The 143,103-nt window shown below is 42.9% G+C and overlaps 4 protein-coding genes across 6 annotated transcripts; 2 read left to right on the top strand and 2 right to left on the bottom strand.

Moving 5' to 3' along the window:
* Window positions 1-498: 498 nt before the first annotated feature.
* SLCO3A1 (solute carrier organic anion transporter family member 3A1) lies at window positions 499-76,941 on the top strand. 2 transcript variants are annotated; one of them, XM_039358906.1, is made up of 10 exons: window positions 499-1,218; window positions 30,908-31,373; window positions 60,285-60,383; window positions 61,150-61,416; window positions 66,851-67,015; window positions 68,023-68,221; window positions 69,114-69,249; window positions 71,118-71,293; window positions 73,682-73,746; window positions 74,467-74,846. In XM_039358906.1, the coding sequence occupies exons 1-10, from the start codon at window positions 1,210-1,212 to the stop codon at window positions 74,844-74,846; spliced, it is 1,962 nt and encodes a 653-aa protein (XP_039214840.1). In that variant the 5' UTR covers window positions 499-1,209. The 2 variants fall into 2 exon arrangements, with proteins under 2 accessions (XP_039214840.1, XP_039214839.1); XM_039358905.1 differs by lacking the exon at window positions 499-1,218 and adding an exon at window positions 11,021-11,215 and having other exon boundaries at window positions 74,467-76,941.
* Window positions 76,942-96,009: 19,068 nt separating this feature from the next.
* Window positions 96,010-110,569, top strand: ST8SIA2 (ST8 alpha-N-acetyl-neuraminide alpha-2,8-sialyltransferase 2). Of its 2 annotated transcripts, none has more exons than XM_039359303.1 (6): window positions 96,010-96,489; window positions 103,846-103,908; window positions 104,745-104,873; window positions 106,883-107,044; window positions 108,248-108,541; window positions 109,269-110,569. In XM_039359303.1, exons 1-6 carry the CDS (start codon window positions 96,392-96,394, stop codon window positions 109,552-109,554), a joined length of 1,032 nt encoding a protein of 343 aa, XP_039215237.1. In that variant the 5' UTR covers window positions 96,010-96,391; the 3' UTR covers window positions 109,555-110,569. The 2 variants fall into 2 exon arrangements, with proteins under 2 accessions (XP_039215237.1, XP_039215236.1); XM_039359302.1 differs by having other exon boundaries at window positions 96,013-96,489; window positions 106,787-107,044.
* A 5,468-nt stretch (window positions 110,570-116,037) lies between these two features.
* LOC120315244 (F-actin-capping protein subunit alpha-1-like) lies at window positions 116,038-119,501 on the bottom strand. The gene is made up of 2 exons (XM_039359265.1): window positions 119,435-119,501; window positions 116,038-117,054 (listed from the first exon to the last, which is right to left on the bottom strand). The coding sequence occupies exon 2, from the start codon at window positions 116,994-116,996 to the stop codon at window positions 116,139-116,141; it is 858 nt and encodes a 285-aa protein (XP_039215199.1). The 5' UTR covers window positions 116,997-117,054; window positions 119,435-119,501; the 3' UTR covers window positions 116,038-116,138.
* An 11,100-nt stretch (window positions 119,502-130,601) lies between these two features.
* Window positions 130,602-142,981, bottom strand: FAM174B (family with sequence similarity 174 member B). Its single transcript, XM_039359364.1, has 3 exons — window positions 142,407-142,981; window positions 132,533-132,664; window positions 130,602-131,699 (listed from the first exon to the last, which is right to left on the bottom strand). Exons 1-3 carry the CDS (start codon window positions 142,724-142,726, stop codon window positions 131,696-131,698), a joined length of 456 nt encoding a protein of 151 aa, XP_039215298.1. The 5' UTR covers window positions 142,727-142,981; the 3' UTR covers window positions 130,602-131,695.
* Window positions 142,982-143,103: the final 122 nt, after the last annotated feature.

Genomic DNA, 143,103 nt, shown 5'->3' on the forward strand with positions numbered 1-143,103 from the left:
AGGTCACTCAGTTGGCTTTCATGTCTAAGGCAGGACTTTAAACCATGGTCTCCCTCTTCCTAGCCTGCTGTCTTAACCACTACACCAAACTGGTTCTATAGATCGGTGTTACAGATAAGTGTTCTCCAAGCTGACACACACACTATCCTGGCCTCCTGTTCAGAAATCACTCCTGTGGTGCCTCAGAACATGGAATGGTTCTGAAACTGACCCGGAAATATTTTCAATTGTCCTCTTCTCAGAAAATCATAGAAGAACATATTTTTATTTTTGCCTTTCTCTTCCTCCACCATCTGTTTGCCTAATGAAAACACAACACAGGCATTTTGGAAGTTAATCATAAAAGCCAGTTAAGGTCGGGGTGCTAGGAAATTGTGAACTTTGGATCTCATTTGGGATTTATGGTGCATAGGGAGAAGTAATTACAACAGGGTGAGGTCTTAAAGTTAGAGGCTGGATGAGGAAGTTGAAACAATCTCCTGTCCTCACCTGTTGGCATTAGCATGTGATTTGGGACTGTCGCAATGGGGTTGAGCTGTGATTTTGTTTTGTTATATTTTTATCAATATTTGTAGCAATCAATTTTGTGGACTATCCTGCCAGGAAAAATAGAAATACATCAAGCAAATTCTTTCTTTTTTTTTAAATTCAGTACTTCTGGGAGAAAGAGATTTGCTAGATTAACTAGATTGTGATGGTTTCGTGTAAGAAGAATCTCCAGCCTCCTTTTCTCCATTTATCCTGCTCTGAAGTGCATTTTTCTTTAGCTGTGGTACTTTCATTCTTCTTGCAAGCCACAAGAAATAGAAAGTGACATTCACAAAAGGAGGCTGGCTGGGTTAATCCTTCCCCTTCTCCGCTGCTTAAAAGTGATCCACTGCCATCATGGTATCTCCTACTTTCTCAGTGGAACCTAATTGCACTGAAATTACAAGCTTGAGAACATGCTGAAAAGGCAAAAGATAAATTGTCTCTTTCATACAATGCCCAGGAAACTGACAAAAAGAATAATTTCCTTGGGTACCAATTCATAATGGCATTCATTATTCAAGGAAGCAAGCATCTCCTTACTGCAAAGGACAATTCTGTGGATATTCCTGCTTGGGGCAAAGAGATTTTCACGAAGAGCAAGGCGCACTGCAGCTACTGTTCCAGTATAGAATTCACTAATTCCAGTTCAGCATTGCTGAACTAGAGACGTTGTAAAACATGAGGAAGGTAAGATCACCGATAGAAGCAAATATTTGTAGCCCAGGGTGAAATTGGGGGATCCTTGGGGCTCTCTGAGCTTGGTGGTTTTCTTGAAGATGTTTCATTACCTAACCAGGTAACATCATCAGCGCTAGAAGCGGATGGCGTTTGCTTTCTGTTTATGTGCTAGTGACTCGCCCTGTCGATGTAGGTGGGAGTGTTGTTTTCCCCTTGGTAGTTCCTTGATTAGTTAATTAGTTCCTAATTAATTAGTTAGTTCATTAGTTCCTAATTAACTGCACAATACATGGACAGACTTAACCATACTTTCAACTAGGAGACTATGAGCATCCTAGACCAAGCTAAGTTCAAACCAGTAAAAGAATTTCTGGAAAGAGAAACCTTCCTTCTCTATGAACTTCAACAATGTAGAGTTGCGAGGTACGCTTGTGTAGTAGGTGTGACAGCTAAAGCAGTGTGACCCTGATAGTCAACCTTGAATCTTGCTAAGTAGGCAAACCCATACACAACCTTTGATCAACTGCCTGCAAGCAACTTGAAGGAAACTAGTAGGCAGACCTCAGGACTGTTGGGAGGGAGAGTTTATTTTGGAAAATCACACTCGCACTGTACTCAGTGGGACATCTTTCCCTAATTCTCTCCAAGAATCCCAACTAAGAAGCAACTACCATCTTGCATCCTAAAGACAATCAGCCCTGACTGTTCTTCGAAAAGACAGATATGGAAGCTGAAGCCCAAATACTTTGGCCACTTAATGAGAAGAGAAGCCTCTTTGGAAAGTTTGATAGTGAGAAAGATAGAAAGCAAAAGGAGAAGAGGATGGCAGAGGATAAGATGGTTAGATAGTGTCATCGGTGCAATGAACATGAGTTTGGGCAGACCCAGGAGGACAGGGGAGCCTGCAGTGCTATGGTCCATGGGGTCATGAACAATAACACCATCCTGCAACAAATATGTCAACACTGAGTTCTAAAAACAATAAACAATTGGTGGGTTACTAGGAGGATTGGCCACCCAATCTCATTCATCCTTGCTTCCTAGGGTTGGCCATGCCCAGTATAAAAATATGGGAAGGTCTTCTCTAGAAAAGAAACATTCATCTTGCCGTTTTGCTTTTTATCATTCATGCTGCTGGAGAGGATCTCATTGTGCGGCAATGCTAAGTGATTAATTGCCATGTCTTTATTTCTCCAGTTCTCTCTCTCTCTCTCTCTCTCTCTCTCTCTCTCTTTTGACTAAATATTTTTAAAAGAATAAAATGATACAACTTTTGAAAAAAAGAGCAAAGAATGTAAAAAAAAGTAAAAATAATAAAGAGATGACAAAAGAGAGAAAGAGAAAAGGTTATAAAGAAACTGCTTCTGATTTTACCAGCAGCTACACCTACATTCCTTTTTTCATTTTCTCCCTCTACGGTCACATAAGCTTCCTTTCCTAATTGCCACACCCATAAGTCACAAGTTTATTTTTCTCTTCTTTTAGCAAAAAAGTTCGTCAAGGGTTTACAGTCACTCACAAATGTTCCTGGATTGTCCTTTCTCTAACCAGAGGAGATAATTTTGTCATCTCTCCTACTTCTGACATTTTCAGCAGCCATTCCTTCTTTCTGGGTGCTTCAGAATCTTTCTAGTTTTCTGCATATAATAGTCTTGCAGCACTTACCATATACAAAAACAGTCTTCCTTAATTGCCTATCCATTAGTCCCAGCAAGAAATGTTCTGGTTTCAACTGAATGTTAATCTTTCCCATTTTATTGTATCACTGCATGCAGTTTTGGGCTTTTTTTCTCCTTGTGTCCTTCTCATTCCTTAGTTTTCTACTTTTTCTCCTCATTCCACCTTAAAATAGGTACACAGTGTACTTGAATTTTTCTTTCTTTTGGCTTTTTTTTTTTTCTCCAGCTGTCTTTCTTGTTCCTTCGGTTTCTACTTTTTCTCCCCATTTCTCTTTGAAATATGCTCATGTTGTGCCTGTTTCCAGATAATGGTTGCTGTTGTCATATAACTGCTCTCATTTTTTGGGTTGCTTCTTGTTTCAAAAGGCTGGCTCAGACTTCCAGAGATGTTTATTTTTCTTGAGCATCCCACTTCAGCTAACCATGATTGCTGAATTTAAAAATTCAGGATGGCTCCTGAGTGCATAATGATGGGGACAAAAGATGGCTATCCTCACCTTCATGGACCATTGAACTGCAGGAACCACCTGGCAAACTCTGGGATGCTGGGAACGAGTCAAGTCAACTGATGTGATTCTGAAAGTACATTGTCTATCATTTGCCCTTCCAGAGAAATTACTTTGAACTAAATCACAAAACAACAATTGTGCTAAAAGGCATCTAATAAATATGTAAATCAGTCTTTCTTTATTCATACAACGTAGAACTATTATCCTTACATCTTTACAGGGCATCAGTTTAAGTGACAGCTCCTTTTTACAATATCTCTTCACACCTGTAAGCCAGGAAAACAATCTGGAGGCCGATGATACAAAACAGTAAAGCTACACAAATCTAATATTTATCTAATATGATATGTCACATAATGATACATCATACTATATAAGTATTAGATTTTCATAGTTTTATTATTTCTCATCATTTGCTTCAACATTATTATTTTCTTGATTTACAGGTGCCAAAAATATTGATAAGTTTATACAGAATTGTAACAGTTCACTGTTGTGATGACGTACTACACAGTGTTTTTCTTGGTTGTACTTTTTTCACTGTTTTAGCAGAATAAAAGAGTTGAAAAGGACGTGGAAGTCCTCTAGTCCAACTTCCTGCTCAACCAGGAGTCCCAATACAAAATGCAGGCTGAGACATTTGAGAAACAGAAGGGACATATTATATTAATGGGCTTGGATGCCACTAGTAGAAGATTAAGCCAATTCATGGAGCGAAGATCTATCAGTGGCCATGAATGGTACCAGCTGCATTTTTCATTGTCTTCATTTTTCTCCTTTCACGTGGGGGAATTCAGTCCTAACAGAAGCTGCTGAGAGAGAGAATGGAAAGAAACTGGGTGAGCTTAGGTCTTGCTTGTGAAAGCTTGATCATCTGCGGAACTTTTTTCTTTCGAGGAGACTTGGTCATTTGGAGCACATGACTCTTCCTGCAGAGATGTACGGCCAAGGTGATGAGACAGTTAAATATCATGTATTGGTTGCAAATATTCATTGGAGGCCTATTTGCTGAGATCTAGATAGATCTTAGTTTTGGTTGAGCACTCTTTATGAAGCCAGACAGTTGTGTTTTAATTAATTCATCATGGTTAATTAATTCAATTATGTGAATAAAGCCATTGTTATAGCACTTCTTTCTGGAAGCTGAGTGTTTCAATCCAGGAATTGTGATAGCCGCACCCAGAGTGTAGATCCACACTTCCAAGGAACCTTTGTCCCACAGGTGCTTTTCGAAAGCCAACTGGACTTTGCTTTTTCTTTGAAAACATTTCACTTCTCATCCACTTCTTCGGTTCTGACTGAATGGTGGGGAATGGAAGGATTTCTATTCTTTGCAGGAGTTAGCAGTCTGAGAGTCCTTGAGGCCACTTGGTGGTATCTGATTTGCACTCTAATCCAGGTGTCCTTGAGGGTATAGATAAACTCTCAAAAAGGCCTCAAGGATTTCTTTTATTCATCTCTGTAGCTTCCGGGTGGCCCAGCTTGTTTCTTTTGCCCAATTTTCTTCTGCTGGGTTCTCTCTCCCTATCAAGTTTGGTCTCATTCTTTCTTATATTCAGAGGCCTGTACTTCTCATGAAGAGAGAGGATTTTGAGTCCTTTACACAATGTATTCCCAATGAGGAAGGAAGGAAGGAAGGAAGGAAGGAAGGAAGGAAGGAAGGAAGGAAGGAAGGAAGGAAGGAAGGAAATGTTCTATGCTTAAAGCTCTTTGCTGTTTTCGCCCATAGTTTGATGGTTTATCAGATTACGGAAAGGAAAGGAAAGGAAAGGAAAGGCACAGAGGAGAGAAAGAGAGAAGGGAAGGGAAGAAAAGGGAAGAGAAAGAAGACAGGAAGAGAGGAGAGGAGAGGAAGAGAGAAACAAGGAAAGGAAAGGAAAGGAAAGGAAGAGTGGGAGGGGAACGGAAGAAGGGGAGGAGAGGAGAGGAGAGGAGAGGAGAGGAGAGGAGAGGAAAGGTTGATTCTGCAATGTGTACATTTCTTCTTTTGCATACCTCTGGGTTCCTGCCAAGGATGGTTATTTCAAATGAATTTCCAGGCATTTTGCTTCTCAGCATCCCTGTAACAGTCCAGCACACATGGAGCTCTTCTGTTCTGGTGCTATTTTTCCCCCCTTCCCTGGCTAGTTTTTTTTCAAAAGCCCAAATTCATTTGCTAAACAGGGAGGCTGATCACTGTCTATTGTTTGTAATGAAAATCCATTCATCAAAGCACAGCAGGGGAGGAAATTAAATCTGGATGTTCTCTCTTTATTCCCAGGTAACTATTTCTGGTAAAAAAAAAAGTTGGGCCATTCTTTTCTTTTCAGAGATTCAGAAATAACAACAAAAGAGGACAGACAAGGTAACTGTTGCAACAAGCATGGCTGAAAAGAAATGAGATATCTTATTTATTAGGCACATCGCTAACATTCCTGCCGGTGAAGGAAGATGCCTTGTCTCCATCCATTCATTCTCCCTTCAGATATTTGTCTTGCAATTCAAACCTCATTCATTTTCTCTATATCCAGTGGTGGGATTCAGCTGGTTCACACCAGTTTGACAGAACCGATACCTAACTTTTTGCTGAGTTCGGTGAACCGGTTATGATAAATCCGCCAGGCGTGTCACACTAGTGATGTCGCCGTTGCCGTGAGCCATGTTGCGCCCATGATGACATCAGTGTGATACACGTCACACTGGTGATGATGTCAATGCGATGCACATTGTGCTGGTGGTGTCAATGCGATGCATGTTGCGCCGGTGACGACGAAAATGTAACATGCGTTACACTGATAACGACAATGCAGTGATGACGACAATGCGAGGCATGTCGTGCCAGTGATGACAACAAACAGAACCAGTTGTTAAATTATTTGAATCCACTACTGTCTATATCACAGGAATCTAACCTTGGCAACTTTAAGACCTGTGGTCTTTCAAGATCCGTTTCACGATAGGTGGTTTGGAGTGTGCAAGATCATATGCAAAGTTTCTCTTTAAAGCAACTGTATCTCTTTTCATAGAAGCCTGGGGAAAAAAAAACACAACAGAGCTATTTTAATGAGTTGCATCTGGGCCCTTTTTAAACCTGTGCTCTTACACTCTTGGGCACATTTCAAAGCATCTATTTTGAATCATTTCTGAAGCATGCACAACCCTACTATTTATAAAGGAAAAGAAAAGAAAGAACCCATAATGGTAGGAAAGCTATAATTTAACCGACAAATGCTGATTAAATAAGGGGCAATTAACAGTAATTCAAAAATTAATTTCCCCACTAAGCTGCAAATCAGAACAATCTAAATGAGTTCAGCCTTTGGAATGAAGCTTTTAAGCGAAATACTTAGGGAGCCTTTCGCACTGGTTCCTCCTTTGCCATGGACATGTCCCAGTTTGAGCAGTTAATAGGTAATGAGATCACACCACAGCATTTCAAGGACACTTTTGTCAAAAAGAAGAAACGGCTGCTGGTTGTGCTCACTACCCATCAAGCCAGGATTTTAACTTTCGTTTGTGACTTAAATAGTAGTAACCCAGTTTTCTTATCACACTCAGCCAGAAACATGCACATTTCTGACTGAGCATTTCTCATGAACCTGTCTTGTTGAAGTCCCAACTTGTTCTACGTCGTCATCGTCCTCCTCCTCCTCCTCCTCCTCCTCCTCCTCCTCCTCCTCCTCCTCCTCCTCCTCCTCCTCTCTTCTTCTTCTTCTTCTTCTTCTTCTTCTTCTTCTTCTTCTTCTTCTTCTTCTTCTTCTTCTTCTTCTTCTTCTTCTTCTTCTTCTTCTTCTTCTTCTTCTTCCTAGCATTATTCCTGCACTATGGAAGGGTCTGCCAGTTGGCAAAACTGTCTTCATTTGGCTTGATCCTGGGCATCGTCAGGGGTGACGCTCATGCATTTCATGTCCTCTTTGATGCGATCCATCCACTGTTTCTTGGGTCTGCCATGGGGTCACCCACCATCAAGCCCATCAGGGTCCAGGCATATAGCTGTCCTTGCCGCCAAGTCTTCTTTACCATGTACGATGTGTCCATAGCATATAATCTCCTGCACCTACACAGCCTGTTCAAAATATCTTCAAACTCATCTTTTAGATATTTTTAACTGTTTTGCTCTGACTTGGTGCCCTTTGCATTATTGAAATCCAAGGATCCAGGCTAGCTAGGATTCTGACAGTTGTTCCAAAGGTGCTTTTTCAAGACCTGCTGAAAGGACTGTGGGTATATGTCCATGGAGATTCTTAGTCATCAGGTCATTTCTTGTTTTTCTTTAAAGATGTTTCACTTCTCATCCAAGAAGCTTCAAAATTGAACAGCTGTCTCTCAACAGAGGGGGAGGGATCCGACATCATCTATCTCCAGTCTATAGCACAGTCCTTTCAGCAGTTCCATGAAGGCTCCACATCCATTTGCACCACTCAGGTGACCTTGAGGACACAGGTAGACCTCCAAGTGGTCTCAGTGACTCTCTAAAATAATGCAAATGACCAGCTATCTGCAAGGAATATATATCCTTCCATTCCCACCATCCAGTCAGAGCTGAAGAAGCATCTTGGATGAGAAGCAAAACATCTTCAAGAAAAACAAGAAAGTCCAGTTGCCTCTTGAAAAAGCACCATTGGGACAACCATAACCTGGATGACTGAGAATCTCCATAGGCATTCTGACACTTACTCATCAGAAGTATCTGGCATTAAAGAAGATTCTTTAGGGGGAAAACTAGGCAATTTAGTGTATCTTGGACTTAGTCAGCTTTCATGGACATCACATTCCTGTCCTATGTGCCTGTTTGAACGTTGAACGTATTGAATGTATCATTCACATAACACGCGTCATCAGGTCTGTAACCTAATTCATTAATCAGGTGATGTGGGTTTTATGTAAACAAGGCTGGCCAGCTTCTAAACCTGGGAAAGTTGCCAGATTAGGGAGCTTCATCATAACTTTCTATAGTCATTATCTTAGAACCCCTACAACTTCCAAGATGGACATGCAGGTGAAAGATATCATGTCATGCTTATCCATTGTTGCTATAGACTGCCCTACATATGCAGGCCCTTCCTAAAAGAATATACAGGGTTGATTTTATTTATTGCATAGCCAAATGGTGGTAGACATCTGTTTCTGGGTCTAATTCTTGGATTATAGGACTACAGGTTAAGATACAGGCAAAAAGCTCCTGAACCAATTCTGTCTGAGCCTAGACAGGAAGAGGAAGAAGAGGAGGAGGACCACCTGTGGTAAGATGGGTGGACAATAAATTTTATAAGTAAAGAGGAGGAGCATGAGGAGGAGGAGGAGGAGGAGGAGGAGGAGGAGGAGGAGGAGGAAGAGCTTGAGGTTCTTAATCAGATGCACAAGCCAAGGTGCAAGGCAATATTAGCAATTGCTCAGGTATGACCCAGAGACAGAAGAAGACATGTTGCTCCTCAGGTCTAGGGCGAGAAAGAGTTAAAAACCTCTTTGCCTCCATGTCTGCTGGGAGTGACTTGTGGGCCTGACAGCTGCCGGGGTTTAAAATATATAGCCCCTTGGAAAAAAAAAAGGCAGCTGCAGTGGAAAAGACGATGGTCTGAAGCACAGGAGAATTTTCACAAACCTTGGCTGCTCATTTCTTGCAGAGAGAGAGAGAGAGAGAGAGAGAGAGAGAGAGAGAGAGAGAGAGAGAGAGAGAGAGAGAGAGAGAGAGAGAGAACAAGCGTGCACAGTGGCTGGTGTTTGTTTACAAGTTTACAAGTCACTCTGGGGCCACGTTGCTTTTTGCAGGACACAAGGAGCAGAAGCAGGCAAAAAAGGTCGTTGCACGCAACAGCTCTGGGCTAAACAGATTGACATCGAATGAGATATCCAAGATAATTACAGCCCAGAAGAGGTGGCTAAATGCTGAGGTCTTTGCAATTCAATTTGTTGATTTATTCTTGTGTTTAAACAGAATCCAGATAGCTGCAACTTCTAGCTGATATTTCTGGTCTTAGTTTGTGCAGTCATGGAAAATACTTGATGACGTTCCTGTGACATGTTACTACTATTTTCCTGAATGCCACTATTGTGGCTCCCTTCCTTCTCCAGCTTGGTCTCACAAGGCAGGTACTCAAGTACTGATATAAGAGAATATTTTTAGCTCAGAGTTAAACTAGAGAGTCCTTGGGGCTCTTTGAGCTTAATGGTTTTCTTGCAGATGTTTCATTACCAAACTAGGTAACCACATCAGTTGATCAGATGTTATCAAGCGATGATGTTACCTGGTTTGGCAATGAAATGTCTGCAAGAAAACCACCAAGCCGTGAGAGCACCATGGACTCCATGGTCCTCTTCCTCTCTCCACACCCCACTACCTTCTAACGTCCGTTTCTTTTTGTCCATTCACCATCTCATCCATCCCTCTATCCATTATTTCTCTTTATCTTCTATATCTATCTATCTATCTATCTATCTATCTATCTATCTATCTATCTATCTATCTATCTATCTCTGCCTGTCATTTCATCATCTGTCTCCCCATCCATTATCTGTCTGTCATCCATCCCCTCTGTCTGTCCATCCATCCATCCATCCATCTTCCTGTCCATGTTTGGACAGCCTTAACGCTGACCAAGGTGTAACTGTTACAGAGACATGGAGCCATTTCTCAGAGTGCCTGAAGTTACACCTGATTAACCAGGTGGTTAATCTACAGAGTCCCCCTTAAGGATCAGGTTTGCAAAGCCCTGGAAGCAGAGGCATATCTGGGGTCTGGTTGAAAAAATCATAATGGCATCCACGATCATCCAAACAAAGCTCCACCTATTTTCGTATGTGTCATTTGCGGAGCTTCCATTGCACCTTTTTGACTTTTTTTTTTAAATTTTAACCCCTACCCCGGAAGTACTCTGGAGGGCTCTTAGAGTCCACAACTGGGCAGGCAAAGATTTAGCCCAAACCACGAAACCTTCCCTGGGGCTGGTCCGTGCCAAACACGAAAGCCAAAGCCGGCTCTCTTGGTCGTGTGAACCCAACCGAGCATGGCCAGGAGTCCAGGAGTAAGGCGTCCAGAAAGGCCAGGCCGGGGCCAAGCCAAGGTGTTGGGCTAAGGCAGGCAGCCCCCTTTTCTTCCCCCCACCCAAGCCCACCGCAGAGGTCGCCCCTTCCCTCGCCTCCAGCCCCGCCGAGCACGTTTACGCGCCGCTCCCCAGGGCGCGCCCCGGCTCCTTCCCCACCCGCCCCGTCCCCGCGCCCTGGAGGAGGCCGGGAGCCGCCGCCTCCCCTCGCCAAGCGGGCGCCCCCTCCCCGGGGCTGCCCCTCCCGGCCCCTTGGCGCCCATCCAGCAGCGGGCGGCGGCGGCAGGAGCGCCCGAGAGCCGGCGCTGGCAGGGCGGCCGCGCGAGGGGAGGAGAAAGCGCGGAGGAAGGGGGAGCCTTCGGAGCGGGCGGAGGAAAGAGGCGTGCGAAGAGCCAGCCGGCCATGGCAGCACTAGCGGCGGCGGCGGCGGCTGCCGGCAGGAAGGGAGGCGAGCGCCGGGGGCGGCAGCAGGAGCAGCAGCGGCGGCGGCGGAGGCGGCAGCCGGCTTCGGGCATCTGATTGGAGCCGCCGCGCCCGGGCAGCTCGTGGGGAGGCGGCCAGGAGCCTCGGGGACCCGCCGCGCAGCAGGCAGGGGAGGCGGAGGATGCAGGCGAAGAAGTCCCGCGGCTCCTCGACGGGCGGCGGCGGCGGCGGCGAGGTCGGCGAGCTGCAAGGAGGGGACGAAGCGCAGCGCGCCAAGAAGCGGAAAAAGAAGGACTCGCGCTTCGCCAGCATCCAGGTCTTCCTGGTGTCCGAGTGCGTCCTGATGCTGGCCCAGGGCACCGTGGGCGCCTACCTGGTGAGCGGGAGGCCGGTGGGGAAGGCGGCGGGGGGTGGGGAGGGGGCGAGAGGGACCAGGCGCTTGGAAGGAGACGGGGGGGGCGGGCGCTCTGGTCCCGGTGACCGACCCAGATTGGAGCCGGCAACCTTATCCTGGGACACGTAGATGCAGCTTCATGGGGAGGGGGGAGGCTGCCCATCGCGTTGCAAAAAAAAAAAAGACCCCCCCCGGCCCCGGGCCGAAGGGCTGGCGTGTCCCTGCCCCGCCCGAGCGCGGCCGCAGAGGCGGGCGAGGGAGCGAGCGGGCTGCCTTGGGCTGGCGGTGCGCCCTGCCTCTCCGCCGCCGGCCCGGGTCTGTGCCAGGCTTGCGGGAGGCGCCGAAGGTGCTGCGAAGGGGCGTGTTTGGCGCAGGTTGCCTTGACTGACACCGCCGGCCAGCCAGGCGCAGCCCCCCCCCATCCCCGGTCCCTCTGCCCGGCCGTTCGCGCCTCGTCTTCCGCCTGCCGCGCTCTTGGGCTGGAGCCCAGGGAGAGCCCCCCGAAGCCCTCCGAGCCGGCTTAGCCCCCCTCGGAGCCGGCGGACAGGGGCGAGAGTTAGTCGGAGTTACCCCCAACTAAAGGGCTCCGCTGCCCCTTGGTGCGGGCGCTGAGAGCGTGGACCGCTTTCTGAAATGCACCCTTGTGCCAAGTGGAGGTTCCTGTGCTTGGTTGGGTAGCTTTAGGGACGGGCTCCGGGTCCTGATTCCCTTCCAAAGGGAATAAGGGCCTTCGGAGTCCCTCGTTAGCTGGATTAAAATTGGCCCTTGCCGGTGACAGAGTAGGAAGTAAGTAAGAAGAGAGTAGGAAGTCGTGAGAGGTGCAGAGTTGATAAGGTGACCTCAGGGCTTAGCTCTTTTCAGCTGCAGGACAGACTTGCTGACTTTTAAACCAAACTGGTATGTAGGGAGAACTTAAGCGTGGTCTATTAAATTAATTCAGGTTCTGATAATCCAGCCACTGACCACAGGGATTGGTGTGTGTGTGTGTGTGTGTGTGTGTGTGTGTGTGTATGAAGCAACTGGCTCAGTGAAATGTGGCTGCCTGTGTTCAGCCTATCTGGCAAACTAATTGCAATAATTGGTTGCTTTAGCTTAACTGTGTTCAACTAAGTTTGACAGATATTTGGAACTACAGCTCCCGTGTGGCCCCAGAGCCAATTGGAGTTGACGGTCAAAACTTCCATGGGGCTTCTCCTGCTTTAAGTCAACGCCATTATGATGGCCCTTGTGTTTCAGGTTTGAAACAATGTGTAAGCCTCCCAGAATCTCTGGGAGCCAGCCAGTGTATACATTTATTTAATAATAATAATAATATGGCAGTTGTTTTCAGGCCTGCCTAACAGAGCTGTTCGAAAGCTACCATAGAAAAATGTTTCAAGTAAAAACTTAAAAAAGTGCTTCCTGCGCTAGAAGTCAAAATGCCAAAGGATTCTGAAATTCATCTCTCTATCCTGCTCATTTCCCAATTTTTCCCCCTGATGTCTTCTCCTTTGAAATGCAAAGCATCAGCTGACGAGAGAGAGAGAGAGAGAGAGAGAGAGAGAGAGAGAGAGAGAGAGAGAGAGAGAGAGAGAGAGAGAGAGAGAGAGAGAGAGACCTTGCTTACCCCTGATAACAGCCGCTAATCTGCAGAGGCTTCACAGCAGAGAAATAAGCACCACCATCACTTGCTAATATCTGTAGATGACATTGCTGTTTGAAGGCCCTTCAAGAGAGAGAGAGAGAGTGGCAAAATTAAATAAAGAATTGTAAGCTCTGGGGGGCAGAGATCCTTGTGGGTTTTGCTTACAGGTCTCTATGTCTATTGGTGACAATGCAGTAACCCTTGTTACAGCCTCCCAAATTTAGTGCCTTCCAGATGTGGCCGAAAGTGCGTTCTCCGAGCTGGTGGGTTGGTTTCTGAACCCCTAAACTCCGCTGGAGATATTACCTAGACTGGTAATGTAACCTTCAGAAGCCAGCCCACAAGCTCGGAGAACGAACCTTCACCCGAGCTAACAAGATATTCGTCACTATTGCAAGCCTTCCAGATGTGTTGGGAGTACAGCTCCTGGCATTCCCAGGCACATCTAGAAGGGACCCCTTGTGGATTGTGCTTCCCGAGGGAGCTTACAAAAGATGAGCTGTCCAGAAGATAGGATCTTACGACAGCAATGGCGCAAGAGAAACTGAGAAATGGGGGTGGACAAGGGAAGGAAAATGTATTTTTGCAAACCTTTGCCTCGTGCATCTCTGTTAAGCTGTTTTGGTGCCGTCAAAGTGACTCAGTATTTGCTATGGGATTACCTCTCTGTGTAGGAAGAGAGCAAGGGAAGAAAACATACATTCAGAACTAGACAGGGGAGGAAAGGCAAAAGAGTACAGGGTCACTGGGGGGTTAGCTGCCCTGCTGAGCGGTTGGATGTGTGGGTCCCTAAGAACTGGAAAAGGAGAAAGCTGGAGAGGGTTTTTTTCTGCCTGCTTTATTTTCTCATCCTGGAGCAAAATGGCAGGGGGGCAGTTATGAATGCCCTGACTGCTTTGGCATTTCTGTGTCCAAGGCCAGTTCATAGCATAGCCCAGGTTGATTGGTTTAGTTTAGCCAAATGAGGCAAGGAAAAGTGGCAGAATCTTCTGGTCAGTTCTTGCAAACCCCCCCCCCCAAACAAACAAACAGTGGAAAATATTTTTAAAAAGGTACATTGCAATGCAGGGCTGGGCTGGGCATTTAAGCATTTTATCCAGCACAATTCATTTTCCACTTGATAAAGTACCCAGGCAGCTATCCAATGGCCTTTAGTGCAACCAACTCTTAAAAGCATAAATTTAAATAAAAATAGATATATAAATACACTTTCTGAGGATGAACAGATATGCAGAATACCACGGTGGGAAAAAACAAAAACGTGAGAGGCCAGACTTGGCTCTAACTCTGAGCATTCCTTCTGCTTTTCTTATTGATTGGAATCAAGTTGAATTGCTTTATTTCCTTTTGTTGTCCAAAGTAATCTCAGAATCAACATCACAAACTTCGATCCGGAGACAGGCTTTGTTTGACAGGCTTACTATTTGAAAATTATGCCTTCACACAACATTGGACTAGGCTCAGGGTGATGTCATAATTGCATCTTTGGCTGGGGGGGGGGCGGAGAGATGGGTGGGAAAGTTCTAATCCTATTGAAGAAGCTCTGTGAGATTTAATTAATTTGAAGTCTCCCTATTTGTATACTGGTTCCTTTTCTTGGATAGTTTTGATTCCCTCTAAGTCGCTGTTTATTTTAACCTGAGTTGCCAGAAAGTTGCCTCAAATAGTAGATCCTTCCCTGCTGCTTTAGAATAATGAATGCACACATTGGTTTTTTTTTTTTAAATTCTATAAATGTCTTCTGTTAAATGGTAGAAAAATTATTGTTTTGGCCTGTAGCTGAAGGTAAACTGAGAATTTATGTTGCTCTTTGCTTTGTTTCTTCTTTGGTCCCACAACCTTACTATCACTCCAAATTTTTTGGGAAAGATATTGTTTTCATCCCCTTAATTGGTGGTTTTTACCTGAGGAATTGGAATTTATTTTGAACATTCAGAGTTGTTGCAGTAGCTTTAGTAAGAGAACACAACAAAATGTACGCCTGTAACCTTTACAAGTGATGTAAGGCCTGGGATACATCGCATTATTAAAAACATCTGGAATCCCCCCCCCTTTTTTTAACCCCAGGGAGTTTTTAACAATAACATTTAAAACCAACCTATCTTGTACAAGAATGGTCTATGGATGCAAATGTAGTTTCTTCCTGCTTCTGACATGTATATCAGATTAAAATCAGGGTGTAGGAAATAAGACCTTTGTACGTGCCACTCAGGCAGTTTGTATTCAGACTCTGAAAGGTTAATTGCTATCATCATGATGAAAACTGCTCCAGTGCTGCTATGAATTGAAAGCTTTGGTGAGTAGCACAGAAAGCTGGTTCAAAGTTCATGAACTGGATGTTCCAACAGTCTCCAACAGTGTGAGCCATCTGGAGCAGGGTGTTGGGAGATCTAGTTCGTTAACATTTTGTCTCTAGACTGCAGAATTGCAGAGTGGGGTTTTAATCAGGACCTGGTGGGACCTGTGGATTTAGCTGTGTCCGACTCTGGGCGACTTTATAGGCAAGCGTTCGCCATGCTACCCTGTCAAGAGCAGCTTCTTTCAAATGTTGGATGTTTGAGTTTGTACCGGATGTGATGTTATCAAGCCGGCATGTTCTTTGCTTGCCCCTTCTTCTTGATCCACTAACCCAAGGGTCTTCAAACTTGGCTCTTTTATGACTTGTGGACTCCAACTCCCAGAATTCCTCAGCCAGCGTGCCTGGTTGAGGAATTCTGGGAGCTGAAGTCCACAAGTCATAAAAGGGCCAAGTCTGAAGACCCCCTGGTATAAAGCTTCAGTGGACCACAGTTGTCCTGAGTGATAGAGGTCAACAACCATGGACCCATCTAATGGCAGCTACAACATAGCATTTAACAGCATCGTCTTCTCTTTTTTCTCATATCTTACATCTTTGACTTGCTATTTTTGGTGCTCTGTATAACACTGGAAGGGAATAGTTGATAGTTTGCTTGCCTGAATACGTGCATATATAAACGACTGTGTAAATTTGGTAAGAGGGATAAAAATATTCAGTGTGTTATTTATAAAGTTTGTCTTGCCCTTGATAGCCAGAGTCAAATGTGTTCTTGAGTTGTGTATAAAATAGTTTTTAAAATGATTTATCATTATGAAATATTTTTCTATGGCCTAAGAAGGAAAGAAGGAGAAGGAATGATAAACTGTTTTTTTATTCATTATTGGAGCAGGACACAAAGTTGCAACTTTGCACATAAAGCACAAAAGACTTTTGTACTATGGCAACATAGCATCTGATTTAATAAAAACATTGTATACTTTTTCTTTCCAGTAAAATTAGCTAACTCTTGAGATGAATCCTAGCCTTCCAAAATTATTATTGACACGTAAATTCAGGAAAAAAAAAGAATAGTATGGCAGAAAATTAAATAAACATTGTGTGGACCTTCCTTCCTTCCTTCCTTCCTTCCTTCCTTCCTTCCTTCCTTCCTTCCTTCCTTCCTTCCTTCCTCCTCCTGCTTCTTTCTTTCTTTCTTTCTTTCTTTCTTTCTTTCTTTCTTTCTTTCTTTCTTTCTTTCTTTCTTTCCTGAAAGTTATTTAATTTTTATTTTAAACATGGAAAATAATCAAGACCCAGGAATCTTCTCTGCTTGGCTTCTTCTAGCCATGCAGGCTGCCTGCACTTCCGTGTTTTGTTCCTCCTGACGTAACCTTGGTAACGACTCTGGGAACATCTAGCAAAATGGCCCCGTCGAGGGCATTCTTGTGCAGTCTTGCTGTTGCTTTGAGGAGAAATTGTTCCACCCTGAAAAGGATGCCCGGGTGCCGTGCCATGTCCAGATTCACTTAGGGTGGAAGGCTGACCCCCTGTCCCTCCTCAGATTTGGAGAGGGTTTCACAGAGGCACACACTCTGCTATGTTTACGTTCCCTTTAATGTTCTGTTTATATTTCTTGCTTGTCTTCTCTTTAATTAGCCCATGAGAACTTTGAAAATAGACCTCAGCCCCGAACAGAGTTTTGCTGGGAAAGATCCGGTGGAAGTTAACCTCATAATGCAAGTTTAACTTAAGCTTGGTCCTTATTTGCCTTTGGGGAGAGCAGTCAGCCTCCAGGCAATCAGGACAAGGAGCTGGAAAACTGTCATTTGTCCTGAGCCAGAAAAATAACTGAAATGCATCATCCAGGACAAGCAAACTAGAGCTGTCTCGTGGCTTTCTAACTCCCATGTCTTGTGTTTTTTTAAAAAAATTAAATGAAACAAAACTCTACTTCCCGGAGTGGTTAAAGACATGTTGAATCCATTAGTACTGATAAAAATAGAAAAAGTACACATAGTCCTTGACTTACAGCCACCGCTGAGCCCAATATTTCTGTTGCTAAGCAAGAGAGTTGTTAAGTGAGTTTTGCCCCCTTTTACGACCTTTCTTGCCATGGTTGTTAAGTGAGTCACTGCAGTTCGGTTAGTAACATGGTTGTTAAGTGGATCTGGCTTCCCCATTGACTTTGCTTGTCAGAAGCTCGCAAAAGGGGATCACAAGACCCCAGGCCACTGCGACGTCATAAACATGAGTCGGTTGCCAAGTGTCTGAATTTTGATCATGTGACCTTGGGGATGGGGCAATGGTTGTAAGTGTGAAAAATGGTCATAAGTCGCTTTTTTCAGTGCCGTTGTAACTTTGGTCATTAAATGAAGTGTTGTACATGAAGGTCTACCTGTAGGCCAGTGGTCAGGCCCAGTTCTAGAGATGAGATTCAACTGGGTTGAATCCCTTATTTGTTTGTTCCTAATGGACAAAGTTTTGCCAAACTAAAGCTGTAACTTTCTTACCTACTAGATATATCCTGAGAGATTCTTGTGTGTGGCTACCCTGAAACTCTTCCTCCCTCCCCTCTCCAGTTTGCAACTGCACAATCCCTTAATCCGAGCCACTTTCTTTTGGGGAAGGCTCCGAGTTGGCCAAATACACACCCACATACATCCACATTGCTGCTGCAAGAGCACAGTCCATTACACCAATTGAAGTTAATATTCCTGAAAAGATGAGCTGTAAAAGGAGACAGGAGTCTTCCCTTGCTCGCTCTTGATATCGTTTTGGCTGGCGAAAGTCTGGGAATGGTAGACCCAAAAGCTTTGGAGGTCATCAGTGTGAGGAAGCTGTCATTTAGCGTTGGAGGAGTTTGATTGAATTGAGCTGAACTTGGGACTTATTCCTGAGAATAGACAGAAAGTGGAAGAACTTGTTAAAGCGCCATGAAGATGTATGTGAAAATGGAAGAGTTTTTGTGCATTCTCCACAGAGAAGGACCTGGAGATTGTGCAAGCGGTCAAAATCTTGGACTGGAAGGTAGATTCCAGTCCATCATCAACCATGAACTGGGTGATTTTGGCTCAGTTTTTCTCTCTCAGCTGGTCCAATCTTCCAGGGTGTTGATCGTAAGGAAAAATGGGAAGGAGGGCAGGATATCATGGAACAAAAATGAAAACGACCTTTCATTGGACTATGTTTGTGCAACAAGCTTAATCAAGTGAAATTGCAAGGCCAAAGTGATTGCAATTCACACAACATAGTAAACTGGATTAACTTTGTTTTTCTCTTTGTATGGTTCAACATGTTATGCACACCCAGACAAACCATAACATGGGCAAATTAATGACTCATGGTATTTAAACTCAGTATCGATTCAGTAACCAAATTAAGAGCACAGTGCAAACTAAACATTTTCCTTGGTCAAAGAGGCATATTCGTGCACCTTCTTGTTTTTAGGGCAGGGGGAGGCAACCTTGGCTCTTTTATGACTCGTGGACTTCAACTCCCAGAATTCCTGAGCCAGCATGGCTCAGCTTGGAAACCTCTCCCTTTCCCCTCAGCGTAGCTGGCTCAGGAATTCTGGGAGTTGAAGTCCAAGAGTCATAAAAGAGCCAAGGTTGCCTACCCCTGGTTTAAGGAATGTCAGTGTCAGTGTTCTTCTGTTTCTAAGGGCTTCAGATGTGGGTGTGTCAAGTGAGGGTCTTGTGTGGGTCAGGTGTGAGTCATCAGTGAGGGACTTGTGCTGTCTCTGATTGGCGGTGTGGTTGATGTGGATTCTGAGAGGTTCGTAGGCTGGTTTTAGGTTGATGTGTCGATTGATGGAATTGCATGTGGAGTGCCAGACTGTGATGGACACACGAGCTGGGCGGGTGGAAGCAGGGCCAATGATTTTTGTGTTGCTCCAATTGAACACCCGCCCATGAAGCCCTTATAAACAGAAGAACAGCAACACTGAAATCCTCTAAACTCCACTGAAGATGTTTCCTAGTTTGATAATGAAACGTTTGGAAACCAACCAGAAGCTTGGAGAACAAATCTTCACCCTCATCCTACACCCTAGCTACAGATACTCACCACTATTGCAAACTAGGATCAATGCTATTGACTAACTAGGATCAATGCTATTGACTATTCACACTTATCCTCATCTTAGAAATTAGTGATAGTGTTGTTGACTGTTTATGTTCCTAACTGCAATGACAGCAAAATGTCATGATGTGGCAACACAAAGTCCACCTTTTCTTGCACCACAATACTGCACATAGCAACATCAAGGGCACCGTCTGAATAACAATGTTGCAATGCACATATTGTCACACAACCCCACTCAACTCAGCTCATCCTTGCCTCACTGGGTTGTTGATGTAGGGAAGATAGGAGAAGGAAGGAATATTATGTTGGCTGCCTGGAGTTATGGATAAAGTAATAAAGGCAGGATAAAAATCTAATAAAATAAAAATGAATAACATCTCTAAAAATAATTATGGTTATGATTAGTGTCGAAATACTTACGGGAAGAAATGTTTCCTTTTTCTGACAAACTGATCCTGTTGAGCAAAAAAGATATGAACAAGTTCTGCTTTTCTAAGTACCTGCTAACATTTTGCAAACAAAACAAAACAAAACAAAACAAACAGGAAACACAACAGAAGCATGGGTGAAGGGCAAATTCTTCAGAAGGACTATAAATAAATATAGTGAGTAAAAGATAAAGATTCAGCGGATAAACTGTAACTTAGCTTGTACACTGTATTAAAACTCTCCCATCACTAAAAACTTAAGTGGAGATTAGAAGGTGGTTGCAGCAATCGATGTTTGTAGCCCTTTGCAGAAGATGTGGGCATTCATCCACCTTTCCAAGGCTTGCGGGCTGCCTAAAAGGATTTGGAATAACTTTATGAACTCCAGCATCTAAATCAACATACCTGAACAAAGCTTGTAGCTAATTCTGCCAACTGCCAGCATGTATATTGTTTCCGCACACGACAATTTAACACAGAATCTTAGTTTGAAAGTTGGTACCTAAGATAACTACGATTTTTGGTTTGGAAGGTGTGACTTTGCAGGAAGCTCTTTTAAACTCCGCTGAGGATGCTTTGAGAGGAGAAAAAAGCAAATACTTTTGACCTCATTTATGTTTTTTTAACTGAAGCTTTTCTATCTATGACCTTGCATACAAAATGAAGCCTTCCAAAGTGATCATTATGGTATGTCTAAAGTCCTTCAACCTTAACTTCTAACTGATTACCAGCCAATTAAAGATGCTTTAGTGCAGTTGGTCATTATTACTGGGTTGGTTCTTATTTATCATTAGATCATACTCAGTACATTTATATATATGTATGTATGCAAGTAGCCTACAATTGGATATTTTGCTGTTTCTGGCCATATCGCTGTAATAAACTGATTTAAAATATTATTGGGTTGATTCCTTAGGTTTAAATTCCTGTCCATTTGTATATGGCTGAACCTCCGATACAGTTGTCATCAGGAGAGGTTTAAAACTAGAGAACAATTTGGAAAGCTTTTAAAAAAATCAAAATGAAGACATTTCTCTCTGGCAACAGAAAACTGGAAATCCTGAGCTGTTTGTAGCCATTTTCTATCATCTTAATTCTGCCCTTCTTTGCCAATCTAATCAAATCATTCTTTTTTAGGTTATTTGGTAAATGGCTATTTCTCTCTACTTCTGCAAATGGAAAGCAAATTCTACTCCTGTAGATATTTTGGTTCTCCTTAATATTTTTCTCACCCTAATGCTCAAATCTTAGCTTAATCTGGGGTGAAATCATTCATTTTACAGCCAGGAACAAAATTCCTGGGTCAGATCATTCCCAGGTTTTTGTGTTTTGTCCTTTACACTGCAAAGAATCTTACTTAATTTTCTCTGTTCAACCTTTAGCCTTCCAGTGTGCAAGATAGCTGGAGGTGACCTAGTTGCATAGATTCATCCTCGGCTGGAATCAGGAGAGAGGGCTTGCTGTAGGGGGGGAAAAAAGCTGTCCAGCTAGAGCTGTGTTGCTGGAGACAGCAGTTCTGTGTGTTCTTCTTGGTTGTGCTTTTAAGTAAAAGCCTCTGAACTGTCTGCTGATGGCCAACAGCACTTTTGAAATTTGTTATTCTATCTGAAGATGACGGAGGCAAAGGAGAAAGAGCACAATGCACGGGAAAGATCAGATTAGTTGGGCCCAGTTTGTGAGGAGATCACTTTGGAACTGATTTTTGTTGTTGTTGGTTGCGAAGTCGTATCTGACCCATCGTGACCCCATGGACAACGTTCGTCCAGGTCTTCCTGTCCTCTATCATCTTCTGGAGTCCATTTAAGCTCACACCTACTGCTTCAGTGACTCCATTCAGCCACCTCCTTCTCTGTCATTCCCTTCTTCTCTTGCCCTTGAGTTTGAGCAGGAGAGTCTATACAATTTCAGGCAAATGGTTGTCCAACCTCCTCTTAAAAACCTCCAGTGATCGGGAACCAACAACATCTGAAGGCAAGCCGTTCCATCGGTTGATTGTTCTTACCGTTAAATTTCTCCTTAGTTCTAGATTGCTTCTCTCCTTGATTAGTTACCATCCATTGTTTCTTGTCTTGCTTTCCAGTAGGATAGGTAGGTAGTGTGTTGTGGTTAAGGTATCAGGGTAGAAACTAGGAGACTGTAAATTCTAGTCCTGCTTTAGGCACAAAGACAGTTGGGTGAACATGGGCCAGACACATTCTCTCAGCCCTAGAGAACCCTTCCAAATCTTTCAAGATAATTTCAGGAACTTGTTCAGGCAACTACGAAGAGCAAACATTGACACAAAGGCACATATACATGCCCTAAGGCAGAGATGTCCAGATCTTCCGATGAACCGGTGAGAAGACAGGTCTCTTCACCAATGATGGAAAAAAACAAGGAGTACCAAACAACATGTTCCCATAAGGAAAAATGTAGTGAGTCACAAGGCAGCCGACACCAACAAGTTCTAGCTTGCGCCGTTGAGTACCAAACAAAACGGTGAATACCAGGACAAAATGTTCACATCAAATTGCATACAGTACCAAATGTGATGAGTTTGAAAGCCCTGCTGTAATTCATTTTGGGCGAACCATACCAGTAAAGCTTCCAGCTAAATATTTTAGTTGAAAGTTCACTTAGTAGGTAGAAATTATCCTGTGTAAGAATTCAGTCAAACGCAAATTTTTACTACAGCTGTGAGGGAATAGTACACACGCAAACACATTAATCTGCTGAGTTTATACTTGGCAAATGGATACCCCTTGTGTTATGGGGGGGGTGAAGTTTATGAGTTTTCTTGATGCAAATGGTTTTGAAGACCAGCGGCGACACACGTCAAATGAAGGTGTCCTGCTGAATTAGCAGATTGCTTGGTTTGAATTATTACTGACTTTTTGGGGCTGTCTAGGACAAACTTAACACAACCTTATCCATCTAAGACTCTGTCCAGGGTCTGAAAGTTAATTTTTGTAGCAAGGTTGGAAGACTCCCATCTTGAAGAATCTGGTTTAACATATGCCAGATCCCAGGTGGATCTGGCAATCATTTTCCTTCTCCCTTCTTGTGAAGGCTTTTTCATTTTGGGAACTGCAGGTGTTTCAAAAGGGTAGAGGAGAGAGATTAATTTAATTGTGTGCACAGAATGAGTAATCAGGGTACTTATGCTTCTAAGCTCAGAGGGTCTTGAGGCTTTTTTTTTCCAGCTCTGCTTGCCTAACACCCTTAAGTAGGTCAATTAAAGACTGAGGAGTGAATTTTTAATCTTGCTTCGTATTTGTGGGCTTACCATCTCCTACGAACCCACCTCTCTCGGTTAGCTTTACAATTTACAATATTAAGCACACTCGGAGAATGAATTAATGAAGTCACTAGGTTAAGAAGTTGGCAGGGGCTAATGCTGGGAAAGATGGAGGGCAAGAGAAGAAGGGGACGACAGAGAATGAGGTGGCAGAATGGAGTCACTGAAGCTTTAGGCGTGAGCTTAAATGGACTCCAGAAGATGGCAGAGGACAGGAAGGCCTGGAGGAACGTTGTCCATGGGGTCGCGATGGGTTGGACACCACTTCGCAACTAAACAACAACAACATTCATGCAAACTGCCTAACCCAGGTCATTGGAGGAAAGCAGTGCCTCCATTTGCACAACAGGTGAAGTGTGGTCAGTACAGGTAGTCCTTGTCTTACGGCCACAGCTGAGCCCAACGAGCAAAGTCGGGGAAGGCTTAATTTGCTTAATGACCCCGCGATTCGCTTAACAGCTGTGATTCATTTAACAACCATGGGGAAAAGGTTGTAAACTGAGGCACGACTCCCTTTAACAAGCGTCCTGCTTTGCAGTAGAAATTCTTGTCCCAGTTGTGGTCATAAGTGAAGGACTTACGAATCTGAATGGGCCTTTTGTCTCAATAAGCTCTTCCCCAAATATCTTCCGTAGGCCAACAAATAGATTTTTTTTTCTCCTGGCTAGGCCCACAATGGTTTTATTGTTTTTGAATGGATGAGTCTGCTTTGAGATTGCTCATTGTAGGTTTTCTAAATGCCCAGATTGGGGGTTTGTCCTGAATTAGTGTTTTATTTCAGGGAAAATATATGTTAAGAAAGATCCCTCTATCTGGAAGGACTCTGAGTACCCTTGTTGGCATATCTGCATAAAGTTACACACACAGACACACACACACACACAGACACACACACACACACCATACTAGGATTGGCTTTGCAGAGACTATAAGAATGTGTTTCCTCAGTCCTGGCTTAAACTCTGACTATGCCAGCAGATGCTGATGAAAGCTAAGTTTTAAATAAATTTGTAGTCTTGGTGATCTGTGCCTTTTGATGTTGAATATGAATATACCTGAGACTCATAGTTTTAAGACTGTTTTAGATACCATATGTATGTACGTATATCTCACAAATGAAGAGATCTTTTTACAGGGGCAAAAGAGACAGCCTCAATAGACCTTAACAGTTTGACAGATCGGAACATTATCTGGAGAATATTTATAGGTGGAGCTAGAACATTTTATTTTTACTGCAAATGCTGATGAAAAGAAGGATTCTTGATTAGGCGATCAGTCCCTTAGGACTTGGACTGGCAAAACGGTCCCTAAAAATAGAGATGGTGAAAGGAAGGGAGAAGACAGAAGGCTAGGAGTTCCCAGAACAAGGAACAGGAGGGGAAGATGGGAAGAGTAATAGTTCACTTGGGAGGTTAAGCATCAGAGAGAGGAACGTTATTGGCAAAACATGGGCCGTCCAAGGAGAAAATGGATAGAGGTGATAGATTTCCAGAAAAGAAAGAAGCAACCATTCACCTGAGGCATGTGTTTCCTACTAAGGAGATCCAAATGGACCTTTTTTCTTTACAAACTGTTCCAAAAACTTCTTCAGTAGGACAACAAAGATTTCTAGAAAAGGAAGAAGAAAAAATGCACATTAGGCGTGTGTCTCTTATTAAGGAAATATGGATTGACCTTTTTCTTGATGTTCTTCCAAAAATATCTTCCATCGCCCGAGCAATGGATTTCTAGAAAGGGAAGAAGAAACAATCCAGTTTAGGTACATGTTTCCTACTAAGGAGATCCAAGTGGACCTTTTTCTTCATTAGCTATTCCAAAAACATCTCCAGTAGGCCAACAATGGATTTCTAGAAAAGGATGGAAATCCACCTTAGGTATGTGTTTCCTACTAAGGACATCTGAATGGACCTTTTTCTGGAGATTTGAAAAACCTGCAGCAAGAACACACTGATATAGCTAATATTTGGGGGCACAGTTGCACATGGCACTTTAATCATGGGAGTCCCCAGCCTCTGAGCTCCTTCCATATCTTATAGACAGAGACCAGTGTGAAAGCAGTCAATAACCTTGCAATAGTGGCAAACATCTGACCCTCACTAGACCCATCACAAGACCCTCACCTGATGTGGCTCTCCCATCACAAGAGCTACTGACTACATGAAGCCCTTAGAAGCAGAAGAACACCAACACTGAATAGAATAGAATAGAGCTGGTTGTCTAGTCCAGCCCCTGTCCAAGCATGAGAACCTATACCAGGGGTAAGCAACCTTGGCTCTTTTATGACTCGTGGACTTCAGCTTCAGTGCTGGCTCAGGAATTCTGGGAGTTGAAGTCCACGAGTCATAAAAGAGCCAAGGTTGCCTACCCCTGACCTATACCATCTCAGACAGGTGAAGGTCTGGTGGTCTCTTCTTGAAAATCTTCAGTGGTGGAGCGCCCACAATTTCTGGAAATAAACTGTTCTACTGGTTAATTGTCCTCACTGTCAGGAAGTTGACATTCCCTAAATTCCACTGAAGATGTTACTTGGCAACAAAAGGTTCGGAAACTAACCCCCAAGCTTGGAGAACGTACCTCCACCCCCTAATCGTAACCTTGTTTATTTTATTTTTTTCCAATGAGACACAGACCATATTCTAACTTAGGCTTCTTTTTAAAAATTATGTCAAATCAAGTCATTCTGATTCAATTACAGGTTTAAAAAGAGTGTTTTTCGTTTTTTAATGGATTGCATTAACCCCTGTCTCCATGCAGCTGGGAGATGTGCTTTAAACAGCCAGCCAGCTAGGTAGCAATGTGTATGCGACAAAGTAGGGGTGAGAAGGTTCCTTACATAAGTCTCTTTGCTCCATAAATCAGGCTTCCAAGCATTTGGACTCTCAGCTCCCTGGAGAGAGCCAATTCATGTTCATGGAAATATGCAGCATGTTAAAAAAACCCCAAACCATGATCTTTTTTCAGCTGGCAATTAATAATAATAAACTTTATTGTCATTGTATGTGTATACACAATGTACACATACAACGAAATTTACTTGACACCCAAAGGCCAGGAAGGCCAGATACGAATTATAGCAGTTATTAGCTTTACAAATGGACCTTTTAAGGTGTTGGGAGATTTATCTTGCACATTATATGGAGGCCAGAAATAAAATCAAAAGCTTCTGGCTTTGATCACTTGCTTCTTTTTTCATTGCTTTTCAACAAGCAGGACCTACTGCGGACTCCACATCTTTCTTCTGCTCGCCCTCATTTGATTGCTTGATGTGCCATCAAGCTGTTTTTTTGGCTTCTAGAAACCCATATAGATAGATGACAATCTGTCTCTAATCTGGTGTTTCAGGTCTCGCAAAGGTGTTGCCACTGTACCTGAGTCCATTCAGTTCCCTTCCATCACACTTATGTCACATTTATCACACCATTTCAGACAAATGCCTGTCCAGTCTCTTCTTAAAAACTTGCAGTGTTGGAGCATTCACCGCTTCTGGAGGCAGGTGGTTCCATTGGTTAATTGAACTGAAGAAGCTTCTTGGATGAGAAGGGAAATGTTTTCAATGTTTTCGAGGAGGAAAAAAAAAAAACATTTTCAAACATTTTCATGGAAGAAGCCAAGAAAGTCCCATTGCTTTTTGGAACAGCATTATTGGCTTCACCCCTAATCTTGATCTGAGGGGTGGGGATTGCACTGGAGTTAAACGTCAGATGTTTATATTTCATGCTTTGTACTTTTAAATGATTTTTTTTTTTTAAAAAAAGCAGTTTCACAAAACATAAGCCAGATAACCTGCTGCATTAGAGCTCCCTCCACGAAGAGCATCAGGAAAACTTGCTAGCAAATTCACAATGTTCTGAAAAGCGGTGAACCATTTGTGAGTTTACAAGGCCAGGTTTAACCCCTTCTTTTGACCACAGTTCCTTTGCTGTGTACAAAACACACTGTAACAGCAGCCCTTGATGTTTGCACAAAGCCTTCTTTTTCAGATGGCTTGTTTACCCTCTTTAAAGACTTAGAATGCTTTATCCGATGTCTGCCCTCATTGTCGAGAACCCCTCCTTTGTATCCTGGTCTCCATTGTCATGGCTGTTTTCTAATCAGCAGACATCTTGCTAGCTTTCCATCTGCCACGTGCTGGGCATGAACAGCTTTCTCTCCTAGCAATTGCGTGAAGCTAAAGATCACATTTCTCAGAGGCCGTATTAGTAATATTTATTAGAACAAAGGTTTAAGTTGCAACGCAAGGATTCCAGCAAGCACCTTGGTTTCAAATGGGAAACCAAGTTATAGGCAACTCGAGATTACAAAAGTCTGGTGGTCTATGGACATTCTCAGCCATCCAGGTCCTGGTTATTCCAAAGGTGTTTTTTTTCCAAAAGGCAACTGGAGATCCTTTGGTTTTTTTTCCCTCTTGAATAAGTTTCGCATCTCATCCAGGAAGCTTCTTCAGTTCTTTTTAACACTAATAAGAATAATGCAAACTGAAAGAGGAATAAAAAATAAAGAGAAAAAAAAAGAAATAAAAGAAAAAGTTAAAAGTTCAACAGGAAAAAAAATGGAAAAGTAGAAAAAAAAGGGGGGGGGAGATATAAAGAAGTAGCTTCTGATCTTCTTTACAGCAGTTATAAATATAATTATACTTTAACCTCTCTGTCTAAAGTTACACCACAACTCTTTTTGTTCTATAGTCTGTCCTATCTTACCATCCAAATTATAAATCATTTTTTTCTTTTTTATGCAAAAGCTGTAGGGGGTGGTGGTTCCAATGACCAATAAATGCAGATAGTCTCTTTTCTCTAATCAAACAAGTCAATTTAGCCATTTCAGCAAATTCTCTCATCTTCACTAACCATTCCTCCATTGTAAGTATTGCCAAATCTTTCCATCTTTGTCCGTACAATAATCTGCCTCAGTTATCATATCCAAAAACAAAGTTTCATGCAGCAATCTATTGAAAAACAACCCACACTAACCATGTGCTCCATTACTAAAGTAACAAGCCAACCTCCCACAAGAGGAGTTGTGTAAGAACATTATTCAGACAAGCACAAATGCACTGCAGCAAACAAGAAAAATGAAACGAACTGCCTATGCACCATCTCCGAACAAAATGGATGCCCACACAACTTGATAAAAAACACTTGTTCACTCAGTCCACTACAGCACAATCAACATAAGCTATAAAAAGGATAAGACTGCTACACATCAGCAATATCTCAGAAACAATCACACAGCACCCCTGTAACACACAAACCAACTAAAGCCCTTAAAAATTTCTTAAGTAAACCAAAAGACCCAGTAGCCCAAGAAGAAAAAGCAAGTGTCATCTACAACATAGAGCGTAAAGACTGTAACGGTCACTATGTAGGACAGGCAGGCAGAAGACTAGCAGAGCGCATCCATGAACACTAATTAGCAATCAGAAAACTACTTAATTTCACAGCACATAGACAGACTTAGCCATAGTTTCAACTGGGAAAGTGCGAGCATTCTAGGCAGTAGAAAACTGCTGGAAACTTAGCATTCAGAGAAATCAGCCATCAACAGACACATAGTGATAAACCACATTTACACACCATTCAAAAGAGGCAATCAAAAGCTGAGAAGGAAAGAAAAAGTTCACAATATATATTCATTCCCGCAATCAGCACCCAGATAAGCAGGAATTAACATCAGACAAACAGTCAGAAAACCACAACCCAATCAAGGAACTATTAATCAAGCAGACAATAAGAAAACCACGCTTCAATGAAAGAACTACTAAGGAGACAATCATACTCCTACCAAGAGTGGCAGGGCAAGCTATTGCATACAAACAGGGAGCAAACGCCATACTCACCAACACTGATGATGTTACCTAGTCAGTAATAAAACATCTGCAAGCAGACAACCAAGCTCAGAGGGCATCAAAAACCCCACAGTTCAACCCCAAACCACATGCAGTATATTCTCTTCTATTGGTATCACTATAGTTTTGTATTTAGTATGCCTCATTTAAAAAATGTATTGTGCTGTGGTTCCTCATTTTGAGTTCCTCACTGAGCTCAAAGAGTTCAGATAAAATTTAGGCACCTGCAGAGAGACAGCAGTTGAAGAGAATACCTTGTGTGTTTTCCCTAGTTTAGTGGTGGCAAACCTATGGCACGGGTGCCAGAGGCGGCACTCAGAGCCCTCTCTGTGGGCACGGGCACCATTGCCCCAGTCCTAGGCCTTCAGCTGGGTTTTATAAAACCTTTTCGCTTTAGCCTCCGCCGCCGTGTGCAAAATAAAAAAAAGGTTCAATCAATCAGTCAATTTCAACTTCTCACGGGGAAAAAAAGATCTTGCAAAGTTGGAATTGATTGATTGAACTTTTTAGTTCCACCCAGTCTGCCATTACCACCGCAGCCACGCCCACCCAATGGGCCACACCCACCCAATGGGCCACACCCACCCGGCACCCGACGATGCATAAGTGGGTTTTGGGTTGCAGTTTGGGCACTCGGTCTCTAAAAAGTTCGCCATCACTGCCCTAATTTATTCACTGCTGTCCTGAGAATTGTCCTCCTGCACCAGAAAGGTAAACCATCTTGGTATTTTCCCCCCAAATGCACATTTTTTCTCCACCCAATGAACTTTCAATCCCTCTCTGCATCTTCAGATACCTAGGGAGAAGTTGTTGTGGGATGGCAAATGCTGTCAGAGTCTCCTAGAAGTTGGCTTCAGGGCATCTTCTGCTTTGAAGGGTGCATATTAGTAAACTTTGCAATTGCCTCCAGTGTTGGCTATTTCTGATTTTCTCCAGAGACAGCAAAGTCTTCAGTGTATATTTTGAATTTTTGACATGAAAAAGAAAGAAGAAAGTTAGGTTTGCTTTAGAATTTTAAGGAAGACCAAAAAGTTAATCTCTTTTACTCCCTCTCTCTCTTTGTGCTGTATTCTCAAAACACACTTCTACCAATTCAGTTACAAAGTGAGTGGCTGTATTCGCACAGCATGCTAAGTTTAATTTCCTTCTTTTCTTTGCTTTGCATTTTGCATGACCCAATCTGTTTGATTTGGTTATAATTTGGTGTATTGTAGAAAGCTAGAAAATGAACCAGTGGGGTAAAATTGGGTGAATTGTGTTGGGTGAAATTTGCCTTTAGCAGAATAGCAGAATTGAAAGGACTTTAGAAGTCTTCTAGGCCAATCCTCCATACAAGCAGGAGACTCTATACCATTCTGGACAAATCTCTTAAAAAACCTCCAGTGATGGAGCGCAACTTCTAGTGGCAAGTTGTTCTAATGATTAATTATTCTCGCTGTCAGTAAATTTTGTCTTATTTCTAGGTTGGTTCTCTCCTTGATTAGTTTCCATCCATTGCTTCTTGTCCTGCTTTCTGGTGCTTTGGGGAATAGATCAAACGCTTCCTCTTTGTGGCAACCCACTGCTGTCATGTCACCCCTGGTCCTCCTTTTCACCAAACTAGACCTTGTGTGTAAGCTGTCATGGTTCCGGTAGATGAGACCAATTAAAAGAACTTTGAGGCAAGAAATTCTTCCTCAAAGAACATTTTTATTTGGCTACAAAATAACGGCACATACAAAGGTGAACCCAAAACTAAATTCCCCTCCCCTCAGTTACAAAGTTGCAAGTTGTAATTCCCACCCCAATTAGATGTCATAAATGACATTCACCAATTGTTAGTAAATGCAAGCACTCCTTCCAGCTCTCCAGCCCGCCCAAAATGTTATCAGCAATGACCTTGGTTCCCATACACTTGAATTGTTTTGGTTAACTGAAAACTATACTCCCTTTTCTTCTTCTAATCTAACTATGTGGCAATGAAGACAGAGTGAAAATGGCTTCAGTTCAGTTTGTTGCAGCGTTGACATTAACTCTTTCCAAAAGGAGCTATTGGCATCCCTATGAAATCCATCCAGATGTTATCAGGGAAAGATTCTCCATTGCAAGGCTGCCACGCTTCGAAGTGAACCCTCTCTCATTTCTTGCTCTCTTTCCTTGCAGGTGAGCATCTTGACCACCTTAGAACGGCGGTTCAACCTCCAGAGCGCCGACGTTGGCGTGATCGCCAGCAGCTTTGAGATTGGCAACTTGGTTCTCATCCTTTTTGTGAGCTACTTTGGTGCCCGGGGACACCGGCCACGTTTGATAGGATGTGGAGGGATTATTATGGCTTTGGGAGCCCTTCTTTCAGCTCTGCCAGAATTCCTCACTCATCAGTATGAGTATGAATCCGGAGAGATTCGGTGGCGGGCCGAAGGGAGGGATGTCTGCGTAGCCAATGGATCCACGAGCGACGAGGGACCAGATCCTGATCGGATCTGCAGGAGCAGGACTGCCACGAACATGATGTATTTGCTTCTCATTGGAGCGCAAGTCCTTCTGGGAATTGGGGCAACTCCAGTGCAACCTTTGGGGGTCTCCTACATTGATGACCATGTGAGGCGGAAGGATTCTTCCCTGTACATTGGTAAGTTGTGACCCTTCCTTGCAAAGGTTTTTAATTCATTTTATGATTGTTCACCACACAGTTGCTGAGATGGGCAGCCAAACATGAATGAATGAGTGAATGAATGAATGAAAAAGAAAGAAAGAAAGAAAAAAGAAAAGAAAGAAAGCACGGAAATGTTGAGGGTGATTCATTTTCCCATTTTGTTGACTTCTTCCTAAATCAGAATTTTGTCTGATATTTTCCTGGGTAATTTTGAAAAGAGGATTTGGACAATCTGATTCTGCTTTTCCCAGCTCCCTTAATGTACAATACAAATCCTCCCATTTATAGAACATTAAATTGGTACTATGATGCATTTGCAAATTGGAATAATGTTCTGGCCATTGCACACTTAATACAACTAGAAAACAAGGACAACTTTTTTCCTTTCTCCTCTCCCCAGTTCACATGGTTCACTAGAAATCAAACTAGTTCCTGTATAAATGAATCAACTTTTTGGAATTTGCTCCTGAGGCAACTGATTTTAAATTCTCGCATTATTCCTCCTGCCCCCTTTTTTTTCTCCTAAAGGAGCTGTTGATTGATATTTCCAGTCTTTAGCTCATAAATACTGTCTTTGAAGCTCTGCCTTCATCCACCATCTTTCTGTGCGGTGGACATTTACAGGTCTATCTTAGTTGGAAAACAACAATAGGAGAACACTGTTGTCCTTGCATCCTGCTTGTGAGATCTTAGAAGCCCATCCATTGTGTTATGAAAAATAAAAAAATAAATCGTGACACTATCTGGATTACATCACTGGTATGAGGAGTTCCCAGATCACTGGGTGTTTGCAAATGAAAATATATCAATAAACTGCAATGCAAATGCAAAGTATCCTTCCCTATGCATGATTTTTCATTGGTCCGGAGATGCTTAAGCCAAATTCAACCTTCAAACGAATTTGGCTGTAGCCATCTTCAGTTGCCAGCTTACTTAATCTGAGGCTTTCCATAGTGAATACAAACTCAGATTTATTAAGTTACCACAGAAGTGTGAAACTTAGCTGCAGGATGGTATTTGGCTTGGTGATCCTACATTACTGGAGATCCGCTCTAGAAGTTGATCCTGGCAGGATTCGGGGGGGGGGGGCAGCCTCCAGATTCCACTGTCTCTGAACATACTACAATCAGCTATTTCCTTTCTGCTGCTTAAGAAGGCCTCTCTTAATTTGGTCTCAGGGAAAGAATGCCTATTGCCGGGCAGCAGAATGGATATTTTGTGACTCACACAGAAAAGGAGATGATTTAGACCAGGAGAATTTTAAAGTTTGCAACAGACATCTTTAGACTCGGAATGTTTGGTAAGATATCTCTGGCAGGATATGGAAGCTGCCTGAGTAGGGAATGAAAAATTTCAAAAATGCAATTGTTCTTTGTGCTTGTAATTGAAATGGCCCCGTAAAGATAACCATTCTGTTTGTTCAAGGCTGCTGGCATTTAACAGAACTAATTTTCTGTTAATAATCCTCTCGGGTTGACAACTGCAATGTGATTCATTAGGCAGACATTTTCCCAATGTCTTCTGCGAGCTACATTTCTGCAGCCTTTTAAACTTTAGTCGTATGGATCGTTTGAGACCGGAGGTAGAAGTGATTGATTACAGTTGTCTAAAAAGAACGGAGCTGCTTTTTTTTCCTTTTCATTGCTCTAATGTTCCAGAATATTCTCAGTTTTCTAATGTCACTGGCCCATCTTAACCTCAGAAATTGCTTTGTTCTTGGGGAATTGAAAAGAAGTCTTTGCACCGATCTTGGGGTGAAGATCGTGGTCAGCCCAAAGACCGATGGGAATGGGAATAGAATGGGAGTAGGAATAGAATGGAAGGCAAGGCAAGGCAATGGGAATAGAATAGGAGTGGGAATGGAAGGGAATGGAAATAGAATGGGAGTGGGAATGGAATGGAAGGGAATGGGAATGGATTGGGAGTGAGAACAGAACAGAACAGAATAGAATAGAATAGAATAGAATAGAATAGAATAGAATAGAATAGAATAGAATAGAATAGAATAGAATTCTTTATTGGCCAAGTATAATTGGACACACAAGGAATTGTTTATGAAGGCTTTAAGCTAGAGAGCAGGCAACATTCTCCCCACAGGCAGCAAAGCAAACTGCCTGCTTTCAGCGTCATCTTTATTTCCAGATAAATGCTCCCAGGCTCCAGTTTTTAACTAGGAATATAATGAAAGAATCTGTGGAGCATAACCTCTGGAGCATTTTCCATCTATCAACCCTAAGAGGCAGGCCAGACCAAGAAAGACACCCCATGGAAGGCTAAAAATGACTGTAATGATTGGTTATAGTAACAGAATCTGTCTGTGCTTCTCCTCCACCCTCTTTTATATTCATGTGAATTGTGTGTGTCTGAGATGTTTTGAAAAAGCTCCCTCTTATTTGGACTGAAGCAAAGATCTATTTTAATTGTTTGATAATTGCAAAACTTGTTGATTACTGTCCCAAGCTATGCCTTGCTGATTTAACTGGATCAAAAGCTTTTTATAGACTGTTCGTTCTTTTCATATAAAACATTTGATGTTGTACCTCATTGACAGCACTGTGATAGCAGATATGAAATATTGAGCTTGTAGACTAGATGCCAAAGATAGATCCCTCTCTCTCTCTCTCTCTCTCTCTCTCTCTCTCTCTCTCTCTCTCTCTCTCTCTCTCTGTGTGTGTGTGTGTGTGTGTGTATGTGTGTGTGTGTAACTTCCATATTTCTGCCAAGTAAATTATGTGGATTTGTTCACGAGATCAGCCGCAGTCAAACTCAACCTATTGGAGATTTTTACATCATTTCCCACATCTGCTAAGAAACATGATTTGACTTCCAAATCATGCAAAACCATCAGGTGCTTTGACTGGTTTTATCTTGGTTAACTGGATGGTGCCTTCCATAAACCAAGATTAAACAAAGCCTGGTTTAGGAGAATACCTGAACTTGCCCTTGGAGAAGGCAGGCATTTTGAACAGCACGTTGAACAACAGGAAGTCTTATTCTCAGTGCTCACATTTTCATACAGTTAAACAGAGAAAGAAGTAAGAGGCATTGAGTATTTGAACCTTTCAGAAAACAGGTGGAAAAATCTTACTTTGGATGTAAATTTCTAATGTCAATTTCTAATTGCTGGCTGGTGTCGGGTCCAATCCCAGGGATGAGGCAATAAATTCCAGTTGAATTATTTTATTTGCTTGCATCTAGCAGACAGAATCTTGCCAAACTAAAGCTATAATTTTCAGAGCTACTAGATAAAATATATCCTGAGAGGGTCTAGAGCAGGGGTAGTCAACCTTGGCTCTTTTATGACTCGTGGACTTCAACTCCCAGAATTCCTGAGCCAGCAAAGCTGGCTCAGGAATTCTGGGAGCTGAAGTCCATGACTCATAAAAGAGCCAAGGTTGTCTACCCCTGCTCTAGAGTATGGCTACCCAGATCCTTCCCCATCCAGCTCAGAACTGCAAAATCTGTTCATTCAGGTCTCTTTCTGGGAAAGCTGTCTTGGCCAAATCCTGCCCCTTTACTCTTTCAGGTGCTCTTTCCATCACACTGGGATAGACTACCACCTTCTTCTAGCTCTGGTTTAAGTCGGAAAATGAAGCGACAGCTAATCAATTAATTGGAAACCTCCTTTCCATGTTGAACAGGGAATGGTTAGGGATGCTTTTTATCAAATTAAAAAGAGAAGCGCACTGCATCATCGCGACTCTGAGCCTGCGGTCTGTTGCTGCAGTTACTCTACTTCCTTTAGCTGAGAGCTTTTCTGCAGAGTGAACTGAGTAAGCAAGGTGGGCAGCAAGCAGAGGATCAAACCATTTATACAAACCAGGGATCAGCTTCCTGTTTTGCAAGAACATTGAGCTTTTTTTTTTTTTTTTGCTTGATGCACCAATCAGAGAAAGTCCCCTTAAACTAAAGATCGCTGTTGGAAACTTCTGCAACCTGAATAGGGCTTAACTTGTATATTTTGCTGGGGTGATTTGTACCAGAGCAGGTCATATTCTCCCTATGGGGACATTCCAGGCAGTCCTTGACTTAACGACCAAAACTGAGCCAGGAATTTCTGTTGCTAAGTGAGATGATTGTTGTTGTTGTTAGTTGCGAAGTCATGTCCGTCCCATCACGACCCCATAGACAGCGTTCCTCCAGGCCTTCCTGTCCTCTACTATCTTCTGGAGTCCATTTAAGCTCATGCCTACTGCTTCAGTGACTCCATTCAGCCACCTCCTTCTCTGTCGTCCCCTTCTTCTCTTGATCTCTATCTTTCCCAGCATCAGGCTCTTCTCCAGTGAGTCCTTCCTTCTCATCAGGTGGCCAAAGTACTCGAGTTTCAATTTCAGGATCTGGCCTTCTAAAGAGCAGTTAGGGTTGATCTCCTCTAGGACTGACCGGTTTGATCGCCTTGCAGTCCAGGGGACTCGCAGGAGTCTTCTCCAGCACCATAGTTCAAAGGCCTCCATTCTTTAGTGCTCAGCCTTTCTTATGGTCCAACTTTCACAGCCATACATTGCAACTGGGGGAACCATGGCCTTGATTATATGCACTTTTGTTGGCAGGGTGATGTCTCTGCTTTTTTAGTATGCTGCCTAGATTTGCCATAGGTTTCCTCCCCAGGAGCAAGCGTCTTTTAATTTCTTGGCTGCCGTCCTCATCTGAGGTGATCTTGGAGCCCAGGAAGATAATTGTTAAATGAGTTTTATCCCATTTTATGACCTTTCTTGTCACGGTGATTAAGCAGACAACGGGCCTTGTTAGTAACATGGTTGTTAAATGAATCCAGCTTCCCTATTGAGTTTGCTTGTCAGAAGGTCACAAAAGGAGATCACAGGACCCTGGGACACTACAACCGTCATAAATATGAGTCAATTGCCAAGCATCTGAATTTTGATCACGTGACCATGAGGATGTGCAAAGGTCATAAGTATGAAAAATAGTCATAAGTCACTTTTTTCAGTTCGAACAGTCACTAAACAAACTGTTGTAAGTTGAGGGCTACCTGTACTACATTTGGACCAATCTCTCAAAGACGTATTATGTAGCCACAGGTCTTGTTAATGTCGCTTGAGCAATGGACGGAGGTGGACCATGTTTTGAGCGTGCTCCTGGATATCCGGGGAGTGGGGCAAAGGGGACAGATGTTGTCACACCTATCACAATGTCATTGCTCAGATGATGCAAACCATCTAATTATATAATTTATCACATTGAATTGAGGGTATCATGGCATGTGTGATGTTGTTATGGTTTCTGCTGGTAACTTTTGGGAGTGTTGTCTAGGGAGAGCCATGACCTGGGAAATAAATTCTGGGAATTGAAGTCCACAAGACTTAAAGTTGTCAAGGTTGGGGACCCCTGAACGAGAAGTCCTCCACGATCCCTTCCTACTCTGTTATTCTGTATTCTCATAGAATTCAACGGGGTGAGAACTGAAGTCATCCAACTTACAATGATGTTACCTGACAAAGTGATTTTGCAGGCAGATTTGCAGAAGAACTGCAGGGACTAAAACTGGGAAGTGACTCTTATCTACTTTTCAGGAAGCGTAATCAAGAAACGGTTTAGCCTTAGCCTGCTCCCTTTGTGTGTGTGTGTGTGTGTGTGTGTGTGTGTGGTGTTGTATTCAAGGAAAAGTTATTTCCCTTGGAACATTTTGGATGCAAGTTCTTCTGAGAAGCCTGGCTAACGTATATTTTTATGGGCCAGGCTGAAGGCGCCTTTCTCAAAAGGTTGTGCCTTGGTCTTAAAGAGCTTGCTGTTGTAGCAAGCAACCCGCGCATTGTCCTTTGTTCCAGAACAATGAGCTGATTATGTATTTTCTTCCTCTCTTTCTCCTCTGCCTTCCTCCCCATCCACCTGGGAGATTCGTGGGCCTGGTAAGATTGTATGTTTAAAGTCCACAGCCCCCTTGTAACAGTTTGGCCAGCTTCCAGAGGCTTCTTAACTCCTGGTGCTTAGGTTTGCAAGCGGTTTCTTCTTATTTAGACTCCCATGTTTTCTGTCTCTAAACAGGTGGTTAGGGATGGAGCCCATGATCTGAGGCTATGGTTTTCCAAAGATAGAGTACAGATACCTGGCTGATAAGCACGACATTTTCAGGGAATATTATTCCCTCCTGTAACATAGCCAAAGATAGATGAGAAGGATCTTCAACAGAAATAGAGGAGGAAACTTGGATTACAAAACAGTTTGGGCTACAGAGTAAAGGCATTCACCTGTCTGAGATGGTATAGTTTCTCCTGCCTGAGCAGGGGGCTGGACTAGAAGACCTCCAAGGTCCCTTCCAGCTCTATTCTATTCTATTCTATTCTATTCTATTCTATTCTATTCTATTCTATTCTATTCTATTCTACTCTACTCTACTCTACTCTACTCTACTCTACTCTATGCTGGCTGGGGAATTCTGGGTATTGAAGTCCACAAGTCTTAAAGTGGCCAAGTTTGAGGACCCCTGGTCTAATTGAATAGGGTAGTGGTTCTCAACCTTTCTAATGCCGCGACCCCATAATACAGTTCCCCATGTTGTGGTGACCCCCAACCACATATACATCACCGGGTGCCAGGGGCGTGACCAAAGAAAAAGGGGAAAAAATGGCGGACAGCCTTGTTTGGCGACCCCCGTGAAATGGTCGTTCGACCCCAAATGGGGTCCCGACCCACAGGTTGAGAAACACTGGAATAGGGACTACACTTCAGTTCTTCTATTTTGATCTTGCTTTCAGAGGTCACTCTCAATCTTTCTCAGGTCATATTTCTGAGGGTATTTGAGAGCTGAGTTTCGTTCATTGTTAGGTTTCATCTCCATCCTGATTTCTTCCCTGATGGCTCCTAATGATTTTGATGTAATAACTTTCCCAAGGCCGTGATAAATCCAGCATGGACAAATGTGATTAGTATTTTTTTAAGTTATTTAACTTAGGAAATGAAATGCAAACAAGCCTGGTTTGAGCTAAGCAAATGTTATCTGTAATTAGTCGATGTTGCAATTATCCTGCACTTGGATCTTATTAGTGGCCAGCTAATTATATGCAGCCCTTGTAATTTAATCCATCTGAGTATCAGAGACAACAAATGGAAAACTTGAAAGAGCTTTATAGGTTATGTCTGTGGTCAGTAATCATGGTTTCCATGGATGGGCGAGTAGGGTTAAATTTGAGTAATACATAATCTGTCAGGAATATGGTCGGGCCCTGTCTTTGTAAAACAGACCTACCATACTGTCCTTTTAAAACAAAGAAAAGGCCCAGCCCCTTATCCGCATGTCAGCTTTGTGATTCTGCCCATGATACATCATTGCTCCATCCGTTGTTTCCTTGCCCCTATAAAAGTTGTGGCCCCTGGCCACCAAAAGAGTACACACTTCTGTATACATTTCTCAGAATGTATTGGCGTTCTGGGAATTAGTCAACATTTGGCTTCTAGCAATGGGCTATGGATATATCTTATCTGCAAATTGGGTTTTTTGTACTTATTTGCATAAATTTGCTTGAGTTGTTTTATCCTATCATACTGGTATCATATCATATCATATAGGTTATAGGTGTAGGTTTTCCTGCTTGAGCAAGGGGCTGGACTAAAAGACCTCCAAGGTCCCTTCCAACTCTATTCTATTCTAATGGGATATCATATCATATCATATCAATCATTTTCTTTCTTTCTTTCTTTCTTTCTTTCTTTCTTTCTTTCTTTCTTTCTTTCTTTCTTTCTTTCTTTCTTTTCCTTCCTTCCTTCCTTCCTTCCTTCCTTTCTCTTTTTGTTGATTCCTAGATGAATCTGCATGCCCAAACAATTAGACACAGGGGCAGTTTTCCATCCATGCCATCACTCTGCTGAACACCTAATTCCCACAGTACTATCTTATGTCTTATTTCCTATTGGTATTTTAGGATTATATCACTTTGTTGTTTGTATGTACTCTGAGAGGTTCTGCGCCAGAGAAAATTCCTTGTGTGTCCAATCACACTTGGCCAATAAAGAATATTCTGTTCTGTTCTATTCTTTAAAAAAAAAAAAAACCCTTTAGGGATCTAACCTCCTTATAAGGTCTGGCTAGAGTAAAGCAGGTGATTTTATTTTAAAATCAATGCACTCCTCAGCTTAGCATTACACCTGTTATTTTCATACAAGACTTTCTTCCTTTTAATCAATACCAAGACTCCAGTTTGGCATTACAATCTCCATGCGGTTACTGGATGAGCAAAAGGCATTGTGGGCTATTGATTTTTTCCCCCCTCATTCATCAGGCAGGTCTTGTGTAATTGAACAACACGCAGGCAAGAGTGAAAGATGAGGCTTGCAGAAGTGGGGATGTCTTTTCGATTCACTCTTTGCTCCAAAAGATTTGACTGGCATTAAATTAAAAAAAAAAAAAAAACACACACACAAGAAGTTGGCCTCTTCCCAAAAGCTGATGCAGCTCTTAGAGCTTTGCAAAAGTTGTGGCCAGCTTAGGTTCTTTTTTTTTTTTCTCTGCCCAGGATGACAGAAGGGGAAATAGAGGAAGAACAGATGATGTTTAATTCATTTAATGAGGTGTGTGTTTGGTTTTGATTTTGTTCAGACATTGTCCACTCATTTTCTCTGGATTCTCCCTCCCGCTAATCTTTTTGCAATGCATCTTCCAACACTGCAGTTAACCAGCAATGCAGTCTCCCTTCCTTGACTTGGAGGACATCCTTGGCTGAAGGCACAGGACATAGAATCACAGGGCTAAAAGGACCTCAAAGGTCTTCTAGACCAGTGGTTCTTAACCTGGGCAATATCACCCCCCAGGGGGCGATTTCATTTTTTAGGGGGGCGATGGAACGAAAAGGGGCAACATGGGGGCAAAGGAATGAAAAGGGGGTGATATGGGGGCGATGGAGTGAGGGGAGGCTTGGCGATGCAGCCGACGGGCAGGGCATTCCGCAGATAAAGTGGGACTGGAGCAAGTCTGCCTTTCTGTTCTTTTCAGTTCCTTTGGCATGGTCTCCATCTAGATAGCCTCACCTGGAAATAGTAATGCTAGATCAATGCAGAATTCTGTGAACCCGGCTTTAATGCTGAGTGGCAAGTATCCAAACATTAAAATAAAGATAATGGCTGAAATTTTGAGGGATTGCTAAAGATTACTTGGCAATCTTTGCCCCAAGACCTGACGTGATCACAGCAGTTATCCAAATCTTGCAAAGTATCTGCATTCTTGCCCCAAATTTTGTATCCTTTCAAATTCCTCATGTGAGTTCTCCAAAAGCTGTGTGGGTCAGGTCTGAGCCATTTTTCATCTCTTCATTAGCCTTTTCTTAATCTGAGCATCCTGAGGACACCATCAAGGTGGAGGCCAAGAGTCCCGCAGAAGTTGCTAAGTGACCAGGGAATGCTGGCAGGGTTATTGGAGGAGTTGGGAGAAAGGAAGGGGAAAAAAATTAGAAATGGGAATGAAATATCTAGAAAAGAATGTGCGAGGTTGAAGTTTCCCCGCGCATGTGGATTGGTTTCCGAACATTTCATTACCAGGCTAGAGAACATCTTCAGTGGAGTTTAAACTTTAAACCTTCACCCTCATCCTATACCCTGGCTACTGATATTCGCCACCATTGCGAAGAGAATGTGTGTGGTAGATTGGAATTCTTAACAAAACTATTCCATGCTGTGACATTTTGTGACAGGCCTTGCTTCCTGACAGTCTGTACCAACATCCTACATCTTTCTTCCAGTTAGACAGTAGAATACATTGTCCTCCCTGATGGTCAGTGGGAGGGGGCCATTTGTGCCTTGATACCTTTTACTCTTTCCCCCAACTCTTGAGGGGGCAGGGAGAGAGGGAGGCAGCATCCTTGCAAATATGGTGCATTGACTTGGTGCCAATTAAGGGGCGCAATGGCTCAGTGGTTAAAGATGCTGAGCTTGTCTACTGGAGAGCTGACAGGCCAGGTTTGAGACCCGAGCTCCAGATGATGGGGCGAGCTCCTGTTCCTTGCCCCAGCTCCTTCCCACCTATGAGTTTGAAAGCGTGCAATGCAAGTAGATTAATAGGTACCACTTCGGTGGGAAGGTAATAGTGTTCCATGCACCTTTGGTGTATAGCCACAGGACCACGGAAAATATCTTCGTACAATGCTTGCTCCCTTGGCCAAGAAACAGAGATGAGCACCGTGCCCTGGAGTCGGACACAATGGACAGGGAAACCTTTACCTTTTTTTTAATCTTAAACTGACTTAATTAAATATAGTTAGCTTGGTTGAACTCCCAGAAAACCTTTCTAGGAGAAAAAGGAACGTTCCAGGATGTATGCGTGGTATCCGAATATTCTGTTATCAGTATCCTGGTTGATCTGCTGGGAATCTTTTTTTTATTTTCCAAGCTGCTTTTATTCCATTGGCTGAACAAATCAACAAATTCAAACAAATGAATGCAAATGCCGGGCAGGAAGTACGAAATGGGATGGATAGGGATGATTGAGACTAGGCTTATCTGCAAGAAAAAGTCAAGATGGTAGCTGTGATGTTATGCTTATAGCTCTGCCTCTACTTGCATCACAAGTAGCCAAACCTTGCATACTCCTGTTTCTAATGTTTCACTTATTTGTTCTTAAATGCTGCACTGTTTGGTGTGGACATGTAGAGATGACCACCAGGGTAGGGAAAGCCAAAAGGAACATTAAAAAGGTAGAAGATAGATGGTTGGTCATTCATGGTGGCTCATGGATCACATCCAGGAAGACCCAGGTTCAAGAGCAACCCACATCCATGAAAATGCACAGGTATGTTGGGCCAGTTGCTTATTGTTGTAGAGTCATTGTCCGGGAGATAAAACTGGGGCATAAAGTTCTATACAAGAGTTTAGAACTCTTGGAAGAGAGAAGAGATATGAATCCCACAAACCAACGTATGGATTGCAGTTCATCTGGTTCCTCCCCTTGCATTTCATAATTTACCCCTTCTGTCATATTAAAAATTACATTTTTTGGCAGCCACTTTGGATGGAGTTCCAGGATTGTGCCCAAGAATTTTTTAGGAGCCATATGTGTTCCTGGAACTCAAATGCACTGGTGCCAGATTGGAGACTGAGCCTCGTTATGGGCACGCTTAGCGACAATCAAAGATGTCCAGTTTCCTCTGAAACAATTGAGTCAAGATGACGAGAGAGAGAGAGAGAGAGAGAGAGAGAGAGAGAGAGAGAGAGAGAGAGAGAGAGAGAGAGAGAGAGAGGGAGAGAGAGAGAGAGAGAGAGAAATCTCTGAACCTGAAGGAGTTCAGTTTGGCTTTTTCAGGAACTACGACTTCCTCTGCCAAGATGCAGGGGACAAGGCAGCTGTTCCTTGCCTATCAAAATGCAGATTGGTGGCCATTATAAATAGAAGCATGAAACATTCTTCTCTGGCCTCAGAAAGGTGAAATCCCAGCAGGGCAAAGATTGTGCTGGCTGAGTCAGAGAAGTCAGCGTGCCGGTTTGGATGCTTTTGCAAAGGAGTTTCACAACCTCCCCCTCCCCAGGACTTCAGCAGTAAATTACAAATTGAAGAGCGCCCTGGGACCCTGGATGAATTACACTGTGGCAGGCAGTCTTGTAAATTGCCTCTCTTTGCTTTTCCCCCGCTGGAAAGAGATACACAAGAAATCTAAGAATTACAAATGCCTTGAAGGTGGAAGGCTCTCTCATTCGAGGGGGTGGTGGTGGTAGAAACTTTTATTGCTAGATGTATGTGCAGCATTTTCTCTTGGCCCACCTTGACTCCAGGGAACCTCCAGAGGACTTTCATCTTTTCAGCAATGAATTGTCCCACAACCTCAGATGGCTTTTTCATCCATGAGACCGTCTTGAACTCTTGAGGAGTTTCCCTGATGGATTTCTTTCCTTGTCCTTAAAAGCTTCCCAGTTCATTTACCAACTTCTCTGGGAAGACCTGGAAAAACATTGTAGTACCGTGCACGCCAAACATTTTTTTCATTTTCAGGATATTTGCCATCTGAATGATAGTCTAAATTAAAAGAGCACTGCTGTTCGCCACTGCTTTCCTCATCCCTATGTTAGTGCTTTGGGCCATTCACGATTTCTTAAAGATTGCAGCAGTCACTTCTGTGCTGTGTTTATATGTCACATTAAGTCTGCTGCTTGATCGTAGCCACTAAGATGCTCCTGGAATGGCATAGGGTCTCCTGCTTGAGCAGGGGTTGAACTGGAAATAACCCCATTATTTTATGTTCTATTATCTATTTTCTATATCTAAGTAGGCAGAGCTAAGCTTTTTAGATCTATTTTTGTGGCCCTTAGAAATTGAAACTTTGCAATCACTTTCATATAACGAACTGAGACAGTGGTTAGTTTATTTTGGTATCAATGTAAAACCGTCCTGCTATGGATTATTGCACAGAAACCTTCTCTGGACAAATAGGAGAGAGAAGGGCTATATATAGCTCCGTAAGCACGTATGCATGTACATGTATAGGCTAGTGTCTTTAACTAGTATACCACAAGCTCCTTACTTAACAGCTCGTACCAGTTTGCGTTTTCAGAAGCCTCTGTTCTTCTGCAGAAATTTGGCTTTCTTTCCCGATTTCTGGCTTTAGTGCCTCTGTGATTGCTTCAGTCAATCAATAAAGATTATTACAGTAATTAAGCAACTCAAAAAGGAAGAAAGCAAATTCTACTAACAGGCAACGAAGCCATAATAAAATTAAATAGTTATGAAATCAGTGTGGCCAGAGTACAATGTCCTGTACCTATATTCTACAAACAGGGAAGCAAAATGTAGGTGTACTTAGAGAAACAGAATCATATTAGTCAGACATCACTAATTGCATAGAAAGTCAGTCTGGAAGGCCTGGAAATCTGATGTCACTCTACTAGATAGACCAGACCAGGAAATCAAATCCACAGGAAGGCTAAAACTAATTTTACTGAGAGTGGCCGTAATAACAAAACCTTGCAAGTATGATTGTGCTATGCCTCCTCCTTACATTCATGTGAATCAAGCAAGTATGTCTCTGAACTCTTCTTCTTTTCAGTGCCGTTGTAACGTTGAACGGTCACTAAATGAACTGTTGTAAGTTGAGAACTATCTCTACTGGACTCAGTATTTCAGATGTGGTCTGGACTGGTTCAGGATAGAGCAGAATGATCGATCCATCCATTGTGATCTTGCCAAATTTAGAACTCGTCTAAATTTAGGAGTAATTTGGTTTCAACAGCTTGCTAGATTGATACAGGGGGAATCTGTTCCCTCTTCTCATTGGACTATTCCTATTCAGTGAGTCTTATCCCACCGTGCGTTGGCCGTGGTAAGTTGGACATAGCGAGTTGTCCTAGACTCGTTCAATCCATCCAACTTCAGAGTTTGCTGGGTTTTTCATGAGCTGCTCAATGATGCAATTTGCTTAGCTTCAGCTTAGCCTGTTGTGTGTATTCAGTCTTGGTGTTTTATGAGCCAGTTGTTATGCTCAGTTGTTAGGACAAAGATCTCCCAAGTGACCTAAAGGATTGCGTAGACAGTTATTAAGCCTAGTCTCTTGTACAAATCCAGCAAATCACAGTGAAGTGCATAAGCCCTACTTAAGCAAACTCTTGTTTTGTCTAAGTAGGAATGCAGTTGTTTGATGGATAATCTTAAGCCTCAAAAGCAGAATTCGAAACAAAATCAGTGCTGGGGATAGAAAGTGCGGTTGTGGGTCTGTGTTGTTTAAAAGCCCTCGAGGAATCCATGGTGGAAGTTGGGTTGAATTTGTAACCTTTGGCATCAGTCCAGAGAGTAGCTTTAACCTCTCTCAAATGCCAAACATTTTTCTCTAATGAGTTTCTGTAGCCATAGAAGGAGGAGAGGAAAAGAAAAGGTGTGAAGCACTTCAGTGTTTGATTGCAGGAATCTTGAACTGCTGAAAGTGTTGGCTTATGCTAATTGTACATTCCCAATTTAATCCCACTGCCCTGCAGTTTCTTGCATGCCAAATATTATGCTTAGCTGTACTTGCTTCTCTTCCCTTGGAAAGTAAATGCTAAATGATTGGCACAACGTTCTCTGGGGTGATTTAGTGGATTGTATAAGGCAGTGGTTCTCAACCTGTGGGTCGGGACCCCATTTGGGGTCGAACGACCATTTCACGGGGGTCGCCAGACAACGCAGTCCGCCATTTTTTCCCCCTTTTCCTTAGCTGTGCTACTCCCTTTTATTCTATTGGCTTTTGAAAGCCAATAGAATAGACTCTCTTGAATAGAGTCTAATTCTATTGGCTTTCAAAAGCCAATAGGAATTGTCCAGGCTGTCTCTGCCCTGCTGAGCCCGCCAAAAGTCCCATTCTGCAAACGGTGCTGCACCAGTTGAGTAGTCCTCGACTTACGACCGGTTGAGTAGTCCTCGACTTACGACCGGTTGGGGGTCGTGGCATTAAAAAGGTTGAGAACCACTGGTATAAGGTGTTATTAAGCCTCATAATAAAAGGGTATCAAGCAAGGTCCCTTCCAGCTCTATTCTGAATTGAATTGATTTCAGAATAAAGATAATGGGAGCATTTCCACTGATCATCCCTCCCAAGAATAAAACGGCAGAACAAGAAACCTCTTTTGCAGAAGGAAATAACTTTTGCAAGCCCTCCTTGCCTTCTGCTGCAGTCAGGCAAGATGCCTCTTCGAGACGGGGTTGTCTAACTTTGCTTTCCTGGAGCAACGCTTGGCACGCTGCCCAAGCAATTAAGTTGCAGAGAATCTGCTGCCGCCCGGAATTGTGCCTGCGCCTCTTGTCTATACGACAATGCAGCATCTTCGGACTTGTGGGTTAATTATCTTTTCTAAATAATGGATAATGGCATATGGGGCTTGGTGTGGTAGACTGTAATCAAGTTATTAAGAGGCAGATGAATACAGTGCAGGAGGGGGGCAGCTTTCTCTTCTAACGTGGCCCTTGAAAATTCAATTGCAGGTTCCTGACATATAATTTGTGTCCATAACAATCCAAACCATTTGGTTTCTCTTTTCCCTTTTTCTTTCTTTCTTTCTTTTTTTTTGAGTTTGTTAGATTTTATTCTAAAGCAGGGTTGTAAGAGGAGAGAGAAACATATAATTGGAAGGCAGGGCAACTCTGATAAATCTGCCAGAAGACCTGAAAGCTTTGTCATTAGCTATTTCCCCAGATCTTATTTATTTGTTTGGCAATGTTTATGGGCTCATCCCACTTTGCAACTCCCAAAGATAGCAAACAATGGAAAGAAGGGGAAAACATTACAATGCAGTGGAAAAATACCTTCGGAAACTTGCTTGGCAGATGTGAACAATGACAGCATTTTTTGTAACATTAACAACAGCAGCAGCCTGCTATAAAGCTGTTGTTTTCAAGTGCCAATTTTTACTTTTCTCTCTCCAGTTAGAAGTCAGGTTTTTCTGTAAGTGTTCAGTAAGAAAAAATATTGTTTTTTTTTTTAGTATTTAGATATAAAGTAAAGTTGGGCATTGCAAAAGAAGGGATACTGTGCTATTTAAAAACTACAATACAGGTAGTCCTCAACTTACAACAGTTTATTTAGTGACCGTTCAAAGTTACAATGGCACTGAGAAAAGTGACTTATGACTGTTTTCACACTTACGGCCATTGCAGCATGCTGATGATCATGTGATCAAAATTTGGATGCTCGACAACTGTCTCATATTTATGACGGTTGTGGTGTCCTGGGGTCACATGATCCCCTTTTGCGACCTGACAAACAAAGTCAACGGGGAAGCCAGATTCACTTAACAACTGTGTTGCCAACTTAACTGCTGTGATTCACTTACCAGTAATAAATGTGGAAAGTAAGGTCGTACAATGGGGCAAAATTCAATTAACTGTCTCACTTAACAACCAAAAGTTTGGGGCTCAGTTGTCGTAAGTCAAGGACTACCTGTATATAATTCATCCATTACACTAAACTAAAATGAGGTTTGGTCTTGTTTAGTGTACTCTCTGAATGCAGCCATTATAATAAAACATGTTTCAGTAATCTCACTATTCTGTGGACTATTTAACGTGGTCTGAACATCCATCCCTCCAGCAAATCATGGTAAAGGGAAATTCATATCGTAACTTTCCAGGTTAGACCCTTAAGTGTTGATTTGTCCAAATAGCAGCTTGATCCTAGCCCTAAGTGGAATTTTCCTCCAATGGGATTTTCCCATGTATTTTACCAGGAAACATAGATAGGGCAGCCTAGAAAAGTAAGTGTCCTCCTAACCATACCCAAGCACTCCGAGTTTGTTGGCGATGTCCATTTTGCTCTATGAGTTCATGTTGACCTAACCCTAACCCTAAGTGTGGAATTTTCCTCCAATGGGATTTTCCCATGTATTTTACCAGGAAACATAGATAGGGCAGCCTAGAAAAGTAAGTGTCCTCCTAACCATACCCAAGCACTCCGAGTTTGTTGGCGATGTCCATTTTGCTCTATGAGTTCATGTTGACCTAACCCTAACCCTAAGTGGGATTTTCCTCCAATGATTTTCCCATGTATTTTACCTAGATAGGGCAGCTAGAAAGTAAGTGTCCTCCTAACCATACCCAAGCGAGTTTGTTGGCTCCCTAATTCCCTAACCCTAACCCTAAGTGGAATTTTCCTCCAATGGGATTTTCCCATGTATTTTACCAGGAAACATAGATAGGGCAGCCTAGAAAAGTTAGTGCCCTCTAACCATACCCAAGCACTCCGAGTTTGTTGCGATGTCCATTTTGCTCTATGAGTTCATGGTGACCTAACCCTAACCCTAAGTGGAATTTTCCTCCAATGGGATTTTCCATGTATTTTACCAGGAAACATAGATAGGGCCTAGAAAAATAGTGCCTTCCTAACCATACCCAAGCATTGTCCATTTTGCTCTATGAGTTCATGAGGAATTTTCCCCATGTATACCAGGAAACATGATATCAGCCTAGAAAAGTCAGTTTCCTCCTAACCATACCCAAGCACTCGAGTTTGTTGGCATGTCCATTTTGCTCTATGAGTTCATGGTGACCTAACCCTAACCCTAAGTGGATTTTCCTCCAATGGGATTATTCCCATGTATTTTACCAGGAAACATAGATAGGGTAGCCTAGAAAGTAAGTGTCCTTTAACCATACCCAAAGCACTCGAGTTTGTTGGCAATGTCCATTTTGCTCTATGAGTTCATGTTGACCTAACCCTAACCCTAAGTGGAATTTTCCTCCAATGGGATTTTCCCATGTATTTTACCAGGAAATAATAGATAGGCAGCCTAGAAAGTAAGTGTCCTCCTAACCATACCCAAGCACTCCGAGTTTGTTGGCGATGTCCATTTTGCTCTATGAGTTCATGTTGACCTAACCCTAACCCTAAGTGGAATTTTCCTCCAATGGGATTTTTCTCATGTATTTTACCAGGAAACATAGATAGGGCAGCCTAGAAAAGTAAGTGTCCTTCTAACCATACCCAAGCACTCCGAGTTTGTTGGCAATGTCCATTTTGCTCTATGAGTTCATGTTGACCTAACCCTAACCCTAAGTGGGATTTTCCTCCAATGGGATTTTCCCATGTATTTTACCAGGAAACATAGATAGGGCAGCCTAGAAAAGTAAGTGTCCTCCTGACCATACCCAAGCACTCCGAGTTTGTTGGCGATGTCCATTTTGCTCTATGAATTCATGTTGACCTAACCCTAACCCTAAGTGGAATTTTCCTCCAATGGGATTTTCCCATGTATTTTACCAGGAAACATAGATAGGGCAGCCTAGCAATGTAAGTGCCCTCCTAAACATACCCTAGCACCCCGAATGTTGGCGATGTCCATTTTGCTCTATGTCCTAACCTAACCCTAATTGGAATTTCCTCCAAGACATGTATTTTACCAGGAAACATAGGGCAGCCTAGAAAAGTAAGTGCCTTCCTAACCATACCCAAGCACTCCGAATTTGTTGGCGATGTCCATTTTGCTCTATGAGTTCATGTGACCTAACCCTAACCCTAAGTGGAATTTTCCTCAATGGGATTTTACCATGTATTTACCAGGAAACATAGATAGGGCAGCCTAGAAAGGTCAGTGCCTCCTAACCATACCCAAGCACTCCGAATTTGTTGGCGATGTCCATTTTGCTCTATGAGTTCATGTGACCTAAACCCTAACCCTAAGTGGAATTTTCCTCCAATGGGATTTTCCATGTATTTTACCAGGAAACATAGATAGGGCAGCCTAGAAAGTAAGTGCCCTCCTAACCATACCCAAGCACTCCGAGTTTGTTGGCGATTCCATTTTGCTCTATGAGTTCATGTGACCTAAAACCCTAAGTGGAATTTTCCTCCAATGGGATTTTCCCATGTATTTTTACCAGGAAACATAGATAGGGCAGCCTAGAAAAGTCAGTGCCCTCCTAACCATACCCAAGCACTCCGAGTTTGTTGGCGATGTCCATTTTGCTCTAGGAGTTCATGGTGACTAACCCTAACCCTAAGTGGAATTTTCCTCCAATGGGATTTTCCCATGTATTTTACCAGGAAACATAGATAGGGCAGCCTAGAAAAGTAAGTGTCCTCCTGACCATACCCAAGCACTCCGAGTTTGTTGGCGATGTCCATTTTGCTCTATGAATTCATGTTGACCTAACCCTAACCCTAAGTGGAATTTTCCTCCAATGGGATTTTCCCATGTATTTTACCAGGAAACATAGATAGGGCAGCCTAGAAAAGTAAGTGCCCTCCTAACCATACCCAAGCGTTCTGAGTTTGTTGACGATGTCCATTTTGCTCTATGAGTTCATGGTGACCTAACCCTAGCCCAGTGATGGCAAACATTTTAGAGACCAAGTGCCCAAACCGCAACCCAAAACCCACTTATTTATCGCAAAGTGCCAGGGCTGCATCAGCATTGTGGTGCCCTCAGGGGGGACGTGGGGGGCATGGCCCACTGGATGGGCATGGCTGCAGTGGTCACAGCAGACTGGGTGAGCATGGCCAGGGGTAGTTCCTTGTCATCTCAAGGGAATTCTTGGGAGGCCACCGCCGCTTGCTTGCTCACTTCCTGCCCTGTCGCTTCCACAGAGAGGGCTCTCAATGCCACCTCTGGCACGCATGCCATCGGTTCGCCACCAGTGGTATAAGGTCTCCTCTCCTTGAGCCGGTGGTTGGACTACAAGACCTCCAAGGTCTCTTCCTACTCTGTTATTATGTTATTCTGACTTTCCCCACTACCCAACTAGGCTCTTAGATGGAGAACAGAACCAGAGACCTCAGGGGCATCTTCTGTGGCTGAAAGAAGATAAAATAATTGCTCTTCCTACTCTTAGAATGGAATTTTAAGAATGTATGAGCGCTTTTACAAAACATCTGACATGCTGCAAGTATCAGCCTGATGTACAGTGAGAACATTGTTCTGAAAGGAAATGCAAATAAGAACACACTCTGGGAGAGGAAATAGGGTTAGAAATGCATACTTTGAGGAGATCGGGTTTTTTTTTTTTTTTTTGGAAATGCCTGTTTCAGTGCAGGTTTCAGCCAAAAAAATATATTACAGATAGCTTATGAATTTGAGGTAGAATTGAGTTAAAAACAGACACATCAAAGTGAATGGGAGTCACGTGTTTTATTCATCCCTTACTTGTTGCCCTGGCAACCGGTGGCATTTTGGAGAGTTGCACACATACTCCTGTTGAATCTTTTACCAACTTCCTGCATTCACAGAGACCTTGTTGATAGCCAAAAGGGCTGCCTACACACTCACTCAAGGCTGTACCCTTGCTGGCAGCTCTGTTAGCAGAGCTGATTAAGCCTACCACAGCTGTCCAATGTAAAAATGCACATCTGTAGAGCTTTGGCCAAGCAGAAAGCTGGGAAAATGACTGCCTCGTGTTGCACATCCCATTTGCCACATTCAGCCATTTTGTTTTATCCATCCATCCATCCATCCATTCATTCATTCATTCATTCATTCATTGATGCCTGTGGGGCCTGCCCAAAAAAGTCCAGGACAAAAACAGTTCATTGGTGCAATCAAAATGTGTCCTGTTTTTTATGGATGGGTGCGTCATGCAAATAGGCAGAACTTTGATTACTCTGTCGCACCAGACATTTTATTATTTTTTACCATATCCTGTGGATGTCCTTCTTTCTTTCTTTCTTTCTTTCTTTCTTTCTTTCTTTCTTTCTTTCTTTCTTTCTTTCTTTCTTTCTTTCCTTCCTTCCTTCCTTCCTTCCTTCCTTCCTCCCCTCTTTTTTCTGTCCTTCCTTATTTACCTCCCTCCTTTTTCCTTTCTCTCTTTTTCTCTCCCTTTCTCCTTCCTTCCTTCCCTCCCTCTTTCTGCCCTTATTTCCCTCCCTCCTTATGCCTCCTTCCTCTCTCTTTCTCTGTCCTTCCTCTCTTTTCTCTCCTTTTTTCCTCCCTCCCTCTTTCCCTCCCTCCAGTGTGATTCTAATGTAAGCCAGAAACAAAAATACCAGAGCGAAAAAATCAAAACACATTGGAATCCAAGGGCATTCATTCCCATGTCTATATCTAATGGGCCAGCACAATGTTTCAGTTTTTCATGGGTAACCTTGTGGCCGTAGAGTTTTCCCACCCACACCCCCTTTGTTATCTATGTAACGAGGTCTTTGCCCAGATTTTCCCAAATCTTCAGCCTCTGTCTCCAAGCTTGTATCAACATCCAGTTGCAGTCATTCTGATCCCTGCTGGAATTTAAAAAAAAAAAAAAGAGAAAGGGAGAGCAAACCATTAAAGGGAATCAGCCAGCATCGCCTCTCATTAATTAACAGCTTCCAGCGCTTTCCGAATCTGTCAGGGTGACTCTTCATGTTTGTCCTTAAGACAGTCAGAAAGGAGCCCCAGCTTTGCCATTATTTCTTGTTTTTCCTTTGTTCACGTTTTCCATTTTCAGCCTTTGGATAAACAGCAGGAGAAGCAGATATATCTCAAAGTAAGATACATCGGCATCTCCTTTTTCAAGGAGCATCCTTCATTGCTTGCCACTGTTTGAATTGCTGCAAGAGAAATTCAAAACCTCTACCCATCTGACTCAAACTTTTGGAAACGAGCCAATAAGCCCACTAAAAATTGCATCATTAATTCATTTATTTGTTGTAAATGTGCCTGTGTGTTTTCAGTTGTATGACTCTAAAGTCTGTTTTTTTCAACCTTGGTAACTTTAAGATGGATGAACCTCAACTCCTAGGATTCTCCAGCCAGTATGGGAATGAAAGCTTAAGAATAAAATAAATAATAAAATGAAATGAAATGAAATAACAACAACAACAATATAAAAATAAAATAAAAAGAATGAAAGCCATCATCACTGACACATTCTAAACACTGACAATATTTGTATTAACAAATCCATTTGAATGTTCACAAAAGTTAAAGTTCCTTGAGTTCAATTTAGTTCTGGCCTTAGGAATATGGACTGTTGCATGTCAAGTTATCAGTTGTACCCCCACAACAGCTATAAACAAAATTAATACGTAAAAAATAACAGTTAAAATTGCAGAAAGAGAATAAAATCAATAAATCACATCCCGTGATACAATTACAGTCTCAAAAAGATAAGTGTCGTGGTTCCGATGATGACACTTTTCTGACTATAAAATTCTAATATCTCTGCCATCTGACTTTGCTGGTAAAATTTATAACAAAACAGTTCTTCCAGCTAGCTCTGCAAACTGCCAGGTGCAAGTCGTAATTTAGAAAATGTTACACAGTTCTAATGAGTGGAATTAGCATAAAAATCAAACATATTTATATGCCTATACATAAACACACACATATTTTTATTAAGGATTTATTAGAAAAAATAAAGAAAAAATCAGAGAGGAGTGCAAGAAAGGAAAGAAAAAGTACAAAAATTTCTTATCTTTGTAGCAGTCATAAGTACAATTATAAATGTACCTCTTACTCTGTGATTACAGCTTTCTTGTTCTGTAATCTATCCTGTCTAATCAACAAAAACATAAATCATAAAGTTCATTTTTTTCCCTGCTTCATGCAAAAAAACCCATGAGGTTTCCAGTGAGCAATAAATGTAAATATTGTCTTTTCCCTGATCAAAGAAATCAGTTTAGCCATCTCGGGAAGTTCTATCAACTTCGCCAACTATTCCTCCATTATGTGTAATGTTGAATCTTTCCATCTTTGTGCATGCAAAGCCCTTTGATGATCAAACATCAATCGCTTCATACATTCTTATGGAAGAAATTCAGAATCAGTAGCTGCCTTTCTCTGCCTTCCCCGGTCATTGCCTTCAAAAGGTGTGAACAAGTGAGAAAAGATGCCAAAAAGGGGCTAATAATTTGCAGAATGAGAGAGGAGGTGGTGGAAGTACCTCCCCCCCAGAGCATCTGTTGTGTGTGTAAATAGATCTATGTTTGGTTCCTGTCATTTCCAGAAAAGAGAAGAAATAGCCTAGTTTGCAAACCTAGAGAATTTGGGACAGTTTACTGAAGAAATTGCTGCTGCCTACGTGGTCACCACACGTTCAGAAATTAATCATGGAGAGTAACTTCAAAATCTGGGTAATGAGTGATTACTAGGCAGAGAAAGCCAGCTGGAGGCTAAAACCTATGAAGAACAGTTGCAGGAATTGGTTATGTCTAGTCTACTGAAAAGAAGGACTAGAGGGGACATGATAGCAGTTTTCCAATATCTAAAGGACTGCCACAAAGAAGAGGATCTCAACCTATTCTCCAAAGCACCTGAAGGCAAGACAAGAAACAATGGATAGAAACCAATCAAGGAGAGAAGCAACTTAGAACTAAGGAGAAATTTCTTGACAGTGAGAACAATTTAAATTAATGGGATGACTTGCCTCCAGAAGTTATGGGTGCTCTATCATTGGAGGCTTTTAAGAAGAGATTGGACAGCCATTGGTCTGAAATGGTGTGGAATTCCTGCTTGAGCAGGGTGTTGGCCTAAAAGACCTCCAAGATTCCTTCCAATTCTGTTATTTTGTTCATTTTTAATCCGCTGGGTGGAAGAGAAGTTCCCTTGAGGTTGCCTTCAGAGGAGAAGAGAGTCCTGGCTGGAATATGGGCTCCTTGTACTTACTCGGCTCTTGCATTTACTCTTCTTGGTACCATCTTTTCTCCAGCAATATGAAACCTACCTGGCTTGTTGTGCTTGTGTTTACTCTCAAGTGAAGATCTCAAGGGAGATCTCTTCCTGCCAGGAGACCTTTTCAGTACTATACCACAGAAAGTTGTCCTCTCCTTGACAAACGGTTGGAGAAATTCAGATTGTCTGATTTCTCTGTTCCTAATTCAGATGGAAAAATTGAAAAGGCTGCTGAGGTGGTCTTCCAGCAGGAACCCAACCTTTGGAATTGTCTGCATAACCAAGGAACTGAACCATCAGTCATCAAGCCTGTGTGATGTTGTGCATAGCAGTAATTGTTCTGCACTGTGGAAGAAGTCTTGGCCATGAACCGGAGAGTCGGTTCAAGGCCCAGCTCTGGGTAGGTGGGTCACAAGTTGACCCCCAGCTTCTTTGCTACAGAATGTCCAAGAGCAACAATCTATCATCTTTATTTAGGAGACCCTCATGCAGGAGAACAAGCTGCCTAGAAAGCTTTTTTTTTTTTTTTGATGTCATGATGATATGGAAACAGTTATGACCAATTGTTCTCTACTTGCATCCAACTTCTGGAGGCCACAATTATTGTCTCCTTTGAAACCACTGATCTTCTCTGTGGCTAATGCAGTTTATTATATTCCCAACTATCTTTCCACAGGGAGACCTATCCTTTTATTACCTATTACAGCAGCATGAAAATGTAGGACAAGTATGGATTATCTGGATATTTAAAGAGGAGGCTATTCCCATTGCCAGAAGAGGGACATTAGAAGCTATTTCAGGATTTGGACAAGCCATTGGGTAGGTGTCAGTGGCTTGTTTTGTGATTAGTTCTTGTTTAGCGTCTAGGAAACAGAAGTATCAAGTCTGTGGGTTGTTTTTGTGCTTACAACACCTGCTTTTTGGGGGAATAACAGAAGTACTCGTCTAAGCTGATCTTTAGAGTATGGTTCAGACAGAATACCATGCAATTACTACAAACCATGAAAATTTCCAAATCAATCTATATAAGGATGGATGAATTGGGCAGCTTACCTTTCCTACAAATTGGATTTCATTTTTTTAAAATCTCAAGCCTTATCTGATCAGATTACGAAAATAAAACCTGACAGAATTACAGTATTCCAAGTTCTTGTTTTAAAAGGAGTCAGGTTTAAGAGGGACAGTTATTCCTAACATGGAACATATCAGGTTACACCTGTGCACCCATGTAGCTGTTAGAGGACAAAACAAGGTAAACAAAAGAAAATTTAATTCCATGCTTCCAGCTTCACATAGACGCCACCTAAATCTTTAGTTGCTAAGCACGCAAAATATCCCTGACTACACCGACACAATCTGTTTCTATTTTTTTCCCCACACTGGAATATATATTTTAAACATGCACTGTTAGGATTTTTGTCACGTGCACAAAAGAAGAAAAGGTTAAAACGATATAGATCAGCAGAGGACATCACCTCGTCAACATTGGCTAAAGAAAAAAAAGGAAGAGTATGCACAAAAATGGAAGGACAATGGCTGAATGACTGCTAAAGTTGAAGGAGTTAGCAGAGATGGCTTAATTGACTGCTTTGATTAAAGAAAAGAATACAATTAATTTTGTTTCTACTTGGAAACCGCTTTTGGACTTTGTGTTTGAAGTGGGGAAAAAAAGCAGCTCTGATTTTGGGTCTTTCTTAGCAACAAATTTTGGGCACAGTTGTATGGATAAGTTGAGGACTGCCTGTGCTTCGTTTCACACCCTTTTTCACGTGTCTCTTTTTATCTATCTTTCAGCTTCTAATAAATTTTAAACATCTTCCTTTTCCCAAAACAAACCCATCAGAGCACAGATCTTGGATAGTTTGCAAACAGTTTTTCTTTTAATCCACAGCTTTCCATCTGTCGAGATTTCTGTCTGTTGATAGTTTTGCAGAGATGCTATCAATCCTTTTTGATAGCGTATCACTCGGAGGGGGCAGGATTTTAATGAGTACATCAACCATTTAAAATTACACTTTTTTTCCAGCTATAATGAATAAAATTTCAATATATTGGTCGGTAATTTAAATTGGGGTGTGTTTTGGAGGAATTAATCACTTGGTTTTGGTTTTCGTTTTCCTCTCCCTCCAAATTGTATAGCTTTTGTACCTTCTAGTCTGTGACTCCTAAATATTACAGAAAAGCATTCTTATGGCATTTTCCTATTTCCAAGTAATTTCTTTTCTGTATTTTAGCCTAGCATCCCACTGATACATTGGTGAAAACACCTTCTTGGTGGTTGCCAATGAAAAGGACCGCAGCTAGTAATAGGCAGGGCTAAATATGTCCTTTTCATTGAATTTCAAGAAATCCCCCAAAGACATTTGGCTCCTGGAAGTGCCCACCAGCATATTGAGAACCAAACTGAATCCAACAATCAATAGGAATTAAATTATAAATAGTTAAATTATCCAATCTGGAGCCTTAGCAAGCAAGATGACTGGATCGTGATGCATCTGTACCCCAATCCATATTTGCTTATTAAAATAGCACCTGGTCTCCCTCTGTTTCATCCTATATCTTCCATTCTGCTATCTTCCAGATGCTTAGTTAATTAGCTTTAGCGAGGATGAAACGACCTCCTTGAGATTCCATTTCATTTCTTGGGATCTGGGTATTGATCTCTTTGTTTCTCCAGAGTCCAGGGAAGTCACTGATCTCTTTGAGTCGTTTGTTTTGAAGTCTATAACACAGGCCCACATTGTGGACAGGATCTCTGAGTCACAGCGTTAAAAAGCTCCTGGGGTTTGTTTGATCCACAGCTTGTTTTACCCATGCTTTATGGCATTTATTTCCTCTGCTCCAGTAACTCTTCCATATGGCAGAGCAAAACAAACACACTCCAGTTCACCTCCCGTGTAAACCACCTGGCCTGTCCATCATCGTGGACACATACGGACACATACAGGCAGTATTGTCAACAACAATAGAATAAGATGTTCCCATTTTGAACTGGCAGCTATAAAACTGAAGAGCTGGTGTTTATTCCAGTCTCTGAAAAAGTCGGATCCAACTCAGAAACAGAGAAAATACACCAATTCTGGGCTTTGCATCCTATATTTTTTTTCCTCTCCTCAATTTCCTCAATTCCTTAATTTTTTCCCTCAGCATCTATCAACCGGAGAACTGGCCAATGAAACATTCTATCTTTTGACTTTTCAAAACCCAAGATTATATAGTTTATGGTACAATCCCTGTCCCGCAACCATTGCTGTACCTCTGGATGTTCGCAGGAGATGTGTATAGAAGACAAATGAACATTGTGAGATCATGATGTGAGGGCCACATTTCCTGCACTTGTGTCTCGATTTGCACACAGGCGTATAAGGGGCAGAATTTGCACGATAACCTTGGTTTCATCATTTTGATATGCCTACAGATCCTGCAGACACTTATTTCAATCAGCCTATAGGTTTTGCAGATACTTCCCATCCCTTCAAGCCGTTGTCCTCTTTGCGTGCATTTTGTGGTCCAGTCCTTGCAATGCTCTGGATGCTGCAGGATTTGGCCTGTACCTGGAGGATCTGGAAGTTGATCCAGTTCATCAGCAGACAGTATAACAGGGCCCCACTTAACCAGCCCAAATCTTGAAGAGAAGATTAGAGAGGTTGATAGTTTTCTTACAGTTGTTTCGTTACCCAAACTAGGTAACATCATCAGTGCTAGCAAGAAAACAACCAAGCTTAGGGAGCACCGAGTATCCCTCATTTCAATCCTACAACTATTCTCAAGTTGCTAATTTTCACAGTCTTTTAAGAATGTTGTCTTCTCAAGTTCAACCCCTAGTCCTTCCCCCCCCCCCCCCACCATTCTCAGTCATAAATATCAGGGGATTTCCAGAACTTTGGTCTGGTGTTTTTCCACTTTGCCTGGAATGGCAAAGGATTGAGCCTGGGAAAATACAGTATGTGTTGGGGTTGTGGTTCCCACCCATATTCTTCCTCTTCCCCCCCCCCCCCCCGATCTTTCTTTTTTTTCTTTCTCTCTCTCTCTCCTTTTGCTTTAGCATCCTCTAGTGGTAGAATCTTAGATAGGACAGAGAGAGAAAAAGGCCTCAACAATTCCTTCATAGGAATATCCAAGGATTAGTCCAATTTTGCACCAGGTTTATTTGACACCTTAATTTCCCTCAAGTGGAGCCTCAGACCACCTTGTAATCTAATCTTCTCTTACCTGATCAGGTCGAAATCCCAGGTCTGAAAGGTGTCTGTTGCAGGCAATCCTTGGTTTACAACAACAATTTATATTCTTACTCCTGGGAGGAATTATCAGGCCCTGTAAGGCATCTGTCATCTATCAAGCAAGGGGCTGAGATGCTTGGCATAATTTGTCCAGCTACCTTCTGATTAGGATTTTGACTAATCTGCTGGGAGCCACTGACAATTAATATTGATGAGAGCAGAAGAAAGAAATGGGAGGGGGGTGGATCAAAACTAAATTTGATTTACTTTCACAGTAATTTAAATGTAATTAACATATCTCCATATGATCGTGGTCTGTGTGTTTAAGAATGTTCTCTTTCCATCACATTAAAAATTACAACTTGGTTGCAATTGGGGGGGAGGGCTGCATTCAAGCGTTTCTGTGAGTAGGGGGGGGGGAATGGAGTATACTTAGGTTGTTCCTCTCTGCAATAACTTGAAACAAGAGCTGGACCAAGTGCTCTATTTGAAGGAGTAAGTGCTACTCAACTCAAAATTATTTACAAAATTATTTATAATATCAGAAGGACAGGTTAGAATTCTACTGTGGGATCCTTGGTGCTCTCTGAGCTTGGTTGGGTTTTTGGGTTTTTTTTGCAGACATTTCATTACCCAACTAGGTAACATCACCAGTGCTAGACAGGAGTGGAGTTTGCTCTCTATTCTAGCACTGATGATGTTGTCTAGTTGGGTAATGAAACATCTGCAAGAAACCAGCCAAGCTCAGAGAGCGCCAAGGACTCCTCATTTCGGCCCTGAGCTGCAAACATTCTCATCTATTAGAATTCTACTTCCTGCCTTGCAAGATTGGGGATCCCAGAAAAAAAAAAAGCCTTCAATTTTGTGACCCAAAAGTCTTTTCCAAAAGACAAGTGGACTTTCTTGGTCGCAACACAACACGAGCAAAAAAAGCCAAGTTATCAACCCTACAGTTTAGATATGAAAAAATACAAAAACAAAACAAAGCAGAAGAACCAACGCAGATGAGAGAGGACAATGAATGGCATGTCACAGAGAACAGACCGTTGGGTGAGAAATCTCTCTAACAAACAGCTTGCTCAAATACCAAATAATGTTTTATATCAAGAAAGTCCAGTTGTTGTTTTTTTGGAAAAGCACTTTTAGGACAACCATGACCTGGATGATTGAGAATGTCCATAGACCTTAATAATAACAATAATAATGTAGGAAGGGACCTTGGAGGTCATCTAGTCCAACTCCCTACTCAGGCAGGAAACCCTATACCATTTTAGACAAATGGCTGTCCAGTCTCTTCTTAAAGACTTCCAGTGTTGGAGCATTCACCGCTTCTGGAGGCAGGTTGTTCCACTAGTTAATTGTTCTGTCAGGAAGTTTCTCCTTAGTTCTAAGTTGCTTCTCTCCTTGATCAGTTTCCATCCGTTGCTTCTTGTCCTGCCTTCTGGCGCTTTGGAGAATAGCTTGACTCCCTCTTCTTTGGGGCAGCCCCTGAGATATTGGAAGACTGCTATCCTGTCCCCCCTCGTCCTTCTCTTCATTAAAGCAGACATACCCAATTCCAGCAACCGTTCCTTATATGTTTTAGCCTCCAGACGTTCAATTTTGCAAGTTCCACACTGTCCAGAATGAAGTTTCACACCAGGACCAGATCTGGGACCATCCCTTTTCTTATCTTCACTGTGTTTCTTTGCAGGGATCTTGTTTACAATGCTGGTGTTTGGACCGGCCTGTGGATTTATCCTGGGATCTTTCTGTACCAAAATCTATGTGGATGCTGTTTTCATTGACACAAGTAGGTAACCTTTCCACCTGGGTTGCACATAGAATAAGAAATGTTTTTTTAACAGCAGGCCACAAAGCATCAGAAGAGAAAGAAGGAAGAAAACCTTTGTGTGTGGAAAGATTTGGGGTGTAACTAGATGCTCTGCCTGCTATCCAGCTTGTTTGAGTTTTTATTTAATTGTATGTTCAATTGAGAAATTGAACATCAAGCCACTGCTCTATTGTACCCAAGAAAATTACAAGAACATTTTTAATTATATTTATATTTGTTGCAAAGTGTATTTATATATATATAAATAGAAATAAAAATAGGAAAAAAATAGAAAAAAGGTGGGTACTTTTGCTATAGATGATACGTTTTATCTTCTTGTTCACTTGCATTTATACTCATTAACATTTATACTGTTAATTTTTTCTGGGCTTCATAATAAAGCCCCAAGGCCTGCATCCAATGTGGGTTTTGGTTTTTCGTTTTTTAAAAATAATTTTGCAATATTTTCTCTATGTGACCACTAGAAGTCACTATATGACCAGTTTCATTGTGTTGGAATTTGTTAGGCATACTTGTGATATTTATTATATAGCAGGGGTCTTCAAACTTGGCCCTTCTATGAGGGATGGATCCCTGACCCTAACTGGTTATATTGAAAGGCTGAGTCCTGAGTCCTGTTCATTCATCTCCTGAGTCCTGTTATCCCATTGGCGCTCTTCTCTTAGCTGCTGATGTCCTTGTCTACCCCAATGAAGACCCCTCCCCATCTCTTTGTTCTTTGCAGGCAAGCTGGATATCACCCCTGATGACCCTCGGTGGATTGGCGCATGGTGGGCCGGCTTCTTGCTTTGTGGTGCCTTACTTTTCTTCTCGTCTCTCCCGATGTTTGGATTCCCACAATCCCTGACTCGCCAGCCGGAGCACATAGCAGAGGTAGAGGAAGCCATGTTGCCAGAAGGGGACTATGAAAGGCCAAAACCAAGCAATGGGATTCTTCCACCGCACTCCATGGAAGCCAACGATGATCTATCTTGCTTCCAGCAGCTGAGAGGTGACGCACTTCCTTCATAGCCCAGGTGGCTTCTGCGGGAGCCAAACAGGTTAATGACTAGCTAGATTCCCTACCCGATGGAGACCTTAGATTGCCTTGCACAGCTTAACCTCTTTCCCTTTTTTCATATGTATTTTATTGATTTTCTATTTTTGCAATCAAGTATTTAATAGACAACGCGTTGACTGGGTCCATTAGTAATTCAGTGGTACATACAGGTGGAACTCGAAAAATTAGAATATCGTGCAAAAGTTCACTTATTTCAGTAATGCAGCTTAAAGGGTGAAACTAATATATGAGATAGACTCATTACATGCAAAGCAAGATAGTTCAAGCCGTGATGTGTCATAATTGAGATGATTATGGCTTACAGCTCATGAAAACCCCAAATCCACAATCTCAGAAAATTAGAATATTGTGAAAAGGTTCAATATTCTAGGCTCAAAGTGTCCCACTCTAATCAGCTAATTAAGCCATAACACCTGCAAAGTGTTCCTGAGCCTTTACAGTATGTACAATCCTTGTTTTATTGATTGCATGTAATATTCTAATTTTCTGAGATTGTGGATTTGGGGTTTTCATGAGCTGTAAGCCATAATCATCACAATTATGACACATCACGGCTTTGCATGTAGTGAGTCTATCTCATATATTAGTTTCACCTTTTAAGTTGCATTACTGAAATAAATGAACTTTTGAGTGATATTCTAATTTTTCGAGTTTCACCTGTATAAGCTTCTTCAAACTAAATCCAATATTACACCATCCAATACATCCTCTCTTCTTCCGGTAATGGACATTTTCCCCACTAAGCAAATACAATTGTTATTAATAAATATACAGTGGAATATCAGCATCTTTGTTAACAGTTTTCTAATAGTATCAATGATATCAGTTTAAAATATCTTTTTTAACCAAAACATATCTTAGTTGCATTTGCACTCAATATCCATTTATTCAGTCAGTATCCTATTTTCGCTTTTCCTGTTTCCTATCCATGTTCAAAATATCCCCATCATTTATAATTTCAAAGCAAGTTGTATTTGGGTAACCTTATAAGCTTCCCTTATTCAAACTTCTTAGCATTTTCTTATTTTTCCTTTTCATGCCAAGATACGATATTCTGATTACAAATCTTATTCATCTAGTTATAATAATACTTCTACTTCTAGCAATCTATTCTTAACCATATTCAAACACCTAATTAATAATATAATATCCCCCAACTTCAATCCCTCAGGACTAACACCCAAGGCTTTAACTTTATTTTATTTTTTCGATCAAATGGTTGGTAGAATAACTTCTTTCCCTTAAATCGTTATTCGGCCAACCATTTGATGGGGGCAGGAAATAAAAATTAAAGCCTTGGCTGTTAGTCCTGAACACTGAAAGGACAACTGAATTAACACTTGATCCGGTTCACCTTCTTGGGTGACCATGGCTTGACACAGCAAGCAGTTTTTCCATTTGTTCTCATGGCAACCTTTGATCCCTTGTCAGTAGAACATTTGCTTCTAGGATCAAATAGTCTGTTGTATCTTGCTCTCGTCCAGTGATGGGTGTGCATTACCGTGCCACTTTAAAAGTCACTGTGAGCAAAAGCATGGTTGCTCTGGAGACAGGTGACTCCTTTTTTGAGCCAGCCACAGAGATGACTTTTCATCTGAGCTACAGAACTGCTGGTAGTCCTTGATATAGGACAGTTCAGATAGTGACTGTTCGAAAATACAGTGGTGTTGAAAAAAGTGACTTCTGATTATCTTTCACACTTATGACCATTGCAGCATCCCCAGGGTCATGTGATGATAGATAGATAGATAGATAGATAGATAGATAGATAGATAGATAGATAGATAGATGACAATCAACCAGCGGAACAGCTTATTCCAGAAATCATGGGCACTCCATTACTGGAGATTTTTAAGAAGAGACTAGACATTCACCTGTCTGGGATGGTATAGGTTCTCCTGCTTGAGCAGGGGGCTGGACTAAAAGACCTCCAAGGTCCCTTCCAGCTCTATTCTATTCTATTCTATTCTATTCTATTCTATTCTATTCTATTCTATTCTATTCTATTCTATTCTATTCTATTCTATTCCATTCCATTAAATTACATTACATTACATTACATTCTGTGATTCTATCCTATCCTATCCTATCCTATCCTATCCTATCCTATCCTATCCTATCCTAATTCTAGATAGATAAATAGATAGATAGATAGAATAACTTTGTCCATTTAGATGTACATTACTCAGCATACATTAAAATGAAATTTCATTGCATTCAGCTCTCAAAGGGTAACCACCTTTGAGAGCTGCATAAACATGACCAAAAAAAAAATCCATATACCCACATACACATATATGACATAGAGAAACAACACAGTCTAGTTCGTATGTATACATACAGTATACATGGTGACCCCCCCCCAAAAAAAAAATCCTGCAAATTTACAAGACGGAAAAATTCAGATGCTTAAGTAACGGAGGTTACTTAATATGATGGCATATCTGGCATTCTCCTTAAGGGGCCACTTGCTCAGCTCTGCTTTCTCACTCCAACAACTGCTAGCTGGAGCACCTGGAGCAAAAGAAAAAGAAAAGTGCTAAACCACCATTAGACAAGGTGGAAAAACAAAGCAGGTGTGAAGTGGAATGAGAAATTTGCAGGAGGGAAGCGACCCCCATTGAAGACTCAAGCAGCACTTCAACCAACATAATTTCAGCCTAAATGATCTTCACTTGGAATTTGCACAAGGGTTGGTTGCCACATATTAAAAAATGTGAGACTTCTCTTGCTCACATTAGCATCCCATCTGCCTCAAACTGAGTTATCTCCAGTGTAATTAAAATCCCTCCCCAAGTACAAAGTTGCTCTGGCTGATTCGTTAATTGAGGAGTAAAGTCAGTAAAGTAAAGGAGTAAAGTAAAGTCCTCAGCTTTTGCATTCGCTTCCTCAAAGCCAAGAGGAAGCTTTCTGGAGTTTTGTAGCCAAACAGATAATCTGGGGACAATCATAAGAGTGACATAAATAACAACAACAACAACAACAACAACAGCAATAGAGCTTAGAGTTATATACCACTTCACAGTGCTTTACGGCCCTCTAAGTGGTTTACGGAGTCAGCAAGTTGCCCCCAGCAATCTGGGTCTTCATTTTACCGACCTCGGAAGGATGGAAGGCTGAGTCAACCTTGAACCACATCAGGATTGGACTCTAGGCTGTAGGCAGAATTTGACTGTAATACTGCATTCTAAGCACTCTGCCAGCACAGCAGCAGCAGCAGCAGCAGCAGCAGCAGCAGCAGCAACAACAACAACAACAACAACAACATAATAATAATAATAATAATAATAATAATAATAATAACCACTTGAACACCATTGGCATTGACAAATTCGCCATTAGTCAATAGCAAAAGGCGGCCTTACTAGGAACTGCTTCCATCTTGTGACAATATCTGTAATACCATCAAACATCCACATCTGCCTATCCCAGGTCCTGGGTAAGGACTTGATAGGTAGACAAAATGCCAAATCCAGTCTGAACATCTGGCTGACTGTGCGATGATCAATAATAATAATAATAATAATAATAATAATAATAATAATAGGCATTTTTCTATCTATCGAGTCCTTACCGAGGACCTGGGATAGTCAAACATCCACATCTGCCTATCCCAGGTCCTTGGTAAGGACTTGATAGGTAGACAAAATTGCCAAGCCCAGTCTGAACATCTGGCGAACTGTGTGATGATCCATAATAATAAAGATTTCAGATGCACACAAACATGCACGTGGGATGTAGCTATCGCAAACTAGAACATCCAGCTGGCAGAATTGTAACTTCACTATTATTTATCATATGGCACATTCACCTCACATTTCAAGAAAAAAGCGAGAGATAAATATACAAAAACATGAGATATAAAATAAAATAAAACTTCACTGGCATTTTGGAAGATATAAAGACATATGAAAGCAACATGCACCTTCTCAAGAGGTCTGTAGCTGGCAGGAGATGGTTGATTCCAGTCAGTTACTACCAAGAGATCCCTATTTGACCAGTGGATTATTTGCCATTGGTATAAAAAATGAAGCAGGACCAGTGGTGGGATTCAAATAGGTGAACAACCTGGTCTCTGTGTGGATGCTGCTTCTAGAAGCCCATTCTGGGCCTGGGCAACAAAAAATTAGCTACCAGTTCTGCCTAACTGGTGCGAACTGGCTGAATCCCACCACTGAGCAGGACCCATTTTAACACAAGATCTGGAGCATATCTAGAGACCAGGCTGGAGCTTAGCTTTTCCATAGTTTTGTGCTATTGACCCAGTAATCAGAATCACGCAATGCATTCAGAACCATGCATTCAGAACCATGCAGTGCATTCAGCGATCACTAGATGGTCCTGTGTATCTCTTAATAGTCCAGGTCAGTTAGATTGGCAGTGGAATATATACACAGATCATAGATACCTCTTGTAGCTTTCCATTAATATGGTCCAAACACAACAAAAGCAACAAAGGATAAAATCGCAAACAAAACTTAAATGTACAAGAAGAAGAGGGATATTCTTTTTCCAGAGCTGGGACTCACTGAGCTCTTGGCATGACTTTTTTTTTTCAAACTGTATGCAGAAAAAACATATTTCTCTAAGAGAAGGAGAGACTTCTCCAACAATTTCTTCCAAAGGTGGAACTCCCATGGTGGTGACATTAGCACCAATATCCAAAAGGCTGCAGGGATGGAAAGATGGACAGCAAAGACCTGTCTAGGGATGGATGGAAAGAGGACTTTGCCAGGAAGGAGAGGATACAGGCACATACACAAACACACCACTACCTGTCTATGGAGATGCTCAGTCATCCAGGTCATGGTTGTCCCAAAGGTGCTTTTTCAGGACTTTCTTGTTTTTGTTTTCTTTGAAGAGGTTTCTCTTCTCATCCAAGAAGCTTCTTCAGCTCTCACCAGATAGTGGGGAATGGAAGGATTTATATTCCTTGCAGACAGCTGGTCATTTGCCTTCTACCCTGATGACCTTCAGTGGATTGGAAATAGACAAGCAGAAACCCATGGCTTAAACTCACTGGTCAAAACTTCATCTGTAGATCCTTTTAGCTGAACCAGCTATGGTTTACCCCACGGGCCAGGTGCGTCATGCTAAAACCATGCCCACCCCATTGCTGGCAATGGAAAAAAAGTTGTGATACGTGTTACGTGACATTGCAAGTTTGACACCCCTGGTTTATCTGATTTTGCCTCCACAGCTGGAGTCATCCCATGGAATTTTCTCCCTGTCCACATGGGATGTGTTGATAGATGGTCTGGAGAAAACCCCAGAGATGCACTGTTAAGGAAATTAAAGCAGGGCACAGTGGATAGAAACCTTATTGTGAAATTGTCCCTCCCTTCTTCTCTCGTCCTCCCTCCAGTGATCCCAAAAGTAACTAAGCACTTGCTGTCCAACCCGGTGTTCACCTGTATTGTTCTTGCGGCTTGCATGGAGATTGCGGTGGTGGCAGGTTTCGCAGCCTTTCTTGGCAAGTACCTAGAACAGCAGTTCAATCTCACAACGTCGTCGGCCAACCAGTTATTAGGTAAGTAGCCAGAAGGGGTCAACTCTTCCTCTTCCGGTGAAAGGTAGAACCTAAATGTCAACTTCCAGCTCAAGCATTCCCCCCCCCCCAAAAAAAAACCAGGATTATTTTCATTTCTGAAAAGCTTGCTGCTTATTGAAAACATGGCCTGGTAAAGGCAAGGTAAAACTAACTCTAAAATCCCAAGGCATCAGATATAGCGAATAGAATAGAATAGAATAGAATAGAATAGAATAGAATAGAATAGAATAGAATAGAATAGAATTATGGAATAGAATAGAATAGAATAGAACAGAACAGAACAGAACAGAACAGAATAGAATAGAATAGAATAGAATTATGGAATAGAATAGAATAGAATAGAATAGAATAGAATGGAGTTATGGAATGGAATTATGGAATAGAATAGAATAGAATAGAATAGAATAGAATAGAATAGAATAGAATAGAATGGATTTATGGAATGGAATTATGGAATGGAATTATGGAATGGAATTATGGAATAGAATAGAATAGAATAGAATAGAATAGAATAGTTGGAAGGGATCTTGGAGGTCATCTAGTCCAGCCCCCTGCTCAGGCAGGAAACCCTATACCATTTCAGACAAATGGTTGTGCAATCTCTTCCTTAAAACTTCCCGTGTTGGAGCATTCACAACTTCTGGAGACAATATAAAAATGACTTTCCCAGACAACCCACCCCACCCCAGGAGTCCACATAGCTCATGTACACATGTTCTCTTTGCTATGGGATCCGTGTGCTCTCTTCTACACACCTGCTAGAACGTCCTTGAAAGTTTTCCATACTGCCAACTTTCAGCAAGCTTCCGTAGAACTGGGGAGGTTCCTTTCTCTCCCTCCCCCACCCTTATTCTAAGGGCATGATGAAAACAGAGAGGCATGTAAGCTGCCAAATTTTCACCCTTGACACTAAGAACCAAGAAAGCGCCTTGAGTTGGGATCAGCCTGAAAACTCAAAATCCAGCCCTGTTCTGTTTCTTTTACAGGCATGACAGCCATTCCCTGTGCATGTTTGGGCATCTTCCTGGGGGGCCTCTTAGTGAAAAAGCTGAGCCTTTCTGCACTGGGTGCCATTCAGATGGCGATGTTGGTCAGCCTGGTGTCCACGGCTTGCTACGTTTCTTTCCTTTTCCTGGGCTGCGATACGGGACCCGTGGCTGGCATTACCATTCCCTATGGAAACAAGTAAGTGAGGGAAAGAAAGGCGTTGCTCTCAATGGGATTTATAAAAAAAAAAGTGGTCCTGCAAGGCTTGCATCCCACCCTTACAGAAGACCCTAGGATGGCCTCATAAAGTTGTAAGAGACTTAAGAGATCCCGAAATCCAGCACGACAAACCATCCTTGATAGGTGACTATCCAGCCTCTTTTGGTGGAATTGTTGCTGGATTTAGCAGGCATAACTAGGTTTGGCAGAGAAAGTGGGGAAGGCCTATGCAAGAAGCAGAGGGAAAATGGGAATAGGAATCGTCATGAAAAGATGTTTTTTTTTTAAAGGTAGTTTATTCCAAACTTGGAGCCAGTTCAAGTTGTTCTTTAACAACTTGATGGATTCATGGTTTGTCTGTTCTTTACAATATCAAAGGGTATTAGAACACCCCTGTGGGATAGATAGCCTGGATTGACAGATAGAGACAGGTTCAAAGTCATCCTCAGATGTTCCAGAACTTCACAATTCCTTCCTTCTTTCTTTCTTTCTTTCTTTCTTTCTTTCTTTCTTTCTTTCTTTCTTTCTTTCTTTCTTTCTTTCTTTCTTTCTTTCTCTTTCTTTCTTTCTTTTTTCTTTCCTTCCTTCTTTCTTTCCTTCCTTCCTTCCTTCTTTACTTTCCTCTTTCTTTCCTTCCTTCCTCCCTCCCTCCCTCCCTCCCTCCCTCCCTCTTTCTTTCTTTCTTTCTTTCTTTCTTTCTTTCTTTCTTTCTTTCTTTCTTTCTTTCTTTCTTTCTTTCTCTTTTGATTCCTTGATGAATCTGGGCCCCTTACAATTAAAAAGGTTTTACTATCTGTTGATTGATCCCTTGCCCTTACCCATTCACCCACCCACCCACCCACCCACCCACCCATCCTTCCTTTTTTTGTAGGTCAACCATCTCCAGCTTGGCCCCTTATTCTGCCTGCAATAGCAACTGTAAATGTCAAATGGATTCCTTCACTCCAGTCTGTGGGACCGACGGCATCACGTACTTATCTGCCTGTTTTGCTGGCTGCACCAACATGGTAATCCCTTATTTCTTCCTTTCTTCAATCTATTTCAGTCAACTGTTCTCTCCTTAGTTCTAGGTTGCTTCTCTCCTGGATTAGTTTCCATCTGTTACTTCTTGTCTTGCCCTTTACTTTTCTCCTTTTATCTTTTTTCTTTACCTTTCTATTGTATTTTAGTCTTATCAGCAAGCTGGGCTTGAGCAAAAGGTGGAGTGGAATTGGAATGTAATTGAATGCTTCCATTTAGAAATATTTTCCCTCCGGGAAACCCAGAATCTTCCTTTTATCTCTTCCTTTCCAGGGATCTGAATTTATGGTAATTTTCTCAAAGTCCTCCTTACTTGAAAGACTTAAAAGAATCAAAGGAAAAGTATAGTGACTTGGTTCCGATAAAAGGTCAAATTTTTCCGAACTGTTTTGCTGTCTCCGTTGGCAAAGGAACAACAGAGAGAAAGATTTTTGCCTCTTGCCAAGATCTTTGTTTGCATGAAAAGAGCAACACCACATTAGTAGAGTAACCCCACATGTGTCAGTGGGGCTCATTATCATGCTGGGATTCTGCAGAACTATCTATTTCTCTTCCGAAATCAGCCAAGGTCAACTCAGTGTAGCTGAGTTGACCTTGTAGTCTTCTAGCCATTTCCGAAGCTACAATAACAGTCGTGGTATAGCTGGGTGCTTGGTAATATCTGGAAAATGCCTACGGAAATCTTAGAAGCCAGAATAGAGTCTCTAGATCAGGGCTTTTCAACCTTTTCACCCATTGTACCACTTTTAGGATATGGCAACATCCAAGTACCACCAGTCACCTAGCAAAGTGTCAAAAACTTGATAACCAAAAAATGTGAATCGGTTGCCAAGCATCTGAATGTAAATCACAAGACCCTGGAGATGCTGCAACATTCCAGCTGATCGGCGCTTCTTCTGGGCTCAGCAGAAGCACCAGGATCAGTGCTGCTTTCCAGCAGATTGGTGCTTCTTCAGGGCTCAGCTGGAGCCTGGCGCTGATCCTGGCGCTTCCACTGAACCCTGACAGCCCTGAAGAAGGGCCGATCAGATGGAAAGTGGCACTGATCCTGGTGCTTCTGCTGAGCCCTGCCAGCCCTGCAGCTCCAGCCATCTCTCGCTCAGGCTTGTGCGGTGCTACCACCGGTTCAGCTCATTCCCCTCCCCCGCTACCCCTTTTCTAGGATGGTTGCGTACCACCTTCCAGGTGCCAATGGACCACAGGTGGTACCCGTACCACTGGTTGAAAAGCCCTGCTCTAGGCAAAGGAGGGCATTCTTTGCTGCCTCCCACTGTGTCAATCTCAAGAGGTTCCTTAGTTCTTCCAGGAGTTTTAGGAGACGAAATGCAAGAAGGTTTATCTAGAGAGGGTGCTTGATATTCATTAACCGAACTAGGTAACATCATCAGTGTTAGAAGGGAGTGGATTGTGCAGAGAGGAGGGGGACTATGAGGTCCTTGATGCTCTCTGAGAGTTGTTTTCTTGCAGACATTTCATTAACCAAACTAGGTAACATCATCAGTGCTAGAAGGGAGTGGGGTGTGTGAGAAGACGAGGACTATAGGGTCCTTGGTACTCTCTGAGCTTAGTTGTTTTCTTGCATTACCCAAACTAGGTAACATCATCAGTCTTTGTTTAGAGCAGTGGTTGAACAAGTATGGTCTAGCACGGGGTAGGCAACCTCGGCTTTATGCTGACTCAGGAATTCTGGGAGTTGAAGTCCATGAGTCCTAAAAGAGCCGAGGTTGCCTACCCCTGGTCTAGGATCTAGCCACCACTATATTCAACTTGTGTCCCTCATGGAGGGTCAAGGTCATCTGCGAGATGATACGCAACAGGATCTGCTGCCTCAACCATCTCTTGCCTTCTGTCCTAGAATCTCACCGGTTGCACCTGCCTCACCTTGGCCCCGGCCGGGGATACCACAGTCGTTCCTGGGAAGTGCCCGAGCCCTGGATGCCAAGAAGCCTTCCTGACATTCCTCTGCGTGATGTGCGTCTGCAGCATGATTGGAGCCATGGCCCAAACTCCCTCCGTCATCATCCTCATCAGGTGAGGCTTCCAATGGCAGGGCAGAGACAGAGAACCCTCAAGAGGAGGAGGAGGAGGAGGAGGAGGAGGAGGAGGAGGAGGAGGAGGAGGAGGAGGACGAGGAGGGGTTTCAACCATTCAGTTGTGTCCGATTCTTGGTGACTTTATAGGCAAGTACTCTCCATGCTACCTTGTCAAGCCCAGCTTCTTTCAGTTGTTGGATGTTCATTCAGACTAGAGCTGGAAGGGACCTTGGAGGTCTTCTAGACTAACCCCCTGTTCAAGCAGGAGACCATAATAATAATAATAATAATAATAATAATAGTCAATTGCAAAAGGCGGCCTTACTAGGAACTGCTTCCATCCTGCGACGATACCTGTAATACCATCAAACATCCACATCTGCCTATCCCAGGTCCTGGGTAAGGACTCGATAGGTAGACAAAATGCCAAATCCAGTCTGAACATCTGGCTGACTGTGCGATAATCCATAATAATAATAATAATAAAGTTGGAAGGGACTTTGGAGGTCATCAAGTCCAGCCCCCTGCTCAGGCAGGTAACCCTATACCATTTCGGATAAATGGTTGTCCAATCTCTCCTCCAATGATGGAGCACCCACAACTTCTGGAGGCAAGTTGTTCCACTGGTTAATTGTTCCACCCAGCTTTGACTGTAATCTTGATCAACTTACTGAGACACTAAGATTATCCTTTGAAAAAGCATCAAACGTGCGCAACACCAGAGCTCACAGCTCTACACCCTTCCTGGGTTCCCCCCCTCCCCCCAAAAATCAAGGGTAAATAATAACTCGGGACGTGTGTGGTCCCAGGAGATACCTTTCGGAGGCCCAGAACATTACCAGCAATCCCTAGATTTTGATAAGCCTGTTTTTTTTTCCCAGTCTGTTTTGTGTGAGTGCATTTATGTGTGTGCAGTTCTGGGTTGCTTGAGAGAATTTAAAAAGTAAAATGGCAGTTAGAACTAGTAATCAGTGAAACAGCTTGACTCCAGAAGTTGTGGATACTCCATCACTGGAGGTTTTCAAGAAGAGACTGGACAGCCAGTTGTCTGAAATGGTGTGGGGGTTCCTGCCTGAGCAGGGGGTTGGACTAGAAGACCTCCAAGGTCCCTGTTATTCTATTATTCTAAGAGGCTTAAAGGCTCAAACCACCAAACCACTTTCCTTCTGAAATAGGAGAGCAAGTTAATAGGGCACACACCCTTTTGTTTTCTGGACAATTTTTCCTCTGCCCTTACCAGTTTGAATCTCCCTTGCAGGCTAATGGTTTACGCCATTTTCTGTTTAATCCCAGCTTGGTGCACAGCCTTTTTCTTGCCTTGCATCAGCCTCAGTGTAATGTGGGGTTTCCAATAGATGAAAGAGACCCGGGAGAAGCTAATTAGTATGTCCTCTGAAGGTGCTGCCTGGCCACTTCACAGCAGAGCTCGGTGCTTGATTCCGGCTTTTTATCTCCTCGGTTGCAGCCGCTTCAAAAATTAACTTTCTCCTTCAAGAGCAAGGCATCCCTCAGCCCTTTGAGGCAGGCAAGGTCAAAAAACAAGCACAGCAGGGACTCTGAGGAGGCTGTTTAAGGCTGTCAGTTAGAAGAACAAAATCTTGAAAGCCTACCAGAAAGACAAAACTTGGAACGTCTGTCTTGGGGTTTCTTCTTTCTCAAGACTGAGAAATATTTTCTGAAAGTCGCCTTTTTGTGGTTGCCTCATCGCTTCCCCATTCCCAGTTTTGGGTCCACATTCCTTCACAACTCCTAAGGACTAAAATCCTTCTATCTGAGTCTCTCTCTCTCCCCCCCCCCTCTCTCTCTCACACACACACACACAAATGCACACAATTACACAGCTTCTTTTTCTGCTGCAGAAGATTTTCTCCTGCTTTGGAAGCCAGGAACTAATGATAGGAATCTGATTGAAATTTATTTGTCTGTCTGCCTGCCTAACCATCTAATCTATCTATGGTATTTATCTATAGTATCTGTCTATCTCTCTCTCTTTCTTATCTATCTACAATGTCTGTCTGTCTATCTATCTATCTATCTATCTATCTATCTATCTATCTATCTATCTATCTATCTATCTAATATCTGTCTATCTATCTATCTAATATCTGTCTATCTATCTATCTATCTATCTATCTATCTATCTATCTATCTATCTAATATCTGTCTGTCTGTCTATCTATCTGTCTAATATCTATCTATCTATCTATCTATCTATCTAATATCTGTCTATCTATCTATCTATCTATCTATCTATCTATCTATCTATCTATCTATCTATCTATCTATCTACAGTATCTGTCTATCTAAGCTAAGCTAAGCTTAGCTAAACTAAGTGAAACTAAGCTATAATCTTAATGATATTTGCTTGAATATCTCTTCCATACAGAACTGTGAGCCCGGAGCTCAAATCATACGCTTTAGGAGTTCTCTTCCTTCTCCTCCGATTGTTAGGTGAGTGAAATTCATGCCTCCTTTTGCTTCCATCTGCTCCTCCAGAGAAGCAGGGACTCCTGATGAGAGATGGATCTGGATGATGAACCCAGATTTGGTCCAGCTGGAGAGCCTTCTTCCACCGAGTGTCCTCCAAATGTTTCGTATTATGTCACAAGTGGGTCTTTTTTGCAGTGGTTGATTCTTCCCCTTGGTGCAAGTTCTGTAGAGATCAATACTGTATGAATAGGATGTCAGCTCATACATCTGAATTCTCTGAATCTATTCTGAATTTTCTGGATTTGCATTAGACTGAACTCTAAAGTAACCAACATATTGTATTCTCACAACACTTTACACTATAGAAAACTAACCAAACTTACCCACTAGCCAAATTTCATATTATACACAGTCAGATACTAGGTCTGTAACTATATCTTTCCCTTGTCAGATCTATAGGAACTTGATTTCAACAATGGTATAATGTCAATATTTCCAGAACAGCATCAGTGCTCTTAGTTTTCGGTGGTGACCTGCCTCTTAAGAAATCCCTTGCTGGAGAATAAGAGTGAGATGTTTCTGCATTGACTTCTGGAAGCCATCTCTTTGGCTTCTGGGACAATATAATGGTGGACTGCAAGAGATCTTGGATCCACCAGATGTTCCTCTTAAGTTTGTAGAGAGTATAGATGTTTCAGAGAATACTGCTGATATAAAAAATATCTCCTTCTACCTTCACAGGCTTTATCCCACCTCCCTTGATCTTTGGAGCAGGAATTGATTCCACCTGTCTTTTCTGGAGCACCTTCTGTGGTGAACAAGGAGCATGCGCCCTATATGACAATGTTGTCTATAGGTACCTGTACGTGAGCATCGCTATTACCCTGAAGTCACTTGCATTCCTCCTGTACACCACTACCTGGCAGTGCCTGAGGAAAAACTATAAGAAATACATCAAGAACCATGAAGGTGGACTCAGCACTGCTGAATTCTTTGCCTCCACTTTGACCCTGGACAACCCAGGACAAGACCCCCTTAGCCAGAATCCCTCTCATAGGACAAAATTTATCTACAACCTTGAGGACCACGAGTGGTGCGAAAACATGGAGTCTGTTTTATAGTGATTAGAAAGCTGGACTGGCTAACCCAAAGGTCCTTTTGGAAGGAAGATATTTATGAAATATGTAATATATACATACTGACATGTTTTGGGAAGGTTCTAAGCAAAACCGAGTCCACAGCTCTTTCAAAATCTACCATTACGTTCCAGGAGCTTCTCCGGAGGAAGAGGACGTTTGTCCTTTTCTCCAAAGCAGATGAACCAAGACGAGGGGGAGAAAGAATAAAGACCAATCTGGAGTGAGAAATGGTAACGCCAAGTGGATCATCGTTGGATCAAATGCCGTGGCTAGAGACATAACAGATGGGCAGTGTTTGGGGACCTGGTCTTTCATTGGAGAGCAGAGCAGATGTCTGCCCTTGGGTGGATAGGCAAACCCATGAAAAACAATTCCCAATGAGGGAGGAAAGAGCAGAAGCAAGCCACAGCTGTTTCCAAAAATAAGTGCTATTTGAAACTTAAGCACCGTTGGAGTAACCTTTGCAATACAAGCTTAAAAGGCGACCACAAGGTGCTATGCAGTCCTTTTTCAAGCTCTTCATCTCCTTCTCTCTCCTGTCAGAGGAAGCCCTGCCAGAACTGCTTCACCTTTATTGTCTCCAGCTGCCAGTCCAAAAGGCCCAACCTCAACAGCTGTTGAAATGGGCAAGCCAGTAGATGGGTCTGGTACAAGCCACGGTGACATCAAGTTGACATCGTGTGCTGAATAAGCGCTAGATCCCAAATAAGAGTGAGATGCTGAGTAAGAGTTAGAGAGCGCCATCATTTGCGCACATCACTGTTTGGATGCCCATTGTGACTTGTACCCAACATTGATGCAACCACAACATTATAGTTCTTAAGACACCAGCATTGCTTTTCTTAACTATTTGGGGGAAATCTAGTTCCATTTTGGTATGGGAGTTGGGACGGGGCATTGTGCGTGTGTTTTGTGTGTATGTGTGCAGTTGCGAGGGACAGAGCACGGGATGATCTCACCCAACATTCTATAACTTTTTCCACTTTTTAGCAGGGTTGAAAAATGGTGCGAAGGTCATCGTGACCAAGGTTGCCATTGAAAATGGGCAGAGAAGGTCTGGTTGAGCCATCACTGCCTTTTAAACATCTGTACATTTTTCTAGTTTTGTGTCGGCACTGGAAAAGGAACATTTTCAGTACATTTCCATTTGAATCAGAATATTGCTACCCCAGAGAGAAAGAGAAGTTGTAAATGACCCACTTTATGCCCTGAGCTGCTCAGCTAATCAGCGTCCCCAGTTAAAAAATGGTTGCGCAACTTTATAGACTCCCTCCAATGGAAGCTACAAAAGGTTTTTGATCTGAGAAAAAAATGAAAAAGCTGATAAATATATGTGCCTTTTTTTTTAAAGAAAAAGAAGAAGTTTGCTTTACAAGAATCAGATGGAGAGAAGGTGGCCCACTTTATCAAAGGGTGCAAAGTCAAACTTCCTTTTTCAAGGGACAGTCAAAGTCACTAAACATACACAGATTGTCTCTTAAACTTTTAAATAGCCTTTTCCTTTGGCTATAACCAGAGAGAATTTCCTGAGAAATTCTTTGACTGTCCCTTGCTGTCCTAATCACCCAGAATGCCCTCGGGGGGCTCCAGACCAGAGAAGGCATTCTGGGGAAAGTAACAGCAGCCAGCTGGCTCCCTTGAGACGGGTGCTCTTTCACGTTGCCACAAAGGGAGCATGCTTTCCAACGAAGAAAAGGCAAACTTCTTTTATGTCCTGTTTATTGAGGCATGCCTCCCAGATGCGCTGCACATCTGAACATCACATTGCATGCAAAGGATTGGTGGCGTTTTCTGTAGAACATACTTCTTCACCCACATATCTGTATTTAGCCATGATCATCAGTGGTAGATTCCAATTCTGGGCTACCCCCTTTCCTTGCTGGAACCAGAACTGTAATGTGTCCTCTCATTCCTTTCCCCAGATTCTGACTATTTTCTGCTTCTTCCCACTTTGATCTGCAGCAAAGGCATATTCAATGCAAATGAGGATTCAGAGATTTATAGTATATTATATAGTATATTTATAATATATTCCGCTGGGAGAGGCATATATACTGTATATATGGAAGAACCCAAATTAGCTCTGTGCCTTTTTTTTCTATTGCTCTTGATTTAATATTTTCTCTTCCGCACTTGGACATTGAGATTAATTTATTTTGTTTAAAAAAGGGGTGCTGAAAAAGAAACACAATGAAGCGAGAGAAGAATTTACAGATGTTTGACCTTTTAAAATTGATTTTCTGAGGCTGAATTGGACACTTTGCTGAACGGGATGGTGAGAGCTAAATGTATTTCAGTTTCAACCATGATCTTTGGATTTAAATGTGCATGGTGACTGTGTCCAAATAGTTCTTCAACCTTGCTCTGATTTGACTAATGTTGACAGATGACAGTGAAGAAGTCCAGATGGCCCCATCTGTGGTTTGTTTTCCATTATAGCCAAACCAGAATCCTTGGCTTGTGTCTCTTACAACAAGCCAGTCCCAGCTAAGAAAAAAAAAAAGCATGTTGCAGTCTGCTTGCCATCAGTAAACCCAACCCAACATCCAGCCACATTTTCATTGTTTGGGAGCTACTTAGGAAACCAATTCTGATTTCACCATGGTGCTGAAAACAGTGAGCTGAAGTCCCAATAACTAAGTGTAGGATCTTAAGAATGGCTCTGAACTTCCAAAGAGATTTCTAGAAGTGATTTCTTAGGTTATTTCACATAAACTCCCTTCTTTGTGCTGTCCTACAAACAGGGATTCCATAAAGTTGAACCTGCAGTTCTAAGAGAAGATGTTCTAAGTCCATTGTGCACATCTGTTTGGATCCCTAGGGACATCAAGCCAACATTTAAAGTCCGTAAGGCAGGGGTCCTCAACCTTGGCAACTTTAAGACTTGCGGACTTCAACTCCCAGAATTGAAAGCTGGCTGAGGAATTCTGGGAGTTGAAGTCCATAAGTCTTAAAGTTGCCAATGTTGGAGATCCGTGCCGTGAGGCATGTGTTCTTCTTACTCTGATCCAGAAAGGCATCTGTGTCAAAAGCTCACCTTTTTTTTTTTTAAATAGGCATTTTAAAATTACAAACGTCGAAATGAACCGTTTGATCTATTGGATGAATTCGAAGAGTGGTGAAAATCCAAGGCTAGGTTTGCAGACGTGCTTGGATCCAAACTTTTATGCAGGTCTGGGAATTATGTAGACTTGTATCTTATACTGTAGGATAACCTTACGTGTACAAGTATTTCCTACGGTATAGGATACAACGTGTGAACTAAGCCAAAGAATTGTAATCTGCCAAACATTCCGAGTTCCTTCCCACTGCTGGCGGTGGAGGTGCTGAAATATTTTAAAGGTAGCAAGTTGAATGTTTTTCCTTGGAACCAAGAAAATATTCCATGGGATCCTTGGTGCTCTCTGAACTTGGTTGTTTTCTTGCAGATGTTTCATTACCCAAACTAGGTTCCATCATCAGTGCTGCAAGGGAGTGAGGTTTGTGGAATGGAAGGGAGGAGGAGGAGGAGGAGGAGGAGGAGGAGGAGGAGGAGGAGGAGAACTACGAGGTCCTTGATGCTCTCTGAACTTGGTTGTTTTCATGCAGATGTTTTGTGCTCCTGCACTTGGAAATGAGAGAACCGGCTTTGATCATCTGTGCATGACTTGCATCTCCCTTCGTGGGACTCCTCTCATAAACCTCAGGCATCGTCATTGCTTCCCCCCCCCCATCTCTTTCCATTTCTTTGAATCCCTAGGAATGCAAAGTCAAAAGAAATTGAATTGCAAAAGAAATGCTTCTTCTAGAAGAGCCATCCTATTGTCATCTCCAAGAGCTTCAGGTCCAGCAAATGCTGCTTGGTGGGGGCCCTTGATGGAATGCTCTTCACTGTCTATTCTACTTATATCACAGTCCAAGGTCATTCAAACAAGCAGGGTGAATTATGAAGGCCTGTGTCTTTGCTCCTTTGTGTTTACACAGGCCTGTAGGAGACATGGGTGGTTAAGCCACTGTTTAAGATGACTTTGAGTTGGCAACCTCCCTGGAAAACCTCCAGGGGATTCAGTGTTAGGGTCCTTTGTGTGGGCTTTTTGCTTTTTTGAAGGTAGTTAGTCCAAAATTTGCAGGCCCACATTGCCAGTTATGCAGGAATGTTAATTGTGAACAGACAGGTATGGTCATTTAGAGCAATGTCACCGAGCAATGAAAAATAGCTTTTTTTAAAAAAGAGAACCAATAATGCTTTTTTTTTTTTGGTATGCAAATCCCTTCCCCTCCATTTAGCTAAAAGGCAGAGGGAGAACTTTTCTGAAGCAGACACAATAGCTTTGAAGTCATTTCCACTAATAAGTGTTATAATGTCACTCCACCGGAACATATATTTTAGTACAATAGTAGGGGGGGGAGAGAAAAAAAAACATAATTATCAGGAAAAATTATCCTAAAAGTGGCTTGAGGGGAGGAAGTAATAGAGGAGAGGGACATGGACCAGAAGATTGACTGGGCGGGGGTGTTATCTGTGGAGTGAGTGAACTAGATTGATCCGTGACTTAGGAAAGAGGCATGAAAACCTTTTGTGTGTGCGTGTGTGTAATGCTTCAAAGTTCTTCCGTTGTTGTTCTTCAACTTCCAAATTTGCCATACACTAAATACATAAACAACTTCCAAATTTACTCCAAATATGTGTAAATTTAAAACCTGAATAGGCAATTCCAGCAAAATGAAATTGTAGAATGCTGAGCTGGAAGAGAGTTGTTTGGGACTCCATGAAAAGCACCTTCAGGGAATGAAGAAGGGCCAGTACAATAAAAAAAAAAAAACGTTATTCCAGGCATGCAGTCAGGGTTGCCATTTTTACTTTTGGACCCCTCCCCATGGATGATCCTGACTCCGTATTAATGCTAATCGCCTCCTGGCGTAGCTATCGCAAAATGCCCTCCTTGCATTTAAGAATGTAGCTTAGTGAAAGGAGAACTGCTCCTGTTAGGCTAACTGGCTTTAGATTGGTGGACCTTGTGAAGGTCACAACTTGTGAAAAAGCTAGTTTAATCTGTTGTAGCCACAGGGTTTACTCTTCTAGAACTTCAAATCTCTTCCAACATATTCCTCTACTTTGCTATTCCCTGAAAGAAATACATAATCGTCTGTATTCCAGTGATATTATTATTATATTATTCAGACAAACACAGAACACATCCTGATCCAACTCTTCTTGATGAGGATATAGAAGCTTGGACAACCCATTAAAAGAAATAATAAGTGGTTGGCAAAAGGGCTTTAAATATGATCCAGTATTTTCCTTTCATCCAATCTCTCCTTCTTTTCCTCTCCCTCTCTTCTCTCTCATCTTTCTGAATGGCTGGCCACTTCTTCCATGTCATTTTTTAAAAAATTTGTATTCCTTGTTTCTTAAAAGACAGAGATATATTTGGAATTTAGTTCTCCTAACAACCCGAACGCAGGCGGTAGCTCATCCAAGTCTTGCTTAAAGTAAGAATGTAGTGGTGTAGAAGTTGAATGAATCAATGCATAGTGAATGAGCGAAGGGATGAGTGAAAGTTTCATGATTAAGCCATGACTTCATGATACACCAAGGTGAATTCAAAAGTTCACTTGCCCATTCTTAAGACAAGAAGGATACGGACAACACCGTTGGGTCCACCATCTTCCTAAGGAACCTTCATCTTTCTGTCTGTGTTTTGCTCTGCTCTGCTTTGTGGACTAGAGGGTTCCTGCATGATTACAAGGGTGGAAAAATCAGGTGGAAGATTTGAAATTATGCAGGGAATCTAAACAAGTGGAGCAAGGTCCCATGAGTGCTGAATGTTCAGAAAAGTCAATACCAACATCTCCAGCAAGGAACACAGGGCTAACAACATTGATTTTGGTCTTCCCTACAATTTGTAACACTGGAGAGGGTGAGCTTTCTGAATGGAATCCAAGTTTACTTAGAAAGATCATTAGGGATACACTATGGGCTTTTTCTGTTAGTTTTATTTGTTGGTCCTTCTTATTCAAGATCCAAGATTACACAGCGGATCATCACAGATGTCAGCAAAGATTCAATATAAGTGCAACTGGCATAAATCGAACAGGGCTTGTAAACCTTCAAATGTCATTTTCTGGAGCAACGCTGAAATAGGGCCTTTGCGTTTAATTATCATTGTTCACGTCTTTCATTATGTTACAGAATGATTATTTGAAATATGGAAAACTAGGTTATAAATTGAATTAACTCAGCTTTACCCAGTTCCAAACCCTCAAGGAACTGTAATAGTTCCAACAAGAGGATACTAGCATGTAGAAGTGTGAAATAATAATAATCTATAATATAACAATATCATCCACTAGGACTAGGTGAAGGCAACTATAAGAAGTTACAACCATCTGTACATACCTTGGTTAAAATATTATAATCTATTTAAAGATGCGCTAACATTCAAAATTTCTGAAGTAGATGTTCAAAGTGTTAAAAACCGCAACTCCCCAACGTCTCCCTCCAGTCAAATTTTCTGCTGGCTGGGAATTCTGGGACTTGCAGTTCTAATTTCTCTGGAGACCACTGAATATGGAGGGCTGCGTGGACAGGAGAGTCCCTCCTGAACATGACATAAGAACGTGTATATTGGAGCGCCACAGCAATAAGAAAACTCTTGGCTATGTCACTCCTGCAGAATCAATATAACATTCTTGGGGAACAAGCTAGTGATAGCCCTTAGACTTATATATACTACTTCACAGTACTTTACAGCCCTCTCTCAGCAGTTTGCAATGTCAGCATATTTTCCCCCAACAATCTGGGTCCTCATTTTACTGATCTCAGAAGGCCGGAAGGCTGAGTCAACCTTGAGCTGATCGGGATCGAACTCCTGGCAGTGGGCAGAGTTAGCCTGTAATGCTGTATTCTAAGCCCTGCACCACCACGGCCAGTTTGTTGCAATATTAAATCAAATCATTTAGTGCCATTCAACGCGTGCCAGTTTTATGTTTTTGTTTCATTTGTTTTATTTATTTATTTTTAAGGGCAAGATGGAAAACACATCTGCCCCTCTTGGTTCCACTCTACCTGCCACAGAAAAAAATCCATCAGTCTTCAGTGCCATAATGCCATGTGGTTCTAAGCAATAAGAAATGTATCGATTCAACGTGGAGTCCTCATTTTTTCCTGCTGATGCTTCTCTTTCCCCCCTCGCATTAGCATTTCCGTGGCTTTCTCAGAACTGTTTCGGCATCCTTAAGCGTCTTGCCAACATTTCACAAGAAAAGAAAATGTTGGGTCTGTAGTCATTCTCTGAGCTTCCTGCCTCTCCTTGGATGAGCTTGCTTGTTTTGGGGGATGCGGGTTTCACAACTGGTTGTGCCAGCTGTAGCTTTCCTTTGTGAGCACATTCACAGCACCTTTACAAAGAGCATTCTTTGACAGAAGTGAGGCATCCACCCAACAAAGGACTTCTTACTGCTGCCCTAGTGCAGCAAGTATTTGAGATATTCTTGTCATCAGGAGGAAAAGGCCTAACATCCCTAAAAGCTATGAAGAGAAAGTCCCACTTGACCTCTACTACTATGCTGTGTCTCAAGTACTAGACTCTTAGCCAAGTTACCTTCAGTTCTTGCCTTTAAAAAAAGGAAGACTTTTAGCTGAGCTGAACATCTGATGACTTCATAGACATCTCCATCTTAATTTGGGGTTGGTTGTTGGTTGCAACAGTATGTAAGTGATTTGCTCCCTACTGGGGTGTTTCTCTTTTTTTTTTTTACTCTAATGTATAGCTCTGAGATATCCTAATTATCTCCCATATGTGCACTAAGCTGATCTGGCCCTGCTTACTTCTGCAAACCAGCCAAATTTGGCAGGTACTGACCTAGCTGGCTTTTACCCCTTGCATATCACCTTTACGAAATGAAACTGAATATCCCACATTTAAAAGCTCCTGCATGGTGGATTTGGGCTGGTGTTTCCTGATGCTTGCTTTTAAGCAGTTTCTGGTGCACGCATGACCACAGCAGTTCAAGGACAAAATTGCTTCCACGGCATATGCAGAAATCTCTAGAATATAATACTATATCAAGTCTATGGCAGTGTTTCTCAATCTCCATTTTAAGATGGGTGGACTTCAACTCCCAGAATTCCCCAGCCAGCATGCTGGAAAATTTGGGGACTGAAGTTTAATTGCTGAAGCTGAGAATATTGGCCTAGAGCAGTGGTTCTCAACCTGTGGGTTGGGACCCCATTTGGGGTCGAACGACCATTTCATGGGGGTCGCCAAACAACGCAGTCCGCCATTTTTTCCCCTTTTCCTTAGCTGTGCTACTCCCTTTTATTCTATTGGCTTTTGAAAGCCAATAGAATAGACTCTCTTGAATAGAGTCTAATTCTATTGGCTTTCAAAAGCCAATAGGAATTGTCCAGGCTGTCTCTGACCTGCTGAGCCCGCCAAAAGTCCCATTCTGCAAACGGTGCTGCACCAGTTGAGTAGTCCTCGACTTACGAGCGATTGGGGGTCGCGGCATTAAAAAGGTTGAGAACCACTGGCCTAGAGAAACACTAGAGGGCAGCAAAGAAAGTTTTCTGGGTCTCTCTGCTGTCATCTACTGATCCATCTGGGTATGGCAGCCTGGATCTGGTAGCTCACCACGAATCTGCCCAGGATTCCCCTTGCATTGGCTGAAATGCAAGTTTCTACCCGTTCTTATGTTGCAGATACCACAAGCTGGGAAACATTTTACTAAGATGGACAAAATCAACTTTGAATAAAGTTTTTACGTAACTCCTTCCCCCCCCCCCCATGCTTCCAAAACTGGCGAATATAGAGCGAGAAAGAAAGATAAATGAGTCAGCAGATGCAATAGCAGGCATGATAAGAACGGAGTTATTTTTATGGTTGCAGAACTGAGATTTTCTTTCAGCTACATTTGGATCAGGATTTCCACTTTTCTACAAAGAGTAGTTAATGTATATCGCATCAACATTGTAAAAGAATGGAACTTTTAAAAGTTCCCATCTTCTTTGTTCGAGGCCCATCTCAAGCCAAGAAACTGCTTCCATGCATCTCAACTTACCTGATAGATTTACTGTGGATAAAGATAGTAGTTTTAGAAACAATAATGCAGTAATAACAATAACAAATATAGCATTTCTTAAACTGCTGTGTACAGCATGGATGGAGCAGTGGAAAACACAAATGGTAATTTTTACTGGTTTCCTTTAGCAATGGAATGGGGTATGTTGTAAGCTATTGTCCTTATTATAAACTAATTGATGAAAACAAATCCAGACTGAAGCACTAAGTCTAATTAACACATTTCAGTCTCTCTTTTTTTCCCCTTCTAGAGGCCTAACATTTATCTTTGCTATTTAATTGTCCCCATAAACAGCACAATGTGCTGATTTTTTTAAAAAAATTAATTGATCGCGTCTCAAAAGGCTTTTTTTTTTCTTTTTCCAAAGAATGTCCAAATAATCCCTTGAGAGTCGATGCTTTGCTCATTTATCACTTGAAAGGAGTTCTTCCAATTTTTAACGTGTTCATTTGGGGGATGGAGATATTTTTTTTGGGGGGGAGGGGGAAACGGAAGAGGAGAGAGATTTATTTAAACAATCCTACCATGTGTCTGACTGAAAGAGACAAAAAAAAGAGAAAGAAAGAAAAGGAAAGGCTGTGCTCGGTATATTTTGAGTACCGCATTCTGTATTTTTGCAAGCTTATATTTTCCAGATGAGTTTAGAAACCTGTAATGACGTGAAATTAAGTACTGTACTGTTTGCTGTAAATGACATTAAAAGTACTATTTTCATTTGTTGGCCGTATCCTTCGCTGAGTCTTGCATTGCTGATGTTCCTTAGCAGCCATTTCAGTTGGGTCTCCTCTTGGTATCTTAGAACAGAAGACCCCAACCTTTTTGGTGCCAGGGACCGGTTTCGTGGAAAGAGGTTTTTCCACGGACCTAAGATGACCAACTTTTTTTACAATGAAAAGGAGGACACAAATAAATTGAAGAAAAAATATGGTAAATAAAAGAAACATTTTATTCATTGCAACAATAATACAGACAACTTGCATGTGCAAAGTTTGCCAACCGGGTGTTTTGGCGTGCTCAGCAGCAATTCCTATTGGCTTTCGAAAGCTAATAGCAGGAGTAGCACAATTCATGCAAAAGTTGAAAAAAAAACCCATCCAAAAAAAGGTGCCGGAACGCTGTTCTGAGTGTTCTATGAGGGAAAAAAAAGCCCTGCAGATTAGTTTTCAAATATCAAAAAGGAGGACATGTAGGAGGACACTTTTTGAGGGAGGACAGAACTTACAAAAGGAGGACTGTCCTCCCTAAAGGAGGACAGTTGGTCACCTTGAGGGTGCGTGGTTTGTGTGCTGCCTGCATCCCGCAGATGGGGCTTTGCTTGTTTGTGTGGACCGGTTGCTGGCGTGCCGCAGCCCGGTACCAGTCCATGGCCTGGGGGTGGGGGACCCCTGTGTTAGAAGACAATTATTGTCATTCAGGACAAGTGAAGGAAAGAATCATTCAAAGGTCAGAAGCAAGATCAAATTAGAGAGTAGAACAGTAGGCCTGCCAGTCAGGAAACACAGCCAAAAAAAAAAAAAGCAGAAAGCCTAATCTAACTCCAGTTCCGAAAATTACAGGATGGAAGTCTTCCATAGAAATGAAGGGTTCTTGGCACTCTCTGAACTGGCTTGTTTTCTTGCAGACGTTTCATTATCCAAACTAGGTAACATCATCAGTGGTAGTCTAGCTAACACTAGTGACTAGACTACTGCTTGTCTAGCTAGTCTAGCACCGATGATGTTACCTAGTTTGCCTAATAAAACATCCGCAAGAAACAAGCCAGCTCAGAGAGCACCATGGATGCCACAGTTCAACAAATACTCTCCTTTATTGGTATTCCATAGAAGCAAGACAGAAAGGCGATCAAAAGGTGTATCCAAAATGTGATGTCCTTCCACTCTTCGTTTATACCTGGTTGTTGGCTATACAAAGGTGATGAAGTTCCTTGCACAAAGCAAAGCCTATTCTTAAACCTTCCTAAAGGCCTGTTTTAAGGGGCCTGTAAAAGAGGCATGAGGAATTATCCTTGCATGCAGTTGATAGCGTTACGTGCTGCTGTGAACCCTGAAAGGCAGTCCAAACAAGAAGCACAGTCAGAAGAGCTAGCTCTACCTTTATTGTAAGGTTTCATTAACAGAATCTTGCAGGGATGGAAGTAGTTTTCCCCTCATTTCCTTTTGCTCTCTGGAAAACTAGGGAGGGCTCTGTGCGAAATATTTCCCGTGCCCTCTTTCCTTCTGGGGGCTGAGATTCCATTTACACACTGATTGTCCCATCTGTGGCACTCCCTCCAGTCCACCAAGGTCATTCCTGCATACCATTACAAACTCTGATGCCTTTCCTACACAGTTGACCTGAATTTATCTCTACAATAAAATCCAATCACTTCCTTTCAACTTAGCCTACAGTCATGGAAGAGAAAGAAGGGGAGGAGGAGGAGGAGGAGGAGGAGGAGGAGGAGGAGGAGGAGGGGAAGAAGAAGAATGATAGGTAGGTAGGTAGATAGAGAGGCAGGAAGACAGACAGGTAGGGAGAGAGAGGTGGGAGAGAGAGAGAGGAAAGAAGAAGAATGATAGGTAGGTAGGTAGGTAGGTAGGTAGGTAGGTAGGTAGGTAGGTAGATAGATAGATAGATAGATAGATAGATAGATAGATAGATAGATAGATAGATAGATAGATAGATAGATAGAGAGGCAGGAAGACAGACAGGTAGGGAAAGGGGGGGGAGAGAGAGAGGAAAAAAAAGAAAGAGGAGGAGGAGGAGGAGGAGAAGAAGGAGAAGAAGAAGAAGAAGAAGAAGAAGAAGAAGAAGAAGAAGAAGAAGAAGAAGAAGAAGAAGAAGAAGAAGAAGAAGAAGAAGAATAAGAAGAAGAAGAAGAAGAAGAAGAAGAAGAAGAAGAAGAAGAAGAAGAAGAAATAATGATAGGTAGGTAGGTAGGTAGACAGACAGACAAGATAGATAGATAGACAGACAGACAGACATAGAGATATATAGAGATATAGAGACATAGATAGGCAGCTAGAGGGATAGGTACATAAATTGATGATAGATAGATAATTGATAGTTTCTCTCTCTTATCTTAGTTGCTACGCTGCACACATTTCTCCAGGGGAGGAAAAATGGAGAGCTTTGTGATAGTCAAAAGTTGAGAACACACATCTTTGGGTTGCTAGGCAATTCCACAGTATCTTTTTTGACCTCATCCTCTGCCCCCAGAAAGGTCCTTTTTGGACCTAATAGTAACCGAGCTAACAAGCCTCAGCAGCGGAACCAGAAAGAATCTGAAGGAGAGATCCCGTAAAGTGGAGAGAAAAAGATGAGCCCCTTGCAAGAGAGCGATCTTCTTCCCTTCCTGCGGTCCACAACCATCTTCTTCTCCCCTGCCTTCCCTAATTAAGTCATGGCAATCATGCCAAGGGCTTGCCAGCTTCATTTGGCCTGTTTGGGGCTTCTCTGTTCCAAGCTTTAATCGGCTTTCTTTGTTTCCTGAAATGCCAGCCTTGCTCGGTTCCACATGAGAGAAGCAGAGTGCTGGTGCTCACTCTTCATTATGTCAGCACACAAAAGGTTTCTGTCTGTCTCTTTGGTGCTCCTTCACAAAGCGGCGAACCTCGGTGACCCCCCAGGAGAAGCTGGGGCCAGGAATACACCTCTTTCGGATTTAAACCAGAGTCGTACAGAAATAAACATTTGGAACTTTCCACTAAATCTGTGGTCAGAAAAAAAAAGTGTGGGGAGAGCAAGCGTTCTCCAAGCAAAGGAAAATTCTCTTGACTTCTTAGCAGCAAGATCCCCTTGTTGGGAGTCATAGTAGAGCCATAACTGTGGGTAGCACTGATGAGGTTACCTAGTTTGGGTAATGAAACGTCTGCAAGAAAACAAGCAAGCTCAGAGAGCACCCAGGACCTCATAGTCTGTCCTTCCTTCCTTCCTTCCTTCCTTCCTTCCTTCCTTCCTTCCTTCCTTCCTTCCTGCCTGCCTGCCTGCCTGCCTTCCTTCCCTTCCCTTCCCTTCCCTCCCTCTCTCAATTTCACTCCCTTCCAGCACTGATGAGGTTACCTAGTTTGGATAATGAAACGTCTGCAAGAAAACAAGCAAGCTCAGAGAGCACCCAGGACCCCATAGTCTGTCCTTCCTTCCTTCCTTCCTTCCTTCCTTCCTTCCTTCCTTCCTGCCTGCCTGCCTGCCTGCCTTCCTTCCTTCCCTTCCCTTCCCTTCCCCCCCTCTCTCAATTTCACTCCCTTCCAGCACTGATGAGGTTACCTAGTTTGGGTAATGAAACGTCTGCAAGAAAACAAGCAAGCTCAGAGAGCACCCAGGACCTCATAGTTTGTCCTTCCTTCCATCCTTCCTTCCTCCCTCCCTCCCTCCCTCCCTCCCTCATTTCCACTCCTTTCTAGCACTGATCTAGCACTCCCTTCTAGCATTGATCTGATGGCATTTGAAAGAAGAGGGACTCTCATGTTGAATAGATCACCCGTCCACTTAGTCCACACATTCTGTAACCTGCTCACGAGCAACTGTATTAAAATCAAGAACATGGGTTCGCTGTTCCCACTTATCCACGCACATCAACAGACACTGAGAATTCAGAAGTAGCTCTCATCCAGATATTCTTCCTTAATGCAGCAAACATGCTCTTGAATCTAATTAAGTTTGAAGTTATCATTGTTTCTATCACATTAAGCTCCCACTTGGCTCTTGACAGCATGGTGCGCCAAGTCAACAGCAAATCTTTTAAAGAGAAGCAACAGATTTTGCTTCAATTAAAAATTAATTAAAATGCAAATTAGCCTGCCATCTCCCCTCCCCTTTGAATACTTTACTCAGTGTGGCATTTTTAATCACTGAGGGAGATAAGCGGCAGATTTAACAAATGGGGGATGTCTGTTTTCTGCATGCATATACAACATATTAAATGTATATATAGTATATTAAATGGAGGGTCAGTTTCTTCCCCCCCCCCATGCACTGTTTCCATTTTATCTTAGTAAGACAGATTTTTAAAGTTAATTGCACTGAGACTGGCCAAGTTGTTTATCATCCCACCGCAGATCTTTTAACTTCAGTTCGATCCACAGCTTTATGAAAGAGTTAGCCTTCAAGATGTCTTTTTAGTAAATGTTCTATTACTGGCACATGGAGCCACTCCTCCAAACATTATTTCAGTTTCCTCACTCTGGCAGTACTTGACACGTGCAGCAACTGGATCTTTTAAGTCATGTTCCACTTTTCTGCATTTGTTCTATGGCAGTTCTCTGGGGGTCAGTTAGGATGTCCTCTGGGTGAAGGTAGAGGAGTCCTTGTGGGTTTTACTCCGCCAGTCATTGCTGGGGTCGGTGATCATCTCCGTTTCATCTCCATTGAGTCAGCACTGTCCAAAGACATTTCCGTATGATCATGTGGCCAGTGTGACGTCACAGAGAGTGGTTACCTATTTACCTACTTGCATTTGCATGCTTTCAAATGGCTAGGGAGGTAGGAGCTAGACAGTCACTTGTCTGAGATGGTATAGGTTCTCCTGCTTGAGCAGGGGGCTGGACTAGAAGACCTCCAAGGTCCCTTCCAGCTCTACTCTACTCTATTCTACTCTACTCTACTCTACACATTATTTTACAAATATATTAAGTAAATTAGTTTAGCCTTGTTTCAGTTCATTGTCAATAAGCCTTGGAGAAACATTTGACTGAGAAGCGATGAGTGAAACATGAGAATAAAGAGTGCAACTGCCATTGCTTTTATAGACCTTGGACAAAATTTGCTTTTTTACTTGGCTGGGTCCCACCTGCTGTGAGTTTCCCCATATTCACACTTTTTGAATAATGGAAAGCTATCCTCTTTTGACATGGCAGAATATTATCAATCAATTATCAAGTTGTGTTTATTTCCCTTCTCTCCACATCCGCTGTCGTGCATCATCCGTTGAGTCAGACAAACAGACATTACAAAGCAGCATAATGAAAAAGCCATAAAGCCACACCGGAATGGTATGAAATATTTCCCTGGGCGAATAATGTAATCTTTCGGAGTCCCAAACAACAACAAAAAGTGCTTATTGCACTCTTTCTGTGTTAGCTAAGTGCCTTTGTCTGCAACTTTGGAAATGCTTTGGAAACTTTGGCCCTCCAACTCTCAACCTATTCAGGGTCCTTCAAGTAGTATAAGGGAGGTCAGATCCATCAGCCATATCCTCCTTTAAGGTTATTCCTCATTCAGTGGCCTCCTTCCTCCATCTTTTAATTTGATTTTGTTCTTGGGTACCCTCAAGAATGTTCTTCCCATAAAGCTGTGCCTAGATCTGAGGAGGCAGGCTTGGGGCCCATGTCCATTCAAAGGATGCCGATGGTCATTCTCTTGCTCAATTCTCTAGGCATTTGCTGCTACTTCTCTCCTGATCTTAGGTGGGAGTGAGAGGGTCTATTTTCTCAGTTGTGTAGGCTGGAGACAGCCTCTCACGAAACATGCTACAAACTGGGAGACCATGAGTTCTAGATCCACCTTAGACATGAAGCCAACTGAGTGACCTTGAGCCAGTCACTCTCCCTCAGCCCCTAGGAAAGACGCACTGGCAAAATGCTTCCAAAAAAAGCCTTGCCAAGGAAAGTGCAGGAACTTACACACCGCAGTGATCAGGAGTCAACACTGACTGGAAGACACCATAAAGAAATAAACTCACAGCTGGGTGGACTTTATGTCCTTAAGGGCACCTTCTAAGATTCTGTGGGTTTATACCTGTTTATGGTGAGTCTTAAATTCTTCTTCAATTTCCAAAAAGATTTAATTGCTAAGTAACAAGATAATTATAACAAGTCGATATGCTTGCAATTAAGCTTCATTTACCATACATTAGGAACGTCTTCACAACAATTAAGGACAGTAATGAACTCTTGGCAGTGACTGGATTTACACAGAGAAATTATGGGGACTTTCACACAGCTTCCAAACACATCCTCTCCGATCAACATTTATTCCAGAGGCTGTAAAGAAATTATTTTGATGTCTGACATATTGACATCCTCACTTATAAAAGCAAAGGGGGGATGGAAATTGCCTTTTTTTGTACAAATTCCATGCTGGTGACAACTACAGCAATGCTGTCAAAATGTGTGCATTAGGCAATGGTGACATTTGTGTGATTATGTCATCATGCATGATTACAACCCCAGATCGGCAGCGAAGACTTTTCTTTTAACCTCCGAAGGAGGAAGCAAGTGCTCCCATTTCAAAGAGATTTATCAATGGTCGGAGAGCCTTCACAATCAGAATTAATGTGACTTATTGAGTTGAGCCCTTCCTGCAGGCGTCAGGCCATTTGCAAAACGCAATTCATCTCTATCTTTTTTTTTTTTTTAAAGTGATATTTGTACCACGCAGGCTTTGAAGAAAGGCTCCGACGATTTGGAAGGACATTAACTTATTTTGTTAAATGCATTTATTCATTAAATCGTTATGCTGCCCATCTCCCCTATAAGGCAACTCTGGGTGGCTTAATGTCTATGGAGATTCTCAGGTCACGACTGTCCCAAGGGGGCTTTTTCAGCCAGAACTGAAGAAGCTTCTTGGATGGGGAGCAAAATGTCTTCAAAGAAAAAACAAAACAAAAGAAAGCACCTTTGAAAAAGCACCTTTGGGGGGTCTGGGTGGCTTACAGGAGACAAAAAAGCAAATAGACAAGTAATTAAAATATTAAATCTATGCAAATTAAGATCTTTAAGACCATGCAAAAAGCCTAGAACCATGAGACAGAGGGAAGAGGGATGAGGTCTTCTAACCCCATCAACTAGCTCCAGTGGTGACTGCCCCACCGATTGGCTCCAAGCCAACTGGCAACGCCAAGTTTTAATATCCTTGTAGAAGGCCAAAAGGAAGGGGGCAGTTCTCACCTCCAGTGGTAGAGTGTTCCTTGATCCCTCCCACCCGATTTCTTTGGCAGGTGGGGTCCCTAGCAGGTCTCTTCCACTGGTGCAAGTGGACGGGCTAGTCCCATTGGGGTGAGACAGCTCCTCAGATACCCCGGACCCATGGCATATAGGGCTTTAAAAGTAATAACCGACACCTTGAATTGAACCAGTGTAACCAATGCCGTGTCAAGCACCAGGGAAATCAGAAGATTCAGGCAGTTTAAATAAGTATAAAGATTTATTGCAAGCTGAAGCTCTTTACAAGAATCTGGCCAACTAGCAGTCAAGGGAAATGAGCGGGAGACAAGAAAGGCATTCAAGGTGGGCAGGACTCAGATCTCTTGTGAGCTCGCGGGGACTCGTGACTTATGACGCATTTGACCCCTCCCTCAGGCTCAGCCTGGTCATCTCCAACAGCAGCTTGCTCAACAGAGAGGTTAGGTGTGCAATTAAAGCTTGCTCGGAAGAGAAAATCTGGCTACATTTAATTAATTCCTCACAGAAAAATGAGAAAATTGCCGTCTTCATTGTTAAAACTAAGCTATTTTGTTTATTCAATTATACAAGGTCAGGAAGCTTTTATCAGAGACTGCAAATCATCGTCCTCATTCAAGTATTTTTCAGTCTTCAGGGACTCTAGGTAATTCTCAGCCTTTTCTTTCTTTTTAAAATTAGTTTTCTCTCGATAAAGAAAAAAAAAGAAAATGAAATTGGTTCATCAACAACTTGCATCCCGGGAATATGGTTGCCTCCTCCTGGATTTTCCCAGTGATTTGCCCATGGTTTGGCATGCTTTAAAAACTAAATCAGAACACTGAGCAACAATAATAAAAAGATTAAAACACACACACAAAGTGAATTAAAGAAATAGATCAAAAACATAAGAGCCACGTTGAAGCACTTTAATGCCTAATAGGAGAGAAGAGAAGCAATTTTTTTTTTCTTTTGCTTTTTTGTGTCTAGAGAAATCTTTCCTATCTGTGTACACCTGGTGCCCTCTGGGGTATGGATGTCCAAACCCATAGTCCTCAGCCAGCTATTGGGTCTGGAGGCTACCATGTTGGGAAAGCTAGACCTCTACATCAAATGGAAAGAGAGCCCTGGATCTTCCAACCAAGATGAAAGCCAGCTCTACAAGACCAACATCTAACCCATTCAACCACATCGGTTGTAATACCTGGGCTGCTGGCTCTTCCTGTAAGTAAACTTAATAGTCTTAACCTTGGTTATTTCTGGAAACTAACCAAGGAGAGAAGCAACCTAAAACTAAGGAGAAACTTCCTGACAGTGAGAACAATTAACCAGTGGAACAACCTGCCTCCAGAAGCGGTGACTGCTCCAACACTGGAAGTTTTTAAGAAGAGACTGGACAGCCATTTGTCCAAAACGGTTAGAGATAGTTTCCCATGGCAAGTGTCTCCTTTAAATTTCAATGATTCCCATAACTTGTTCATTCTGCTTTCAATGGGGGCATTTTCGTGGATAGCTGATACATTGTCCTCTTCCTTCTGAGCTTCTGTTTGTCTCTCCCAGTCTGTTTCCTAACACAGAAAACCTGAAACAGGAGAACAGGGGCCTTCCCGTAAAAGTACAAAAAAATAACAAAATGTGTATAATTTTCACGTATCCGTCTCTTGTTTTATATAAAAAAGAAAAAGTGAGATTATCCCTGCATACAATCACTCTTCTTTTGTAGCTCGGAGACCTTAAACCTCCAAGTTTTAAAAAAAGAAGTGCCATCTTTTAAAGGTTAAAATGTGTGCAAAAGAGCATCAATAAATTTTTAAAAAAGATCAAATTGTTTAAAAGCTACACAGAAAATTCTCCTAAAAAGCCACTGGATGTACCAAGAGTCCAGTCCAGCGGCAGACAAAGAGGCTAGTTGATGCAATGGCAAAATAAGTCAACCGCAAGATTCTGCAGGATTTAATCCCTTACTACTAATAAGGGGAGAAACAAGGCATTTGACTACATAGCTGAAGGTCCAAAGGATCCGATAAGCCAAATAGGCAGAGGCATAAAAAGAAGAACCCCCCTCAAATTTTCCCATCTCCAAATCATATAAAAGGACTGAATAGTGTTCATGGCTCTCTTTTTCCTTCCACACCCTATAGAATGATTGTTCCCTTCAAATATTGCCCCGCTATAATTTCATCCTTTATATCAGCAGTTCATTTCTTTGCTTAACTGTTCCTCCTCCCCCCCCACTGTTTATGATAATTGAATAATGCTATAAAAGATAATGATGGCCTCCATTCCAGCTTGATTCCTAGGGATCTCACAAACTGTGGAATTTTGCTTGCAAAAACACAGAAGGTCATTGCATGTTTTCCAGGATGTATTTATTTATTTATGTATGTATCTTTGCAACTTCCTGGCATCGTAGCAGTACGGGGATTCTTGATGGTCTCCCATCCACATATGAACCAGGGTTGACCCTTCAGAACTTGGATAAGGGTTAAAGGCACCACGTGCGAAGACTAATTGTGCTAATCTGAGACACCAGCAAAGATGAGAACAGACAAAAGCGCTTTTTCTCAGCTAACCTTTGGGTTCTTCTACCAGCCACACTGGATGCTTGCAACCAGGAAATTTACTCTGTTCCCACTGCTAGTCCTCTGCCATGCCTCTTTGGAGGTTAACTATCTCCAAACCGGAGTTAATTCCAAGTTTTTGAGATTACATGTAGTCCACGATTTATAATCCCAGTTGGGGTCATCATCAGGTCTTCTGAAAATGCATCCCCCAGTTTATGCAGAAGGTGAAGAAGAAATACTTTGACAAAGAAGGGGGAAAAAATCTATCTTTCCAATCAGTTCCTGGAATGACCCCTGTTCTTACAGCTTCTAAGAGAGAAAGGAATAAAATCTCCTTGTTCAATTTTTTTTAACATTTTTTATCCTGCCTTCATTCAGTTTCTCCACGATGCCCCACATCTCTCCTCCCCCCCCCTTTGTTCTCTGATGACCCAACCAACTACTTCCTGGGGTGATTTGTTTTTCTGCTTGAAAATAATGTGAAGAAGTTCTTGTTTTTTCTCTGAACACTTGATCTCCTTGGGATGCCCTCATCAATGTATTTCTGCAGTTATTTATGTTGCACTTGTGATGCCCATGGTCCACTTTTTCTCTTCTCCTGTCTGTGCTCTCTTTTGGATTTAGCTTTCCTTCCTGAAAGATGCATTTTAGAATATCCCTGGCCCTCCTGTCTCATGTTGGTTTGGGCTGACCCCTTCGTACATTGTGGAGTGCAACTCAACTCTTGTGGCTTTAACAAAAGGCATCGCTAGGCAATATGAAGACATGTGGTTCTTTTGATTCATTTCTATAGTTGCCCTCCTTTTTCAAGGACTCCCCCACCCCAACAGGTGGCCAGGTTGGAACCTGCTGTCAACTTCCCTGTTGCCTGTTGGCTACAGATAAGAGAGTTGTGAGTCCATTTCCCGTTACTTTCAGAATACCTACAACAGCATCAAACTCTTCCCGGAATTGGCACTTGCGTGAAAAAAGGCTGAAAGTCAATTTTTTTCAGTGATGTTGCAACTTTGAACAGTCACTAAATGAATTGTTGTAAGTCAAGACTACCTGTAATGAGGATTCTGGCAAGGTAAAGACAGCTGCAAAGCTTGATCCCAAGACTGTTATGCCTCTGAATGGGCTGCTGTTGGGTTCCACCAGATTCGATTGGTAAGAGTACATGAGAGAGAAACACAGAAAAGAGAGAGAGAGAGAGAGAGAGAGAGAGAGAGAGAGAGAGAGAGAAGAAGAAGAAGAAGAAGAAGAAGAAGAAGAAGAAGAAGAAGAAGAAGAAGAAGAAGAAGAAGAAGAAGAAGAAGAAGAAGAAGAAACAAACAAAAACAGAAAAGAGAGAGGGAGAAAGAGAAAGGGAGAGACAGAGAAACAGAGAGAGAGAAAAAACAGAGGGGGGAGAGAGAGAGAAACAGAAGAGAGAGAGACAGAGAGAGAAACAGTGAAAGAGAGAAACAGAGAAACAGAAAAGAGAGAGACAGACAAAAGAGAGAGTGGGAGAGAGAAAAAGAAACAGAGAAGAAAGAGAAGCGGAGAAGAGAGACAGGGAGAAACAGAAAGAGAGAAAGGAACAGGGAAAGAGAGAGAGAGAGAAAGGGGGGGCTGAAACTTTGCAAAGAGGCGTTGTAGAGGGAGGAGAAAGACGCGAGGAGGGGAGGGAGGCAGAGAAAACCGCGCGGGAGGATACTGAGACAGAGAAAGAATTCTGCTCCATCCTGGACGGAGATGGAAGTTGGATTTACCGGCCAGAAGATGCGCTGAAGGGGGAGGAGGGGGGCGGCTGCAGGAAGAGGGACCCTCGGCAAGCAGCCGCAGCTTCCCCCCCTTTTTTAAGGGTCCAGGCAGTTTCCAAACTCCAGAGCACCGGGACCCCCTTCCTCGGGGAGCGGGGGGGGGGCGTTCGGGATCCAAAGGAAAACCGCCCCACCTTCTTCGACCCCCCCTCCCCAACAACACACCGTTTTCTGCAGTTCAGCCTCCTCCCCCTCCTCCCCTCCTCCTCCTCCTCCTCCAGCCGCCACTCGGATCTTGTCGCGGCCGGGCTGGCCCCGGAACCATGCCGCTGCCCTGCCGGAGCTGGACGCTGGCGCTGCTCACCCTGCTCGTGGGAATCCTGCTCTTTGCGGACATCGCCGAGATCGAGCTGGAGATCGGGTACAAGAAGTGGCGCGCGAGAGGGGCAGCCCACCCAGCCAGCCAGCCGCCCACCTAGCCCCGCATCCCCCCGCCAGCCAGCCAGCCAGCCAGCCAGCCAGGGGTCTCGTCTCTTGGGGCTGCTTAAGAACAGTTTGGGAGGCAGGAGGAAATCCAGAGGGGGGCGGGAAGGCGGGGGGGGGGCTGAGTGGGGAAGCTGATAAACGGGGTGGGTGGGGGGTGGGTGGAGGAGACAGGTGGGGGCGAGGGAGCGGCTCTGCTTGCCTAGGCAGCAGGGGGAAGCAGAGCGGTGGGGGGGGGACAAAAGACAGGCTGCTGGAAGAAAGGGGGTGCCGAGAGGACTTCGGGGAGGGGCTGGGAGGGGGCGCCGGAGTTTTCTTTGTTTCCAGCGCCGCCTGTTCTGCCTCGGGCGCCTGGAGGAGGGAGGGAGGGAGGAAGGGAGAAACGGAGCTGGCGGGGAGGGGGGGGACGCTTTCTTTTTATCACATACACACAACACCCCCCCCCCACTCCGGGAGCGAAGAATCGGCGGCTGGCCAAAGCAGGGAAGGGTTGGGGAGGGGGCGAAGGGGGCGTGGAGGAAAGCACCCCGCCCAGCGCGCTCCTCAATTGCCATCGTTTCGGGAAACTCGCCTGGCCGGTTGTTGGGGTCCCCCCTCTGCCCCCCTCTTGCTTCTTTTGGACTCCGCACCCCACTTCCCGGACTGGCTGTTTTAATGTCCGGGAGGGGCTCAGCCTCGGTGTCGGCTTCCACTGCCGGCTAGGGAACCTCGACAGGGTTCCTCTGAGCAGGTGCAGAGCTCAGCTCCTTCTTGGCCGCTGCAGAACCGTTCCGGGACTTCGCCGGCCGGACCCCAAAAGGCAGCCAATCAGCCCCATCCCGGCAAAGCCCACTTTTAGTTGCCTTGGCAACCCCCGCGCTTAGACCCCCCCCTAAAACGGGGAAAGGGGGTCTTTTGCAAGCAAGGGAGCTGACGAGCCCCTGGGAAGAGTTTGGAAAAGACCCCAGCCTTAGCCCGGGGAAGACCTAGTCTGAGCGCCCCGAACCGGGCCGGCTCCCTGCGTTCGCACAATGAGCTAAGCCCAGCTCGTCTGAACGGCGGTGACTCGTTGGGTGGCTTAACGTGATGTAGGAACCCCGCCGGTTTGATTAGTTCATTGTTCAGCGGATTGTGCAGCCCTACGCACCCTCCTAAGACGCCTCACTTCCACCACAGAATTTAGCACAGGAGCGAAAGTGAGTTAAATAAATGAGGTGGGCTTTGCATGACTTATATGTTGGTTATATATTGGTTTTCCTGGCTTTAATTTGGGTGGGATTCCGCCCCGTTGTGACTTCTTCTATAAACCACAGTTAGACCAACCCTGCCTTAGTTTGACTAGCAACCCTACCTTAGAAGGAAAGACCAGTAGCTCCTATCCAGGCAGGGCTAGAAAAGGACTGGCGGTGGACCAAAGGGTTTGGAGTCCAACCCATGGAGGAAGGCTTATTAATGCCTATTAGCAACGGGCAAGGAGTGAGTCACGAATCTTCCAGGAAAAATAATTAGTTTTCAGCAGGATCCTGGAAGTGATAGAAAGAAAAGCAGTCAAATGGTTCTTCCTCAGCCTTGTTAGGAAAAAGGCACTTCTTGGTATGAAGATGGAGGCAGAAATGAGGAGGGGGTCACTTGTGGTCCAGAAGAGCAATTCAGTGAATGAGAAAAGCTTCAAGGATTGTCTGACGACATCCGGAGCACTTGTGGCTCTGGAAAACCAAACAGAAGCATTGCTGGATCTGATTTGGGACTGGGGGAAGTCAACATCTTGGGGTTGAGTTTCCAACACACCCTCAACTAGAACAACAGAATGACAGAACTGGAAGGAACCTTGGAGGTCTTCTAGTCCAACCAGCTGGTCTGGCAGGAAACCCTTTCAGACAAACGGTTGTCTGACCTCTTCTTAAAAAACTTCCAGTGTTGGAGCATTCACAACTTCTGGAGGCAAGTCCACTGGTTAAATTGTTCTCACTGTCAGGAAATTTCTCCTTAGTTCTAGGTTGTTTCTCTCTTTGATTAGTCTCCATCCATTGCTTCTTTTCCTGCCTTCTGATGTTTTGGTAAATAGTTGACCCCCTTTTTCTTTGTGGCGGTCCCTCAGATGTTGAAACACTGCTATCATGTCACCCCTAGTCCTTCTTTTCATTGAATTCCAGCAACCCTTCTTTATATGTTTTAGTCTCCAGTCTCCTAATCATCTTTGTTGCTCTTCTCTGCACTCTTTCTAGAATCTCAACATCTTTTTTACATTGGGAAGCTAGGGCAAGAAGTTTTATTATTCCATGTTTCTTGACACTCCTTGGCTTGGTGTCTTGTGTGAACCCAGGACTTGAGTTAATTGAGTAACTAGGTTAAATGTATCATGAGGCAGCCCAGAGGGACACTGGGTTTCACAGCTCAATTCTTCTGTGTAGATCAAGTTCGGGAATTTTTTCATGGCTAGGAGCAGTGTTGGGATTCAGCCAGTTCTCACCACTTCAGCAGAACCGGTAGCTAATTTTTGATTGCCCAGGCCCAGAACGGACTTCCGGAAGCAGCATCCACACAGAGAACCAGTTGTTCACCTATTTGACTCCCACCACTGACTAGGAGTCACCTAAGGTGACACAGGTGGGAGGTTCACCTGAGTTGGCAGGTACGGCACCTTGACCAGGTTGCAAAACTCTAGTCAGCCTCTGAGGACAGCTGAAGAGATGACAGATTCCAATTTACGACCAAGGTTTGAGCCCAAGGTTTCCACTGCTCAATGAAACATTTGTTTAAGTGAATTTTGCCCCAGTTGATGACCTTTCTTGCCACCGTTGTTAAGTGAGTCACTGCAAATGTTAAGTTAGTAACACAGTTGTTAAGTGAAATCTGGCTTCCCGATTGAGTTGGCTTGTCGGAAGGTTGCAAAAGGTGATCCCATGATCCGGGACCCTGCAACCGTCATAAGGATGAGTCAGTTGCCAAGCGTCTAAATTTTGATCACGTGACCCTGGGGTTGCTGCAACGGTCGTAAGTGTGAAAAATGGTCATAAGTCACTTTTTTCAGTGCCGTTGTAACTCCAAGCGGTCACTTCCTGTGCAAGACGTTGTAACCCTGGACCGTATTTCGGTAACCTGTCAGTGGTAACCAAGACAGACTGACCATTGAAGAGGCAAGGTTTTCCATTTTTTAAAATCTGTCTGTCAGGGTTGATGATGTTTTCTATAAATTACATTAAAGGCGCTTTTTCAGGAGGCAACTGGACTTTCTTGTTTTTCTTTGAAGACGTTTCGCTTCTCATCCAAAGAAGCTTCTTCAGCTCCATATGCTGGAGGGTTTGTCTTGTTCCCATCTCAAAATGTTGGAAAACTCTGCTTTTGATTTGACAGCAGGAATGGCTGGAGAAGATCCCAGGATGGAAGAAAAAGAAAAGAAAAGTAATTTGAGAGCTCCATATATTTAAGAAATACTTAAAAATTGGGCAGGGAATCCAGACTATTGAAAGAAAAATGACTTGGTTTGAAACTTGTGGTGAACATTTGAAATTATTACCACCGTTATGTGTTTCTGATGTCTTACAAGCATGCTGTTTTTTCCTCTGTATTTTCCCTTTCCTCTGTCCTGGAAAGCTGAATCTATAGCATATGACTTGGTTTTCTTTCCCAGTACTTCCACATGTGACATTGGCTTCCGGGAGGTTTCTTATTCGTTTGGGATGAATTTCTCTTTGTGTTCAGAGCAATTCATCTTTTTTTCTGTTTATTTTCTGAAAAATCTTTTGATTCAATCTACTTTTTAATGGAACAAAATGGGTGGAATGGGTGTACGGCCCATTGTCAAGCTGGCGTAAAACCAACCGATAAGAGGAACTAGTGGAAACAACACTTCAGATTGGATCAGAATATCTTTTGATAGATGACTTATTTAATGGTTCATTCATTCACTCATTCCATTTCTATAGCAAGTGATTCTAGGCAGCGGACTAGATTTAAGACCCGTTCTGCCCATTTTTACCTGAGACGATGTAGCTTTCATCTTGTGTTTATAATGTTAGTTTAACATTCAGTTGGAACAGGATACTTAAGAATTTAATAGAAGAAGAATAAAAGAAAATAAAAGAAGAAGAGATATCCATAAGGAGGGGGTTAAGTGTTAAAAAAGGGGGGGGCTTTACGTGGTTGGCCACCATCTTGACACTTTGACCCCTGCCCTCTTGGAACAAGAAGAGAAAATGTCAAGAAAAATTGGGTGATATTTAAAAGTGGATTTTTTTTTCACTTTCTACAAAAGTGAGACACTTTCATCTTAAGGAAGGAAGGAAGGAAGGAAGGAAGGAAGGAGGGAGGGAGGGAAAGAAGGAAGGAAGGAAGGTCAGATTGCCAAATCAATATATGAAGGAACAATAACGGGTTGAGAAAACAGGAAAACAAAATCATGGTTGGATTCCAGGCACTGTCACAATGTGTTGACTGACCTATTCTTCAAATCACCTGCGGGCAAGACAAGAAGAAAGGATAGAAGCTGATCAAAGAGATTAAGGGGAAATCCAAAATTAAGGGGAAATTCCCCCACAGTGAGAACAATTAACCAGTGGAATGGCTTGTCACCAGAAGTTGTGGGTGCTCCATCACTGGAGGCTTTTAAGAAGAGACTGGACAGCCATTTGTCCGGCATGGTATCGTGTTTCCTGTTTGAACAGGGGTTTGGATTAGAAAAATCTCCAACGTCTCTTCCAACTCTGTTATTCTGTATTTGGTATTCTAATCCAATTCAAAAAATAAAGTGAGAGAATTAAAAACCACAATCAGTCTACGAAGTGGTGAATAGGTGTGTTAGAAACAAGGATGCTTTGCAGAGATGAAAGAACTGGAGAGGTTTAATGAATAGGGTAGATTTAGTTTGATTTCCTTTTCTTATCTCTTATTTTTCATTCCTTTGCCTTGCTTCTTCTCACTTCTTCTCACTTGTCTTCTACCCCTTGCATAACACGATTTTACTTCAAAAGGGAAAAGTGTAATGCTTATCTAAGTTTATAAGTATGATTGGAATGTAGTTAAATGTATGGCTTCACCTCTGCTTTTTTCCCCGACCCTGTGGATTTATTTTTATGTTTACACTTTCAAGGCAAATACCTATTTTTTTTTTGTACAGAATAATGTGCTTTATTATGGGTATACATCTGAGAACTCAAATCACAGATGCCCCCTGAAAGCTTTAATGTAGCTTTCGGAGCCCGTCCAAATATAATGGTCACTAAATTGTAATGTTGAAGGTGACAGAAAGGGGAAGGAATTGTCAGATTCATGGGGAGCACCCATTAACTGCCTGTAATGTATTGTAAATGACTTTAATTTAATTTAAATGGAGTTAAACCCATATTCTTATCCTGACCCCACTGGAATTTGTCCAATGCCTATTCAAAAGCCAAAGGTGGTGTTTAGATTGAAAAGTGATGTGTGTACCCTTGCATTTGAAGGGGGGAAAGAGAGAGAAAGAGATGCAGGGGAGAGACAAAGAGAGAGAAAGATGGAGGGAGGGAGAGAGAGGGAGGGAGGGAGAGAGAGAGAGAGGAAGAAGAAGAGGAAGAGGAAGAGGAAGAGGGAGAGATGGTCTAGAGGAGGGGTGTCCAATCTTGGCAAATTTAAGACTCGTGTACTTCAACTCCCAGAATTCTCTTGCCAACTTGGCTGAGGAATTCTGGGAGTTGAAGTCCATAAGTTTTAAAGAGGAAGGGGTTAAAATCTATAAAGAGATTTCTTAAGCCAGCTTCATTTCCAGCTGGTTTACGCTTGGGAGACTAACTGCTGAAGGCTGCAGTGTGACAAAAAAAAAAAAAAAAAACCCAACCCTCTGGGGAAAGATGTAATAGATCTGAAAGAAAGCAGTCTTGATGAGTGGATGAATATAAGCAGAGAAATGAAGGGGTATCTTTAGTTATGAATGAAAGGTCTAAATTGTATCTGAGAAAGTATGAATTAGTGTTCGCCAGACTATTATGAATAACTATGAAAATAGGAATCTGTACGTTGGTAATAAAATACATGTTACATTCCAGTGAATGGTGATCATGAAAGGACCAGAAATGAATTTGGGGGGGAAACAGAGTGACATTCTGAATTAATATAATTGGAGATGGGAGATGCTTTGTTAGGAACCATGATTAAATGGGTGTACAGAGTGTCGCAAAGAATCTTTGGGTCATCCAAAGACACAAGAATGAATGAGAATTATATTGTGAGCATCTGCTTAAATACTGCTTCAGATATATAACTCGGGCATGCAAGAATGAATGAGAAGTATATTGTGAGCATCTGCTTAAATACTGCTTCAGATATATAACTCGGGCATATGTCTATTGAGATATGCACAAGAAAAACGACTTCTTTCATTGTTTATAACGAAAATATGAGAGAATTAACAAGCAATTCACGAGTAAGTCTCAATCTATGAAGGAGCATTAATTGACAGAGTCAAGAGTGAATTTGAAGTGAAATGGACATGAAAGTAATTGGAACGAAAGGAAAATGTCTACTGGACTGGAAGAAAACTTCTTCTTCCATGTCTAGATCAAACTTTAAACTGCCAGAATGAAGCCAGCTTCTTGCTTTATTGTTGGCTATAGATAAGTCATTATTGGTACATGTTTCTGGAAGTAGCTGACATACCAGCAGATGGACCAGGCTCTGTGTCTCCCCACATTCACACAGTGTGTTGTTATCCACTTGAGCATATTGGTTCTACCTTTTGGCCCTCCAACTCTCAACCTATTCGGTGTCCTTCAAGTAGTATAAGGGAGGTCAGATCCTTCAGCCATCTCCTCCTTTAAGGTTATTCCTCACTCGATGGTCTCCTTCCTCCATCTTTTGATTCAATTGTAAGGTGGCGGGAGTAGATGGTGTCACTGGAGAAAAACAGATGTGGTTTAGTAGTAAAGTTGGAAGGGATCTTGGAGGTCATCTAGTCCAATCCCCTGCTCAGGCAGGAAACCCTATACCATTTTGGACAAATGGCTGTCCAGTCTCTTCTTAAAAACTTCCAGTGTTGGAGCATTCACCACTTCTGGAGGCAGGTTGTTCCACTGGTTAATTGTTCTCACTGTCAGGAAGTTTCTCCTTAGTTCTAGGTTGCTTCTCTCCTTGATTAGTTGAATCACTTCTCATCAACCTGCTTGCTTTTCATCTTGGTTAGAAGATGTTTCATGGGATCTTTGAAGGACAGGAGAAAAAGAAAGAGTCTCTGAACACAAGAGCGTATCTAAGCATCTTGTCTCCAAATGATGAACTCTGCTCCTCAGGGCAGGAGAAACCACTGTGAGCAGTGGATAAATAATACATTTCCTTTGTTTTGCAGGAATTCTGGGGGCCGAGATGCAGTCCGATCAGCAGTGAGCAGTTTACACAGCAGGTCTAATAGGTTCGTAAAATAGATGATGTGTTCCTTTGTTTTCTGCTTGAAGGGGCTATTCATCTCCTTCATTGTGTCATTTTCTGCTTTTCAATGTGTTTGAGGAGAGATGCTTTATTGACTTACTCTCGAGATCTGTTTTTTTTTCATGTTTCTGGGCATTTTCTGCATAGAGACTAAACAGTATATCCCTTTAGGCCATGTTTGGTTAATTATGGTTTGTGACTAAGGCACAATGTGCCAACATTATACTATGCCACGATGGTTCTAGAAAACCATGGATAGCTGGCGAATCTAGCCATTAACTGGTCAGGCAAGTTGAAGACAAATAAACAACTGGCTCTTTCCTGGATCTAAATGCATTTCGGCCATTTCTGAAGTTTTCTGCATCTCTGTGTGATTACCCCTTCAATTTAGCATCCGATGGGTATGGGCAAGTTGCTCTCCACAACGAGAACAAACAACAGCATTTGTACCTTGCCTTCTGTCTTCAGATTTTAGTTTCAAAGAAGTCCTTTGTTTATATTACCAATATATGTGAGACGTTTCGAAGGCAATTTAGTCTTGCAGGTTTGACATTGTGGCAATCTCATAAACACATAAAAATGTGTTAGCAATATATTATCAAATTGAAAAAAAAGGGGACAGTCGTATCTTGAGTCATTGACCTGAAGACGTGGCATTTAGTTACTGGTCAACAAATCAGCACTGGTTGGGGGGGACAGTTCTCTAAGAGGGTGAAGTTTCGTTCTCCAAGCTTCTGAGTTGGTTCCCAAGCGTTTCATTACCAGGCTAGGTAACCTACCTACCTATCCATCTTCTTTGCTCTCCTTTTTTCTCTCCAGAACGGAAGGGACACTAAATGGGTCTTCATCTCCATCTGTTGCTGAAAAAAGTAATGACAACATTAAGATCCATGACCAGACGGTTCAATCCCAGTGGATGTACAATCAGACGCTGTCATTGACCATCAGGTACGGGAAATGGCCTGCCAAGACAAGTGTCAGCCGTGGTTGACAAATGACAGGCAAAGGCCAAGTGGGTGCCAGTTATGTGGTGGGCAAGGAGTAGAACAACCAGGGGTCAAATCCACTGTCCATTCATGGGGTGAGTTTGGGCCTTCCAAATGACAGGCGGGTTTCTAATCCCCCTCTTGACACATGGCCCCACCGGCAGCTTCCTTAACACAAATGATTTTAAAGATAAGCAGAGTAAAATTGCTTAAAAAGCTCCTGGAGAAAAGCCAGTATAGGTAACCTTTACTTACCATCATTTATTTAGTGACCGTTCAAAGTTACAAAGGAACTGAAAAAGGTGACTTATGACTTTTTTTTCACGTTTACGACCGTTGCCGCATCCCCGGGGGTCACGTGATCAAATTTCGGAAGCTCGGCAACTGGCTCACATTTATGATGGTTGCCATGTCCCGGGCGGGGGGTGACGTGATCCCCTTTTGTGACCTTCGGACAAGCAAAATCAATGGGGAAGCCAGGTTCACTTAACAACCGTATTACTAACTTAACAACTGCAGTGATTCATTTAACAACTGTGGCTAGAAAGGTTGTAAAATGAGGCAACAATGTTTAGCAACCGTCTCACTTAGCAACAGAAATTTTGGGCTGAGTTGTGCTTGTAAATCGAAGACTACTTGTATATTGTACAGTTATTCTTAAAAAGCAGAGAGGTCAGTTTGTACGCCCAAATCCACTTTTTCCAACCTAATGTACGATCCTGGCTGCCATCTTGACTTCTCAGACCTCCACCTCCTATCCCTACTTCATATATCTTAAGGCTTCGATTCCCAGAATTCCTGAGCAAAGATGTCTCAATCTTCCCCCTGCTCTCAAAAAATAGAAGTAATACAGTACTCATATTCATGCCCCCCCCTCCCCGGAAAAAAATGCCTTCATATTGTGGAATATATAAAAAGAAACCATTTGCAGGCACCAATGAATTACTTTCTCCTTTTGTTCCATTGTACCCTTCTGTTTGGATAAGCTGGAGTCCCTCAAAGAGTCGGATGGCTCCAGGCTAGAAAACCTTGTTGACAGAACTGAGGAAATGATTTTTGCATGAAGTGCACATAGATTATGCATGCCATGAAGTATTAGTATTGCAGAAAAGGCCTCGGAGTTGAGCTGAACGCCTGAGGAATGCACATCCGTGTAGCTGGTCAGGAATGGAGGCCTACCTTTCAACTTCTTGGTTTTCTTTTTGCCTTTTTGTGGGGGGGAGGGGGTCTCTTCCTCCCCCAATTTTCCTTACTAATCTGGGATCTGATCCGGCTGCTATCTTCAACAAGGTTATAAAATCAATGTCAGTACAGGAAGGGAAGGGAAGGAGATGTGGAAGTGCAGAGCAAGAGAAGAAGGAAGGAAGGAAGGAAGGAAGGAAGGAAGGAAGGAAGGAAGGAAGGAAGGGAGGGAGGGAGGGAGGGAGGGAGGGAGGGAAGGGAAAGAAGGAGATGTGGAAGTACAGAGAAAGAGAAGAAGGAAGGAAGGAGATGTGGAAGTGGAGAGCAAGAGAGGAAGGAAGGAAGGAAGGAAGGAAGGAAGGAAGGAAGGAAGGAAGGAAGGAAGGGGAAGGCAAGGGAAAGAAGGAGATGTGGAAGTGCAGAGAAAGAGAGGAAGGAAGGAAGGAGATGTGGAAGTGCAGAGAAAGAGAGGAAGGAAGGAAGGAGATGTGGAAGTGGAGAGCAAGAGAGGAAGGAAGGAAGGAAGGAAGGAAGGAAGGAAGGAAGGAAGGAAGGAAGGAAGGAAGGAAGGAAGGAAGGAAGGAAGGAGATGTGGACCGGGAGAGAAAGGAAGGAAGGAAGGGGAGGGAGGGAGGGAGGGCTAGGCAGTATTCCTGAAGCATAATGGCTCTTTCTGTTCTTCTCTTCTGAAAGAAAACACATCCTGAAGTTTTTGGATGCCGAGAAAGACATCTCGGTGCTGAAGGGAACTCTGAAACCAGGAGACATCATCCACTATGTGTTTGACAGAGACAGCACCATGAATGTTTCCCAAAATCTCTACGCCCTCTTACCAAGGACATCCCCCCTGAAAGGCAAGCATTACCGGACCTGTGCCATCGTGGGCAATTCGGGCATTCTGCTGAACAGTGGCTGCGGCAAGGAAATTGACACCCACAGCTTTGTGATAAGGTAACAGCTCATGGAAAGGGCAGAGTGTCTCCTCAGCTTCAGGAAGGGTAGGACAGTCCTTGGATGGTAAAGAAGCAGGCTACCTTTTAGGGAAATTTCTTTCTCTCCCTCCTTCTCTCCTTCCTTTTCTCCTTCCCTCCTTCTCTCTTACTAGCGTACCACCTAACTAGGCTGCTTAGTTCCTTATTGGCTCTTTCCTTATTTCATTTAAACTATGAGCCTAAAGAAGCTGTCGACAGATGGAAAAAGGCTTGGACCATGGAAGCTGTGCCATCTAGAGCAGGAGGCATCAGAGTGGCACAAGCAGCATCGTGCCCAAAGGAGTAGAACTTCGGCACAAGCCTTCAATAGCAATAAACTTATATACCGCTTCACCGGGCTTTACATCTTTCTCTAAGCAGTTGACAGAGTCAGCCTCTTGCCCCCAACAATCTGGGTCCTCATTTTACCAACTTCAGAAGGATGGAAGGCTGAGTCAACCTTGAACCAGTGAGAATCGAACTGCCAAACTACTGGCAGCTGGCAGTCAGCAGAAGTAGCCTGCATGCAAGGAATTTGGGTTATGCCTGCGAAACCATCTCCCATTGCCACCTCTGCCGGTCCATGGAGTCAGAAAGGCTGAGAATTACTGCTCTAGATGATGTCTAGAATGTAATATGTACTGTCCTTTTTTTTTTAGTATTTATGACTCTTATTGTTTTATCTAAGTATAAAATATAAGGTAAAATAAAAATGGGAAACTAAGGGAAGGAAAAAGAGACGGGGAAAGAAAATATGAGGTACACGGGAAAAAAGAAAGAAGTGTTGACTTCCAACTCTTTTTAGCACAGTAGAAGATAACATTACAACCTCAGCTTTTTACTTTGACACATTAGTATATACTAGCCATTTCCGTAACAACAAATCTCTCCAATCAGCACAACCAAAGTCAATGTTTCATATCTTTTTTTCATCACAAGCACAAAATCCAGAAGTGATTTCCATATTTTAAAAAAAACGTAATTAAATATATCCTCCTCTTGGAATAAAACAATCAATTTCTGCTTTTTTCTTCCTTGCTGTGGAAATAATACGTATTCCTGTTTGCACTTATAATCTTTATAAACTATCACCATTTATATTAACAAAATCCACTGTATTCTTTCAGATCCTTTAACCTTAAAGGGAAACATGAGCCTGTATCCTAATCTTTTCCATTTCCAGATGCAATCTAGCCCCAGTGCAGGATTATACCCACGACGTTGGAACAAAGACCGATCTGGTCACCATGAACCCTTCCGTCATCCAGCGTGCCTTTGAGGACCTGGTGAATGACACTTGGCGGGAGAAGCTGCTTCAACGCCTTCATAGCCTCAACGGCAGCGTCCTTTGGATCCCGGCATTCATGGCCAAAGGGGGGAAGGAACGGGTGGAGTGGGTCAACGAACTCATCCTCAAGCATCACATTAACGTCCGCACCGCCTACCCTTCCCTGCGACTGTTGCATGCTGTACGAGGGTGAGCGGTTCTCAGGCTACAGAGGATGAAATAAAACAGGAGGGGAATGAATTGGGGGATGAATCCTACATTTAAAATGTGGGACGGTTCCATCGTCTCAGTTGAGACAAAGCAGAGGAGATGGAGGGAGCGATGGAGGGCTTCTAAGGAGCTCTGCCTTTATATTCGTGCACTGAACTGGTAAGGGAGGATAAAAGTGAGAATTGAGTCCTGGAGCCAGGGAAAAGTGTGAGAAAGTAGCTCAGAATAATATCACTGTCACACCTGCCTCGACTTGGATCCTTAGGAAAGAAAGACCCTCGACTCCATTTTGTGCAAAAAAGGTATTCTTTTACTAAGAGCCAAGGGGGTTACAGTATAGCAAAGCCAGAATTAAAGGTTAGACTAGCCAAACCCAAGTCCCGCAGCCGTTCTTCGTATGTTTTAGTCTCCGGGCCTTTGATCACCTTAGTTGCTCTTCTCTGAATTTTTTCCAAACTCTCAACATCTTTTTTGTGATATGGTGACCAGAATTGGTTGCAGTATTCCAGGTGTGGTCTTATTAGGGCTTTATATAGTGGTAATATTACTTTGTGTGATCTTGAGTCTATATAAAGCAGTAATATTACTTCGCGTGATCTTGATTCTATAATGATGATTTTGTGTAAAGAAGTATTCCCCCCCAGTGGTCTCAAACTCATGCCAAAGGAAGTTAACCATTTCTCATATGATTTTTGTTCCTTTCCAGGTATTGGCTGACAAACAAAGTCTACATTAAGCGTCCCACCACTGGTTTATTGATGTACACCCTGGCAACTCGCTTCTGCAACCAGATTTACCTCTATGGTTTCTGGCCATTTCCCCAAGGCCCAGACCAAAACCCTGTTAAGTACCACTACTATGACAGCCTGAAATATGGCTACATGTCCCAGGCCAGTCCTCACACCATGCCTTTGGAATTCAAAGCGTTGAAGCTCTTGCACCACCAAGGAGCCTTGAAACTCACCGTCGGGCCCTGCAATGGAACCACGTAAAAAGAGGCTTCTGGCAAGCCACTTTCCTGGAGGCTGTGCCCCATGGGAGGATTGGGGAGGGGAGGCTGGGAGGAGTGGTAGATGGAGAGGTGGGTTTTCTTGGTTGGGGAGAATGGCCACCAGGGCTCTGCGTTGAATCGCAGCCAGCATTTGGTGCAAGGACCAAAAGAGCTGGGGAAGAACCTTACGAGAACATGGCCTTTGCCCTTCCCAGGCCTGGAAGCCACTGTGATGTGTATGGGTACTTTAGTGTGACAACTCAGTGTTAGGCCAGATGTTGTGCGTGGTCTAGAATTGGTAGGTAGGGCCCGTTTGGCTAAGAAAGCTGGGCATTTCTCAGTTCGTGTTGTGTTCTTGGCTTAGTGGATGTAGGGGTAGGGATTAATCCTTAGAACTGCTATTTTTCAAGCAGGGAGAGAACAGAGTAGAGACACTGCAGGTCAGTTCTCAAAAAGCTACTGGCCAAGGAGAGCTTAACCGTGCCGTGTGGAGACTTTTTTCAACTGGGCCCATTCAGAAAGCAACAGAGCAAGGCTGACAAAGTTGACTCAGGATCCTCAAGCACAAGAGGACTGGAGTTCATAACATTCCCACTGGAAGAGAAAACATCAGCCCATTCATCAGACAGCGCGGCTCGTTATTATTATTATTATTTTAAAAAATAAAATACGGAAGCGGACTAAAAGGGCAGTATCATTTTGTTTCCCGCTGTGGTTTTCCTCTCCCTTGGCAGAGATGCCCCTTTCAGTGGTACTAAATAAGCGATGCCAGTCTGGAGCATCCATCGGGGTGGCGTCACTTATGGGCGGCCATAACTGTACAAACAAAGCCCTGCTCCTTTTTTTTTTTTTTTTAACATGCGCTGCCCTAAGTGTGACTTGAAGGAAAGAATTGACATTTGAGGGTTTCGATTTGTGAAAGCAAATTCACAGGCTGGGGTGTTGTTTTTTTCTTCTTCTTTCCAACTGTTTTATTGTGCTTTAACAGATTTGTTAATAAACCCAATTTTAAGTCATGGTAGCAATCTGTGCCTTCATTATTGGAGGCCTGGCTTCCACAAACAGCAGAGGACAAATCGGTCTGAGGCTGGAATGGTACCCCATCCAGTGACAAATTCCTTGTGTGTCTAAATCACACTTGGCCAAATAAAGTATTCAATTCAATTCATCCCTGCCTGAAAAACTTGCAGATCCAGAAGAATGTTTTGCACACTGTGCAGGGAATGAAGTGCTCTGTAATAAAACACAGCAAAGATGGAAAGGAAGTTTAATCCATCTTTAATTATAGATTAATGGATAAGTATCTAAGGAGCTGCCAATATCTCAGGGGCTGCCCCAAAGAAGAAGGAGTCAAGCTGTTCTTCAAAGCACCTGAAGGCAGGACAAGAAACAACGGATGGAAACTAATCAAGGAGAGAAGCAACCTGGAATTAAGGAGAAACTTCTTAATAGTTAGAACAATCAATCAGCAGAATGACTTGATTCCTAAAGTTGAGGCTGCTCCATCACTGGAAGTTTTGAAGAAGAGATTGGACAGCCATTTGTCTGCAATGGTAGAGAGTCTCCTGCTTGAGCAGAGGGTTGGTCTAGAAGACCTCCAAGGACCCTTCCATCTTTGTTATTCTTTTGTCTTGCCCCATCTTCAGTTCCTCTCCTTTTCCCAGAAAACTGCCACAGAGCACTTAACATGGAGTTTGGTGACACACATGCCTCTTCTCTGCATGGCAACGTAAGAAATGTGTGCATGGATCACATTGCCTCTCATCCTTGGTCATTGGTTATGTTGGCTGGGACTGATGGAATTGGAGTCCAATGATATTTCAGTACTGGAGGGAGGGGTGATATATTCTTTGGTTCTGATGGTAGGTGGCTAGATACTCCCCTCAAAAAAGAGTAGAATGAGATATTTCAGAAGGTGCCATTATGGACAGATGAACATATGAAGGCTACTGGACCAAATTCCATTATTTCCTTCAACTGGAAAGAGCTTTCCAAGATATAAGCTAGTTATTTTCCTGTGAACAAGAATGAACAAGAAAGGTCTTTTTCCCTAATAACCCTTCTTGTTCATATTTCCAACATATATTTGAAGGGCCTGCATCCAGTCTGGATAATTTTTCTGGTGTCATAAACCAATGGAACATATTAAAAAAAGAATATAATATAGGGTAAATTTCAAATAAAACCACACCTGGAATACTGCAACTAATTTTGGTCACCACGCTACAAAAAAGATGTTGAGATTTTGGAAAAAGTTCAGAGAAGAGCAACTAAAATGATCAAAGGAGACTAAAATGTATGAGGAACGGCTGCAGGACTTGGGTTTGGCTAGTCTAAAGAAAAGAAGAAACAGAGTACAGTATTCCAATATTTGAGGGGCTGCCACAAAGAAGAGGGGGGTCACATTATTTCCAACAATGGTTGGAAACTGATCAAAGAGAGAAGCAACCTGGAATTAAGGAGAAACTTCCTGACAATGAGGACAATTAACCAGTGGAACAGCTTGACTCCAGAAATTGTGGGCGCTCCATCACTGGAGATTTTTAAGAAGAGATTGGACAGTCACTTGTCTAAGATGGTATAGGCTCTCCTGCTTGAGCAGGGGGCTGGACTAGAAGACCTCCAAAGTCTCTTCCAGTTCTATTTTATTCAATTATAGCAATCACATGCTTTCCCATTGTTCCAGTGAAGTGCAGGAAATCAGGAGCCAAGGGAGATTTATTGCATGCTAGATCTCTCTACAAGAATCTGAACTAATAACAATCCAAGCGAGTTGGCAGTAGATAAGAGTCAATGGAATTCAAGTTGGGCTGGACTTAGATCTCTTGTGGGCACAAAAGGACTCAAGACTAGTGGCATGTTTGACCCCTCTCTCTGGCTCAGCCTGGTCATCTCCTCTGATTCCATCTGTATGCTGTAATCAGCATTTTTAGTCAACTCAACATTTGTACACAATTCTATTTCAAATTCTGTCTCACGTTGTTCAGTACCATGAATTCTTTTATCTACTTTTAATCCTATAACCATAAGTAAGAAAGCCACTGACAACTATATCCCTCCGTCATCGGTTTTTTTCTTGATAATACTTTATATTTCCCTTGGGTCTTCTGTAGTTTTCCCTGTGGTGATGAATCTTCCTAAAAGAAAAAGATATATGAGATATTAATTTTCATCTTGAGTGAAACAGATTTTTATGGACTTTATCTCCTCAAATAGCGAGATGGGGAAGATATACATCAAAACTCTTCTTAAGCCCCATAATGAAATTCCTGGTACAAGAAGGATGTCTTGATTTAGAAAAGGCTATAGAGCTTGAATTTGTTGTGAACGGTTGAAGGACTTCCTAATCTTTACTAATAGATGCCTTCCTAAGCAGCTGCTAGGGATATCTCTGTCTGATGCAGCTGTGTTCCCTCATCCAAAACCCATAGCTGAGATTGTGTTTGGATCTTTCTGATCCAGAGTAGCTGTTTTCCCTCTTCTCCTGACACAAACCTTGTTATTTGCATGATGAATACAACTAGGATGAAAACACAATAGGAGTGCTGGCTATCCAGCTCCATTCGGCATCTTCTCTTTCTTTCCTCAGCCACTTTGGTTCTGACAATGTGACTTGTCAGAAGAGAAACAACAATGCCCAGATCACTAAGGAAAGCTATAACATCAAGAGGACTTTGGAAGGTTGTGTCTGGGACATTTGCAGGTTTGTGGACTTCAGATCCCAGAGTGCAGCCACCAGCACAGCCATTGATGAAATTCTGGGAGTTGGAGTCCACACAACTGGACATGGCTAAGCTTGGGAAACACTGCTCTAGAAACATCTGTCTGTAAGGATGATTCTGGTCTATGTCTTTCTCTAGTGATCATTGAGGTAAAGATAAAGCATTCCCCTGTCCAGTCGTGTCGGACTTTCTGGTCATCTCTGTTTCTTAGCCAAAGGAGACTTCCGTGGTCATGTGGCCAACATAAGTATATACCAAGGTGCACGGAATGCTGTTTCCTTCTCATGGAAGTGGTACCTATTTATTTACTCACATTTGCAGGTTTTCCATTAACAAGTTCAGCATCTTTAACCACTGAGCCATTACACCCCCCTTTAGTGAGCATAATGATGCTTTAATAATGGAGGTAGAGCAGGGCCTCCTTGATTGACTAGACCAGGGGTAGGCAACCATGCTGGCTCAGGAATTCTCGGAGTTGAAGTCCACGAGTCATAAAAGAGCCAAGGTTGCCTACCCCTGGACTAGACAAGTACCAAACTCACTAGAGAAACTATAGACCAGATGTCAGCATAGGGATCTGGCTGCCAGTTGGGAACATGCGTTTTTACATACATCTGACATGTGAGACGTTCCAAAAAATGCTGGGCAGTGCATATATTTACAGCTTCCGACAGATGGCAAAACGTGCTGCTCTAGCCATCTGTCAAAATTTGCCTTCTTCCCAGCACACAGTCAGAGGAGAGATTGATGGATGAGGTTCCTGCTGTATTTTTGTTTGCCCCCTTGTGAACTGTTAGATCGGCACCATTCAGCAGTTCTGCTCACAAAGGCAGAGTAAATAAAGAAATAAAACAGCAAAACCAACTCAGAAGAAATTCTCAGAAATGGAGCAAGCGTTTACCAAGAAAGTTCATAAATCCTAGCTCAACTCTGGCGTTGAGCTAAAAAAAAAATTTGCCGCCCTTTCCAAGATTTCTCTTCAACTGCCACCATTTTGAATTGTGTTGTGGATGCAGGCCCAAACCTATTCCATCGCAGGAAGCTTTTAAGTCTGAGAACTTGATATTGCTTCTGGCATCTTAATGACTTTTGCTAAAATAGTTTAGGTCTTGGCTGCGAGACCGCCAAGTTGTGGACTCTTGATGCATCTCACTATTATCTCAAACAGGAAGCAATTTTTTTTGCCCCCCCCCCAAGCTAAGGAAATGCCAAATGAAAGCCCACTATAACAACTCAATAGATTTGTTCTACTTTCTTGGATGACTCTGTTACTGACAAGAGCTGAACTTCCAGCGACCTCCCTTATCTTTACTTGGGGTTAAAGGCTATAACTGTAAGTGGAAACATCAGCAAAGTGAAAGGCTGGGAAAATGCAGGAGAGGCATCTTTGAAAAGAAAGCACATGAAGGAAGGGAGGCCATTTAAGTGATGGGCTCTACCTATAAAGGTTGGTTCTCAGGATTTGTCCAGCTCTAATGCAGGGTGAAGCAAAGTTGGTGTTTCCATAAGCATCAGAGCATCCAAAGATGCTTCCCTTGAATACACAGTAACAGAGCTGGAAGAGGCATTGGAGGTCTTCTAGTCCAACCCCCTACTCAAGCTTATTAATTTTCAGAAGGAGAAGAGAGGGGGGATGTGAAATAGCTTTTGCTGCTTGTGTAAAAACCAGCTGATCTTGATGTTAGCAGCTCAGTCAGTTTCGGTTTTTCCAATGCATGAATGAGCGCCAGAATGCTGTGCCGCTTGGAAGCAGGGTGGAAGTCAGCCCCACCAGCTGTCTTTGGGACTGTTCTTCTCCAGAAGGTGGCATGGGCAGGTTGGGAAATATCTCAAGGCCCATCTTGTCAAGAGAATGGGACAAAAGGGATACTGATGCTGCTCGGATGGGAATCCACATAAGTGTGTGTTCCATTGCAAACATCTGCACTAGCGCCCTGAATAACAGCAGATGTTTTTTTTTTTAATATAATGTGGATCTCTCTCTCTCTCTCAGAATTCCTGCTGACTTCTGACATCTGCATTAGCTCCTGCTGGCAAAGGCTGAAAGAGCCCCCCACCTGGATGCTCTCCAAATTGCAAGAAATCTCAACCACTTCTTTGTTGTGAGCGCCATGTAAACACTTAAGCAGGAGGGAAACGCTGGGACTGCTTTTTTCAATATTTGAAAAGGGCATCTTTTCCTGGCATTATGCTGAGAATTGTGGCATTCCTGTTATATATGGAATGCTTGAAATGGGATAAGAAAAAAATCTTCCTTCCTTCCTTCCTTCCTTCCTTCCTTCCTTCCTTCCTTCCTTCCTTCCTTCCTTCCTTCCTTCCTTCCAGAAGCTGTACTCTGCTTTTTTCCCCTTTCCTCTTGTGACTCTACAGCAGGCATCCTCAACCCCTGGGCCACGGGCCACTACCGCGCTGTGGCCTATTCAGAACCGGGCCAGGCAAGTGGCGTGCACAGCTCAACTTGCACAAGCGGCGGGCCAGCGTGTGTGCACACATGCACACAGCTCAACTCACACAAGTTGAGCTGCATGTGTGCATGCACCCAGCCAACACTTGTGCAAGTTGAGCTGCATGCTTGCATGCCCTGGGTTGCCACTTGTGTGGCCTGGTTCCCCTCTCCTCCCCCCCCCCCAGCCAGGCCTCCAAGCTGCAAGGGTTGGGGACCGCTGCTCTACAGGATATCCCAGGTCTGCATTTCTTCTCCCCAAACTTCCTATCAAAAACTAGACCTGCATCTTCCATTTTATTACACTGTTTATTTTATTGGCTTCTTTACTTTAGATGAGACTTCCATCAATTGATGCTTCCTCCAACTTTGCTGCTTTTCTTCTCCTGTCCCTCTGTCTACACAGAAGCAGGACTTCTACTAGAGTGCACGAGCCTCCAAAGTCTTCACAGTCACAACTTTTTCCCAATCGAGGCTTGTCTGAATGATGGGCAGCTGTCTCCGAAAATACTTTATGTAGTTGCTGTTCATGTGGTCGTACTCTTCCATTATTTTACTCTGGATCTCATTTTCCATTTTTTCCACCAGTTTTGCAAAGTCCTTTGCTGTCTGGGCTTCATCGGTGACCAGCAGTGTCTCCTCTGCATCCTTGACTACTATCAGGTGTATGTTGCCATCTTCAAAGTAGTGTGCCTGGATCATGATGACTCCGGTCACCTGAGTGGATGTAGAGGCAGGAGCTAGAGCAAATGTCCATTCTGATTTCCACAAGCCATTCCAGAAGGCAGAAGGCTTGTATCGGTGACTTTCAATGCAAGCCACAAAGATCTTCCGCATAGCTGTGTCTTTGACGAAGACGCTACAAAGCCCATCAGGGTAATGGTTGTCAACATAAACTTTTAAGGACTCATGGAGGGCTCTCCTCCATAGTTCTCCTTTTTTGTCCTCTTCAGGGTGAGACTGGAAGTCACTTGGTATTCTCCTCAAGTGGTCATACTTGAAAGAGATTTGGTTCTGTGGATCCAGGAAGTAGTTGTCCTCCAGCTCATTGTGGCGAGTCAAGAGAACTTCACATTTCTTGCTTCGTACTGGTGTGAAATGGTCCTTGTTATACACAGCACAGAGAGTGGGTGCTTCTTCACACATCATATTATCATCTTCTACTAGCATGCGTAAGTCACTGAAGGCCTCATTAAATTCTCCAGGTGGGATTTGTTTCAGGAATCTACTCACTATTTGGGCTTTTTCTGTCTTGATTTGGGGATGTTCTGCAGACATCTTGGCCTTTTTTTGTTTTTTGCAAAGGATGGATCTTGGAATTGTGAACACAGATGACCTACAGACGAAAAGTACCCATGGCATTAATTTAAGATTAGTGAGGACAGTAGATTTTGATTTTACTCTGAGACCTCATTAAATCAAGAAAACTTGCTTGTTCGTGTCATCCCCTTTCAGAAGACTGAATTAACAGAGACACATTGGCATGATTTAGCTCCACAGTTGTCTCTATGTGACCTAGAATGGACTAATTAGTTGTGTATTTCAGAGGTGGGCTACCGATATCTAGAAGCAGTTCATAAAATTTGCATCTGAAGCTATACCTGAATCGGAATTTACAAGTACAGTAGACTACAATAATGTTTGGATCTGCTGTACGACACTCTGTGGCACACACAGCCTTCTAATGAAGTTATTGCTTTCAGCAGGTTTTTAAGAACTCCATCTCCATAAGTGGAAATATGAAAAAGTCCATCAGTATTAAAAGAACCTCACTTTTTTTTAACTCTGTTGATTGTGAATCAGTCCTACTGAAGAAGACTCAAGAGAAATGACTGACTTATTTAGATTTTTTTTAAAAAGTTGGCAGATGAAGTTGGCTGGGGGAAAAAGGAAACCATCATCCCCTTCCCAAAGAAATGTATTTGTACCAAATGTACAGGTACAGATTAGGTAAAACCTGTCTCAATAGCAGTAACTGTGAGAGGGATCTTGGAGTCCTAGTGGACAATCACTTAAATAGGAGCCAAGCAGCCAAAAAAGTCAACCCAGTCCTAGGCTGCGTCAGCAGAAGTATAGAATCAAGGGAAATGTTATTTCCACTTTATAATGCCTTGGTAAGACCACACGTGGAATATTTCATCCAGTTTAAGTCACCGCAATATAAAAAAGATGTCGAGACTCTAGAAAGAATGCAGAGAACAGCAACAAAGATGATTAGAGGGCTGGAGGCTAAAACGTATGAAGAACGATGGCAGGAACTGGATATGGCTAGTCTAACGAAGAGAAGGGTTAGGGGTGACATGATAGCAGTCTTCCAATATTTGAGGGGCTGTCAGAGAAGAAGGGGTCAATCTCTTCTTCAAAGCACCTGAAAGCAGGGCAAAAGGTGATGGATGGAAACTAATCAAGGAAAGAGCAATCTAGAATTAAGGAGAAATTTCCTAACAGTGAGGACAATTAACCAGTGGAAGGGCTTGCCTTCAGAAGTTGTAAGTGCTCCATTACTGGAGGCTTTTAAGAGACTGGACAGCCACTTCTCTGGAATGGTACAAGGTCTCCTACTTGAGCACGGGGTTGGACCAGAAGACCTCCAAGGTCCATTCCAACTCTGTTACTCTGAAATCTAAAAATCCTTTTAATCTGAAACACAATATTATAAGAAAGCAGACATGTCAGGTGACAAAAAGGTGGAGCATCCTGGATGCATCTCTTGGTGTCCACAAGGATCCCTGTCACTATTTTTTTTCCCTATTAGACCAATTTACTTTTTCTAAAAACAAATGCTAAAGCGCCGTGCTGCTAGAGAAAGCCACTGCTTCTGGCATGAACTGCTTTTCTAAGGATGCTTCTGGGCTCTGATAAGATCCCAGAGGCAGCCTTAGAAGATTGAAATGGTAGCTGGTCTCAAGGGCGCGCTTGCTTTAAAAGCATGCCCTTCTGCAAGAAAAATCAATTAACTGCAAGCTATAGAAACATAAGGTATCCTGGGAAGCTAGAGGAGAGCCCTTCCGCCCGTTCGCCTCCTAACAGATTGTTCATTGGTAGCTGGCCATTCCCAACCGAGGTAGCCATTTTGTGAGAGTGCCCACAACAGGCTTCAAAATTTCAACTGTGTTCCATCAAATGGTAGTAACGGTGTTACTCTGGTGTTGTGTGAGGGGAAAACCCCACTTGGTCTGTTGCACTGAGCAGATTCTGAAAAGGGCTTAATTTAGGTTGACTCCAGGTTCCACTCTAGTTTACCTTCAGATATCTTTCAAGACTCTTTGGTTCTTTCTCTCCTTACCTAACCCTTTTCTAGCAAAGAGAAGAACTAGGGGAGATATGCTAGCAGGGTTCCAATATTGGGGAGGGGCTGCCACAAAGCTGAGGGGATCAAAATGATCAAGATGAGGTGTTTTCCAAAGCACCAGAAGGCAGGACAAAAAAAAAAAAAAAAAAAACAATGGATGGAAACTAATCAAGGAATGAAGCTACCTAGAACTAAGGAGAAATTTCCTGACAGTGAGAACAAATCAACCAATGGAACGGCTTGCCTTCAGAGGTTGTGGATGCGCCATCACTGGAGACTTTCAAGAAGAGACTGCACAGTCATTTGTCTGAAATGGTATAAGGTCTCCTGCTTGAGCAGCGGGTTGGACCAGAAGACCACCAAGGTCCCTTCCAACATTCTATGTTCTTACTCCTTATTTGGCTTTTGTTGTTTGAAGCCTGACCTGGGATATGCAACTTCCTGGTTCAAACAGGACCCCAGAAGAACTTGCTTGCTCTCATTTGATTGCTCCACTGGACACTAGTTTTCAAACTTGGATATTCTATGTTTCCTGGCAACCAAGACACACCACTCTGATTCTGATTATTGAGTTGCAAATCAGCTTTGATGGTCTTTTCCTGTCTCTTCCAGAATTTCTTCAAATCATTCCTTAAATGTCAGAAGCAAAGTTTGTCCCTAAGTAATGGGGACTGAATTCAATCTGATCTGAGGGCAAAGCAACAAATAAAATGCATTCTGGGTTTCCAGTAGGCTTAGCACATATATTTTTGATTGGGCGTGTTGGTTTTCTTAATTTGTTTTTAACACCTCCTAAAATTCAACCCTTGCAGAGGGCACTAATGTGGACCTCTCTAAGGAAATTTGTTCTAGGGTTTTTTTAAACAAGCTTTTGATATGCAGAGCTAGCAAGGCTGGCTGGCTTTATGCTGTCTCCTTTGACAGTTACCATTTAGTTTATTTCTGAATAGGTTTCAAATGTGTACTTTTGCTTTCAGAGATACTTATTTTCTGTTGGGCATTTTTCAGAATAAAAGAAGAAAGTCAATTCCCCATGAGTAGACTTCCTCAGAATTCATTGACAATTGCCGTGAATATAATGAATACATTTTGGTGGTGCAGGCAAGGGGTATGTTAATGTGGAAGAAATTGTTTTTCCTCTAAAAGGAAACATCGATTTTTTTCTCTCTCTCTCCATTAGGGTGCTAAAAAAGAGATTGGAAGAGTGCAGAAAGCTGAGACAGAAATGATGATGATGATGATAAAAACAGTCTAATTTAATTGTTTGTAATTGCAGAACAAATCTCAGAAACCATACTGTCTCATTCCAAATCCTAAAGATTGAATTCCTGAACCCAGATTATTAAAAGATAACCCTTTGGTGCTGACAGTCTCATCTACCACACCAAGCCACATTACTATTTGCAGAGGAGAACTTTCAACAAGCCTTTACTAGCAATTCCTTAAAAAATTGCATTTCCTTCCTTACTTCCTCCCTCCCTCCCTCTCTCCTTCCTTTCCTTCCTCCCTCCCTCCCTCCCTCCCTCCCTTCCTTCCTTCCTTCCTTCCTTCCTTCCTTCCTTCCTTCCTTCCTTCCTTCCTTCCTTCCTTCCTTCCTTCCTAAATTTATAATAGACAAACTTTAGGACACATCTCACAGTGACTCTAGGCGGCTTACAAACAGTAAAAACACAAATAGAAAAATTTAAAAAAAGATAAAAAAAACAATAACCACCACCACCCACCCCACCCAGTGATAGCACATGATTAAATAGGCCATTTTATGGGTTCCATCACACTTAGGGTTCCCCAGGCCCACTGGCAAAACTAGATAGGTAGATAGATAGATAGATAGATAGATAGATAGATAGATAGATAGATAGATAGATAGATAGATAGATAGATAGATAGATGGATGGATGGATGGATGGATGGATGGATGGATGGATGGACGGATGGATACATGATAGAGACAGATAGACAGACAGATAGATGAAAAATATTTAGATGAAAGATAATGTTGATGAGATGGGATAGAGACAGACAGACAGACAGACACAGGGAGAGACATTTTGGGTGATGTGATGCAATACATTAGCTGGCCTAGAATTTACACATTTCTTGGCTCCTCAGTGCCTTAATTGTGAGGAAGAGATTTTTTTTAAAAAAATTAAAACGTGACAGTTTCATCATACCGAATATGAGCAAAATGCCATCCGTATTATAAATCCCCCGAATCTGACATTGGTCCCTTATGTAAGCCAGGGTTGGCAAGCCATGGCAATTTATCTTGGGACAAGTAATTTTGCAGATTCCACGCTGAACTGAAATGTAATTAGCGATGGACAGAGAACAAGACGAGGGGATGGAAAAGAAATTATGGTTCACCTGCAGACTAAATTAATGCCAATATTCTTCATTACTCCTACTTGGGTGAGAAATAATTAAGAAGAAGATAGAACACACCATCATTTAGGTGAAACGGATCAAGGTAATGTTAACTTTTCTGTATATCCTTCTTCTGTTACAGTTCTCTTGAGGAGGTTGTTAAAGTCGGGCATTTTCTTCCTAAATTGGACTAGCCTTTCATACTTTATTAAAGTCAACATATTTCTAAATTGGATTGACCTCTTCTACTTCAATGGCAACAGAGGAGGTGATGCAAATGTATTGACCCTGAGAATAGTCAAAGATGATTCTTTTTGACAACGGCTTCCATTGGTACACCTCACGTTTCCTCGCCAAGAAAATCTGCCAGAGGTTTGCATATGTCTCCAAAAATCCATTTTACCTCTTGCCAGCTTCTGCGTTATGATTTTTTAATACTTTTATTCTGCAGAACAGGTTTCCGTTTTGCCAGCTTATTCTTAGGGCCGTGGAGAAATTCATTTCGATTTCTTTCTGAAGCATTTTGGGATTTAGAACTTTGATGGAGGTGGGAAGTCTTTCTCCATTCCTTGAAGTTCCCTAATTATCCAGACTTTCCAATCTGAAAAAGCACCATCTCCACCTGTCTTCCCTCGAGACTTCATCATGAGACTGTAGGAGTTGAGGAAGGCTGTAGACCTCCAATGAAAGGAAGGACACTTGCTCATCATGCGAAATGTGGTCACCAGACTGATGAAAACAGCATTGTGGCATTGCAGTGTAAGCTCCACTGATGTTGCAACAAGGTACAAAAGAGCTCGGATCACGATGCCACACGCACCATTTGGACTTCCCTCTGCAGATGCTATCGGGTTTAGGAATATACAGGTGGTCCTCACTTTAGGACCGCAGTTGAGAGCCCCAAATTTATGTTGCTAAGTGAGAAAACTGTTAAGGGAGTCTTGTTCCTTTGTACGGCTTTTCTTGCCACAGTTGTTAAGGGAATCACTGCAGTTGTGATTATGCATATTGCATAAAGGAAATTTCTAGGGTGTCTGGGCAGGAAGCAAACTATTTCCCTCATTGAATTTCCAGCTTCTTTATCCTGTCACACACGCTTCAGCTGCCGCCAAAGTGAACTGGGTTGTAGAAATTCAGATTTCTCTCCTCCTGGAAACAAAGCACATTTTTTTCCAGATACAAAAGTTGACCCACCATTTTCTAGAGATTAGCACATTCTTTGCCCTGTTTTTTTTCCCCCCAAAGGTTAACACTGTAATTCTTTGCATTCCTGTCATTTCTATCCTTTCTTTTAGAATGGATGGTTTCATTGTGTTAAGCGTTTTGTCCAACTGCTTCCACTGAACATTCTTTTTATTGTTCATTTTATTGTGCTTATCAGGGTCTCTTGGGGAGGAAGGGGTGTGTGTGTAATCTGTATAGAAATGTTGCACAAAACACTCTCCTTCTCTCACCTTGAATTGGGGAAATGGCAAAGTTGCCTACTACATTTCTAAAACCAAACTTACTTTAAGATGAAATGCGATGAAGTTGCAATGGTTTGAAACTGTGTGTTTCATTGTGACACCGAAGACACAATACTGTCCCCACGTTTCTCTCTACCAGCAAGTTTATTCTCTGCACTCAAAATCTACAAAATTGTTTGTTTCCTCTAAACTGCTTCATTTCCAGTTTGTGCAAACGGAGTGCTGTTGCCATCTCAGAGCACCACTTTTCTTCATTTCTGCCACGGCCGGCAGCAGCAGCAGCAGAATGAGAAGGGATGATAAATTCCTCGCTTGGCAGGGCTTTATTAATAAGTAATCCAAAGCATTTATAAATAAAAAGAGACATTTAGACTATTTCCCGCTCCCTGAGTTATGAGCGGGGCAATTAAGGAGAAAGGCTTAAAATGAGCCGAACCTGCTGAATCAAAGGTGCTTCAGGGGAATAATAAAAAAAAAAATTGCTACTAGGGCTTTGATGCAGAGAAATTATTGCAAAGGTTTGCCTTCTGCAGCTTGCCAGCAAAGGCTGAGTGGACCATCGTTTATTCATAAAAATAGGCACATTAAAATGCAGCCATCAGAGAGATGGCAGGATTGAATAGATTCTGCCCCAGTTACAGCTCTCTCCAGTGAGGAAAGCTAATCAAAAGAGATCAGTCTTCACATTGGTTGAGTTCATGCAGTGTCCTTGACCAGATTAAGCAGTGATCTAATGGTTGCCTTCACCCCTGTGAAGATGGATTGATTTCATGTCAGGTTTTCTGTGTTGTAGCATAAGATTCGAACCGTCCCTTTTGGTGAATTTATAGTGCGATGAATTGTGTGAATGCAAAAAAACCCGGATAAAATCAGTAAACAAATTCAGAGTGTTGTGTGAACACAATGAGTCAACAAGCATGAGATTCTCAGTCATCCAAGTCATAGTTGTCCCAAAGGTGCTTTTTCAAAGGCAACTAGACTTCCTTCCTTTTTCCTTGAAGATGTTTCGCTTCTCAACCTTTCAGTCAAAAGTGAAGAAGCTTCTTGGGTGAGAGGCAAAGCATCTTCAGGGAAAAACAAAGGAAGTCCAGCTGCCTTTTGAAAAAGCATCTTTGGGATGACCTATTTCTGTGAATTTTACTGCTTTCCCCCACCCCCAATTCACATTAAGGAAAGTTCTGAGCATAAGATGCTCTGCAAACATGATGTTTTTCCAAAGTCAAGCTAATACGGAAAAAGAGAAAGCTGAAAGAAAGTGAAATTGACAGATCTGCCCACTGTAAAAATGAGAAGTAATGTTGCTGCACTGATTGCTTTCAAGGCCTTTGGATGGTAAGCAGAGTCAACACTTGGTTAACTGCATCTTGTCAACCCTGTATTAAGATGTTCTCGCTCGCTGAAGCCTGAGAATATTGACTGTCACTTACTAGTTGTGAAAGATTGTGGAGTGGCGAAGAAAAGAACAGAAGGAAGATTACACAGAAACTATCAAGAGACAGAAGGCAAATACATTGGCAGCTAATCTCATAAATTGCAAGTGAAGTGAGGTAGAGAAAAATCCAGGAAAGAAAAAGCATTTCCAATCATTCAAAGGGATTCCACCTTCATGAACCCACAGACAATGAGACTGGGAAATTTCTCTTGCAGTTTGCAAGATTTTATGTTTACCCCAGAATAACACTAACACTTTTTCTTCACTATTTTCTAAGAAAATCACCTTTAATTGGGTCTAGAGGAATGTTTGGAAATCTTTCTTCTTCTTCTTCTTCTTCTTCTTCTTCTTCTTCTTCTTCTTCTTCTTCTTCTTCTTCTTCTTCTTCTTTCTTCTTCTTCTTCTTCTTCTTCTTCTTCTTCTTCTTCTTCTTCTTCTTCTTCTTCTTCTTCTTCTTCCTCTCCTCCTCCTTCTCCTTCTTCTCCCTTCAGAGGATGTCAAGGATCATTCCCTTTCTCTCACGTCTGCTACTAAACTGAAATAAAACTGAGAACTTAGTAACACTGAATGGTGATATGCTTTATTTATTTCTAAATAAAAGGGGGCATTTAGAGTATTCCCCACTGTCTCAGTTATGAGCAGAGCAAGGCTCCAGAATATGAGTCAGGAAAGGCTGCATATTATCACATATCTGGTTAATCTATATAATAAAGATATTATACATGGTCTTGATGGGGAAGAACTAACGAGTGATACCAAATTTGGTGGAAAGAATGTTAGTAAATTAAGCTATATGGATGATACTACATTGGTTGCAGAAATTGAATAAGACTTAAAAATTATCATTCTAAAACAGGAGAATGACAAGGATCGGCTTTCTTTGGACATCAGGAGAACCGGGATAAATATCTACTGGAAAACTAGAGGAATAAACAATGGGATGATAGAAGTGATTGATAGTTTTCTACTCTATAGAATTGACAAAGATGGGCAGCTATACAAAAGATATTCAGAGAAGTGTAGAAGTGTAGCAATAGTCAATAAGGCATAAACTCATGACATATCATGACACTTCCATTAAGATAAATGTTACAATAATCCATATTCATTCATTCATTCTGATTGCCAATCTCACAAGCAGTGACTCCGGGCAGGATACAACAATAAATAAATAAACGCATCAAACAAAAACATATTAAAACTTGTTTTTTTTAAAAAAAAAAAACAAAGGACACACAAGAGATTTATCAGCAAAGGAGCAATGTTGTTATTGGATCATGTTAAAGGTATGTTTGCAGGATGTCAGTAAAACTGCCTTTTGCAATTGACTGATGGTGATGATGGTGATGATGATTAATAGTAGCATTAAAAAAATCAAGTTCACAGTGTAACAACAAACAACACCCTTTTCATCTTCCAGGATTGTGCAAACATTGAGAAGGGTATCCTTGTCAATAATTGAAAAAAAGTGCATGCTTGAAAAAAGTGCACGATAATTGAAAAATGTATCATTGAATTTAGAATGCTAAAGAAAGAAAGAAGAACGAGGGAGGTGCAGCATTTGGCTTCATGATTTTTGCTCATCAGCCATGATGGAAGAGTCGCTTTGCAAGATTTCCATAAGCGAATCTGATTCCGACACAACCCAAGCAGGACAAGTGCAGCTGACCCGTGCCAGCTGTGCCTGATGAATTTATTACAGACTGCGAGTCCTACATTGGCTGTCGTGGCAGGAGAAGATGATTTAGGAGAGACCACACTGCACGGTGGCTGCCTTTTGCTTCCTCAACAGAACTGCTTTTGGCAATCCCTGCCTGCGTTGAGGAGTAAGAAATGAAGATGTCAAGACTTGGAAAAGTGCACAGCGTCCCAGCAAACCTGGCCAGATTGGAAAGTTCAAGGATGTTCTCCTTTTTCAATAGTTGGACGGACAGATAGTGCTTGACTTCTGACCGCAACTGAGCCCAAAATTTCTCATGCTAAGTGAAACACTAAAACATCAAAGGAACGGTTGCTGGAATTGGGTATGTCTAGTTTAATGAAGAGAAGGATGAGGGGGGACATGATAGCAGTGTTCCAATATCTCAGGGGTTGCCATAAAGAAGAGGGAGTCAAGCTATTCTCCAAAGCGCCTGAAGGCAGGACAAGAAGCAACGGATGGAAACTAACCAAAAAGAGAAGCAACCTAGAAATGAGGAGGAATTTCCTGACAGTTAGAACAATTAATCAGTGGAACAACCTACCTCCAGAAGCGGTGAATGTTCCAACACTGGAAGTTTTGAAGAAGAGACTGGAAAACCATTTGCCTAGAATAGTGTAGGATCACCTGGCATGGAGAGAAGGTTGGAGTAGACCTGCAAAGTCCCTTCCAATCCTCTTGTTTTATGTTCTATGTTCTCTTTTGCTTTGAATCAAGTCGGCTGTCCAAACGAGGTTCCTGGGTTTTGCAAACTGAGGCTTACAGGTTAACGTCTTAGGTGAATTCAGCCTGATCCCTTCATTAACAATGTTTTTTCTGGTTTGTGGCAAAATTCAAAGATGCCCAGCATAAGCCATCAGGATATTGAGCCCATCATGTCATCGTTATCCCAATGATCTAGTGATTTCTGACATCATGAGATGTATGACATCACTCGTTTTTCTTGCAGATGCCATAATCGTATTGCATAAACTGAGCCTACACCCTTAGGGAAACCTAAATTGATAATTGTCTTTCAAAAGGGGGTAACTGTAGATAGTTGATGATTAAAATTAATCAAGCACAACAATTAGCTTAGATCTCTGATTTATCTTAAGCACCCCTTGGAATATTTTTGCTATCTTATTGCTTCCTGTAATCTTTAGCTGAGGAGATTAAAGTAACAAAGACATCTGCAGCTCATCATAAATTTAAATAATGGAGCCTAAATAATAATGAGCTCTCCTTAAGCTAAATATCATTAAATATGAGTTAGTGGATTATTTTCAATATATTTGAAATATGTTGGGATGTCATTTGGGATATAGGGAGAAAGAGGTTTTCCTAAGAAGAAACAGAAATTATATTTGTTCCCAGCAATAACAAGTACTATATAGTTAAAGTAGAACAGCTGACTCGAAAGGCAGCTACTGTATACATTGAAATAACTGATTTTTGTCAAAATATTAATATTGATTTTTATTACTGCAAGAGAGAAAAAAGGCAACCCGTTAAAAAGTACAAGGCAATGTAAACATGCAGAAACAAAAATTAAGCAGGAAAGGATTTAGATTTGTTGTTTTAATGAGGGATGTTTAAATTTATGCCACTGCAATAGTCCAAGTGTACTTTCGGAACAAGAACATATTTTGATGGCATTCAGAAATGGCAAGGAAGCATTTCTATGATGTCTTTGGTTGTGGCAAAGCATATGAGGCTAATCCAACTATTCTTATATGCAGATCTTACTTTGTGTCTTAGGAAAGAACCATCCAGTGCCATGTATGAAGTTCAGTTCCCAGAATTCTCAGCAGTAACTTCTTAGATAAGAATTCTGGGATTTGTCCAGGTTGGGAAAGTCTAGTAAAGTCTTGTAAACTGTTGTTGGAAACCAGGCAGGTTGTTCAACAAATCATGGTTAAAACAAGGTATGGTATAGTGCAGCATGGAGCTAATCTTTAGTTCTCTGAAATTAAAAAAAAATCTTTAAAATCAAGACCCAGGAGAGAGGCTAGTCCCCCCCTTTTTAATCTCACCATCTCAAGACTAGGGGGAAATACCCATGCACTGAAAGATGTTTGTACCAAAGGTTGGTTTGCTTTTTTTTCTCTTGTAGTTCCTTAATTTGGGATAGGTATGGGGCAACTAGATGGACCTGAGCATTTACTAGCTAGATGCCTTTCCTGACACCTACATGGAGTTTGCAGCAGATTTTTTTTTTCTTTGCACTCTGAGAAACATCTGCAGTTATCGAGGATTGAACTCTCAACCTTCTGAATGGGAGGCAAGGGTCTTCACCCCTAGACCACCATACCACACACATGGTTCATTTGCTTTACTTGTCTGAAATATGCTTTGCGTTAAGGAAGGAGATTGTGTAGCTCTCTAGAAGCCAGTGAAGTACATTTCCCAGAAGCCCCATGTAGCACAACCAAGAAAAATAGAAGCTGGGAGCTGTGGTTCTGCTACTGTACTTTCAGGATTCATTCAAAGAGGCCTGCACTCAGAAACCATATTTGAAGAAGTGAGCTAGCCTCAGGAATTGCAAAATAAATGAGCAATGTTCCTTGCCGTTTTTTACTTTTCCTTCTCCAACTAAATGGTCTCTAGTTATGTTGCTTTTCATGTTCTATAATTCCTAGGGAGCAGAGCCATTGCTTAAAAGGGCATCAGCCTCAGGAAAAGTGTCTTGACGAACAATTGCTAAATGCAGCAAATTCTGTTACTGAAATTTAGAAACGTTTTTATGGGAAGGTGTGAAAGCCAGCCACTTGGGCAATAAAGATCAGCTTGCAAAGGGTGAAGCAGATGGGGAAATGGATGCGAGCCACGAAATTGGGTAATAAAGAGCTAATCTTGAAACTTCAGGGTTTTTTTTTTTTTCTCCACAGGAAGAAAAAACATTGCAGGAAAGACACAGGTTCAGCTGGGATCAAGCAGAATGGACCACCTTCTCAATTACAGAGCGATTTTTGAGATACTGCTGGGGGAAATCTCACACAATTGCTTTTTAAGAAAGTAAGCGTGCAAAACCACAGGCTGTTCAAAAGTTGATCCATAATTGCTATTTGGAACTAATAAAAAAGGGAACGTCTGGGAGGAAGGATTTCAGAAACTTCAGGTTACCTTGCTATCACCCCTACTAAACGTCTGCAATGATCATTTCTGCCTGCATCTTCTTCCCTCCACCGAGTTCAACAGGCACCAAAGAAATCCTCAGAAAATCTCAAGAGAAAAGAAGAGTCTGGGAAAAAATATTTTGCTCAATATCTCTGGGACAGCAAAGGAGGGAAGCAAGAGTCAAATATCTTGTGGCTGCCAGCTCAGAATATTTCCAAACTGGCATGACAAGAACACATGGATCTTAACTAAGCCATCTAAAAGATTAAATGTATCCTTTTTTTTCTGAGAACATCGGTCCCAGGCTGGATTCCTGAATCAAGAGAATAAACATCTTTTTGTTATCATAAAATTACAAATGGTGGGGGGGAGAGGGACTCTCTGTAAATATGGCTTTTAGACACAGCATGGGAGAAGGGAGCTGCGATGCCGAGTTGGTGCAACCCAAACTTTACTTTGTACAGAAGCAGAAACTCAACTCTTTCAACACGATTTTATGTTCTATGTTCTTTATTATAGTCTTTAGGACTATGGCTTTTGGAGTAAAAGTAAAAGTAAACAGTGCCCTGACCAGTTGTGTCTAACTCTAGGGCACAGTGCTCATTCTTGGCTGAGGGAGCCAGCATTGTCCGAAGACACGTCCACTGTGACAATATGCCAAAGGTGCACAAAACCCTGTACCTTCCTCCTAAAGTGGGACCTATTTATCTACTCACATTTCCATGCTTTTGAACTGCTAGGCGGGCAGGAGCTGAAGTAAGACACGGGAGCTCACTCCGTTGCGTAGTGCTTGGCCCTCGAACCCGGACTGTCAGTTTTCCAGCTGACAAGCTTAGCGTCTTTAACCACTGAGTCATTTCATCCCCTTTAAGAATAGCGACTTATTAAGGGAGAGAACCTGGAAAGTGTGCAGAGAAGAGCAACCAAGATGATGAAGGGCCTGGAGGCTAAATCGTATGATGAACAGTTGAGGGAACTAGGTATGCCTAACCTATCAAAGAGAAGGATTAGGGGGACAAGATAACTGTCCAATACTTTAAGGGCTCACAAATGAAGGCTCCAGCATGAATCCAAAAGCTCAGAAGACAGGACCCCTGGTCCCGGTGACTGACCCAGATTGGATCCTGCAACTTTAAAGGCTATCACAGAGAAGAGGGGATTGTCTTACTGTTTTCTCTGGGGCACCAGAGGGCAGGACAAGAGGTAATGGGTGGAAGCTTGTTAAAGAGAGATCCAGTCCAAAAGTAAGGAGAAATTTTCTGACGGTGAGAACAATTAATCAACGGAATAGCTTGTTTCATGAAGTTGTGGATGTTCCATCGTTGGAGGTTTTCAAAAATAGACTGGACAATCATTTGACCAGCACAGTATAGTCTCCTGCCTTGAGCAGACGGTTGGACTAGAAGACCTCCAAAGTCCCTTCCAGCTCTAGGATTCTATATTCTAAGGTTAAATGGGCAATTTCTTCAGTGGTGCTAAAGAAGCATTTGACTCTCCTGGAGAAAGAAGGGGGGGGGGAAACCTACCGTCTATTTTGCCTTATATTTATTTGCTAGGTATAATTAAAAAGAAAATAGTTTCACCGGTAAGCAAAGTTCAAACCATGATGAAATGACTGAAGCTGAAGACAGTGTGTGGGGTTTCAGCTGTCCTAATTGACAGTCAGTAAAAACCAACATTTCTAGAGGGAAAAGAGACTGGGGAGGTGTCTGTTGGGGAGAACAGACGGAACCACTCTGGCGTGAAGGCAAAACCTCTTATTCCGATTCAGTAATCCGATTGCTAATTGCCTGGAAATGAAAAAATTATGAGAAGCTATAGAAAGCAAAATAGTGCATATATATATAAAAAAATCACTTCTCCCCATGAGGGTGTGAGATGCATGGGATTAAAAGAAAAATTCGTTTCTTCTAAAATTGACTTATTTTGTTTTCTCCTGCTATCAGAATTCACCTTCTGGGAAAAAATATACGTCACGTTTGGGGGAAGCTCCCTGTAAAAACAGGGAACCTTACTGTAAATTAATACAGCAGCATACTTGGTCCTCATTAATGGCAAGGCATGAGAGCTATCTAGTGAAAGGGTTACCCATGAAAATTCTCCTCCCCCCCCCCAACACAAATATGCACAAAACCTTGCTAAATAATTTCAGCCTCACCGATACAAGTTCCAAGTTGCACACAAGATGAGCAAACATTTTAGTCAACTCAAAGCCAATCCCAGAATGCAATCAGAATCCATCTGTCTACTTTAATATGTTGAGCAAAGAATGCCTTGGCAGCCTCTGAAGTGTTGAATGAACGTTACTGCTTGTGGCTGACCTCGGTTCTCTAATTTGCTGGTGGCATCTGAAGCTATGGTAAATCAGAAGGATTGTCTTTAGAATTGCAAAGAAGTTCAGGAAGAACTCCTTCAGTTCCTTGCATCATTCATCCAGGAACATAATGGCCGTATTTATTAGGAACGTGCCAAAGGTCAAATCCAACATCCACTCTTCTCTGTAGATCAAAATGTTGTGGATCCAAAAGAAACAAAGTTATTCTCCAGCTCTCCTTTGGTTCCAAAGTTCTTGCATCGTTTTCTACACGAGACGACGTTCCTGAGGAGTCCAGTCCAGTGGCCTCACCTGAGAAAACAAATTAGCATCGTTAGAGGATGCACACCATCAAACTGAGAAAGATTTTCAAGCGAGCAAGCCAGCCGTCATTTAAGAATTAGAAGTCAGCTAGAGAGCTCATTTTGGAATTAGATGGTTCTCCCAGGCAAATCCCCTCCAGGACTTATCAAAACTGCTTTTGTGTCCACTGAATAGAGAGGAAGCCCACTGGAGACACAGCTAAACTGTTCATACCCAAAAAGAATTACCACCGGACTTGGTGTCACTTGCTTGGCTCCAAGCAAATAGTTTCCCTGCTCAGGGAGATCAGTTTGATCCAGGTTTGTCTTCAACTCCCAGAAATCCTCAGCCAGCAAAGCTGGAAGTTAAAATCCACAAATCTTAAAGTTGCCAAGGTTGGGGACCCCTGGTCTAGTCTAATGAAAAGAAGGAATGGTTGACATGATAGCAATCTTCCTATATTTGGGGGGCTGCCCCAAAGAAGAGGAGGATCCACCTATTCTCCAAAATGCTTGAAGGCAGGACAAGAAGCAATGGATGGAAACTTATCAAGGAGAGAATTAACCTAAAAAGAAGGAGAAATTTCCTGGCAATGAGCACAATTAATCAGTGGAACGGCTTGCCATCAGAAGTTGTGGGTGCTTCATCACTGGAGGTTTTTAAGAAGAGACTGGACAGCCATACATAACTGATCCTATCCTGATGGGAGGCCATAGAGTGAATCAGATTCAAAGGGCATCTCTCTGATGAAGCTGTGTCTTTCCTTGGGATCATATAGTAGCCCCAAAATGAAGCACCCCAGTAATCTCCAGGCTTGTGCGTCCATCCCTCTTCCCCCCTACCTATATTTTATATCAAATACTGTGGAGTCTTCGTCATCCTCCTCCTCTTCATTTAAGGGAGCCATTTCCACCCGTTCTGCCGGAGTTGTGATAATATCATATTTCCGGGGTTTTTTAGTCCTCCTCTTAGACCTAAAATGAAAGAAGAAAATATTTTAGATATTGGGTGATACCGATGTCTGTTGCAACCGTTTCTTCAACACCATCTTTGTGCTCTAAGCCAGGGCTTTTCAACCAGTGGTACAGGTACTACCTGTGGTACATTGGCACCTGGCAGGTGGTACGCAACAATCCTAAAAAAGTGGTAGCGGGGGAGGGGAATGAGCTGAATCGGTGGCAGCACCGCACAAGCCTGAGCGAGAGACAGCTGAAGCTGCAGGGCTGTCAGGGCTCAGTGGAAGCACTAGGATCAGTGCCACTTTCCAGCTGATCGGTGCTTCTTCGGGGCTGTCAGGGCTCAGTGGAAATACCAGGATCAGTGCCAGGCTCCAGCTGGAGCTCGGCGGTGATCCTGGTGCTTCTGCTGAGCCCAGAAGAAGCACCGATCAGCTGGAATGTTGCAGCATCTCCAGGGGCTTGTGATTTACATTCAGATGCTTGGCAACTGATTCATATTTATGACGGTCACAGTGTCCCAGAGTCATGTGAAGTGACCAAAACCTGCCGCAACCACCCCAGCAGACGGGGGGAATAAAAACCAAACACCCCCCCACTCCACCTCCACTGCCAATCCTCAACAGAAATGCTCACAACAATGAAAACCTCGGACAGGAGGAAGAGCACCGCCGGGCGGGCAGGCAGGTGTCTTGCTGGGCTGTAACTTCGAACAGTCACTAAGCAAACTGTTGTAAGTTGAGGACTACCTGTACTTTATCACTTTTTTCCTTTTTGGGGGGAGGGTCATCAGATTTTTGACCCCTTGCTAGGTGACTGGTGGTACTCGGATATTGCCATATCCTAAAAGTGGTACAATGGATGAAAAGGTTGAAAAGCCCTGCTCTAAGCTATCAACAACCACTTGGTTAGAGATGATATTTGGGGGTAGGTTAGGGAGAAGGATCACAGACTCAAACTTTAGGACTTCCTGGCTTAAGACCACATGATTTATGCACTTAAACTGTTTGTCCACACCCAAAATAAGCCAACTCCTCTCTTCCTTATCAACATATGATCCTAGAAGGGTTCAGCTGTTTCATTCCAAAGCTGGCAATTCTAAGAGGCTCTCTTAAAACAGCAAGTTGGAACACAAACCAATTGTTGCTTTGCCACAACACACTACTGACAAACCAAATCGGCAGGGTTTCCCCAACGTTATAAGCAAAAACCTTTCAAAGTTACCCAGACTTGTCATGCTGTATGCATGCAATTCCTACGTTAGTTGACTCACTAAATGCATTACAATATCAACACCCAGCCAATGCCTGTTTTGCATTCTTACTCTTTGAGAACAACAGCTTCAGAGGAACAATGTTCATTCCCCCCCCCCCTTCCTTGATATGCCCAGTACCTGTGGCACAGTTATCTTATTCAGCTGAGGAATCTTGTCATTCAGGTTTAAGACTGTTTAGAGCAAAGTGAAACTGACCAAAGAGAGAAGCAACCTGGAATTAAGGAGAAACTTCCTGACAGTGAGGACAATCAATCAGTGGAACGGAAGTTGCCTACAGAAGCCATGGGCGCGCCATCGCTGGAGGTTTTTAAGAAGAGACTGGCCAGCCACTTGTCTCAAATGATATAGGGTCTCCTGCTTGAGCAGGGGGTTGGACTAGAAGACCTCCAAGGTCCCTTCCAGCGCTATTCTGTTCTAAAATCTATTTCATGAGACTCATCAAAAGCGTGTGGCTTTATTCTTCTGGAGAATAAAGCCACAATGCTGGGAGAAATATGTATATGTGTTCTGCCCTGTCCAAATCATGCCCCTCTCCTCCCCCCCCCCAGCCATCACATTACATCAGTTTAGGAACAAAATTGCCAGTGATTAAACAGCTTGTACTCTATCGGTTCAACTGTCATTTGATTGAGCTTGTTAGATGCAAACCGCATAATGAGCTATTAAAAACCAATACAGGCTGGCAGGTGTTTAAAAAATGTTCTCAAGATTATGCAACTTATTTCAGAAAACATCCCGGCTTCTAGTTCAGGTGTCACCATTCAATAACATTAATTAAAATCACCCCTCTGTGCCTTTAGTATAGATTTATTTGACGTCCGCTCAGTTTTGCACTGTTTTTGCTGACAGGTTACAGGCCTCCTTATCGCAAAGGCTTTGGCTATGTTGAAAGCAATTTTATACCTCTTGAAAGAAAACAATGCTTTCTCTACCTGTATCTGCCCCAGAGGCAGGATCACACCACCCTTTCTCGGTGTTTGGGATCCTTGGTTCTCTCCCGAGTGCTTTTGGGGGGGGGGGATAGACATTTCTTCAGGAGAAGAAGAAGAAAGAAAAGAAGAAACAGGGGAGACATGATAGCAGTAGTCCAGTATCTGAGGGGCTGCCCCAAGGCAGAAGGGGCCAGGTTATTCACCAAAGCCGAGGTGGTGCAGCAGTTAGAGTGCAGTACTGCAGGCCACTTTAGCTGACTGTGTTCAGCAGGTCAGCGGTTCAAATCTCACCGGCTCAAGGTTGACTCAGCCTTCCATCCTTCCGGAGTAGGTAAAATGAGGACCCAGATTGTTGGGGGCAATGTATATATATATATATATATACATTGCTTACTGGTGTACACCGCTTAGAGAGTGCTTGCACTTAAAGCGGTATATAAGTCTCATAAATAATAAATAATAATAAAGCATCAGCGGGCAGGACGAGAAACAATGGTTGGAAACTGATCAAAGAAAGAAGCAACCTGGAACTATGGAGAAACTTCCTGACAGTGAGGACAATCAACCAGTGGAACAGCTTACCCTCAAAAAATCGTGGGTGCCCCATCACTGGAGATTTTTAAGAAGAGACTGGACACAAGTCATAAAAGGGCTAAGTTTGAAGACCCCTGCTGTAGAAGCTGGGCCAGTAAAAACTGGAAATTTCAATCCCTTTGCAGACACTATTAATCTCAGATGGCTTTTGTTGAAAGTGGAGATGTGAAAACACTCCTATTGATCTTTATGGACATTATTACTCATGCAACCTTTGTTTGGGGTTTATTTAAACATCTGGCATTCGGCACCTGTGGCTTGCATTTTTGAATTTCAAATATTTAGTCAGCTTAACCCGGGTTGATTTAGCAAGTTCTGTGCAAACTTCCAGAGAGTCCCCACCAAGGAGCCAGGTTGCCAACACCCTCTTGTGTTGACCTTCTTGTGTTGGCTTAACCGTCCACGTCTGAAAGACGTGAACCATGTGCTTCCACAAACTAGTTTCTGCAGGTAGTTAAATGCACAGGACAAGTCCCAAGATGTATTTATTTCCTGCCAATCCACTATGGTGGGATTCATATGATGGGATAGTTACAGTGCACTGGTTAAGACCATACTTGGAAAACTGCTTCCAATTTGGGCACCATGATAGAGTGAAAAAGTGCAGAGAACAGCAAGAGTGATGATAAAAGATCTGGAGATTAAACCATACAATGAATGATTGAGGAAACTTGGTATGTCTAGTTTAACAAAGGGAAGGACCACAGGTGACCAGATAGCATCTTCCAATATCTCAGGGGCTACCACAAAGAAGAGAGGGTCAACCTATTCTCCAAAGCACCTGAAGGCAGGACAAGGCTTGTGCAGTGCTGCCACCGGTTCAGCTCATTCCCCTCCCCTGCTACCACTTTTCTAGGATGGTCACGTACCACCTGCCAGGTGCCAATGTACCACAGGTGATACCCGTACCACTGGTTGAAAAGCCCTGGACTAAAGACCACCAAGATCTCGTCTGACTCTGTTATTCCACAACCGCTGGAGGCCAGCCGGTCTACTGATTAAGTGTTCTAACTGTCAGGACATTTCTCCTTATTTCAAGGCTGGTTGATTAGTTTCCTTGATTAGTTTCCATCCATGGCTTCTTGTTCTGCCTTCAGAACCTGGCAGTAATGGTGCAAGAAGCTGCATGCAAATCCTAACAGAGGAACGCGTGTGGGCTGCTGCTCTTCCGATTTTGCAAATGTCCTGGCTTGCTTAATTTTAAAATGCCATGGAGGCCGTTGGCAGGAGAGCTGCGAACTCCAGCTGCTTGGTGAAGGAGCACCGTCACATGGCAAGCAGCTGAGTTTCCTTATCAGATTGTTGGCTTTAACCAGCAAGCTCTGCAGGCTGATCTTCAGCCTGAGATCTATTTTTAGTCCAGCAGCCTAAAGGAGAAAAGGACTGATGCTCAACCATTCAAGAGCAGATCCAACAATGAGTCCTCTCTCTGAGGCTGGCTGGCAGCCGTGTCCCTTGGCGAAAGAAAAATCCAGAGCCTGATGTTTGCAGAATAAGCCTTCTGAAATTAGGACCCCCTCCCACCTGAAGGTAAAGGGTCAACTGTCCAGTTGGCAAATCCAGAAAAAGAAACTCCTGGGAGATTATTTTACCAAGAGTATAAAACTTTACTTAAAAAACTATACTGGCGCAGAAGAAGCAAAACGAGCTCTGGGTTTCCCCGTGCAAAAGCAAGCATCGTTAATTCCCCCTTTTCCTACGGGCCACCCACAATCCATAATAATAATAATAATAATAATAATAATAATAATAATAATAATAATGATGATGATGATAATGATGATGATGATGATGATGATGGAAGGGACCTTGGAGGTCATCTAGTCCAACCCCTTGCTCAGGCAGGAAACCCTATACCATTCTGGACAAATGGCTGTCCAGTCTCTTCTTAAAAACTTCCAGAGTTGGAGCATTCACCGCTTCTGGAGGCAGGTTGTTCCACTGATTAATTGTTCTGTCAGGAAGCTTCTCCTTAGTTCTAGGTTGCTTCTCTCCTTGGTTAGTTTCCATCTGTTGCTTCTTGTCCTGCCTTCTGGTGCCTTGGAGAATAGCTTGACTCCCTCTTCTTTGGGGCAGCCCCTGAGATATTGGAAGACTGCTATCATGTCCCTCCTCGTCCTTCTCTTCATTATGTCCACCAACCACTTCTGTTTGTATTGTTATGGGAAACAGCCAGCCATACTGGGACGTCTGCTCGGTGGTGTGTCCTTGACATGCCAGAAAGTCGATGGTTGCTTGGATATAATTCCCCCCCTTGCATTCCCTCCACCCCCCACCCCCACCCCCGTTACTGTCAAAGTGTAGGTGTCAATGTAGGTGAAAGCAACAGTCAGTCTTGACACAAAGATTTCTAGGATCCTGAAGTGGTGCTACTTTTTGCACAAAACAAGAGGCCGATTAATTGCCTCAAACAAAGCTGCTAAAACAGAACCAGGCACACACACCTTCTGCAACGAAGAACATAGAACAAAGACTAAAAAGTCTGGATGGGACCTTGGAAGTCTTCTAGTCCTGATCAAGCTGGAGACTTCCTATTATTCTGGGCAAATGGCTGTCCAGTCTCTTCTTAAAAGAGACTAGACAGCAATGGAGAACATTTCATTTCTGTTTTACCCTGTCTCCTTTTTTTCTCCCAGACCAACCTGGCAAGTGAATCAATCGGAACGGGAAAAACAGGTTTTATTAAGAGATCTATCAAGGCTTTTCAACATGCTTATTTGACTTCCGCGAGAAGTGCCCAGTTTATTCCTCTGGAAAATTTTAAAATTCAGTAATCAGCTTCCGCTCAAGCTCTGCCTATCTAACCTTCTGTTCAGGAAAGACCTACTGACAGATTTCCAGATATATTTTCCAAAAGAGATCACACAGGCTTCCTGTAAACAAGAAATTTAATACCCCAGAAGGCTGCCAAGGCTGATGTGACCTTTCCCATTCATTAGCTCTTCAAGCATCAGAGCTTTACCTCCGTGGTCGCCCATGCGCTTGGCAAAGAGAAAGCCGCACAAACAGTTCCTGACACTAATACAGGCACAGGGTGCGCATTGACACCAGGAAATTAACCCGGTTATGGAATCAACCCAATTTCTAGAGTCGCACACCAATATTAAACTAATCGAAACATGAATAAACTGATCAAAACACGAAATAAACTAATCATTGCATCTTCAGAACTCCTAGGCCGGGGGTAGGCAACCTTGGCTCTTTTATGACTGGTGGACTTCAACTCCCAGAATTCCTCAGCCAGCATGGAAACCTCTCCCTTTCCCCTCAGCATGGCTGGCTCAGGAATTCTGGGAGTTGAAGTCCACGAGTCATAAAAGAGCCAAGGTTGCCTACCCCTGGGCTAGGCCTACAAAGCGCAGCTTGTAACTCACCCGGTTAAGCTCACTGTGTGAACTCTGCAACTTACATATATATGTAGTCCTTGACTTACAAGTTAGTGGCCATTTCTGGTTGCAAGGGCACTGAAAAAAGTGACTGATGACCGTTATTCACACTTACGACCCTTGCAGCATCCATATGCTCACGTGATCAAAATTCAGATGCTTGGCAACTGGCATGTATTTATGACGGTTGCAGTGTCCCGGGGGCTAGGTAATCCCCTTCTGACAAGGAAGTGTAATGGGGAAACCAGATTCACTTAACAACCGTGTTACTAACTTAACCCCTTCAGGGATCCACTTAATGACCAAGAAAGGTTATAAAATGGAGCAAAAACTCACTTAACAGACGTCTCGCTTAGCCACAGAAATGTTGGGCTCAATTGCGGTCCTAAGTCGAGGACTTACCTGTGTTACCACTTAAAAGATTCAGGTGATAACAACTGTGAAAAATTACTTTGGGTTGGTGGAGCAAATATGGCCGGTCCTGGTTTATACACAGCTAAAACGCCTGACTTGGAAATTCTTAATATTCTGGTTTTTCTGATCATCCCAATTTGGTGAAAATATACGTAACCCATAATATAAATATTTGTAACATAGGCCATGTTAGGCAGCTGGTGAGAACAGCCTTTCTCAACTGATACCCGGCAGATGTGCTGGGATAACAACTCCCAGAATTTCAAGCTCTGGTGACCAAAGGATGTTGACAACTGCTCTCCCGGCACATCTGGAGATGGCCAGATGGGAGAAGGGGGAGTTAAGATGGGCTTTAGTAGAGAGGATTTAATGCCTTGCTTATAGAGGTAGTTCATGACTTATGGCTGGTTGCTAAGTAACAGTTCAAACAACAGAGCCCCCCAAAGCTACCTGTGACTTGATTTTGAAACTACAAGGGCAACACACACACTCCTGCGGTCATGTGATCATATGTTGGGTGCTTGGCAACTGGCTCACCTTTATGGCTGTTTGCAAGCAGGCACACGACTGATTTTTCATGGGTTTGGGGTTTTTTTGCCGATTTCCAGCGTTTACTTCCATTTTCTGCCAAAATATGCCCACTGGATGAAACGGGTTTGCTTAGCAAGCATTCTAGTCGCTTAACAGCCATCACAAAAAGTCATAAAATCCATTCCAGTCACACAGTGACCTGCTTAACAATTGCAATTCCAGGCTCAATTACATACTACCTATATGTGATTCCTTTTTTAAAAAAAATAAATAAATACGTACAGGTAGTCCTCAACGTGCGGCCACAACTGAAGCCCCAAATTTATGCGGCTCAGTGAGAAATTTGCTAAGCGAGATGCCCCATCTGTTAAACCAATCGGTGCAGTTGTTAAGTCACGTGGTTTTTAAGAGAATCCGGTTTCCCCACTTGCTCGATCACATGATCCCAGGACTCGGCTGCCGTCACAAATAGGAGTCAGTTGTCCAGCATCCGAATGCAAATCACGCGACCATGGGGATGCTTCAACGGTCATTAACCGTGAAAAATGGTCCAAAGACGCTTTTTTCAGTGCTGTTGCAACTTTCAACGGTCACTAAGACAATTGTTATAAGTCAAGGACTACCTGTATCTTTTAGTCTGTGTTGATTTCTGGCAACGGCTTAGATCAGTCCCTGCAGCTTTTTTTGGGGGGGGGCAGGGTTTTGGAAGCACCCTTTGCCACGTACATTGCCTTCTTCTTCCTCGGACTGAGAGTAACTGGCCCAGGGCTTTGTGCTTAAAGTGAGACTAGAACTCACAGCCATCCCGTTTGTACTCTGGTACATTAAGCACAATACTACATTACACTACACAACACTAAACTGGGGTCCAGGCCTCCAGCTACAAGGGGTAAGTTTGTTATGCAGTTGAAGAGAGAGAGGACTAAAAGCAAGGATTGGGGCCCAGGTGGCTGGTGTCACAGCAACCCTGAACTGAGCACTTTAAAAGTTAGTCCTTCGTGCCATCTGCAGGGGAGGCGCCAGCATCTTCCTCTGCATTTACTGCTCTAATTGCTCAGGTCCCTGTTAAGATCAAGCAGCAAAGCCCTGGGGGTGTGGAAATGTTTTCTCCCTTACAGAGAGATATCCCGTTCAGAGGGGAAGTAAACAGGATTCCCACCAACCTCCCTAAAAAGTCAGATTTTTATGAGCACTGTGCCTGCGGGGATGGGGGGTGGGAGGGGGCTCACACACGCGATTGTGGTTGAACCTGGGCAAAAAAAAGGCTCAGTTTTCATCCGGAAAGCCTTGGTTTAAATCTCACTGCCTCACCATTAAGCCAGTGGCTGTTGGCAGTTGCTCTCAAGCTTCCCCATAAGCAAGAAAGGGATAATATATGATGCGCCCTTTGCTGGCAGGCTTTGCCTTCTGAATTTTGCATAGGGGTGGGGAGCCCTTCTCAAAAGAGTCCTTAAGTATACTTGATTTACGCCCAGGCCAGCAGAACAAAAGCAGTGTTAAAAAGTCAGGGCAGCAGGAAAACAATTGGCAAGCCTTAGGTCTTCTTAAACAAGGACTGTACTTTTAGATTCTGAAGCCTCTTCTATCAAGATCTCCTGGCCTGCCTTATAAGAAGACGCAGCGTTATTAGACATCTGTTATTAGACATATTTGGCGTATATATATTTGGAGTACATAGGCTGACTCAGCCTTCCATCCTTCCGAGGTCAGTAAAATGAGGACCCCGATTGTTGGGCTGGCTCTGTAAACCGCTTTAGAGAGAGGGCTGTAAAACACTGCGAAGCAGCATATAAGTCTGAGTCCTGTTGCCATTTGCTATATATTAAGAGAATAATTCTCCATATAATCATGACAGGCTAGGTTGGCCTAAATCAGTGGTTCTCAACCTGTGGGTCGGGACCCCATTTGGGGTCAAACGACCATTTCACGGGGGTCGCCAAACAAGGCAGTCCGCCATTTTTCCCCCCTTTTCCTTAGCTGTGCTACTCCCTTTTATTCTATTGGCTTTTGAAAGCCAATAGAATAGACTCTCTTGAATAGAGTCTAATTCTATTGGCTTTCAAAAGCCAATAGGAATTGTCCAGGCTGTCTCTGCCCTGCTGAGCCCGCCAAAAGTCCCATTCTGCAAACGGTGCTGCACCAGTTGAGTAGTCCTCGACTTACGACCGGTTGAGTAGTCCTCAACTTACGACCGGTTGGGGGTCGCGGCATTAAAAAGGTTGAGAACCACTGGCCTAAATGCAAAAGAGGCAGGCTGAGAACATTCAAACCTGGCGACTTTGAAACCCAAACAGGTTCACCCCTTATTTCTCCACCAGGAAGGCAGAGAGGTAACATCCTGGCCTACCTTGTCAGATTGTTTGTGGTGGGGCGGGGGGGGGGTGGGCTTAGGAAGGTAAGGGGTGGGCAGCGCTTCTAAACCCCCACCCCACCCCCACCAAGCAAGGTTAAAAAAAATACACCTTCCCTTTAATCCCTCTTTTTGGGAACAGCTGCCCATGGAGAGGGGTGGGCTAGGGTCCCAGCGGGGCGGGGTGGGGCGAAGGGTCTCGGCTGCTTTAGGGAGGAGGTCCAGGAGCGAAGGGCTGCGGCCAGGGATCCCCCGCGTCCCCTTCCTCCCGCCGCACCTGAGCACGCGGAACAGCAGGCAGGCCATCAGACAGGCGCTGGCCGCGCAGGCTCCGATGACAGCGGCCTTCAGCCCGGGCAAATCGCGCAGCATCGCCAGGACCGGGTTGCGCTGGGCAGCGCCGCTGTGGTTCCCGGCCGTGGGCGGCGGAGGAGGCGGAGGAGAGACGGCCGCTTTCTGGGGGTCGCCGGGGCCGCCGCTGCCGTTCTTGGCGGCGCCAGGGATGGAGGCGGGCGGCGCCAGGGCCAGCAAGGCGGCGGGCAGGATCGCGAGCAGCAGCAGCAGCAGCAGGCAGGTTGGCTCCGCCGGGCGAGACATGGTGCCGGGCAGGGAGGCAGGCGCGCAGAGTCCGCGCAAAGGCGCACGGAGTGGGGAGGAGGGGAGAGCTCTGCGCGCGCGAGAGAGGATCGCGCGGCTTCCTCGCGCAGCCGGCTCGCCCCACCTGCCAAGGCAGCAGCGCTCTCCGCCGCGGCTCCTCCGGTGCTCCGAGCCGGATCAGCCGAGCGAGCGAGCCAGCGAGCGAGTGGCGGGGGAGGAGCTGAGCTGGCTGCGCTGGGGAAGGAAAGGGAAGGGAAGGGAAAGGGAAAGGGAGGGAGGGAACGGTGGGTAGGCAGCAGCTGGCCCGGGGCCGGGCCTCGGCAGCGGCAGGGAGGCTGGCGGGGGTGACAGCTGCTCCGGGGGGAGCGCCTCTAGCC

The sequence above is a fragment of the Crotalus tigris genome, unplaced genomic scaffold, assembly GCF_016545835.1.
Source record: "Crotalus tigris isolate CLP2741 ecotype Arizona unplaced genomic scaffold, ASM1654583v1 scf7180000019068.10715455, whole genome shotgun sequence".
Classification (NCBI taxonomy): Eukaryota; Metazoa; Chordata; class Lepidosauria; order Squamata; family Viperidae; genus Crotalus; species Crotalus tigris.

What these genes read in the sequence shown, in the direction of transcription:
- SLCO3A1 (XM_039358905.1), top strand. Translation starts at nt 11,021, where the DNA reads ATGCAGGCGAAGAAGTCCCGCGGCTCCTCGACGGGCGGCGGCGGCGGC. An exon ending in ACCATTCCCTATGGAAACAA is followed by an intron (nt 68,222 to 69,113) that starts GTAAGTGAGGGA and finishes CTTTTTTTGTAG; the next exon opens with GTCAACCATCTCCAGCTTGG. An exon ending in TCCGTCATCATCCTCATCAG is followed by an intron (nt 71,294 to 73,681) that starts GTGAGGCTTCCA and finishes TCTTCCATACAG; the next exon opens with AACTGTGAGCCCGGAGCTCA.
- ST8SIA2 (XM_039359302.1), top strand. Translation starts at nt 96,392, where the DNA reads ATGCCGCTGCCCTGCCGGAGCTGGACGCTGGCGCTGCTCACCCTGCTC. An exon ending in TTACACAGCAGGTCTAATAG is followed by an intron (nt 103,909 to 104,744) that starts GTTCGTAAAATA and finishes TTTTCTCTCCAG; the next exon opens with AACGGAAGGGACACTAAATG. An exon ending in ACCCACAGCTTTGTGATAAG is followed by an intron (nt 107,045 to 108,247) that starts GTAACAGCTCAT and finishes TTCCATTTCCAG; the next exon opens with ATGCAATCTAGCCCCAGTGC.
- LOC120315244 (XM_039359265.1), bottom strand. Translation starts at nt 116,996, where the DNA reads ATGTCTGCAGAACATCCCCAAATCAAGACAGAAAAAGCCCAAATAGTG.
- FAM174B (XM_039359364.1), bottom strand. Translation starts at nt 142,726, where the DNA reads ATGTCTCGCCCGGCGGAGCCAACCTGCCTGCTGCTGCTGCTGCTGCTC. An exon ending in CTGCTGTTCCGCGTGCTCAG is followed by an intron (nt 132,665 to 142,406) that starts GTGCGGCGGGAG and finishes CTTTCATTTTAG; the next exon opens with GTCTAAGAGGAGGACTAAAA.